General features: G+C 43.1%; 1 protein-coding gene and 1 non-coding gene across 3 annotated transcripts; both read left to right on the top strand.

The window, feature by feature from the left end:
* The first annotated feature begins 7,215 nt into the window (after nucleotides 1-7,215).
* LOC124554081 (ankyrin-3-like) lies at nucleotides 7,216-65,992 on the top strand. 2 transcript variants are annotated; one of them, XM_047128130.1, is made up of 6 exons: nucleotides 7,216-7,323; nucleotides 19,544-19,678; nucleotides 19,801-19,848; nucleotides 38,851-39,412; nucleotides 43,829-43,978; nucleotides 65,330-65,992. In XM_047128130.1, the coding sequence occupies exons 2-6, from the start codon at nucleotides 19,591-19,593 to the stop codon at nucleotides 65,835-65,837; spliced, it is 1,356 nt and encodes a 451-aa protein (XP_046984086.1). In that variant the 5' UTR covers nucleotides 7,216-7,323; nucleotides 19,544-19,590; the 3' UTR covers nucleotides 65,838-65,992. The 2 variants fall into 2 exon arrangements, with proteins under 2 accessions (XP_046984086.1, XP_046984087.1); XM_047128131.1 differs by lacking the exons at nucleotides 7,216-7,323; nucleotides 19,544-19,678; nucleotides 19,801-19,848 and adding an exon at nucleotides 19,873-19,927.
* Nucleotides 29,189-29,263, top strand: Trnas-uga. Its single transcript has one exon. It is a non-coding gene; the product is annotated as a tRNA-Ser (tRNA).
* Nucleotides 65,993-102,716: the final 36,724 nt, after the last annotated feature.

Genomic DNA, 102,716 nt, shown 5'->3' with positions numbered 1-102,716 from the left:
ACTTGACGATGTAGTTCCTTTAAGATCAGCGTGCTGAATTCTGGCCGCTGGGAAGGCTTGAGCCTGGTCCCCTGACCGGCGACGTCTTGTTTCCTCAGCAAACGGAGAGCCGGCACTGTCCCAAGTGACTTCCTGAAGTCAGTAAACTAGGAGGAATCAAGCTGGCCGCCGATGTCTACAGCGCTGAGACACTCAAGGAGAGTATGTGATACGTGAGCATAAAACTTGTTCCATAACTCAACAGCAGTTTGACGTCAGCAACGATTGCTTCTAATTTAATTCTTGGAAAATGTCATGACTTGTGCTTTTTTCATTTACTTCGTTGCTCCACTTGTTCTTGTTTTAAAGCTGTTCTTTTGGTTTTTTCCATTCGAATTTTCATTAGAACGGCAACAAGAAATAAACTCTCCTTTACTTCGTGTTATCTGGTCGCAAAACGGCACGCTCTGGTGAAGGCGAGGCCAGCGCTATCGCTGGCGACCCCTACGCTGTTGACCCGCGACGAGTCCAGGGAGCGCCTGAGTGTTTTCCTGGTGGACAGTCACTCATCAGTGCAGCTGGCCAGTGGTTTCAAGCAAGCTGCGAAACCACAACTAAATAATTCGACTGTCATTCTACGACGAAAGGAGTTCCACAAAACCTTCAAAAATAATTGTATCTTAATGTCTGATGATGTGTTCATTGCACTGGTATGATTTCACGTTGTTACATTTCATCTCTCTCATTCTATTAAGTCCATTCATTTCAGATAATTTATTTTACTCAAATATGATCTATTATATTTATTTTTCTCATATTAATTGAAAATATATATGGGTTTTGGGAAGATCAGCTATTAACATTACCATATCTACAGCATTTATTGCAAAATTACAAAAAGTCTTAATTGCATCATATATCCTCTAGGAGCTGAAGATACTGGTACTCCTGCATATTTTCATAGAGGGCCCCAGTGAACACGCAGAAGTGCCACAACTCGACGTGTCATGGACTCCACTATTGTCTGAAGTAGTGCTAGAGGGAACTGACCCCATGAATCCGGCAGAGCTGTCCATAAATCCGTAAGGGTACGAACGGGTGGAAAGTTTTTCTGAACAGCACACTGCAAGGCATCCCACATATGCTCAGTAATGTTCATGTCTTGGTAGTTTTGTGGCCAGCGGAAGTGTTTAAACTCAGAAGAGTGTTCCTGCAGCCACTCTGTAGCAATTCTGGACGTGTGGTGGTGTCGCATTGTCCTGCTAGAAATGCCCAAGTGCGTCAGAATGCACAATGGACAGAAATGAATGCAGGTGATCATACAAGATGCTTACATACGTGTCACTTGTCAGAGTCGTATCTATACATATCAGGAGTCCCATATCACTCCAACAGCACACGCCCCACACCATTATAGAACAGTGAACAGACCTCCGCTGACATGCAGGCCGCATGGATTCATGAGGCGGCGTCTAGACGCTAGATACAATTTCAAACGTGACTCTTCCGACCAGTCAACATGTTTCCAGTCATCAACAGTCAATATCAGTGTTGACAGGCCCAGGCGAAATATCCTCAGACCACTGGAAGAATGTGAGAGTTCCTATTTCACATAATGCAGATGCTCACAAGTGAAATTTCTACAGACTCACTAATTTAGTGAGGTACAGTCGCCATATGTTCAGACGAACTATTTACGGAAGAATGGAAAAAGTGACAAAAAACCCATGTCGGGGGAGATAAGCATATGCTCCAAGGAAATGCAGGTATACACCAAGGCTGCACTTACCCTGCAACTTTCTCTAGAACAGAAAGGCAAACATTTTTTATAGCGTTTGTAGATTTAGGGAAATTTTTTGACAATGTTGATTGAAATACCTCTTCGAGTTCTCAAAGACACTGAGATGAAATACACACTCTGTGATCCAACATATCCGGACGTCCCCAAAAACGTGCGTTTTTCATATTAAGTGCATTGTGCTGTCACCTACTGCCAGGTACTCCATACCTTCGACCTCAATAGTCATTAGACATCGTGAGAGAGCAGACTGGGGAGCTCCGTGGAACTTACGAACTTCGAATGTGGTCAGGTGATTGCGTGTCACTTGTGTCACACGTCTGTACTCGAGATTTCCACGCACCTAAACATCCCTAGGTCCACTGTTTCCCATGTGATACTGTAGTGGAAACGTGAAGGGACTCGTAGAGCACAAAAGCGTACAAGCCGACCTCGTCTGTTGAGTTACAAAGACTGATGACAGTTTAAGAGGGTCGTAATGTGTAATAGGCAGACATCTATCCAGACCATCACACAGGGATTCCAAACTGCATCAGGATCCACTTCAAGTACTATGACAGTTAGCCGGGAGGTGAGAAAACTTGGATTTCAGGGTCGAGCGGCTGCTCGTAAGACACACATCACGCCAGTAAATGACTAACGACGCCTAGCTTGGTTTAAGGAGCGTAAACATTGAATAGTGGGAAAACGCTGTGTGGAGTGACGAATCACCGTACACAATGTGAAGATCCGATGGCAGGGTGTGGGAATGGCGAATGCCCAGTGAACGACATCTGCCAGCATGTGTAGTGTGGTGGTGTTGCGGAGTGATGGTGTTTTTCTTGGAGGGGGCTTGCACCCCTAGTTGTTTTGCGTGGCACTATCACAGCACAGGACTAAATTGATGTTTTAAGCACCGTCTTGCTTCCCACTGTTGAAGACCAATTCGGGATGTTGATTGCATCCTTGAACAAGATCGAGTAGCCGTTCATAATTGACGGCCTGTGGCGGATTGGTTACACGACAAGAACCGGGATGAACTGGCTTGCACATAGCCCTGTCCTGAATCCTGTAGAACACCGTCGAGATGTTTTGGAACGCCGACTTCGTACGAGGCCTCAGCGATCGACATCGACCCCTCTCCTCGGTGCAGCACTCTGTGAAGGATGAACTGCTGTTCCCCAAGAAACCTTCTAGCACCTAACTGAAGGTATGCCCGCGAAAGTGTAAGCTGTCATCAAGGCTAAGGGGGGGCCAACACCAAAAGGAATTCCAGCATTACCGATGGAGGGCGCCGCGAACTTGTAAGTCATTATGAACGGGGTGTCTGGATAGTTTTGATCAGATACTGTACGTAGTGAAAGGTTATTCACATTAAGTACAGAAACAAGAAGGTGGTTATAAGTGTCGAGAATGGAGAGAGACAGGATTGAAAAGAATCGCCGCTTCTATTGAGTGTGTACGTGGAGCAAGCTTTGAAGTAAAATCAGGAGATATTTTGGAAGGTAATTAGAGTTCAGGGTAAAAAATTAAAAACATTTAAGTATGGTTACGACATCCTAATGTTATAAGGCTTGCGAAGGACTTGGAAGAGCACTTGGAATAAATGGATAGCGACTTGATGATATATTATAAGATGAACATCGAGATTAGTAATCAACGACAATAAAGTGTGGCAGAATTACATGAGGCAGTGCCATGGTAATTCGATTAGGAAATGAGACACTAAAAGTAGTAGATGTCTTATACTGTTTGGACAGCAAAATAACTGATGAAGACTGTAGTGCAGAGGATATTCAGTGTAGAGTGACAATAGCAAGGATAGCTATACTGAAGAAGAAGTGTTGGTTTAGGTGTAATATCAGTTTAAGTGTTAGGGAGTATGACATGTAGATATTTGTTTGGCAGTAAATCGTGGATGATTAGCAGATCAGACAAGAAGTGAATATAAGGTTTTACAGCATGGTTCTATTTTAAAAAATGTTGAAGGTACGATGGACTGAATAACATATGAAGAAGATAGAAGAGACAGACAAAAATTTGTACCAAGGCTGGGATTTGAAATGAGGATCCTGCGCACATCGGAGAAGCAGTAACCACTGCGCCACGCTGGCACAATGGCTTTGCACAACTCCACAGACTATCCTAGAGCACCTCCCTCCCCAAACCAAATCCATATTCACACCTGAGGCCGTTTGGTAGGAATGGGAACTTTAATTGAACATTGAGGCATGCAAGGGTAGTGCACACTGTTCTGCAAACCCACTGTAGCAGGGTGCCGTACTAACCAGCACATCTGCCTAGTGTGCAGGCCAGGCAGCTTCAGATCCCGGCCTTGGTATGAATTTTCATTTCTCGCTCCAGTCTACACACACACACACACACACACACATATATATATATATATATATATATATATATATATATATATATTACACAGATGTTTCAGACTTGAAGAGATCTCTGGAACCATATACTTTCATTTGATTAGGTGACGAAGTACTTAACGGAATTGAGGGAAAGGAAATTTATGACGCAACTTGAGTAAAGGAAGAAGCTAGTTGATAGGAGACGTGTTGATACAATAATGAATTGTCGATTTCATTGTGGAAAGATACGTGGTCAATGGTGGTAAGAGTTGTGGAAGGAGACAGAGGCTTCAATAAGGTAAGTACGTTGAAATGGATATAGAGTGCTGTAGTTATACAGAAATTAAAAGACTGACGACCTCATCAGAAACAATCAAGGGAAGTATGAGGTAGGACTACAACTTGAATAAAGGTGGCTGATTTGAGTGTATACCAAAGCGGACTGCCCAACGTGTCTTAACGTTCACCTCCATGTAATGCGACGTGGGGACAGTGATCGTAAGAAACAAGACGAGTGTCACACCTCGTTAATGACAGCAGGCATCAAACCTATTATTAATTGCTGCTGTCACTGTGTGTCTGGCCATTTCGACAAGTTTGCGAGTGAACTTTGCGAATAGAACCGTATACAATGGCCATTTAGCGCTAGTAGCCAGCAGCACACGAGACTGCAGGTCTTCAGCTGTGCCAGACAGCACAGGAACAGGTCAGTAGCCGGCTGGAGGTGTGCCGTTTGGCCCGACGTATCACAGGTCTGCTCCCTCGTCAGATGACGCGAGGCCCTGAGTGCACCGAAGAAGCAACGAGGCGTTCTGCCCGGTACGTGTGGAGGCTGCAGTTCACGCTGGAAGCGGCTCAGTCAGCTCTTGCGGTGTTTCGCGTACCGTCACTCAGGCCCGTTCATTCAGGTTACCGTGAACGTGGACCACCGTGTGTACTTTCGTACAATCTCGGTGTCCAGGTGTTGCCGTTACTGAGCCGTGATTTCCCGCCTGCGATGGTCTTGGCAGGATAGTTTCCCTGTCGAAGTAACGCACTTTGCGGCGTCCAGGTTGGCCAGCGCCCTCTAATTAGGACGGCCGCGGCTCTGGAGAAGAGGCGGCAGCCACAGGGGGAAGGAGGCAGCGCGCGAGGCACCGCGAGCAGCCGGCCGGCGCTCCGTGTACTGCGGGGACGCACCGTGCTGACACTCCGGCGCCTGGGTCTGGCGGCGAGCGCAACTGGAATGCAGAAGCAGTCACCGGCCAACACAGGCTCTGTTTGAGAGCTGGGTCTGTCTGGAATCCTGAGCAGAGCGCGGGAATTTACCCTGGCGTGCAACTTAACGGCGATCTCCTGGACTAACTTTAAATGGTGAGCCATTTGTTGTAGAACTTTAGAATGTCGTTGCTCCGTGTAGCCTCTTTGATTTTCACTAGTCATTCCCTAAATCACTTGGACGTGGGTTCGGGATATTAGTCCATCTAACTGCCCTGGTTCCGTTGCCTTACGAGTGTGGCCGATAATTGACGATTCCTTGTTTTATTACGGTTGCTAATTCGTTAAGTGGTCAGGTTTATGAATCAAAGTTTATTGTCAGTATAAAACTTCAGCCACCAATTTAAGTCGGAATCGCCAACTTCCTTGTCGCTTTCAACTATAACAGTTACAACTTTGCACCGTCAAACGACGCTTTGGTATTTAAGGTTGTGTGCGGATTGTCGGATCATTATCATCTTGAACTGGTTGTGGTTTGTAAATTTATCAAGTGAAATTTGACGTCAGTCGAGATTGTGTAATCAACTATTGCTTTAACAGTAACTGCAATTGACACACTACAACGTTTAACATCTCCTCCTGCGTTTGGAGCTATCCAGTGCTCGGCTGTTAGTTTTAGTATTTTTGTGAACAGTGTATTAATACTGGGCCTGTGTGTTCTAGAAGCCGTTTTTGGCGTGCGCAGGTCCTCCTGCGTGTCGTTCTCACTTGAGCTCTCGAGCACGGAATTCACACGCGCGGCCATCGAGAATGTGCTGATTGATGTATAAATCTTTCAGGCTATCATAACATCATATTCCAGAACGTTTCCCATAATAGTTAAATCACGTATTTATGAGACCTTGCTGTTTGAGTATTGTTCTTGAGACCAAATACCTTTTACAAATTGTAATTTTTCATATTCACAGGTCACTAGTGAACTCAGATCTGTAGTTATGATACGGTTATATTTGTGTAAAGTAATTTTTTATGAATTTAAAGTTATGGCCATGTGGTTGTTTCTCTTTAAAATTATGTTCTGAATTATTCTCATTGTTTTATACACTTGAATAAACGCTGTAGATCATCCCAATTTGCAAATCCTAATTAAACACTGTGTTGTTAACAGTGCTCTGTTTTAATTATCGTTTTGAAAATAAATTCTTGTGTCCACAAATGAGATCAGCATTCCACTCCAGAAGCCCATGTGCCCTGCGTAGTGTTGTACCACCTTACCACTTACTTCTGCACTTCCTGCTGACCGTGCTGTAGACACTCCCGTTTGGATAGATGCGAACAGCCACATTCACAGGACTGAATGGACACGTCCCCCTCTTGACAAACGCTCAGGAACGCGATCACATCTTAATAGCCCCACTAAATAAATGGATCTTAGTCCCATAAAAATGCGAGTCTGTGAGTTCCTGGGACAGCGTGTGATCGCAGCCCATCACCGACAACTAGCTCTAGAGATGTAGTCATCATTTGGTGTATATCATACGAAATCCGTGAAATTCATTAGTCGCCGAATGGAGGCCACTGTCAAGGGCACACGCAATGTTGACGGTATTTGCATCCTCAGGGCGTGCCTCTCAGGGAATGGGCTGGAATGGGCTCTGATGTGAGCAGGTACCTGGCTAACACGGAGTCGTTTTGGAAGATGCCGCGAGGTCAGAATGAGCAGCAGAGCGGTTGCCATAGTTATCACGTGCCCTTGAGGTCAGTGCTGCGAGGCGTTGCGCAACAACGCTTCCAATGTCGGATGCCAGGAAAGTTTGACGACGCTTGAGGGGGAGGGGGGGGTGAGAGGGGGAGGGGTTGTGGAGCAGAGGGCAGACTGCGGATACAGTAGGTGGGAGGTGTCAGCCGAGTCCAGCAGTGGCCAAGATAAGGATAAAAGGCTGTCTTCGCGAAAGCCCACTACACTGGCTGCAGTGGCACAGAGCAGAACTCACACATCTGGTAAGTCTCTACGTGTTTCTTCCAGCACTGCGGCGGAGTGCTCAGCGTATCACTTTCCTCAACTTGACGGTCTCCTGCTCTCAATGGTACCCCCCCCCTCAAAAACGGTACCTACGACCTATAGCGCAATAGCTCTTGATATGCATTCCGTCATAGGTTCACGTCATCTACGCATTTCAGCAGCTACTGATTCTTACGGCGTAGTCTACGTAATGGCGTCACTAGCCGCACTAATTATTGGTATATGTTGTATGCCGTCGAAACAGATTCATGAAAGCATTGTACTTTCGATACAAACTTGTCAGATCGGACAATGGAAGTAGTAGAGATCTGCTGGAATACGGCTGTACAGGCCTAATTTACAGGGTGATTCACGAAGATATGAAAATACTTTAATATGTTACGCTACGTTTAAAACTAAAGAAAAAAGTTCATAGGTCCGCTAATGTTTAGTTACGGAGCTACGGGTAGTAAAAGATTTTGCCTGAAATTTAGCAACTTCGCTAATATGAAGCCATCGCAAATCTATAGATGGTTAAAGTAAAGCATGATTTAAATTTATTTTGTTGTTATTGGTCTGGCGAATCTAGCAAAACATGTCCCATATGCGTATCTACAGTAGTTTTCCAGAACATCCAGAGAAGCAAAGCCATAATTTCGTAAAATTTTGAATTTATTAACTACCTGGTCTAATTTGTTCTTTAAATTCCAGACAACTGCACAAAGTTTTCAACGGAAGTGTAGAGAATTTAATTTTGGAAAATTTATGGTAAAAGCGTTATCTGAAACCGTATGAATGTGTCACATAATCTGGTTTTATGTATACCACAGCACACGTGAATTCGTGTTAAACCGAAAAAAAAACAAAGCTCACTGTTAAGAAACTTGTACAAAGTACATACAATTTCGCAATACAATCACAATCACAGTAAATGTTCAAAAACGTCTCCACCTAGTTCAGTGCATTTAGCTGCACGTGTACAGATTTTGTTGCTCGTTTCAGTTTCACAGGGTTGTTCTTAATTTCTTCTATTGCATTCATAATGCGACCGAGTCGTGCCTCACGTGTATTGATTTTGCCATTATAGTCATTATATTTCACCCATCCCCATACACAAAATCCGTTGGTGTTATATCGGGAAATCTGGGTGGCCACAGACGTGTAGCACCACCACCAATCCATCTCTGGCAAAAATGTTCATTTAATTGTGCAGTAACTCCGTTGGCGAAATGTGGAGGCATGCCGTCATGTTGAAAATACATTTGAATTTGCGTAGCAAGCAGAGTATCTTCGAGTAAGTGGGGCATTTCTTCTTGAAGGAATTGTAAGTACGACCCGCCAGTTAGACGTCCTGGGAAAATGAATGGTCCAATAAAGTGTTTATACCATCTCGAGTAAACTGTGCCTCATCAGAAAATAAAACGTATTTGTGTAACTGTCAATTAGTTTTTAACCAGTTGCACAACTCCAAGCGGAGGGCTGGATCTCCCAGATAACTGATGCACTTTTTGTTTATGGCAGAGACACACATTATTTTACTTCATTGTACACCATATCTTACATTGTGAAATGCCTAATAGTTGAGAGATACGCCGTGTACTGTACACAGGCTAAGTTGAACAGCATCCATAATATCCTCATAATCGTCTTGACGTATCGAGCTCTCGTACTGATTATGAAAGCTAGGTAGAGAACATGTCTCCCGTAACATCGAAATCCACTAATGATTCGTCCATTTGGAAGCCATCGAGTTGAATAACGTGCGCCATATTCGTTAATTTCAGCTGTATCATTGCCATAACATTTTCCATAAATAAACACCATAGTGGCGTATTCCTACGTCGTAAATTTGAAAGGCATTCCTATTTCATAAATAATCTACAAACTACAACAGTTACTATGTGGTTTTACTTAAATACACTGTTCTCATTGTGTTCTTTCACTGAACAGTACAGAAAACTAAGTCGTTTCAAGGTTAGGGAACGTCTGCAACAACTCACTAAAGGTAGCCAACAATGACACACACGTTTCTACATTCTTAATGAAAAATAAACAAATTTACTTGTATTACAACCTTTCCTTCTCTGGACGATACACTGCAGGTACACGTCTGGGACATGTTTTATTGCCGGCCGCGGTGGTCTAGCGGTTCTGGCGCTGCAGTCTGAAGCCGCGGGACTGCTACGGTCGCAGGTTCGAATCCTGCCTCGGGCATGGTTGTGTGTGATGTCCTTAGGTTAGTTAGGTTTAAGTAGTTCTACGTTCTAGGGGACTTATGACCTAAGATGTTGAGTCCCATAGTGCTCAGAGCCACCCCACATGTTTTATTATATTCAGCACACCAGTAATAACAAAATAAGTCGAAATCGTGTTTTACTTTAACCTCTTAAAGTTGTGCGATATCTTCATAATATCGAAGTTGCTAAATTTCTGGTAAAACCTTTTATTACCCGTAACTCCGTAACTGAACAATTGCGGACCTATGTTTATAAGACCTTTTTTTCTATATTGTTACATATAGAACGACATATTAAAATATTTACATATCTTCGTGAATCACCCTGTATGGAAGATGTATTTGTGATGTGGCCCAGCTTGAGACACTCAGTATTGATAACTGACCCAACATGCAAATTCTTGAGTTTTGTTTTCGAACGTCGGACGTCATTAAAGCTTGACAACGGTGCGGGAGGAGGCTTCATATCAAAGTCCCCGGGTATGTGCCACCAGTTTCTGACGTTGGACCTCTTCTCGCCAGGTTACCTGCTGCATCTGACGAAGGTTTTGCCCCCCGTAGATGCCTAATGGACTCGGGAGAGCGCACCAGACTTCTCTGCAAAGACGTTATGCACTGCAGTGAATGTGACACTCGCAATATTGAAGACATTCTGCTGTACAAAACGTAAAATGTGATTAAAAGTGTCTGGACACTTGGCTGAAAATAACATACAAGTTCGTGGCCTCTCCATCTGTAATGCTGGAATTCAATATGGTGCTGGCCCACCCTTAGCCTTGATGACAGCTAACCCTCCCGCAGACATACGTTGAATCAGGTGCTGGAAGGTTTCTTGGGAATGGCAGACAATTCTTCATGGAGTGATGCACTGAGGAGAGGTATCGATGTCGGTAGGTGAGGCCTGCCACGGCGTTCCAAAACATAGCTAAGGTGTTCTATAGGATTCAGGTCAGGAATCTGTGTAGGCCAGTTCGTTACAGGGATGTTATTGTCGTTTAATCTCTCCGCCACTGGCAGTGCATTATGAACAGGGGCTCGATCTTGCTGAAAGATGCAGTCGCCATTACCGAATTGCTCTTCAACAGCGAGAAGCAATGAGATGCTTAAAATATAAATATGGGCCTGTGCTGTGGTAGTGCCACGCAAAACAACAAGGGGTGCAGCCCCCTCTATGAAAAACAAGACCACACCATAACACCACCGCCTCAGAATTTTACTGTCGGCACTACACACGCCGGCAGATGACGTTCACTAGGAATTTGCCACACCCAGACCCTGACATCTGATCTCCACATTATCTACTTTGAGTCGTCACTCCACACAACGTTTTTCCACTGTTCAATCTTCCAACGTTTACACACCTTACACCAAGCGAGGCGTCGTTAGACATTTACCGGTGTGATGTGTGGCTTATGAGCAGCCGCTCGACCACGAAACCCAAGTTTTCTCACCGCCCACCTAAGTCATAGCACTTGCAGTGGATCGTACTGCAGTTTGAAATTCCTGTATCAAGATCTGGGAAGATTTCTGTTTATTATACATTACGACCCTCTTCAACTCTACGCGCTCTCTGTCAGTCAACAGAAGAAATCGGCCTGTACGCTTTTGTGCTGTATCACATTGGAAACAGTGGACCTAGCGATATTTAGGATTGTGGACATCTTGCGTGCAGGCATATGACACATGTGACACCCAATGACCGGGCCACATTCGAAGCCTATGAGTTTCGCAGAGCGCCCATTCTGCTATCTCACGGTGACTAATGACTACAGAGGTCGGTCATATGGAGTTCCTGGCAGTAGGTAGCAGAACAATTTACATAATATGAAAAACATATGTTTATGGGGGTGTCCCGATACCTTTGTTCACGTAGTGTATGTCTATGATCTCCCATTAAATCACTGGACCCATTTCACCGAAACATGGCAAACAAACAAACTACATGACTGTACGAGCATCATCACTGCTTGTCTTGTAGCCTTCCAGCTCGACAGGAGTGGGAATAGAGACAATATCGTATTTTGTCAGCCCATGCCATATTGGCTGAGCCGTATAATAGGCAAGTTGTGTTTAAGTAGTAGTGGATGGCCTTAGGAACCTGCTTTACTGTGAAGCCTACTAACCGAGAGTACGAAATGGTTTGACAGTGGGTAGGCTGTACTGAACGATAGTGTGTTGGGTTCAAGTAGAACCGACCTGCTTTATCGATCTTCTTTGCATGACAACTTATTTGACAGGAGCAGTGATTGGTTTCAAGCCCCTGATGTGTAAGCTGCACTTCACAATACGTATGTGGTGGGAATATTATCAGCCTGCTTTATCGACATGTTTAGTGGGGGCTACATTTGTGAGTGGGCATGGCTGAGGAATGTTGAAATAGATAGAGGAGGTGACAGACTGAGGTAGGGACCAGGAAATGATGGACAGGGTAAGTGGAGGCAGGGGGAGATGATAGGAGGTGATGGACCGAGAGAGGAGGGGCAATAGAAAACATAAAGGGAGATGGGTGTGGGAGGAAATGAACACTGATAGGCTGGGAGTAGAAGATGAATGAGGAGAGGGGACTACAGTAGATAGGTGGGAGAGATGGGCAGGAGGAGAGGAACAAAGATGGGGAAGAAGAGATGGTTATAAATGGCTCTAAGCAGTATGGGACTTAACATCTGAGGTCATCAGTCCCTTAGACATAGAACTACTTAAACCAAACTAACCTAAGGACATCATACACATCCATGACCAAGGCAGAATACGAACCTGCGACCGAAGCAGCCCTGTAGTTCCAGAATGGAGTGCCTAGAACTGCTCGGCCACAATGGTCAGCGAAGAAGAGATGGGTTTGGAGAAGAGGGAGATGAGGACAGAAAGGTAGAGAGGTGTAGGTGATGATGGAAAGAGAAATGGTGGCAGAAGGAGATGGATAAGAGAAAGAGGCCAGGAGGATATGGACAGGGAAGGATGGAAGATGCGAAGGGAGAGGGTGCAAGAGGAAATGGATATAGAGTGGGGGCAGATTTAAATGGAATAACAGACTGGGGGCAGGAAGAGATGGAGAGGGAGGGTGAGGAGAGGCTGTTGACAAAGTGGGGTGGAGGATATGTACAGTGAGAAAAGGGGAAGGAGAAAATGGAGAGAAGGGGTGGAGAATATGGACAGTGTGAGAGAGGGGAGGAGGAGATGTAGAGAGAGAAAATGGAGGAGATAATCAGAGATAGAGGGAGAATGAGATGGGGGGATGCAGGAGCCAAATGAATAGTGTAGATGAGTAGTGGTAAGATGGAAAATGATGAGAGCATAGGATTAGATGGACAGACAGAGGGGTGAAGTGGAGATGGGTGAAGACAGCGAGTAGGCAGAGATGTATACAATATATGAGCCATACAGGTTCGCAAGTGAAACTGTGGGGACAGTGACATACAACTGGTCATCTAAACTGTACACATATATCACAGACATTATAGTCAGTACGATTTAGGAGCATACGGGCTGTTCCAACTTTATAAAGTACCTTGAATTATTGGCACATGGACAGCACTGACTCGGAAAATATGTTTCTTATGGAACGCTAGTGGATTTTTGTTCACACAAAGTAATTACTGCTATCGACAGAGGACCTGCAGTTGATTCCATAATTCTAGGCCTACCGATAACTATTGAAACAGTTGCTTACAACCAGCTTCTAATAAAATTACAATCCTATCTGCGACTGAATTCGTGATTTCACGCTATAAAGCTCTCATTATTCATCTCTTGATGCTCCATCTCTCTTTCCATTCCTCTTTATCCCAATCCATCACCATCTGCCCTTGTCTCTAGCATCCCCTTTTCCATGTATTTCAACCTCCCCCAGCCATGCTCACCCAGACATGTAGCCCCTATTAAACGTGACGACAAAACAAGCCGATAATACTCCCACAACACACCTATAATACTGGGTGGCTTGAAACCAATTAATTCTCTTGACATATATGTGGTTGTGCTCTGTATGGCGTCTGCAGGGTGAACCATCTAAAGCTTGGACTGCAAATATTATGGAAATGGAAAGTGCTATTGACGTGCAGTTTTCACAGAATGAATTCGAAGCCAGGGTCTCGTACTGCTATCCAATAAACAGATTGTAATAATACTTAGAAAGTGTATTTTCTGTACCTGCGAGTTTCCTAATGAAAAAATCTTATTGCCAGTAACAAACTAAAAATAGGGTAAACTAGAATTTCGGTGCTGTTTGCTGCAGAAGTCTAGTGCAAGCCAGTTATGAAATACCACATTGTGAGAAGTTTCCACACTGACAGTTCTTTGTGCCATTCGACCTGCGTAGTTGTTAGATCGATGTTGTTATGTTCGTTTACAGTGAGCTTGTGTGTTCCCAGAGAGCAGTGCTATCAGTTTTCTATGTGACAGTCTAAGCAGTAGCTCATGTGTATACAACGGGATTTATCAGTGCAGGAAAAGCTGACATGCTCATGGTGCATGGAGAGTGTAGGAAGAATGCAGTTTGTTCTTCTACAGTGCTTGCGGCAGGATCCCAATCTCGACCATCTTCTCAATCAGTTGTGTGAAAGTGATAGTGTAACAACTAGGGAACGTAACAGAATGAAGCAAGTGATGACAGAAGAGCGGGAAATTAACGTTCTTCCTGTTGTTGCAGTTGATCAACACTTTACCTCCTGTGCAATCGCATGTGTAAGTGACATGGGTCAGGCAAGTGTCCTGCACATTCCCCATCAGCCTAAATTCCATCCCCATTACATCTACCTCAATGAAGAGCTCCATGGAATCAATTATAAGAATCGTGTTAACTTCTGTACATGGGAATTGCGACTAGTACTCCATATGTATTACGTACCTTGTTTAGTGGTGAAGCGAGGTAAACCACCAAAACGTGCGCTATTGGTGTGTTGACAATCCCCATTGGCTTCCTCAGGTGGAACATCAGCGCCCATGGAGTGTAAACATTGCTGTGGGATAGTAAACCGTCAGATCATAGGCATGAGTTTCATAGATAGAACACTGAATGCGTACAACTATCACAGCCTCCTAACAAACCATCTCCCACAGATACTAGAAGGCTTTCGTCTGCACACAGAGAGGAACCTGTGTTACCAATATGACCGCTGTCCAGTACATAGTGCGTGGAGTATTACAGCATGTCCTCACAAATCGTTTCCAAAACGTTAGATTGGATGCAGAGGACCAGTACGTTAGGTGCCCCATTTTCCAGATTTGATGCCTGTTGACCTTTTCTGTGGGGAAAGCTGAAAGACACTGTCTGCAAGGACATACCAACTACACCCAATGATACATAACGACGCATAACTGCAGCCTGCTCGGAGATGTTCGACGAAACGCTAGCATGTGTGCAGCAGTCGCTCCATACCAGATAGGAAACGTGTTCTGCCACTGCTGGTGGTCATTTTGAACACAACCTGTGATGGACAGTTACCTCGTTACGGCCCAGAATGCACATAACTAGTGCATGCATTTGTGTTGTTCTTTGGTGTGTACTGCTACAGGTATTGTACAAGTGACAGTGTGGCAACTTTCCAAAGTATTTATATTGTAAGCAGCTTGCACTAGAATCCTGCAACAAATCAACTAACATAATTTACGCTATTTTTAGTTTCTTAATGTCAATAAGAATTGTTCCATTCAAAAATTGTACTTTTGCACAAAAAATACACTTTATAAATATTATTACAAACTGTTTATTGGCCAACAATAAACAGCCCCTGACTATCTGCACGTTCTGTGATAACTGCGCATCAACAGCACTTTCCATCTCCGCAATATTTTCGGTGCTAATTTTATTTTAGTCGCCCTGTATGTATACTTTAAATTTTCTTTTACACACATATCTGCAGCCAAGCTGCTGTCCTGGAAACTAGCATGAGTTTTTGCAGCGCCTATGTGACCAATCGGTATATCCGAACATTATGAAGCACCGAGAAGAAAACGATTTATTGACACATAATCAGCACGGACTCTGAAAATATCATTATTTTAAAACACAACTAACTCTTTTTACTCACGAAGTAATAAGTGCTATCGACAGGGGATTCCTATTTTTAGATATCCAGAAGGCTTTCGACACCGTTCCTCACAAGCTTCTTCCAACCAAACTGCGTGCCTATGGAATATCGCCTGAGTTGTGCAACTGGATTCGTGATTTCCTGTCAGAAGGGTCACAGTTCGTAGTAACAGACGGAAAGACATCGAGTAACAGAAGTAATATCCGGCGTCCAACAAGGAAGTTTTATAGGCTCTCTAATGTTCCTGATCTATATTAACGACATAGGAAAAAAACTGAGTAGCCGTCTTAGGATCTTTGCAGATGATGCTGTCATTTATCGTCTTGTAATGTCATCAGATGACCAAACCGAATTGTAAAATGATTTAGATAAGATATCTGTGTGGTGCTGAAAATGGGAATCGACACTGAATAAAAAAAACTGTGAAGTTATTCTCATGAGTACTAAAAGAAATCCGCTAAGTTTCGATTACGCGATGACTCACACAAATCTGAAGGCTGCAAATTCAAGTAAATACTTAGGGATTACAGTTACAAATAACCTAAATTGGAACGAGCACATAGATAAGGTTGTGGGTAGAGCAAACCATAGTCTGCGATTCGTTGGCAGAACACTTAGAAGGCGCAACAGGTCTTCTAAAGAGACTGCTTACACCACGCTTGTCCGCCCTATTCTGGAGTATTGCTGCGCGGTGTGGGATCCCCATCAGGTGGTACTGACAGATGACACCTGATAATTTCAAACAAGGGCTGCTCGTTTTATATTATCGCGAAATAGGGGAGATAGTGCCACAGAAATGATATGTGAACAAAAGTGTTTTTCGTCGCAATGGGATCTTCTTACGAAATTTCAATCATCATCTTTTTCCTCCGATTACGAAAACATTCAGTTGGCTCCCACCTACATAGGGAGAAATGATCATCACTATAAAACAAGAGAAATTAGGGCTCACACAGAAAAATTTAAGTACTGGTTTTTCCTGCGCACCATTCGAGAGTGGAACGGTAGAGAGACATCTTGAAGGTGATTCATTGAACCCTCTGCCAGGCACTTTATTGTGAGTAGCTGAGTAATCACGTAGATGTAGATGTAGATGTAGAACCCTGCATAGCATATGGGGCTCTATCTAGAAAAATCCGTTGACAGGGTACGATTTCATTCCTCTGCTGAATGTACCCCACAGCCATTTGGGAAGCTTGAGAAAGGGGTCACATGTTGCCACTGGGCGCGTCCTGTGGAGCAGAGGACACTGAAGTGTCGCCCTCTTGTGACGCAGTCGCCATGCAGAGCAGACGCTCCTGTATTTTCAGCATTCTGTCGTAGCTGACCGCACTTTGCGGACTGTTCCCTTCTCTGCTCTCTGGTACCAGAAACCAGCTTTCTCTAAACGTGCGCTACCTTCTTCTCTCTTTCCTGCACCAGTACCTCACTAACAGACTGATGAACGACCCTCAAGTCCAGCCTGGACAAGACCTCGTGTACTCCGTAGTTTTCAAAATGTACCAGAATGTTGGTTTCTCTGCCAGTGCTCTTCTCTCGCATTCTTGACACAGTGCACTTCCACAAGTGGTGCGATTTGTACAATTATTGTGAACTGGTTTTGACTTTACCACTATACAGGAAACTGGTAACATTCTGTGTAATGATGTGTAAATGCTTTGTTGTACATAAAGACAGTGAGTGAGTAATGTATGAGGGAGTGCCTGATTTTCTCTTAATATATGCGAGATGACTCATGTAAGATTTTGACCTTGAAAATACACAATGCGATCAAAAGTATCCAGACACCTGGCTGAAAATAACTTACAAGTTCGTGGCCTCTCCATCACTAATGCTGGAATATAATATGGTGTTGGCTCACCCTCTGCCTTGATGACAGCTTCCATACTCGCAGGCATACGTTCAATCAGGTGGTGGAAGGTTTCCTGGGGAATGGCAGCACATTCTTCATGGAGTGTTGCACTGAAGAGATATATCGATGTTTTTCGGTGATACCTGGCATGATGTCGGTGTTCCAAAGCATCCCAAAGGTGTTTCATAGGACTCATATCAGGACTCTGTGCAGTATAGTCCGTTACAGGGATGTTATTGTCTTCTACAGACGCCTTAGACTCTGCATTATGAACAGGTGCTCGATCGTTTTAAAAGATACAATAGCCATCCCCGAATTGCTCTACAACAGTGAGAAGCAATAAGATGCTTAAAATATCAGTGTAGGCCTGTGCTGTGATAGTACCACGCAAAAAAACAAGGGATGCAAGCTCCCTCCATGAAAAACACGACCACACAATAACACCACCGCCTCCGAATTTTACTGTTTGCAGTACACGCGCTGGCAGATAACGTTCACTGGACATTCTCGATAACCACACCTGCCACCGGCTGGCCACATTGTGTACCGTGATTCGTCACTCCACGCAACGTTTTTCCACTGTTCAGTCGTCCAATGTTTACGCTCCTTACAGCAAGCGCGGCTTTGTTTGGCATTTACCTGCGTGATGTGTGGCTTACGAGCAGCCGATCGACTGTGAAATCCAAGTTTTCTCACCTCCCGCCTAACTGTCATAGTAGTTACAGTGGATCCTGATGCAGTTCGGAATTCCTGTGTGTTCGTCTGGATAGATGTCTGCTTGTTACACATTACGACCTTCTCCAACTGTCGGCAGTCTCTGTCAGTCAACAGACGAGGTCGGCCTGTACGCTTTTGTGCTGTATTTGGTGCTTCACGTTTCCATCTCACCATTACATGTCAAATAGTGGACCTAGGGATGTGTAGGAGTGTGGAAATCTCGCATACACACGTATTATAAAAGTGACGTCTAATCGCCAGACGATGTTCAAAGTCCGTGAGTTTTTGTGAATTTTTTGATCAATTTCAGCCAAAAATAACAGAGTTGCTCTGTGATATCCGCTGAAGATTGTGAGTATAGTTCTCCAATTACGTGCAGTGTAGCCATTCCGATTTTCATCTGAAATCAGAAAGGATTTGAATTTACATTACTAACTTATTTTCTAAGAATATGAGCCTCAATGCAGGTGAAAATAATGAAAATTAAAAACTGTGCAGGCGTTGGAACAATTTACTGCGATTTTCACGTTTTTTTCTCCATTTAGGCGAAGAAAAATACCTGTGCAATCGTGACATCTCCTCATAAGTTGGTTCATATAATTAGTAATTTTATACACAATCATATTATCACATATAATAATGATCGATTCAATACTTTTTGAGTTAGACTGGACGCAAATGTCAAAATAGTCATTTGGAGATGAACGCGTTTGAGAAATCAATTCTTGGAAACTGGAAATTCAAGGAAGTCAACAATAATGTAAAACGCTTACCAATTGATCTGCGATTCCAGCACCATATAGTAACCATTCTTCTTCCTCACAGGCTTCATTTTGCGCCTGCAGCAGTGCTTTCCTAGCTTTCCGACTTTCCTTCGATTCAATGAACTAGGTCGATTCTGCCGGCATACGCGCTGGTTACCCATTTGTTCGGCATAACTGAAGCTTTACGTGTCTCCTAAAATTCCTGCCTCGTTCATGGCCATCAGAAGGGATGAATTTCCTTCATTGAATAAGCCAGCTGCTAAATACGGCGCCAAATCAACCACTTTTAGTCCGGAGTGCAAGTGTTTGGGAGCTAATCACCAAATAGTGGAATTAAAAGTTTCATTAGCATTTTGTGTGTGGCCACCTACACATTTCTCCAGTAATTCATCCCCTGATAAATCTTATATGGGAAGAATTTCCTTCTGTACGAATGCGAATTTCGCTTTGAAATTTTGACAGAGTACTCTTGGATAGTTAGCTTAACGATTTCTCGAACCTCCTAGTGTGGTTTCCGCATTAACCATCGTAATCCAAATTAGGTTATTATATTAATTTAGATTTTCTATCCAGTTTGTTGAAAGTAAATGAATTGTGGAGATATATTTACTCATAAATTTACAGATTCTCCAGCAGTTGTTTATTTGGCCTGACAGCATTGTCCTTACATCATGTTCTGCAGAAGCGTTAGTTGGTTCATCTGCATTTTTGTCGCAGTTCTCACTGCTGCCGACTATAGCGACTCTCATTCCAGTACAGGTAAAGATTTTACTTGTATAAATTGACGTAAGTCTGTATATGATAATGAATAACCAGTTTTAGTAGGTAATGAAAAACATATTCAATATTTTCATTAAGTATTTTATATATTTGTTTTTCAGGATTAGATCCCGAAGTCACAGTCTACCACTTTGGAACTGACAATATGAGTAAGTGTCATAATTTTCCATTATTTCCAGAAACTTTTCATGGTTCAAGAAAATCATGCAGTGCAAACTTATCTCATTGGTAGGCGTATTTGATGATTTAATAACTGATTTGGGTCATTTGATTATTATGCATAAAATCTCTAAGTTCACTGAGTTTCTATATTATTACTTTTGTTTTTATAGTCGGTATGAGTTGGAATACAGTTTACATATGTGTTACATACGTGTTGGTAGACCTTGAGAGTGGTAATCATGGCCTTTTTCTAAATTATTTTCATAAAGGTTTAGTGCTCCCGTCTAGATCAATATAACACATGAATAGACGAAGCTAAACAGAATCTATTTCACATAAGTAGTCGTGATATACAGGTATTTGACATGTCTTCCAGGATTACAGTAGTACATTGTACACCGCCTTCCATAAATTTATATTGACTACAGAAAAACCTTCTCACGTTCACAATATTTATATAACCAATCAGAAACAGGAATCTGATAATGGTAATCATCTCAGGAGGTATCCATCAGAAATTGTAATGCTTGTGCTGACTACGTTATATCCCTGTTTTTTATCTGTTTAAATTCATTGAGATATGGGTTCAAAATTATGGTACGTTTGCTTACAACGTGTCCTTTCATAAGTGGCAGAGTTTTTAAATTAATAGTGGATGTCATTATTGTGGTTCAGCTGAAGATTTGCTTTCATGTAAAACATAGTTCCATAGAACCTTCACATGGACACAAACAGTAAATTTTGAAGGAGTGTTAAGTATTCCCATCTATATAGATAACTTGTAGCACTTACTCCTTCAGTTTATTTTGAACAACATACTAGTTTCTCTTTTCTTGGAAATAATGGTTATTTTAGGAAGACAGGTATGACCTTAAGAGCCAGTTACATGGCACATACTGCAACTATACCAGTAGCATTATGATTCTCTTGTTAGTAACATTAGTAAATCAATAATAAACCATGTTCCTCTTCACAGTGTGAGATATGTCATGTTCCCTATTATGATTGCTATCTGAGTGAATGTCCATCAAATTATTGCTATTTGCTTTCTGTAACAATACGTTACAGAAAGTAACCACAAGTTGGTCTACATTTTCGAAGCAGTATGTAGTTCAAAAATGGTTCAAATGGCTCTGAGCACTAAGGGACTTAACATCTGTGGTCATCAGTCCCCTAGAACTTAGAACTACTTAAACCTGACTAGCCTAAGGACATCACACCCATCCATGCCCGAGGCAGGATTCGAACCTGCGACCATAGCAGTGGTGCGGTTCCGGACTGAGCGCCTAGAACCGCGAGACCACCGCGGCCGGCAGTGTGTAGTTGATACGTACACTGTTTCAAGGAACCACATGGTAAACAAAATGTCATTCTAGAATGGGACGTAATTGATGTCTGTAGATCATAAATTTTAAGTAACCACGTTGGTGTCGTCTGTAAGCATTAATTTAATTTCACACATAATTAACGCCTGCTGTGTGCAGATTGTTACCAGAAACTTGAAGCGTAAGGGGACGCTAGGCTATACAAAAATGTAACTCCTTGTTCTGATGTCACAGAAACTTCCTGTGATGAGACAAGTTTTTAGCCGGTTAACTGATGAGTTACTGATTTTATAATTGCTAATAGCAGGCTGAACAGCACAAAGGCTTTAGTCAAATCACGCAAGCTATTTACAGAAGAACAATTTCTGTGTCAACGCTCTAAGGTATACAGAAATACAAAGATAGGAATATTCCTCTGAAAGCCAAATTATTTTTATTCCTAATTGCAAAGAATTCAATACATTTGATTGTATGAATTAATTATTTTAATAATTTGAGGTTCTCCACATTTGTAACATCCAATTAGAGTTCCCTGGAATTTTGTGTTGGGCACCTTTTTCTAAAGAGTTCATATGATGGTGTATTTCGTTTTGATAAGACAAATACTGTGGTGAAGTGTTGCATTAAAACATGAATGATATCTATGTATTCCATCTAGTTCCCCAGACTAGGTTTTCAGCTGTTTACATGATGTACTGCCACATCATGTGATGTATATTTCTGGAAGGCAGGATGGTTTGGTTGAGTTACCCAGTGGTTACAGACAGGTGACTCATAACTTTCATGTAAAATATTGGGAGTTAGTTGTTGTAGGATATACACTGCAAGTCTAATGTCAGTGACATCTGAGCATCTCATGTACCTGTTCAGTTTGTGTCATTTACCTTCTGCCTAGTCTGATGCACTGTCGCAACTTCCACCCTGTGCCAACCTCTTACCTTCAGAGTAGAACTGGTTATCTCACGTTCCATGTTGAAAATTCGTACCAGGACGTAAAATCTTAGAAATATTTTCCTTATGTTTGGTTGTAGTAGACACCTTCGACGGAGGAAAGCCATCTTTCCCTCTGCATGTCTGCCTCTGAAATCCGCCTTACTTTGTCCTTCATCTGTAATTTTGCTTTCAAGGAAGCAAAATTCCTTCATCTATTTTGTGATCCCAGACTTTGACGTTAAATTTAACGCTAATCTCGTTTCTGGTATTCCTCATTACGTTAATCGTTCATTTGTTCACACTAAGTATATATTTGCATTCATTTGACTCCCCATTCCACACAACAGACCTAATAATTCTTCCTGATCTTCACTGACAGTAATGTTTTCAGCGAATCTTCCCCATGGCACTTATAACCATGACTGTTAATCCATCTCCTACGTTTGTCTTTTATTTAATTACGGTTTCCTAAATGTACAGATTAGACAGTGGCGGAGAAACACCGTTCCATTAAGTTACACCCTCATTAAGCACATCTCTTTTCTCATAGTCTTCCGTTCTTATAGCTTCTTTTGTGTTCCTATATATATCATTGTATACCCAAATTTCCCGGTATTTCTAGTCATTTCACGCTGTAGAACGCTTTTCCTAGGTAGAAGAATTCTATACAAGTATCTAGATTCTTATTAACTCTTGAATACATTACGAAGTGCAATGCAGCACATGTGTTTTGGGTTCTGTCGTGTTTCCTATGCACTTACGCTACATCTGTTCTCCAGAACAGAGCTTTCTTTGTGGACCAAAGTCTCCTCCAGCCACTCACCCTCCCACGGATGCAAGACTCTTAAGCTCAACATCGAGGTGATAGCATACAGGAGGATGGCACACTGTAATACTTGAGAATCGAGACAATCCTCTTGGCGGCCAGATCTGTCCTTTCATTCCTCACAATTCCGATGTGTTTTTGTACCCAGCAAAAAGACACCTAAATCCCCAGTCGTTGTAGATGGAGCAGAGACTAGCTTCCCTGCTGAGTACAAACGTCTCACAGGGTGAAGGGAACGTAGAAAATCGGATGAGACAAGAAATTTATCACTGGAAGAACGTCTCACCCACTCCAATGACCGGAAGATCGCATAAAATTCTGCATAAAAGACAGTAAACGCTTAAGGCAGTCTGATCTTGAGGACAAGATCTGTCAAAAAAACATAGCAACCAACAGGATCCCCCTGTAGCGATAAGTGCATAAAAACAGCTATATTGTTGTGGTGCCCAGGTAAAATGTCAGAAAATATGTCATTAAAAGCGGAAGCAGGAGTGTAATCTCTCTTGTAGCGCCCCAAATCTAAAATCACTCTGGGTCTCTCCAGTAACCATGGCAGCAGGCAGTTAAAACCCTGGATTTGGGGCAGTACTGGCTCCTCACTGAGGGACTCCAGCACATGGTGCACGTGGATCGCAAATGGCATTGTGGCTCTTCAACGGTAGGAAATAAGTGGGATGAGCAACGTTATAGAGTGTGGGTGAAGTTGGAGCTGTGAGGAACTTGCATGCCTGATGCAGTAGGTGGAGCTGCTGGTGACCCCCCCCCCCCCCCCAGCCTCTGCACATAGGCTGGGTATGGGACTTGTCCTATAGCGATCTGTGGCCAACTGCAGACCCTCAAGGTGGACAGTGTCAATTCAAATCAAAAGGCCTCGTCAATGCATAAACCATGCACCCATAGTCCAGCCATGAATGCATGAAAGCCGTATAAAACTTCAATGCTCAGATACACATTGCTGCGGCTCAATGCAAGTTCTTTAGCTGTCAGAATCTACATTCCTAAATCAATAGCTAGGGTCCGGGGTCTCTCCCAGGAAAGCTGGTCCCCATGTGCCACAATGCATCCCTTGTGCATCAGCTCTCATCTGTGACTAGATTTTAGCTCACTTTCCTGATGAAAACCTCCAATAGAATCTTCTGAACCTCAAAGATCCATTGCTCATCTCATGACTTCCTATCATTCGAGCTTCTGAGCAGGCTGCCACAGCAGCAGCTTTTATCGAAGACCCAATTCTGGTATTTGCCACATAACCCAAATTGGAAGAACATTGGTTGTAGCACAAGTCAGGGACAGTCCTCAATGCCATTTCCACAAGGTGAATTGTGTTACTAGGTGTTAGTGTGCCCACAAAGCTGAAATTTGCAACACCTCCACTTCTATGTCTGTGGACTGGTGACTGGGCGACACCAAGGAATATTCTTCCCAACCATATTTTACAGAAGCGGCGCTGGTACCTATCTATACTCTTGCAGTCCACTCAGTTGCTGTCTATACAAGTCAAGTTGTAAAGCAAGCCAGTCACCTTCCAGATTAACACTGGGTCATCAGCTACAGTAATCGACTGGGCTACACAAGCCATTAAGTCTCCTCCAGGCACCCCTGCACAACAGAGTTATGTAGTTTTAGTAAAAACACCATTTCTGTTACAGGACATACCTGTTAGAGGACTTTTCCATAGCAAACGCTACTGTGGCGTTACAGTAACTCCAGCTTGGATTCTGATGGTTGTGGCCCCTCAGGTCTCTAACCTGTCCAGCATAGACTTATTCCATGCCTTGGGGCTTGAGTTCTGCGCCAATTCTCATGCAGTCCAAGCACTGGGCCTCTCCCTACACCACCTACATCTTGGTTAAATTAGGACCAGTGTTCTGCCAGTGAGCATCCTGGGGATCCAGTCGCATATATCCCTTACACCTACTGCAGCTCCAAACTCCAAAATTATTTAAGGTCCGTAGCGTCGAGTTTGCATACCAGGATAAGCCTCAACAGGACTTGCAACATCTTCAGGATGAGGGCGTCTTCATCCCAGTAACACACAGCCAAAGGGCCCTTCCTATTTGACTGTGGAGAAACCATCAGGCGCTGGCTGCATTGGTGGTGACTTCCAGGACACTGTGAATGCCCAATCTGTAGTCGTCAGATATACCACTCCCATGCTTCAGGACACTGTTTACATCTCGCTGGGTCTATGGTATTTGCCAAAAATGATCTTCATTATGCTTATTTGCCCAAAATGATCTTCATGATGCGTATCTACACCTCACACTGCGTAACGGCTCCCAGGAGACTGAAATCATAAACATCATAGCCACTCCTTTTGGATTGCTCCAATATACATAGCTTCCGTTTGGCATCGACAAAGTTACATCAATTTCTTGGAGGTACTATGTTGTTGGTGTGGTCTTCAGTCCTGAGACTGGTTTGATGCAGCTCTCCATGCCACTCTACCCTGTGCAAGCTTCTTCATCTCCCAGTACTTACTGCAACCTCCATCCTTCTGAATCTGCTTAGTGTATTCATCTGTTGGTCTCCCTCTACGATTTTTACCCTACACACTGCCCTCCAATGCTAAATTTATGATCCCCTGATGTCACAGAACTAGTCCTATCAACCGGTCCCTTCTTCTTGTCAAGTTGTGCCACAAACTTCTCTTCTCCCCAATTCTATTCTATACTTCCTCATTAGTTATGTGATCTACCAATCTTCAGCATTCTTCTGTAGCATTACATTTCGAAAACTTCTGTTCTCTTCTTGTCCAAACTATTTATCGTTCATGTTTCAATTCCATACATGGCTACACTCCATACAAATTCTTTCAGAAACGACTTCCTGACGCTTATATCAATACTCAATGTCAACAAATTTCTCTTCTTCACAAACGCTTTCCTAGCCATTGCCAGTCTACATTTTATATCCTCTCTACTGAGACCATCATCAGTTATTTTGCTCACCAAATAGCAAAATTCTTTACTACTTTAAGTGTATCATTGCCTAATCTAATTTCCTCAGCATCACCCGACTTAATTCGACTACATTCCACTATACTCGTTTTGCTTTTGTTGTTTTTCATCTTATATCCTCCTTTCAAGACACTATCCATTCTGTTCAACTGCTCTTCCAAATCCTTTGCTGTCTCTGACAGAATTAGAATGTCATCGGTGAACCTCAAAGTTTCTATTTCTTCTCCATGTATTTTAATACCTACTTCGAATTTTTCTTTTGTTTCCTTTACTGCTTGCTCAATATACAGATTGAATAACATCGGGGAGAGGCTACAACCCTGTCTCACTCCCTTCCCACCAACTGATTCCCTTTCGTGCCCCTCAACTCTTATAACTGCCTTCCGGTTTCTGTACAAATTGTAAATAGCCTTTCACTCCCTGTATTTTACCCCTGCCACCTTTAGTATTTGATAGAGAGTATTCCAGTTAACATTGTCAAAAGGTTTCTCTGAGTCCACAAATTCTAGAAAAGTAGGTTTGCTTTTCTTCTAAGATAAGTCATGAGGTCAGTATTGCCTCATGTCTTCCAACATTTCTATAGAATCCAAACTCATCTTCCCTGAGGTCGGCTTCTACCAGTATTTCCATTCGCCTGTAAAGAATTCGTGTTAGTATTTTGCAGCTGTGACTTATTAAACTGATAGTTCGGTAATTTTCACATCTGTCAACAAGTGCATTCTTTGGGATTGGAATTACTATGTTCTTCTTTAAGTATGAGGGCATTTCGCCTGTCTCATACATCTTGCTCACCAGATGGCAGAGTTTTGTAAGGACTGGCTCTCCCAAGGCCGTCGGTAGTTCTAATGGAATGTTGGCTACTCCTGGGGCCTTGTTTCGACTCAGATCTTTCAGTGCTTTGTCAAACTCTTCACACAGTATCGTACCTCTCATTTCATCTTCATCTACATCCTCTTCCATTTCCATAATATTGTCCTCAAGTACATCGCCCTTGTATAGACCCTCTATATAGTCCTGCCACCTTTCTGCTTTCCCTTCTTTGCCTAGAACTGGATTTCCATCTGAGCTCTTGATATTCATACAAGTGGCTCTCTTTTCTCCAAAGGTCTCTTTAATTTTCCCGTAGGCAGTATCTATCTTACCCCTAGTGAGATAAGCCGCTACATCCTTACATTTGTCCTATAGCCATCCCTGCTTAGCAATTTTGCACTTCCTGTCGATCTCATTTTTGAGACCTTTGTATTCCTTTTTGCCTGCTTCATTTACTGCATTTTTATATTTTCTCCTTTCATCAATTAAATTCAATATGTCTTCTGTTACCCAAGGATTTCTACTAGCCCTCGTCTTTTTACCTACTTGATTCTCTGCTGGCTTCATACTTCGTCCCTCAGAGCTACCCATTCTTCTTCTACTGTATTTCTTTCCCCCATTCCCGTCAATCCTTCCCTTATGCCGTCCCTGAAGCTCTGGAAAACCTCTGGTTTAGTCGGTTTATCCAGGTCCCATCTCCTTAAATTCCCACCTTTTTGCAGTTTCTTCAGTTTCAATCTACAGTTTATAACCTATGGATTGCGGTCAGAGTCCTTATCCGCTCCTGGAAATGTCTTACAATTTAAAACCTGGTTCCTAAATCTCTGTCTTGCCATTTTATAACCTATCTTATACCTCCTAGTATCTCCTGGATGATTCCATGTATATAACCTTCTTTTATGATTCTTGAACCAAGTGTTAGCTATGATTAAGTTATGATCTGTGCAAAATTCTACCAGACAGCTTCCTCTTTCTTTTCTAATCCCCAATCCATATTCACCTACTATGTTTCCTTCTCTCCCTTTTCCTATTCTCGAATTCCAGTCACCCATGACTATTAAATATTCGTCTCCCTCCACTATCTGAATAATTTCTTTTATCCCATCATACAGTTCATCAATTTCTCCATCATCTGCAGAGCTAGTGGGCATATAAACTTGTATTACTGTGGTAGTCATGGGTTGCATGTCTATCTTGGCCACAATAAGGCTTTCACTACGCTGTTTGTTGTAGCTTACGTGCACTCCTATTTCTTTATTCATTATTAAACCTACTCATGCATTACCCCTCTTTGATTTTGTATTTATAACCCTGTATTTACTTGACCAAAAGTCTTGATCCTCCTGCCACCGAACTTCACTAATTCCCACTATATCTAACTTTAACCTATCCATTTCCCTGTTTAAATTCTCTAATCTACCTGCCCATTTAAGGGATCTGACATTCCGCACTCCGATCTGTAGAACGCCAGTTTTCTTTCTTCTGATACCGACATCCTGTTGAGTAATCCCTGATCGGAGATCCGAATGGGGGACTATTTTACCACTGGAATATTTTACCCAAGAGGACGCCATCATCGTTAACCATACAGTAAAGCTGCATGCCCTCGGGCAAAATTACGGCTGTAGTTTCCCTTGCTTTCAGCTGTTCACGGTAACAGCACAGCAAGGCCGTTTTGGTTAGTGTTACAAGGCCAGATCAGTCAGTCATCCAGATTGTGGCCTCTGCAAGTACTGAAAAGGCAGCTGCCCCTCTTCAGGAACCACACATTTGTCTGGCCTCTCAACAGATACCCATCCATTGTGTTTGCACCTACGATATGGCCATCTGTATTGCTGAGTCACGCAAGCCTCCACACCAACAGCAAGGTCCATGGTTCACGGGGGGGGGGGGGGGGGGGCGATGAGCTACACTAAAAGGACGTCTCAGGGACCATGAGCTACCTTGACAATTTTCTGGTTGTAGGAAACTATACAGCTGATGTTGTTCTTCTCCCCATTCACAGAAGCTTACCTTTGTTGTAAACTTGGCATATGTTGAAACTTCCTGGCAGATCAAAACTGTGTGCCCGACCGAGACTCGAACTCGGGACCTTTGCCTTTCGCGGGCAAGTGCTCTACCAACTGAGCTACCGAAGCACGACTCACGCCCGGTACTCACAGCTTTACTTCTGCCAGTACCTCGTCTCCTACCTTCCAAACTTTACAGAAGCTCTCCTGCGAACCTTGCAGAACTAGCACTCCTGAAAGAAAGGATATTGCGGAGACATGGCTTAGCCACAGCCTGGGGGATATTTCCAGAATGAGATTTTCACTCTGCAGCGGAGTGTGCGCTGATATGAAACTTCCTGGCAGATCAAAACTGTGTGCCCGACCGAGACTCGAACTCAGGATCTTTGCCTTTCGCAGGCAAGTGCTCTACCAACTGAGCTACCGAAGCACGACTCACAGCTGTGAGTACCGGGCGTGAGTCGTGCTTCGGTAGCTCAGTTGGTAGAGCACTTGCCCGTGAAAGGCAAAGGTCCCGAGTTCGAGTCTCGGTCGGGCACACAGTTTTGATCTGCCAGGAAGTTTCATATCAGCGCACACTCCGCTGCAGAGTGAAAATCTCATTTTGGCATATGTTATTTTTTCATCCACCAGATCGAATATTTAGGACACATCTTCAGGACATCAGGCGTATGGCTCACACTACATTGTGTGCCTACCATCCAAAAATTACTAGCCTCGATAGATGCATTCCAGCCGAAGTCAGCCAAACTGTTATAGACCATTCGTGCCCCATGCTTCAGCGATGCTGGCACCACTCGCTCTGTAACAGAGTTCCCTGGAAGTGGCCATCCTAATATAATAAGGTGTTCCAAAACCTGAAGAAGGCCCTCTTCGACCTACCTGTCTCATGGCATACAATCCAACGAAACCATTGGTATTAGTGGCCGATGCTGACTAGCAGACTTTTGTCCCATATTGAGAATGGCGTGGAGCGACCCACTGCAATTGTATCCAAGATACTTACAGCAGGATAGCGGAACTACATAGAAAAGGAGGCTTTGGTCATCATCTTTGGCAGCAAACGCTTCCCTGCCTGCATCTATAGCCACCGTTTCACACTCATGACATATCATAAGCCTCCAATGCGTCTCTTAAGTATTCGGCAACTTGCTACTGTGGGCCCCGTTTCTCTCAGGATATGCCTATTGTATCCAATATCACCCTAATGCCGCCCATGCCAATGCCGATATCCTATCGCGATTTCATGTTAGTCACAACCCAGAATTTCATGAGGATCCAGAAGTCTGTTTTCATGAGGACAGTGAGACTGCCATCATCAAAGACCCATCTTCCAAGTGATGCACGCTTTGTGGGATATCACACAGTGACAGGCCATGTCCTCCAGGAGGATTTGCATTATACAACAGAAAGACAGCCTGCAGACAAAGTAATGTCTCATGTACCCAGACCTCCAAGCCTTCTGTAGCATGCAGCAAAAAAATGGTTCAAATGGCTCTGAGCACTATGGGACTTAACATCTTAGGTCATCAGTCCCCTAGAACTTAGAGCTACTTAAACCTAACTAACCTAAAGACATCACACACATCCATGCCCGAGGCAGGAGTCGAACCTGCGACCGTAGCAGTCCCACAGTTCCGGACTGCAGCGCCTAGAACCGCACGGCCACCGCGGCCGGCACGCAGCAAAAGTCTTTATCCTTGCATCACATTGCGCTGATAAAGGTCGCGATGGGCCATGCTCAGGTCCTCATTCCCAGAACCCTATGGCATTGGGAAGTCATTTTGACTCTCCTAGCAATACATCCACTGGAAGGGTATGGAGACATTTAATGCGAGAATGGTGAAAGGGTGCCTCACATGTCAAAACAAGCAAGCTGTGCCCTCCTGTCAGTATTTTCCATGGCCTCCTATGGTGACTCATTGGTCCTGTCTTCATTTGGACTTTGCTGGCACATTGCTTGGATCTGTGTGGCGTCTGATTTTGATTGTGAGCAGTGGGTTCTGCTTTGTGTTTTTCATGCCATTCACAACCTCAGCGAAGACGATCCAGATTGTTGCATGGTTGTTCGCCCTTAAAGGCGTCACACAAGCCTTTGTCACTGACAATGGCCCCAATTATCATCAACAGAATTCTGATTCTTGCTATTCAATTTAATTTCATCAGTCCACATGGTCATCCTCACAAATCACCATTTTCCCTAGAATCAGAACAGCCACATACCTTCTTGTATCAATGGATTGTGTAGGTTTTCTTTGCAGGATCCAGTGCAGCTGTGGACACCCTCCATTTATTCTCCATTTGATTTGGCAGGCAATGTTTGAATTCCAGTTGCTGCAAAGAGGCTGTTGCTGCTGGCATATGTATGATGTATGGGCCCATCATGGATACAAACCACTAATGGGTGCACTCCAGATGCCTGTAATGCGACTCTCTTTGCGCCATCTACCATTTCCCCCAACCCAAGACCTCCTGTGGCCAGCCACAATTCGTCACGTTCTCATCCCATATGAATAGAAGTGGATCCAGTCCCCCCCCCCCCCCCAGAATGGTGAATGCTCCAACACGGTCGAGGCCTCCAGGGACTGCTGTGGCCTAGATGCACTTTTGGGGGAGAATGGCGGGCAGTGGCAATATGAATTATGGTTGTACCATGTATGCCACAGAATGTAACACTCATGCAGTCCATAACAGCCACGCAAGATTTTCAGAAGGCGCACCAAGAACTACAGACCAATAGATATCTCGAAAGGCAAAAGTAAGAGGTCGCTGGCCTTATCGCAAACCGTGCCCGTATACGGTCACGAGTTAGAGTGGGACAGCACGGTTCTTCCTGAAGAATAACTATTTAAGGAAACCCAGGGATCACTGTGGACGGTTCCCATCGACGAGAGTTGGCCGATTCATGCTACTGTCTCTACGCTATCGATGACGACAACTTAGCGGCGAGAAGTAGGCTTCTGATTTGGAAAAGAGCTCTCACTGATTGTTGGTCATTTCAATGTTGAGTTCCGGCTCCAGGGATCTAGGTGGAGCCAAATCCACTGAATTGTATTTTGTTTGGAAACGCAGAGGAGGTATAGTCTGATTGTAATTATAAATTGTCACAGTTAATTTTCCTTTCGAACAGACAATAATGGAACTAAGAAATTTTTTTGCTTCAACTGGGATACTCAATAACGAAAAACAGATGGATTTTGCCGAAATTATGAGCTCCACAGTGAGAATAAACAGCTATATGGTAGTTCTGTTGTATGAATGCATAAGGCCCACAGGAATTCCCCCACATAGATGCAGCACAGTCACAGGCCTGTCCTCAGAAACGTGCTTTATAATTGCACGGAAGTTACCCATGTACTTGTCATCTTGTTTATCAACTTCAGTAGGATCTAAGTCATTAAGGGGGCCTTAATGCAATCTCCTGACATCCACAGATAATCACCACATCGATGAAAGGTTCTAGCCCTTTTCTGTTTCCTTCCCACCTGCTCCACCAAGCCTTAGTCCTGGCGATGTTTCATATCTTTTGCCTTGTTCATCATCATGTGAACAAAATTTTGACAATGGATTAGAGTAGCTATATAGTAAGTACTGCACGCCTGGATGTTGAAATATTGAAGATCATGCTTCCACACCAGAAACCTGGAGTTTTCCAGGGCTTTAACATTTTGATTACTACCTTTACCAGACTCGCCATAGCGAAAAACAAACAGTACTTACAGAAGACACCGTCCTCTTTGGCAGAGTATACTAAATAAAGTTGAATGTACGATACTGGCAAATTTGCAAAGTGAGGGAAAATATATAAATTGCATTAGGCACAGAAAAGTTTTGGAATTGTTGTAGCTTCATGTGGTAATCAATTTTTTTTATACTTACCGAACAAATACTTATCTCATAGTTACAGCCCGATCGTGTATTGTCTCCACGCAGCCAAACATAACCATTTCCAGCCAATGATCGTCTCAGTGGGACCAGAGGACCCAGTCCACTCCATGTAATCACAGTCCACACCAGTATGAAGCTAGCACCAGCTTACGCTGTGTCTTGTTGACAACTTGCGCCATGACTTCGTCGGGGTCTGCACCATCCTCGAACTCTACAATCAGATCTTACCAACTTTAATCGGGACTCATCCAATCAGACCACCGTCTTCCAGTCGTCTAGGGTCCAACCAGTGGGATCACGAGCACAGGAGAAGGGCTACAGGGGAAGTCCCGCCGTTATGCAAATGCACTCACGTTGTCCACCTGCTGTCATAGCCCATTTACGTAATTTCGCTGCACTGTCCTAACGGATACGTTTATCGTACGTATCACATTGATTTTTGCGGTTGTTTCGCGTAGTGTTCCTCGCCTCTCAGCACTGACATACGCCGCTGCTCTCGGCCTCTAAATGAACGCCGTCGACCACTGCCTTGTTTGTGGACAGAGGTACTCTTGACGCCGTGGATCTCCAAATGTTGAATTGTCTAACGATTTCCGAAATGCAATGTCCCATTTGTCTACCTCCTCCTCCTAATCAGCGTTCAAAGTTTATTAATCTCCGTCGTGCGGCTATAATCAAGCTGGAAACCTTTTCATGTGAATCACCTTAATACAATCGACAGCTCGGCCAATAAACTGCCGCTTCATACCTTTTGTAGGCTGGACTACCGCCATATGTGAAAGTGCATACCGCTATCCCATGATTTTGCCACCTCTGTGTGGCTGTAGCAGCTGGCATTTCTCGTAGTTTGATTCTCGAACTTCAACCGTGGACTTCCTCTGGTATTTTTCTGATGATATATATATATATATATATATATATATATATATATATATATATATGTCCATTTCACCTAAACAGATAATCAACAAACCCTTTCTAGCCAGCATTATTTTATTGATTTCGTTGTTTGTTATCTTATTAGTCCCTCTGACTTTTCACGGTGTGCCTTTAACAACACATTTCAAAAGTATTCCGTTTTTCAGTTCCTTACATCACAGAGTCCAGGTCACACATTTACAAGATGCAACACAACAAACGCGCTTTTGGAAGCATTTTACTGGAGTGTTAGCAGTCAGTTTTAGAGGCTAACATCTTTTTTCTATGTTTTGTTCGAATTATCACTTTTTCCTCGCTTTTTACTCCTCCAGCGATTTAATTTCCTAAATCAGCAACAAAGTGTCGGAGTACGTGGCCATCCACGACAGGCACATGGACGCTGATTTGTCGCCGTTTTGTCACAAACCATTAGTAATACAGTTTCGTCATGACTTTGTCCACTTCATTGAAGGTGGAATCTAAGATGTGCTGGATCAAATGGTGTCGTTAAGGATATGTGGGTATTCACGTGACTTATTATTTTGACACAGGAAGAATGTCGTATTGTTGTACAGACTTGTGAAGAACAATATTTCTACTAGGAGTACTATGTGGGTCATTTTTGACCCACAATGGATTTTCGAGCCCGTTACCCGCCTCTCTAATCATCGCACGACGAAACGCTCCTGTGACTTTTCATCATTTATGGGGTTGTACAACTTACCAAAATTTCATCCCCCCTAGCTCACACACCTGGAAGTATGAAAAATTTATCTGTTATACCAGTAGTACGATGTGGGTCATTTTTGACCCATACCTATTTAACGCACAGTTTGATATGAGGTAACACCGGTTTGCTGTCACTAAATATGATCTGGGCACGCCTCGACGTTATTCACGAGCTGTTAGAGTATATTATACTTCGGGCCAAAAAGAACATTAAATACGAAGTATTCGGTTGTCGAATGATACATTATGTCAGCGAGGCTTTCCGTTTTCTATGGACTGGCGACATGCAGAACTACGCGGAGTAACATTGCAAAACTACAGAATAACATATGACATATTATACTTCATTACTTTCATCGTGGCAACGACAGTATAACAGAGGTAGTGGCGGAGGACATACGTTGCCATATGTAATTTTATTTATGTTCGAAACAGGCTTATGTGTCTTGAAACTATTTTATTGGTCTTGACACAGCTGCTGGTCTAAGACATTATTCATTTATTTGTGTGTATGAGTTTTGAAGACAGCTATATTATTATACCAGAAACCTTGGTCTAGATTTAAAATAAACAAAATTTTGAGCAACTGTGGGCTGTTTTTCATTCGAGACAACATATTATACAGTGCAGAATCCCACCGCCCCCCCTCCCTACACTACTGTCTGGAGCACTGCTAACAGTTCTCTTACACTACAGCAGATGTCAGTCGCGTCGCCCTTATGGAACGTCACGACTGACAGCTTCTTCACCTAAATTAAACAGGCAGATGAGCGCTGAAGTGGAGACGACACACTGTATGCAACACACTCACAAGTCAGGCGACCATCTCCTCACAGATTACGATGGGAAATGGTAAAAGATATCCGTATCCTGCGTAACATGCATGCTGGATGTCAGAAGACTGAGAATACTGAGAAGTAACTTCCAGAAACAGTGAAGTTTTATAATGACACTAAGGATGGAGTAGATGTTTTTGACCAAATCGCTAGATACTACAGTCTCAGAGTTGTTACCCAACGATGCCCTGTAAGTGTCTTTTCTTTGACCTCGCCGTGATTAACGCTCGCACAATTTTTAAGTTACGTACCTCTAAGATTAGATTACATCATGGTCAGACAGAGATTCCGAAATCAGATACTGGATTGTAAGGCGTACCCAGGAGCAGATATAGGCTGAAATTCAAGACTTTAGTCAGGAAGAATCAATACGCAAAGACGTGGGATACGGAAGTACTAAGGAATGACGAGATACGTTTGAAGTTCTCTAACGATATAGATACAGCAATAAGGAATAACGCAGTAGGCAGTACAGTTGAAGTGGAATGGACGTCTCTAAAAAGGGCCATCATAGAAGTTGGGAAGGAAAACATAGGTACAAAGAAGGTACCTGCGAGGAAACCATGGGTAACAGAAACTTCCTGGCAGACTAAAACTGTGTGCCCGACCGAGACTCGAACTCGGGACCTTTGCCTTTCGCGGGCAAGTGCTCTACCAACTGAGCTACCGAAGCACGACTCACGCCCGGTACTCACAGCTTTACTTCTGCCAGTACCTCGTCTCCTACCTTCCAAACTTTACAGAAGCTCTCCTGCGAAAAAAATTTAAGTATTGGTTCGCAGGAGAGCTTCTGTAAAGTTTGGAAGGTAGGAGACGAGGTACTGGCAGAAGTAAAGCTGTGAGTACCGGGCGTGAGTCGTGCTTCGGTAGCTCAGTTGGTAGAGCACTTGCCCGCGAAAGGCAAAGGTCCTGAGTTCGAGTCTCGGTCGGGCACACAGTTTTAGTCTGCCAGGAAGTTTCATATCAGCGCACACTCCGCTGCAGAGTGAAAATCTCATGCATGGGTAACAGAAGATATACTTCAGTTGATTGATGAAAGGAAAATCAGGAATACAGAAATACAAGTAGCTGCGGAATGAAATAAATAGGAAGTGCAGGGAAGCTAAGACGAAATGGCTGCAGGAAAAATGTGAAGACATCGAAAAAGATATGATTGTCGGAAGGACAGACTCAGCATACAGGAAAGTCAAAACAACCTTTGGTTACATTAAAAGCAACGGTGGTAACATTAAGAGTGCAACGGGAATTCCACTGTTAAATGCAGAGGAGAGAGCAGATAGGAGGAAAGAATACACAGAGAGCCTCTATGAGGGTGAAGATTTGTCTGATGTGATAGAAGAAGAAACAGGAGTCGATTTAGAAGAGATAGGGGATCCAGTATTAGAATCGGAATTTAAAAGAGCTTCGGAGGACTTACAGTCAAATAAGGCAGAAGCGATAGATAACATTCCATCAGAATTTCTAAAATAATTGGGGGAAGTGGCAACAAAACGACTATTCACGTTGGTGTTTAGAATATATGAGTCTGGCGATATACCATCTGACTTTCGGAAAAGCATCATCCACACAATTCCGAAGACGGCAAGAGCTGACAAGTGCGAGAATTATCGCACAATCAGCTTAACAGCTCATGCATCGAAGCTGATTACAAGAATAATATACAGAAGAATGGAAAAGAAAATGGAGAATGCGCTAGGTGACTATCAGTTTGGCTTTAGAAAAAGTAAAGGGACGAGAGAGGTAACTCTGACGTTACGGCTAATAATGGAAGCAAGGCTAAAGAAAGACACTTTCATAGGATTTGTCGACCTGGAAAAAGCGTTCGACAATATAAAATGGTGCAAGCTGTTCGAGATTCTGAAAAAAGTAGGGCTAAGCTATAGGGAGAGATGGGTCACATACAATATGTACAACAACCAAGAGGGAATAATAAGAGTGGACGATCAAGAACGAAGTGCTCGTATTAAGAAGGGTGTCAGACAAGGCTGTAGCCTTTTGCCCCTATTCTTCAATCTGTACATCGAGGAAGCAATGATGGAAATAAAAGAAAGGTTCAGGAGTGGAATTAAAATACAAGGTGAAAGGATATCAATGATACTATTCGCTGATGACATTGCTGTCCTGAGTGAAAGTGAAGAAGTATTAAATGATCTGCTGAACGGAATGAACAGTCTAATAAGTACACAGTATGGTTTGAGAGTAAATCGGAGAAAGACGAAGGTAATGAGAAGTAGTAGAAATGAGAAAAGCGAGAAACTTAACATCAGAACTGATGGTCACGAAGTCAACGAAGTTCAGGAATTCTGCTACCTAGGCAGTAAAATAACCAATGACGGACAGAGCAAGGAGAACATCAAAAGCAGACTCGCTATGGCAAAAAAGGCATTTCTGGCCAAGAGAATTCTACTAATATCAAATATCGTCTTTAATTTGAGGAAGAAATGTCTGAGGATGTACGTCTGCAGTACAGCATTGTATGGTAGTGAAACATGGACTGTGGGAAAACCGGAACAGAATAGAATCGAAGCATTTGAGATGTGGTGCTATAGACGAATGTTGAAAATTAGGTGGACTGATAAGGTAAGGAATGAGGAGGTTCTACGCAGAATCGGAGAGGAAAGGAATATGTGGAAAACACAGATAAGGAGAAGGGACAGGATGATAGGACATCTGCTAAGACATGAGGGAATGACTTCCATGGTACTAGAGGGAGCTGTAGAGGGCAAAAACTGTAGAGGAAGACAGAGATTGGAATACATCAAGCAAATAATAGAGGACGTAGGTTGCAAGTGCTTCTCTGAGATGAAGAGTTTAGCACAGGAAAGGTATTCGTGGCGGGCCGCATCAAACCAGTCAGTAGACTAATGACCAAAAAAAAAAAACCTCTAATAAGATTTCACGGCGGGACCTTATCCTCAGAGTAGCAGATGACCTCGCTGCCTCTTACACACTTCAGACAAAACTCAGTCTTCCCGTACAGGCACTCCATACTGGCATTGGCCAATAAGGAGTTCGAAGTTCTTCTCAAATTCAGGTTTCCTGCAGATAACAAAACTACAAAGGGAAATAAAACGTCAAGTGCAACAAGTATGTGTGCAAAAGATGCCGAACAAAAACTGTTGTCGGCTTTCTGAATCCCAGAGTAGGCAATTCTGTCACGTCCTTTTTCTTAAATATACTTAAATTTTTGTAATTATAGGCTGAAGTAATTTGTTCTTATGTTTTTTTTCCTTCATTGCAATAACTACAAAAAATGCAGAGCATTTTAGTCACCTACTGCTTTTTAGAATGTTTCACTAATATTTGGTGCTTATCTTATTCTTCTATAAAAGGAAAAATACTATTAATACTCACATAAACAATATGTTTTGATTCAGTTTCAATCTTTTTATAAAGAAAAACATTACAACATTGCTTTACCAAATTTACGAAATATTGTGGAATTTCTTCTGTAACATTTAAAATTGAAAAAAATGTTTACTTAGAGAAAATTCATATTTGACCGTGTACTATTCATTTTAGAGACGTATTGTCAACATGAAGACACTCATAATACCACCCAGATACGAACAAAATGGTGGTTTTCTACTGCGGGTAAAAATGACCCACATGGTATTACCAGGGGTATGGCGAAGTCTAGTTCATTTAGTGTTAGGAAGTGATGGTTGACGCAGATCCACTTGTGGCTCAAGCATGTTCTCACATGGAGGGTGCTGTGCAAGGGGAAGGGTCTACTCAGTGACGCTGTGTTTCAGAATCGCCCACAGCAGGACAGGTCCAGGAGGGGAAAGAGGCTCCCACTGTGGACCTGGGCACCTTGCTGGACGCTGGAGACAGCGCCGTGGTGACTCTGGTGGCGGGCGACACCCGTCTGGCAGCGCACAGGGCCGTCCTGGCCGCCAGGAGTCCCGTGTTCGCCTCTATTTTCAGCCACGGCACACTGGAGGCCACAGTCCCAGACGTGGGGGGCCAGTTGCTGCGCCATCTCGTGGCCTACATGTATACCCTGCAGGCCCCGCAGCTGGCCAGAATGGCCCCCCAGCTGCTGGTCGTGGCTGATAAGTACGGCTTGTCAGGCCTGAAGGCACAGTGCGAGCAGCAGTTGGCCGCACAGCTGTCTGTTGAGACTGCGGTGGCCACAGCTGTGCTCGCTATTCGGAACTCCTGTAGTACCCTTAAGAAGGCCGCCGCCGCCTTCATAAAGACTCATATTTTACACGTGATGGCCACGAAGGGCTGGACAGATGCGCTACATTGTCAGCCTGAAGATCTGATTGAAGTGCTCAAGCTGCTGTCTGAGCCAGCAGCAGAAACCAGGTAAGCACAAGACAAGCTACATGCCTACGTTGTCCAGTCCTGTGTAGTTCTGTTTGTGTGCGTGTATTTCCAGCCCCTGAGTATCTTTACGTGTATGTGTGCTGCAAAATACACCATCACTGACAGATATTTCCTGATATCTCGCGATGCTTTCATTGATTTCTCATGTTAGATTAATGTTGTTGTTGTGGTCTTCAGTCCAAAGACTGGTTCGAAGGAGCTCTCTATGCTACTCTATCGTGTGCAAGTTATTTCATCTCCCAGTACCTACTGCAACCAACATTCCACTGAACCAGCTTAATATATTCATGTCTGGGTCTCCCTCTACAGTTTTAACCCCCCCCCCCCCCCCCCCCCACGCTGCCCTGCAATACTGAATCAGTGATCCCTTGATGCCTCAGAATATGTCCAACCAACGGATCCCTTCCTTTAGTCAAGTACTACAAATTCCTCTTCCCCCCCAATTCTATTCAATACATCCTCATTAGTTATGTGATCTACCAATCTAATCTCCAGCATTTTTCTGTAGCACCACATTTCGAAAGCTTCTATTCTTTTCTTGTCTAAACTATTTATCATCCATCTTTCACTTCCATACATGGCTACACTCCATACAAATACTTTCAGAAAAGGGTTCCTGACGCTTGAACCTATACTCGATGTTAACAAATATCTCTTCTTCAGAAACGCTATCCTTGCCACTGCTGGTCTACATTTTATATCCCCTCTACTTCGACTATCTTCAGTTACTTTGCTCCCCAAATAGCAAAACTCATCAACTACTTTAAGTTTGTCATTTCCTAATCTAATTCCCTCAGCATCACCTGATTTAATTCAACTAAATTCCATTATCCGCCTTTTGCTTTTGTTGATGTCCATCTTATATCCTCCTTTCAAGACACTGTCCATTTCTTTCAACTGCTCTTCCAGGTCATTTGCTGTCTGTGACAGAATTGCAGTGTTGTCGCCAAACCTCAGAGTCTTTATTTCATCTCCATGGATTTTAATTCCTACTCCTAATTTTTCTTTTTTTCCCTTTACTGCTTGCTCAATATGTAGATTGAATAACATCAGGGATAGGCTACAGCTCTGTCTCAGTCCCTTCCCAAACACTGCTTCCCTGTCATGCCTGTCAATTGTTATAGCTGCCATCTGGTTTCTGTGCTAATTGTAAATAGCCTTTCGCTCCCTGTATTTGACCCCTGCCACCTTCAAAATTTGAAAAAGAGTATTCCTCTCAACATTCTCAAAAGCTTTCTCTATGTCCCCAAATCTTACAAACGTAGGTTTACCTACCGTTAATCTATCTTATAAGTCGTAGGGTCAGTATTGCCTCACGTCTTGCAACATTTCTATTGAATCCAAACTGGTCTTCCCGTGCTCGCTTTCTACCATTTCCATTCGTCTGTAAAGAATTCGTGTTTAATATTATGCAACCTTGACTTGTTAAACTGTAATATTCACACCTGTTTGATTTAGAGAAGTACTAGATCCAACTGGGTTTATTAACGGATAGGTTAGGTTAAAAAAGTCATCTTAGAACTAAATTATTCGTTGATTTATAAGTGGTTTTAACATTATTTGCGGTCATTACTTGTACTGAACTGCATATGTGGAACAGCCTTCTAGGTTCTGGTGTAAAGTATCTGAATAAGTGGTAAATTTGCCATTTCAGTGGTGGACTCAGTGATGTGCTGCTCACAGCAGATGTACCGTGGACAACAAGATGTGTAGTACGAGCAGCCAGGGCAGCGAGCCTACAGGCTTTATTCTGTGTGCTGTGCAATTCACTACAAATCTCTTTACTCACTATTACATATATTGTTCTCTGCTGTCTCTGCTGGTGTTCACAATGAGATACTTACAAGTGACATATGCTGCATAAAGGAAAGATGACGTTGATCAACAAGCGTGTAGTCCGACATTAACACCAGGAACTCTGCAGCGCAGTTCAAAGAGATCAGAAAAGAATTTAAAACTTTCCATCTCTGATGTTGTCATGACATAAATATTAAACCTTGGAAAAAATAGGTGCTGTACAGAAAACGGTCAGACTGATCGCTATTTCCACATTACTACTGCAGTTTGATTTCTATGTTTCTCCTTCACTTTCTATGTTCATTTCTGAAATATACCTACGGTTACAGAACAAACTTTGTTTATTCTCCCCAAGTAGTACAGTGTTATAAGATACACGTCTTAAGATGTGTGCTAGGTTCGAAGAAGAAGGGTGCGGGGTGAATAGAATCATGAGGAAGACTTCCGTTGCAGGAGGTGACACAAGAACGTCTGCAGGAAGCTGTAGGTACTTACTCCTCAAACAGCCTGCGGCCACTTCAGGAGACAACAGACCAGTCTCTACACCTCAGAAAGATCCACAAAATGCGCAGATCCACACAACGCTTCCCATTTCCTTTCGCATTTTGTTCAGTTGTTCCAAAGGATATATGCTGTAATTTGGACATTCCCATTCTCTAGCACATTAGGAGAGGTGGTTTTATTAGTCAAAACGCTGTATGTGCTTCTTGGTGGAACATCTGTCAGTTGTCTAGCAACCTGCCGGCCTTGCTCGTACTTCTCCATGCTGTTTCTAAAGGCTGCCCAAAGAACTTCACAGTGTTAGGACCTTCCCTAGCCCATACATTGCAGTTACAGATACATCTCCCACAATATGAGTATTCATAAGACCTTTTGTCTCATTATCATTTTTATATGCTATATCACTTAACAAATGCACCATTAAATCCTAACGCCCAATAGTTTTCAATTATATATACACACACACACACACACACACACACACACACACACACACACACACACACATATATATATATATATATATATATATATATATATATATATATATATATGCGTGTGTGTGTGTGTGTGTGTGTGTGTGTTCAGAAATTTCCGTTAGAGACTTATATGATTTGTAGAGGGGAGTGAGAACTGGAATCCATGTCCAGAAACATACCGTTTCCCTCCTATGACGGTCTCAGTTCAGATGTTTAACTCATCCAGTCCTGCTTGAGCAGCTGAGTTGGGCGTGATGCAGTACAGTTATTAGATAACAATTCGAAAGAAACACAGCGAAAGATCCCTTTATCAGCTAAGCCTCTTGTTTGTATTGTCACTTAAATATTGTGTGTTCACATTACCCCAAAACAAAAAATCAACCTAGCATACTGTACATGCAGAAGGTAATGTTTAAGTTTTAATGAAAACAAATGTGCGGAACTGATAAATGGATGCTTCTTTATGTTTACTTTCGGACTGTTACCTAATAACTGTACTACATCATGCCTAATTCACTTCCTGAAGCAGAATTGCATGATTTAAACATGTGAACTCAAACTGTCGTAGAATGCATACAGTACGTTTCCAGACGGGGTTCCTGTACAAAATATTACGTACTCTCTCCCCTTTAAAAGTCCTAGTAGTTTGTAAAGAGAATTTCCAAACACCCTATGTATGCTTCCATCACTGATAGAGTTTCCACTTATCAATCTGTATCTTCTCCTCACTTGTAGCAACCACAGTTTACTTTAGTCACATGTAATGACTAATAATGATTTAATGCGTCTTTACACAACATTACATTGTCTCCTGTGTTATGTAACCCATGTCTCCTTAATTTAAATCCAACTCTTTCCTTCGTTCTACAGCAAATCTCCTTATCACAGTCTCATAGAACTGTATATATAGAATATAAGAATTAAACAGAATTTCTATTTTCATTCGAATAACAACTTCCGATTACATATCTTGCATAAGTGTATGTATAGAGTACTTTGCCTTTTTTTATCTTAATGCTCAATGTTCGCTAGTTTATTGAGAATGCTCGTTGGCCAATGTGAAACAAATGTATTTACTTGCCTATTTTGGTGACAGTTATATGTATTAAGGGAATAGCTGCTCAGTATCACACATTCTGTAACCCTTGCTTCTCTAAATTTCTTTTGGTGCACAGTTCAGAATCTACTCTTCTATAGTTTACCAACTGTGCATCCTACAGCCAAGTCGCTAACAGCTACCGATACTATCTGATGATAATGGTACAAGTTGAACATGTAAAGATTATTTCCATTTTTATTTCTGTGGGAATGTTGTTTTTATGTATTTAAACTACGCTGATGACTAGTTGTCATATCAGTTCTACCTAAATGTTGACCTTAGCATGTATCTTTTATTTGTACTTTAATTGATTCAGCCTGTTGTTTGCTAAGCGATGCTACTAGTGTGGGGGCTAAACCGATTAGCACAGGGGTAAGTGTCTCAGAGGACCCACTACTGATGTTGAAAGTGTGTGTTCTATTAGTTGTGTCTGGACAAATTCTCAGCAGCATTGTCTGCAGTAGGCTGCCCTCTGTCCTCTGTGTGCACTGCGTGACCACACCCTGTGTCTCTGCACAGCACTCCAGCCACTGGAGACAGCGAGGTCACCCCGACCAGTCAGCTGCACATGGGCCACAAAAACTGCAGCTGGGCTCCTGTTCCATATGCAAAGCACACAGCTACCTGCCCCACTCCCACATTTGACGATGCTTCCGTCTCTTTCCTGAGGTGAGTACTGTCGCTATACATGCACGATTTCCACATTCACTATACCACTTATGAGGGCGTTAGCCAAGTGATCTTATCCAAACACAGAATTTCACTTTATTGTATTTTTCGATAAAATAGAAGTTATAATTGTCAAGGATCGGAATTTTATTTGTTAATTTTTGATGTTTGTGTAAGCATGTATCATAGTGTTTCTCGAGATATTTTTGTGGGAACAGAGTGTGAATTACAACCTGTTCAGACCACAATTGGTCCACTCATGCAGTTATTTGACAAAGGTACCATAAACAACTTTTACTCTCCAAATGTAGTGAATGAATAGGTGTGTCGGGTGAAAGCTATCATTTCAGTGGTAGTTTCCCATCTCCTAAAGTAAATTTGTATCAAATTGGTGTTACAGCTACATCTTTGCATTGTAACTAAAATATTACTTTAATGTGAATAAATAATTATGTACAAGTTCGTTATGGTCGTCAAAAGGAAATGATGATGGGTCATTATGAAGGAAAAGATGTAAAAATAATATCCATCAGGAGAATAAGGTTATGGAATGTTGTAGAGTGAAGTTTAATTTTTATGTGATTTCCTGCACTTTTTCTTCAAATTAGTTTTTGACGTTTCAGTATTTAGTAACAGCTGAAAACTTGCGCCATACTGGGTGTACAATACTTGTTTAACATTTGCAACAAGCAGCCTTAACTAGTAGGCCATCCTATCAAACGACCTCACTTGGCTCAAACTTTCAGCTGTCAGTTTTATTTCCATGTTCATTTTGCAGACACTCTAATTACGTTTCACGGGATGAGCCGGAATAGCACCATTGAATGAATGGCATCTGTAAGAGACGGAGGTTCAGTCTGCCACGAGAGCTGAATATGAGGTTGTCTAGCAGTAGTTGTTGGAAATCATTTGTTGGAACATCAGCCTCAACGAAACTGGGAGTCACACGTGCAGTCGTGTGGCGAGGCAGCCTAGTAGTAAAGGCGACTGCTTGTGATGAGCGAGAAATACGTATTCGACATCCAGTATGGGACAAATTTTCGGTGGTCACTACATAATGGTCAAGATGGCTGGTCATGTTAATCAGGCAATCCTGCTGCACGTGTGGTCAGGTCGAGTCGTGTGTAGTGGCGTACGACATCTTCTGTAAACAAATCCCTGCAATTGACAGTGTGTCACAGATGTTGTGGGTACAGATCTTGACTCAGCATGGGGAAATTTCTGCGTAAATGGAACCTGATATCGACTTATATTGATGCAAATCGATTGTCGATGGTAGCAGATAATGGTAGATGACTTTACGAAAAACTGTGAGTGCACATTGCATTACATTTGTTACATATTTAAAGACCTGCTACCTGACATTTTAAAAAGCATGTCGTGCATTATGCAATTTTACATATACATCACTACATCACTAGTAAAATTAGTTTTGAGCTATAAAAGGAGGGTAATAACAATGAATTACAAAGTAAATTAAATTAGTTGTAGGAAATAGAGTATTAATAAATGATATTAATTAGAACAGAAAATAGAAACATGGGAAAGGAATGATCTCCAAATATTATTTTACTGTTAAAACAAAATATAACATATAAATTATGATTTGTGTGGTTGCCATTCCATGTGGGAGGGCCTTGGCAGAAACCTTACTAAATGAAATACATCACAAGTGACTGCGAGTGTATTTGTTTATACTGTCTATGGAGTAGTGACACTAATTAGATCTTATCTAGGGCATACTATTGCACTATTTGTGTTGCCATGGCTAGATGTAGTTACCCATATACATGTCGTATGTGTGCTGTTATCTTGTATGTCTCTGAGCATGATGTTTTTATCTTTAAGCAATGTCATAGGCTGGAGTGGAACCACAGTACCTAAAGATTCGCCTCACCATATAGCATATTCCTTAGATGTAATGAGTGTCTCAGTTCTTCAATTAGTCGTTTTCCTTCCCATTTTTAACTGTTGCATTGAAAATGCATATCAGGTAAATGAAAAAATCACATGCGATGCCTCCTTTCTTATAGTTATCTTTTTTTGTCTGTTTTAGGTATTGGACCTCTTATGAGTCTTTGTCTGATGTTGTTGCTGTGCTTGTGTCATTTTCTTTTCCCGCATTTACGTCAATGTCTGTGGTGTGTCTGAGTTTGTGTCCTCCCAAGGATCGTGTTGTTGTGGTTGTTATGTGCTTGTCTGAGATCTGCCTTATGAGTTTCCTCGTCTGTAGATTTCGTGCAGTGTTCTTGAAACATTAACAGTTGCGTTGCTTAGAGCACACTATTTGTCTGGGTCTCGTAGCATTTCTTTGATGTCGTTATGCTCTGTTACAGACCTTATATGTGTGACGGTGTTGAATGTAATGTCACATGTTCAGGAGACCCATACGCCACACATGTGCGTGTAGTACTCTAGCTAAGGCCCACTCTGTTCAAGCGCAGTCGCAATGTGAACAACGGCACGGCTTGGATCCGTATGCTTCTGATGAAGCTGTACCTGTAAATTGTGGAAGAAGGAGAAAACACGATGGCCTTTGTCGGTCATCTCCCAGTCCATTTTTCAGGTGTCAAGGTGGCAGTTATTTAATTGACTCGTGTCTACAATGTTTTCTCCTGTTATTCGTGGAATCTTGTAGTATGTACCCCTCTTGACCCAGCACACCACCGCTCTGTGGTAGATAATGACGTCAATGCGGCAATACCCCAGATCCACACACACGGCTTCTACTGATGTGGTGCCAAAAGCACGCAGCATTCTGAGTAGCATGCTCCTGTGTCCTAGCCTCACTGTGCTTCCATAGGCCACTGGACACAGGCAGTGTGTTTATGCACCTGCTGCGAAGCATTGTAAGGCTCCCAAGAGAGCTGTATTACATGTTTGTAGTGAATGCACAGGACCATATAGTGATTTCATTGCTAATGCACTTACTGTTAAAGTCAAATACTATGTATTTTGCATGTGAACGATGCGTATACATGCCCTCAATTAGCAACAATGACAGTATTCAACATGCTTTCTTAATATAATTAAGGCGTAATAAAATAAGCTATTGTGTGACATACGAATTTCTTTATTATTCAAGGGGATATATGGGAGCGAAAGAAGAATTGTAAAGTTTATATTTTGGTACAAAGTCCATACGTGAATTTAAGGAAACACAACGCCTGCTCCACAGAGATTCCAGTACTTCGTGCTTTGGTGAACCAGGACAGTAAGCCATGGGCATGCATAAACTGTAGATTCAATTTACATTTAGAAGCCTCGTACGCCATAGGTGGACAATACAATTCACACACAATGATACATAATCGTGGAAGACAGAACACTTATTCTGAAGTTATATCACGAACTGGTAACTGACAAGCATTTGCCAAATGTCGTGCATAAAAGTAATGCAGGTGATGTAACACAAGAAGAGGTGCATGCTAACAGCCAACGAGAAGAAAGTATACAAAAAAATTATTAAAGAGACAGACCACAGCGGGAATCTGTAGAAATGCCAGGTACCTCTCTGCTTGAGGTGACAAGCAAACATGCACACCGCAAAACATACAACATCGTTATGCACAGTGTACATACTGTTGAGGAAAAAGTTTAAAATATATTGTATGTAGTATATTCAAAATTAGTGAATCTCAGTAAAGTACGTGACAGAAAAGGAATTATACCAATTTATAGAGTTACGAAAACCTGAGGGACGCAATCCTAATAAAATATCAAAAAGCGATGAGGGAACTACTGGAGAAGGAAATAAATGTTAGAACAGAACACAAACAAACTACGACAGTATTTAAAAGACTGGTCGAGAATTGTGTTAGTAAGGATAACAAGAAGAGAGCAGAACGTGTGTCGAGAAAGACTTTTGTTATGCATGGTTCCAATAAGCACATCGATGTACAGGTAGAAGAAAGTTAAGACCTTCCTCGCTGACGGCTGTGCGAAGGCGTAAAACAACTTACATAAAAGATCACAAGTTATGAAAGACTAAGTGCCTACGAATGATAGCCTCAGAAACGGAGAGGCTTCGAACGTGCCAGTGTCGTCGGCATCTAGAGAAAGTGGCTGGAGACCAGTAAAACCACGAGCAGACAGTGATGTGTTGAGCGCCCACATCCCATCTCAGAACACTGAGGTCAGAGTTTTGTACAGCAGGGCAGGTGGTGGTCTGGCGGCACAGTAGAATTCTGGTGCCAGCACAAGTGGTTCACAGCAAAAACCTGGCACACGTTGTTGAATGTGAATATGCATACTGCATGATCTGATACAAGTTTGCATGTGGACAGATTAAATCATCATTGTTGGATCTTGCCCACTCGTCTTGTATAGGGTGCCTAATGGATGCTGCATTCTCAGAATTCTACACAATAACTTAAGCTTAAAACGTTAGTAGCTTTATTTCTATAAAGCAGATTGACAATACTTAACTTTAATGTAAAAAGGTGTCACAAGCGATGGGCGACATGCAATATAAAGTAGTCTAGTGCAATATGCAATGTTCAAGCAAGTCTGTCTCTCAGTTTGTGGATCACAACCATCAGTTCTCGTAGCACTCTCTGCTATGCCATGCTAATGCTGTCCACTAATGTCTGGCCGCGGCTGGCAGGAGCGGCGCCTATATTCATTTCTCGCAGGTGTCAATCCAGTCATGGTGCGGTCCTAATCAGTGCACCATTGGCCCATGTCGTTTCACTGCCTTCTCTGGTCTTGCGTTCTTCGTCTTGGTTAAAGGGGTCTTGTATTGAGTGCGACCATGGTGGGGGATGAATGAGTGTAGGCGCAACGATGGGCCGAAAGCTGTGGCTGCAGGGGACATCAAGCTTCCAGCCGTACCCCGCCATCCGGCCTGTGCTCTGGCAAACATGGCCCTCCTGGATACCACCAGAAGGGTATGCGTCCACCTCCTGGTGTAGAACATGTAGAAGGCGGCGACTGTTGTGTTGTGGGCGGATCCAGCTCTATAGGTAGGACGAGAGGGGACGGAGAAGGCGAAGGCTCCACCTCAATGTGGTCGTCCTGCAGTGTCTTGATGTGCTGTGGCCACTTTGCTCTCTGGACCCGTGAATCAGGGGGAAGAGACACTCAAAAATCGTTGTGTACACGACAGTGGCGAAGTTGATTTTGATGGCGGCACTGCAAAGCATCTGGAACTTAAAAAAGATACATGCAAGCGCCAAGTCGATGGACCATCCCATCCTTGTCGCCCACTGCTGGGTCTTGCCCACTCGCCTCGTATAGGTTGCTGCCTTCTCGGAATTCTATATAACAATTCAAGTTAATAACTTTAATAGTTTCACTTCGTTAAAGCAGATTGACAATGCATAATTTTAATGTACAAAGGTGTCGCAAACGATGAGGGACACGCAATATAAATCAGAGTCTTGTGTAACATGCAGTGTTTAGGCAAGTCTGTCACAAAGTTTGTGGATCACAACTATCAGTTCTCGTAGCACTCTCTGCTATGCCATGCTAATTCTGTCCACAAATGTCCAGGCGAGGCTGTCAGGAGCGGCGCTTATATACACTTCTTGCAGGTATGGTGCGGCCCTAATCAGTGCACCATTGGCCCATGTCGTTTCACTGCCTTCTCTGGTCTTGAGTTCTTTTTCTTCGTTCTGGCGCTCGTGGTTATGCCAGAACCGTCACTACCACTGTAGTGGCAGCAGGCTCATCGAGACTGGACAGTGGATCACTGGAAACGTATGTTCTAGTAGGATGAATCATGTTCTTTTGGTTACATTATGCTGATGGCCATGTCCAGACATGCCATCGTCCAGGTGGACAGTTACCCAAAAGATGCACAGGTCCATATATGCTGCACAGTGAGAGCCGGAGTATGTGGTGGGTGTTATCACCTGGGCTTACATGACATCTGTCACCGATGCCACCATGACAGCTGAGGATTACCTGTACACTAATGCGGATAACCTGTACATTTTCATGCTTTATGTCTTCCTCAACGACTATGACCCTGTCACGAAGACAGGATTGTGGTACAGTGACTGGAGGAGAATGATACTGAACTCCTCTTGTCTCGTCCACATAATTTGCAGCGTGTGAACCTGATGGAACACATTTAGCTCGCTATCAGACGTCACCTCCACGAATACAAAGCAGTAGTCCATAATTTTCGAGAGCACTGTGTTGTGTAAATGTAGAGATAACACACACATAAATTTAATCAGAATTATGAACAGAAAGGCTAAATAAGGGTGACAGCTACACTGAATCTGATTCTTTGGCATTACACATTGCACACTACAAGCAAAGCAAAGTAGGTGCCAACAGAACAGTTAGTGGCCGAGGACGGAACGCAACAGCAGGCATAGTAAGGAATTACACAACATGTCCCCACTGTCCTCTTTCATCCCCCTCACCATAGAGGATTTCTCTGCATCTACTATCCAGCATGGTAGCCATCCATCTTGGGCAGCTGTCAGGTACCCTCTTGGTCCTAGCCCCCTAACAACCCAGGGATCGCACTGCTGATGTCTGAGCTGCAAACTCCCCCCATTTGCCAAGCAGTACATGCCCATCTTCTTGGGGAATCAGGACTCCTGGTCACAGCCATCATGCCAGGTGGCCTTTGCTGTGGCTGGGTGGCGCCTGTGGAGAGACCCTCTGATCAGAGTGCGTGGCATCAGGGCGCACGACCTGCAATAAAGTGCACCAAGTCATCTCTTGTTGGTGACTGGCGCCAGCAATCTCTAAGAAGGGCAGGGTAAACTACAATGTTGACAGATATGATCCTGAATTGTTCTCCTCCGTAGTTACACCATGAGACGAAGAAAGGAGTATGGAAAAGAGAGAACATCGTTCGCCAAGTTATTTAGTCTGCAGCAGAATAGATGGGCACTGCTTTCTGGCTATAAAGCCTCTATTTTCTTTATCAAGAACCTGGAGGACGAGTTTGACGAAGTGGCTGTATTATCGAAAATGAGAAATGCGGCAGTCCTAAACTAGACAGTATCCTGAGCCCAGCCCTGGGCGTTGCTCGCCTGTGACCTGCTCAGTCATATTCCTCTTCCTGTCATCCCCCATCAACATGGTCCCCCACAACATGGTCGAGGGGATTATTTTCCACCAGGACCTTCTCTTGCAATCTGACGACAAGCACCACACCAATTTAGAACAGTGGGGTGTTCACCTCATTCGGCATATCTATACGGGACTGAAAAACAATATGGTTGCTACTGGTGCCTACATCTTGCCCTTTGAAGTTGGTTCATTTCCCAAAAAATCAAGGTGATGGTATATCGATGTGATGTAAAACCATACGTCCTACCCCCTATATGGTGCTTGAACTGCTGGTAATTTGGGAATATGTTTTCCCACAGCAATTCCAGCACCACATGTTGAGACTTGCAAACCGTTACAACATTCTCCTTTCAAGGCAACAATTTCTACCCGTAATGAAATGGCAAACTTTTGCATGGTAAGAAAACACACTCATAACCAACTAACTGTATAAAACACGTAAGCACGTTGAGTAAAAGCCTTAAAAGGTACTGAATAGAAAAAACACACAACAGTTCTTGCTGGCTATAAACAATATAAAATAATCCACTACGGCATACATTAACAACCTTGCTTGATTATAGCCATATATACATAAACACAAATTTACGTAAGTTAGAGCTTCCAGATGAGCAGGAATTCCTTATGCAATTGACTAGTTCTTACTACGAGGAAAAAGAAATTTTTTCTTCTTTCTTGGAGTACCTTTTACATGTGAGTCTAGTAATACCAGTTATGGTAGGCGAGAGAATGGATCACTCTTAGTGCCTTGCATTTTAAACAGTACAACCATTGGTGCCTTAGACTTTCACAGACATAGCAGAGGCTAATAGTCGAATAAACCCGTAGGTGGCCGGCCACGGTGGCCGAGCGGTTCTAGCCGCTTCAGTCCAGAACCGCGCGACTGCTACAGTCGCAGGTTTGAATCCTGCCTCGGGCATGGATGTGTGATGTCCTTAGGTTAGTTAGGTTTAAGTAGTTATATGTTCTAGGGGCCTGATGACCTGATGTTAAGTCTCATAGTGCTCAGAGCCATTTGAACCAAACCCGTAGGTAAGCTGGGAGAGGAAAGAAGCAATCCGAACCACAGATTTACTCTGACTCGCCCCCCTTTGGTCCTCAAAAGGGGACAAACGGACCACCCTTTCTAATATTACCACCTTCCCGCAGGTGGGCAGACGAGAATGAATGGCGGGAAACCCCCAAAATATACGGTTGATATAATTAACATGAATAAGTACATTGAATTCAATTAAACTTCAGAAAATCTGTAACAATCAATACTCAACTTCTGGTGCGTTACTACTCCCAGGCTGAACCAACGCAACACCTCTGCCGAGCCGCCCGCTGCCAGGCATTTCAACGGACGCAGGAAGGCGCGCCGATTTTCAGAACCTCCTCGCCGGTCGACAGCATACGGCCGAACTGCAAATTAGGCCCCTCGCAGACCCACGCTCAGGAAGACTCCTTTCGCGACGAGCAGTTAATGCCGCATACCATGGAGCCGCTGTTCGCGTCGCTTACGCTGATGCCGCGGTCTGCGCGCTGTCCCTCTGGCACCAGCAGAGAAGTCGCTTCTTCATACCGCAACTGCAAACTCTCCACAAGAGCCCACACAGCCAAATCATAAACCCTCGCGAACAGCCCACTTTTCCCCTTTCCCTCTAGAGGGAGACACCGAAGCCTTCAATTGCGACAACAGCACCACCGTCAGAGAAAGGAGGGCGACTGCTTCACGCTACGTGCTGTGGCGCGCTTTTCAAAGCTAACTTTACTATGGCTCACCAGTGGTCCCAACACCACCAGTCCCTAGCAGTTCCAGGTCTGAGGACGAGGTGGAGATCGTAGAATCCCTCAAGGTCCTAGATCTTGCTGACGCTTCAGACGCAACAGTCCTGGATACCAGCACTCATGGTGACACTGAGGCATAAACTTTCTCCTTGATCCCTTCATGCATTCCCAAATGACTGACTACCTATTGCTCCAGTGGAACTGCGGCGGTTTTTTGTCCCACCTCGCTGAATTATGACAACTTTTGAGCATTACATTTGCGTTTTGCATTGCTTTTCAGGAAACGTGGTTTCCTGTGATGTCGACCCCAGCCCTTTCTGCCTGACATGGGTACTACAAAAAATGTACTGACTGTGACAGACTGCAAGGTGGAGCCTGCATCTATCTATGTCTGTAGCGAACCTATGCTCTTTGAAACACTTTTGGGAGCTGTGAGGACAATGCAGGAAATTACCATCAGCAATATATACGTCCCTCCAGACGATGAAGTTTTGCACCATGTATTAGCTGCCCTAATTTCTCAAGTCCCACCCCCACCCCCACTTTTCCTACTTCTGGGTGATTTTAATGCCCCTAACTTTGTTTGGGGTGGAACCAAGATTGCTGCTGTGGTAAGGTTTTCAATGATCTACTAACTCACCTCAGTTTTTGCCTCCTCATTACAGGTGCCCCCATTCACTTTAGTGTGGCATATGACACATACTGAGCCGTTGATCCCTTGGTTTGCAGTCCTGGTCTGCTCCTTTATATCCACTGGAGATCTCACGACGAATTGTGTGGTAGTGACCACTTTCCACTCTTTCTGTCCCTACCCCAGCATCGCCTGGACACTTGCCCATATGGGCTCTTACCAAGGCTGAATGGGATACTTTCAAGTGCACTACAACTGTAGAATCTCCTTTTTATAGGACCACCATTACTACCATTGTTGCCCAAGCTGAATCTTGAATCTCTAATTCCTCAGGTTGCCCCAGTGGAAGTCAGTGCCTTGGTGGTCACTCAAAATCGCTGTGGCCATTAGAGACTGTAGGTGGGCCCTTCAACATCATAAGCACCATGGATTTCTAGAGCACGTCATTGCCTTCAAACAGCATCGTGTCCAGGTATGTCAGCTCATTGCATGATGGTAGTATTGGGGACGATACAACTCCACCATTGGCACAAGAACCTCTCCTTCCCAGGTCTGGACCAAGTTCAGATGCCTTTACGGATATGAGACTCATGCAGGTATACATGGAATTTCGAGATGGAGCTGTATATGCCGATCCACACATAATTGGAGAATGTCTCGTGGATCATTATCTTCGCACCTCAGCATCTGAGAATTAAACAGTGGTGAAACGACAATTCCTATCTCTCGCTCCACACCAATCCGAGACATATGGTGCTCCCTTCAGTGAGTGGGAATTGCTCAGTGCCCTTGCCAATTCTCCTGACTCAACCCCTGGGGCAGACCACATCAATTCCCAAAAGCTTAAACGTCTGTCAGTGGATTATCAGTGCCACATCCTTGTCATCATCAACTGAATCTTGAGCGATGGCGACTCCCCATCGCAGTGCCAGGAGAGTATGATCATCCCAGTGCTAAAGCCTGGTAAGAACTTGCTAGATTTGGACTATTATCGTCCTATCAGCCTCACCAACGTTCTGGGCAAGCTGCTTGAATGTATGGTGAGCTGGCCGTTGTGTTGGCTCCTCAAGTCTCAGCGTCTTCTGGCTCCCTCCCAGGGCGGTTTTTGGCGAGTTCGCTCTACCACTGACAACTTACTCTACCCGGAGACTGCGATCTGAATGGTCTTTTCCCGGCGTCAGCACCTCATTTCCACCTTTTTTGGTCTGACGAAAGCCTACAATATCACTTGGCGACACCACATCTTCTCTACTCTGCATGAGTGGTGTCTTTGGGGCCCGCTCCCGATTTTTATACGGAACTTTTTGTCGCTACGCATTTCAGAGCTCGAGCTGGTGCCTCACACTGTTCGCCTCACATCCAAGGGAATGGGGTCCCACACGGCTCTGTCCTGAGCGTTCCAATCTTTTTAATCATCGTTAATGGTCCTCAATATCTCCTTACCTATATGCTGATGATTTTTGTATTTCCCTTTGCTCCTCTTCTGTTGGTGTGGCTGAACGTCGACTGCTGGAAGTTATACAAAAGGTGCAGCAGTGGGTCCTCACTCACAGGTTTCAGTGTTCAGCTGCCAAGACTTGTCATGCCCTTCTGTTTTTGTTGTACTGCCATCTCCATCTGTAACTTTACCTTGATGACCAACTACTTAATGTAGTGGAGACATTCTGCTTTTTGGGACTGGTCTTTGATACTTGCTTAACTTGGCTTCCCCATCTTCGTCAGCTTAAGGAAATGTGCTGGCAGCATGTTAATGTTATTCAGTGCCTGCATCACAACGAATGGGGTGCTAATCGCCCTACACTGCTGCAGCTGTGCAAAGCACTTTGCAGTCCCTTCTTTCCTATAGATGCCTGGTGTGTGGTTCTGCTTTGCCATCAGCATTCCAGCTGCTGGACTCTATACACCACTGTGCGACAGGAGCTTCCCAAACCAGCGTCCTTGTAAAGGCTGGTGTTCCTCCATTGCGAATTAGGTGACAGCAGTTGCTTGCAAATTATACTTCCCATATTCATTATTCGCCTTACCATTCAAATTATGATCTCCTTTCCCTAATATGGCTAACCATCCCTGACAAGCCGGCTGCGGTGGTCTAGCGGTTCTGGCGCTGTAGTCCGGAACCGCGGGACTGCTAGGTCGCAGGTTTGAATCCTGCCTCGGGCATGGGTGTGTGTGATGTCCTTAGGTTGGTTAGGTTTAAGTAGTTCTAAGTTCTAGGGGACTTATGACCTAAGATGTTGAGTCCCATAGTGCTCAGAGCCATTTGAACCATCCCTGACAACAGCAGCGCACATTGGGGATGCCAATTGCAATTTGTGTTTGCTTCTTACTGATCTCGACACTTTCCTTCTATCACTTTTCTATGTACAAAATTGTTAAGGCTTTCGTGGCCACTTGTTGACAAACTGCCTATTGGCTTCTGTCTCGGGTTCTTCGGCCGACGTTCATCTAATGATTTTTCTGGAGTTTCGCCAGCACGAGTGGCTGGCATTGTCAAAGCTTCACCCTCCATTGCCGGTGGTGAACTGGAGGCGAGCTCGCGGCCGCAGACTATATGTAAACACGGCGTAAAGACGATTTTCAAACCGACAAGGAAGATCAAAGAGTGTCTTAGATCGGCGAAGGAGAAAAGAGACCCACTTGCAATGTCGGGAATATACCGTATTCCATGCACATGCGGAAAAGTTTATGTCGGAATGACTGGACGATCAATTAACACCAGGATCAAAGAGCATAAGCGACATTGCAGGTTGGGGCAGGTGGAGAAATCGGCCGTGGTAGAGCATGCACTGAATGAGGCCGACCACGTAATAAAATTCTCCGACACGCAAGTTCTGGCTGTAGAGAAGCACTGTCACACGCGCTTGTTCAGAGTAGCTGTAGAAATACAAAAACACGCGAACAGTTTCAACAAGAAAGAGGAAAGTCTTAAGGTAAACGGATCCTGGCTGCCCATACTGCAGCGAACGACCGTCGCAGGTAGCAAGAGGAGAACCGCACCGAAATGACCGCGGAGAAGCCCTCGGACGTTGGCGCGCCAGGTACATATAGTCTGCGGCCAGAGCTCGGCCCCAGTTCACCACCGGCAATGGAGGGTGAAGCTTTGACAATGCCAGCCACTCGTGCTGGCGAAACGTCAGAAAAATCATTAGATGAACGTCGGCCGAAGAACCCGAGACAGAAGCCAATAGGCAGTTTGTCAACAAGTGACCACCAAAGCCTTAACAATTTTGTATTATGCCTCTACGGGGAGGAGATTTGCAGATTGTACCGACGCCTTGAGTACGACGGAAGAAGAAAGCGCGACTGATGTCCTCTCTCGCCTTTCTGTCACGGTGCCGAGATGAATGTGCTACACCGAAGTTCTTGAGATGCAAGCGCCTATTCACCACCGCCCAAGCACATCGTATCTACGACAGAATGGAACGAGCTTTTCTTCGTGAGCGAGTACAGACAACACGGAGAGACTTGGCAAGAACGGATCGGGAACTTCTGAACATTTTCTATCCACTAAGTAGCAGAATGCATCGAGACGACTGGGACAAGATCGACAGCATCACTCACAGGAGCATGCAGAACGAACTCGAGCGCTGCACTGAGCGGCAAAAGAAAAAGTTTGAAAGATGCCGGAAGCAGACCGACAAGGCGATTCCCGACATGTCACACACAGTGGTCAACCTCACTGAACGACAATTGACCGAAGAGGAAGTGTCTGTTCTTCAAAAAGGAGGGAATTTCGCTATCATCCCGAGAACTATACCTATGGAGGACATCATTGCCTACACCGAAGCAGCCATTCGGACCCTTCCTTGTGAAAGGGCAGAGGAAATACGCACTGTAACAGCCAGGATACTGCGCCGAGCAAAACCACCAGCTTGCAACATGAAGAAAGAAGAGGTACAAGCCATTAAGAATCTCATCGCCGACAAGAGTGTATTGGTACTGCCTGCCGATAAGGGGAATGCGACCGTCGTAATGAAGACCGAAAATTATGAGCAAAAGATCCGAGACCTATTACATCCGACGACGTACCGAAAACTAAGCGCAGATCCAACGCAGCGTATCACTCGGAATACGAATCGATTAATCAAGGCGTCTTCTCTGCCGGCGGACATACAGAGAAACCTGCGCAACACAGAAGCCCTACCGCCTCGGCTGTATGGATTACCCAAGATCCATAAGAACAACGTTCCACTGAGACCGATCGTTAGCGCTCCTGGCTCACCAACGTATAAACTGGCGAAACACTTGGCCTCTCTGCTCCAGCCACACGTGGGGAAGACCGACACATACATTAAGGACTCAGGACATTTCATTGAGAAGCTGAAGAAACTGAAACTTGCGCCAAACGACATCCTGGTCAGTTTTGATGTTGTTTCGTTATTTACGAAAGTGCCATTCAGTGACGCTCTGGAGCACATCGGTTCCATGTTCCCGCAAGACATCAAAAAGCTCTTCCATGCATGTCTCACCACGAGGTATTTCACGTGGAATGGCGATTTCTACGAACAGCTGGAAGGTGTCGCCATGGGTAGTCCTCTCAATCCAGTGGTGGCCAACTTCTTCATGGAACAATTCGAAGCACAGGCACTGGACTCGGCGACTTGCAAACCTAAGGTGTGGTACAGGCACGTCGATGATACTTTCGTGGTGTGGAAACCACTCGGTGAATTCCTAAGACACTTGAACAGCCTCCATGCCAACATAACATTTACCATGGAAGTAGAAAAGGACAAGAAACTGCCATTTCTAGATGTGCTGGTCACAAGGGACGGCGAAAACCTGGGACACAGCGTGTATCGGAAACCGACACACACGGACCGATACCTGCTCAATCTGTCAAACCACCACCCGAGCCAGAGAAGAGGCATGATTAGTACGCTCGTAACGAGAACAGGACGAATATGTGAACCTCAACACCTCAAACGAGAAATGCAACACCTGGAAACTGCTCTGCGGAGCAATGGGTACTCCACAAATTACATTAGCAGTGTAACAGAGCCAAACACTCGGCGAAGTAAGGAACCAGAAAAAGAAATGTCGGGCACGGCCTTTCTGCCATACATTCCCAGAGTGACGGACAGAATCGGCCGTATATTGCGCAAACACGGCGTAAAGACGATTTTCAAACCGACAAGGAAGATCAAAGAGTGTCTTAGATCGGCGAAGGAGAAAAGAGACCCACTTGCAATGTCGGGAATATACCGTATACCATGCACATGCGGAAAAGTTTATGTCGGAATGACTGGACGATCAATTAACACCAGGATCAAAGAGCATAAGCGACATCGCAGGTTGGGGCAGGTGGAGAAATCGACCATGGCAGAGCATGCACTGAATGAGACCGACCACGTAATAAAATTCTCCGACACGCAAGTTCTGGCTGTAGAGAAGCACTACCACACGCGCTTGTTTAGAGAAGCTGTAGAAATACAAAAACACGATGATAGTTTCAACAAGAAAGAGGAAAGCCTTAAGGTAAACGGATCCTGGCTGCCCGTACTGCAGCGAACGACCGTCGCAGGTAGCAAGAGGAGAACCGCACTGGAAATGACGGCGGAGAAGCCCTGGGACGTTGGCGCGCCAGGTACATATAGTCTGCGGCCGCGAGCTCGGCTCCAGTTCACCACCGGCAATGGAGGGTGAAGCTTTGACAATGCCAGCCACTCGTGCTGGCGGAACGTCAGAAAAATCACTTTTCTATGTGTTCACTTTGTGGTCCATACCACAGCCACTGGTTCGTCTGGACCTATCGCAAAGCCCAAAAGGCTCAGTTCTACCTGTGGCCTCCACTGGCAGTTTTTTTCTATTGTTGGTGAGTTTCAGGACTCAGAAACAGTCTACACAGATGGCTCAATGGCTCTTGTTGGCTTCACTTACGTTCACATTGGAGATGCTGATCAGAGCTCCTAGCTGGATTGCGTCAGTGTTTTCACTGCACAGTTGGTAGCTATCTCGCGCACTCTTCAGCATATCCATTCCTGCACAGGTGAGTCCTTCGTCATCTCTAGTGACTGTTTAAGTAGCGTACAAGCTCTCTATCAGTACTTCCCTCACCACCCTTTGCTGTTAACTATCCAGCAGTCTCTTTGTGCGCTCGGCGACAGCGGACATTCGGTGACCTACATTAGGACCCCAGGACATGCTGGGATCCTGGGCAATGAACTTGCTGGCAGGCTGACCAAACATGCTACCAGTAAACCAACTCTGGAAATCTTCGCACTGGAGACTGATCTCCAGTTGGTCTTATGCTGTAAAGTTTTCAGGATCTGGGATGCTTAATGACACACGGTCAGTATACCAAATAAACTATGTGTTGTCAAGGAGAATACAAATCTGTGATAATTATCCATACAAGCCACTCGCAGGGAGTCTGTTGTCCTTTGCTAACCCCACATCAGCCGCACCTGGCTGACACATAGACACCTCCTCCGTCGCTAGGACGTACCTCAGTGTTGCTGTAGGTCCCACTTGACTGTCGTCCTCATCTTACTGGACTGCCCTAGTTTAGTTGCTCTGCAGTGGACTTTTAACCTACCCATCACACTGTTAACGGTGTTGGGAGTCAATGTCTTAACAGTTGACATCGTTTTACGTTTTATTTGTGAGGGGAATTTTTATCACACAATCTAATGGTGAGCATCTGGCTTTTTCTATCTTTATTTTAACTCTTCCTCACTCTTTCTTTGCTGTTTTTTAGCCTTAGTGTTCGTATTTTCCCTGTCCAAGTTCGTCTAGCCTTGTCTTTAAGGCTGGAGGTTTTAGTGTGTTGCAGAGTGGCTCGCTCATCCTTTATTCCTGTCGTGATCACCCAGTCCTGGCCATCTGATGCATTGTTCTGATACCATCCACTGTTTTTTCTTTTAGTTTACGTTTTCCACTTTTGTTAGCCTTTTTTGTTTTCTTCTTCAGTGTGGTTTCGAGTCAGTCTTTCGCCTTTTACTTTCCCGAAATCGTTTTGGTAATGTTTTTAACCTGAGAGCTGTTTGAATGTTGGGTAATGGACAGATGACAGCGTAGTTTGATCCCTTTACTCACCACACCAACCAACCAATTAAAACTGCTTCTCATAAAGAATCGAGCTCAATGCAGTTTTCGTAGTACTATCGCTAGGAACATGTCAGATCTATTGCCAGAATGTACAAATATATTTTATATCAGACCTCAGCTTGTAAATCACATCCAGCGAGAATGATAGTTGGGTTTGGCAATGCATATGACTGAGTGAAAAACAATTTTTAATATGACTGTGAGCAAAATGCGATTTAACGGATGAGTGACTAACATGATATACAGTGTTATAATTAACGAGGCATCCACAGTCATCGTTAGTCAGCATCTTATGACAACACTATACCCAGATTAGTATGGGATGGCTGCTGCCAGCAACATCACATGCTTCTGATTTTAAATCACATCTCGTAATATGACAAGGACTTCAGGTTTCCAAGATGAAGAAGATATGTAAGGAAAATGCTCATAAATCAGTTTGCAGTTCAACAGGAACTAAAATTTGCAGAAAACTGCACACGTTTGAACAGCAAGACCAGTAATTGACTACGAAACAGTTCCAGCTCATAAAACTAGCCTAAATATCATCTCCATAAATGCTTGCGGATCTTATGTATTTTCCCACAATTTACAATATGGTTTGAGTTAGTTAGGAACATAACCGTATGTCAGTGCTTCAAAGGCTAGACGGCTGTGACACAAAAATTACTTATAAGATACAAGTGGTAACTTTCATGAAGACTTATACCATTGGTAAAAGCATTTAGCAGTAGTATTTCCACTGTTCACAACATTTCCAAACAGAACACAGGCAGTGGTGTATTCCTTCATGTGTAATGACAGCACCTTCAAGACCATCTTTAGTGTCACAATGCTACAGGACTTGCAGATGTTGGATCTCAAGCCACGGAACTGAACGTCACGAAAGACAAGAAATTACTGCTATGTCCAAATGCATTCTCATTCCATATGAAGCATCTAGCAGATACACTTCGATCAATGTAGATCTAATAAATCACAAGCTAGATTCTGTTTCCGAGTATTAGTCGGACACAGTTTTTTTTCAGGGAATAATCTAAATAATCCCTTGCTGACCACAAAACTCAGAACCAGCAGGTAGGAGGTAATTTGTGATAATGTTCCCATCACAGATAAATTATACAGTTTCCTATCCCTCCAAGTTTACTTTGCCTGCAATTCTGAATAGTAGACAAACGATGAATGGAGCTGCATGGTGGAAAAAACATGTTCACCAACAGAGCAACTTACAAACACACGGAATTCAAGTGCATTCCTAAACCGAAATATACTGATCACCAATGCACTAAATCACTATTTTAAAGAAAAGAAATCCTATTAACTGTCTCTCAAAGTGAAAGATTAAAAAATCTGTTAAAGTCCTTGTTCAGGCTAAGCAGGAAATCTAACTTGCGGTTGTGATGTGAAACAAAATTTAAACTGTCACTAATGTTCATTACATTACTTTGCAAATTCAACTTTTCTGAGTGGTTTTCCAGGGTATCATTTCACTTCAGTGCATGTTCATTGTTTTCAGTGTGATTGGCTTCTTCTTTCTTAGTGCATTAGATTAATTTCACTTCAATTATTGTTTATGGCACATACTGTCTCTCAAATGGTTCAAATGGCTCTGAGCACTATGGGACTTAACTTCTAAGGTCATCAGTTCCCTAGAACTTAGAACTACTTAGACCGATCTAACCTAAGGACATCACACATATCCATGCCCATGGCAGGATTCGAACCTGCGAACGTAGCGGTCGCGCGGTTCCAGTCTGTAGCGCCTAGAACCACTCGGCCACCCTGGCCGGGGGCCTCTCAAAACATCTTATTATAAGTGAATTATATTTTTATAGTAGGTTTGTGTTCCTGCTACTTTCATGAGGTGAAACATTATTTTTCATCACCAGAGAGGAAAAATTGTGCGCCAAAATTATAAATGAAAAACACTGTTTTGAGAATCATTCGGCTAAAAGTCCGTTAAGTATAACAAATATTTTATAAAGTCATTCTTACATTTCAAAGTGAATCATAAGTTACCCCATTTCCTGTTAGTATTTTACGTACAGTAATCCATATGCAGAGAGCGAACTTTTAATTTATGGGAGCACAGTCAGTCCCATGGTTTGAGATCCTACATCTGCATGTACTGTAGCATTGTGACACTAAAGGCAGTCTTGAAGATGCTGTCATTACATAGAAAGTGACACACCACTGGCTGTGTTCTGTTAGGAAATTTATTGGGCAGTGGGAGGACTGCTGCTAAATACTGAAAGAATTGGGAGTGACTCATTATTCAAAAAATGGTTCAAATGGCTCTGAGCACTATGGGACTCAACTGCTGAGGTCATTAGTCCCCTAGAACCTAGAACTAGTTAAACCTAACTAACCTAAGGACATCACAAACATCCATGCCCGAGGCAGGATTCGAACCTGCAACCGTAGCGGTCCTGCGGTTCCAGACTGCAGCGCCTTTAACCGCACGGCCACTTCGGCCGGCCGACTCATTATTACTAACAAAGTTTATATGTATGTAATATTTGTCAAAAATATGGGAGAAAATGCTAGGAAAGCTTATGGCGTGTAGTTTTCATTTTCATGCATGCAATTTTGGGCATGGTTTGCAGGTCTCCACCAAATCCATTGTACATCAGTGCTAGAAACACCACTCAATAAATTGCCTGCTACACCACACCCCATCAGAGATCACTCGTGTACAGAAGGTGGCTATCATCGGTTCACAGTTGAGGCACGCCCATGCTGGGTGGTACCAATACCAGCCCCAAATACCACACATATGAAAGGCAAAGACTCATCGCTCTGTAGAAATTGTGTGTGGCTGCTTCAGCAACAGATTCAGAGTACAGAGTAGCGGATCATTTTTTAACAGCGATAAACTTTGTGGCCCAGAAGCCCACATACGACTGATCTAACAGAATATAGACTTGCAGCATCTTGTCCACCCAGAAAATCTGTTGGGTTGGAGGAGAGGGGATCATGCACTGGGTATACTCATGAGGCAACGAGCTGTAATTAAAGTGGGGATTCCATAAAATATTCAGTCGTAATGAGAAACCGTAGTAGATCAAGTGTCTTAAATTGTCACTGATTCTGGTCAGGTTATAAATGATTACCATTAAAGTACCAGTAATGATAGTTTAACGCCTGTTTGTGAAGCAGCTTCCATAGCTCCGTATTAAATTGCCCAAACAGCTCAGAGACTGGCTCTCATCTGTAGGAGTTTTTTGAATCTGGAGATGTGACTTTGACTCTGTCAGTGATCTGTGCATTTAAAAACTAAGTAGCACTACTTCAAACATTCAGTGTCACACCGTGGGTACACCTTCACCAGACTACACACACACACACACACACACACACAAAACACACACGCACAAAACACACATACACTCAAATATGTGTGCGAGGCAAACATAAATACACTGCCTTCACCAGGACCACACCAAGTGAAACACTGTGGGAGTCAAAAGGGCTTCAGAGCTGTTGGTTCCTGTGCAGTCATTCAGGATTCACGTTTGTTTCTCTCTATATAGAAATGAACCATTATTATCTCATGCAGTTATCACAACTATAAAATGAGTTTTGAGTATGTCAGCTGTATGATTTTCAATAGAATCAGCAACATTTGCAAATCTGTCTGCCCAAAATATTTCTAGAAAAAGGAATTATATATTTTATCGATCAGCGGATATTGGATTCATTAATTTAATACGTCATTTACCATTACTTCTTAATTGACTTTAGTTTCAGAAAATGTTACTAAATTCTTCTCCTGAACACATGTCGCACAGTGTGTTGTATCAGCATGTAGGTATTTTCGTTTAGACCCATCCTAGAGAGATTGTCGCATGTAAATTACATACTGCAGCACTTTCCACGAAACAAGATTTACTTTCCAACGGTTGTCATATCGAGACAAGTACATTAAACTTTAATTTACTCTCATGATCTCGCTGTCGCCTTAAGGCGCATCACGGCCAGAGGAATATAAGACGAAAGTTTCTCTTTCTCTCTATCTCTATCTCTCTCTCTCTCTCTCTCTCTCTCTCTTTGTCTCCCTCCCTCTCTCTCTCTCTCTCTCTCTCTCTCTCTCTCTATCTCTCTCTCTCTCTTTCTCTATGTGTATGTTTATGTGCGTGTGTGTGTGTGTGTGTGTGTGTGTGTGTGTGTGTGTGTGTGTGTGTGTGTGTGTGTGTGTGTGTGTTGTTTGTTTTTTTGTTTGTTTGTGTTAGTTCTTGTGTGTATGTGCATCTGTCAATGGGTGTGATTGTGTGTAGGGGTAGAGGATTCCAGTTTGGTATCATTGCTGTACCCTAAACGTCACTACTAAATGGTTTCCTGGTTAACAGTAGCTTTCTCTGTTTGACGAGTTTGTGTCAAGAAACTTGTTGATAATTGGGTTTACTTTTGCTCCTGTAATAAAAGAAACTTATCTTTAAATAGCAGGAGACGTCATTAGCATTATTTGTCACATTTGCAAGTGTCAGACAGGACTGCTGCACACAGAGACGTAGTAATGGCTGAACGAAGTGGAAGGCAACAACTTCTATAATGACTGAATTCTAAGGTCAAAAAAGTAACGATCACGAATTAAAGTGACAAAATGTGATAACTTTGTATCTTGAGAGTTGGAGTGTAGGAATTTTTTGTGGAGAGTGCATGAAGAATTTGAGAGAATGACGTAACTGTGCATCTGTACGTTAATATAAAACAACTTTCTCAGTGTTCTGTATCACAGATGGGAGATTTATCAGTTGTCAGAGAGATGAGTTTTAGAATTGGTTACAGTTGTACCACTCCGATACGCTTCTTCATCAGAAGTGTGTGTCTGAAGGAAAGTATGAGAGTTTCTGTGTTTTGTGTAGGGCCCTCTCTGCAGCGGAGAAAGGCAGGAGGCTGATCAAGGCAGCTAACGATGGGACAGTGCAAGAGCTGCAAATGCTGCTGGCAGCTGGGGCTGATGTGGGTGCGACGGATGGGAACAAGAACACTGCGCTGCACTGGGCAGCCTGGGAGGGTCACGTGGAAGCGGCGAGCTGTCTGGTGGGGGCTGGCGCGGAGGTGGGCGCCGGGAACTGGGTCCAGAACACGCCGCTGCACTGGGCTGCATGGGGCGGCCGGCCGGCCGTGGTGCGGCTGCTGGCGGCGTTCTCTGCAGACCCCAATGCTAGGAACGTGGACGGGGACACGCCGCTGCACTTCGCGGCTGAGCATGGCCGCACGGAGGAGGCGACTGCACTACTCGATGCAGGGGCTGACAGCGGGGCCAGGAATCACAAGGGGAAAACCCCAGTGGACCGCGCCAGGCAGTTCAACCACCAACACTGGATAGACAGGATAACACGAGACTGGCACTACAATACACGCCTCTGAAGTAAATAGAACACTGCTCTAGTAAAATCACCACAGTAGCGACAATGTGAGATTCATATACACTAATGTGTGTAGCAAGAAGCGAGTTTCCTTCCATGAAAACTCAACAATAATTGAAACGTATATCATTAATAATAAACATGTTTTTAACTAAATTCATTATTGTAAAGTAATTGGTAAAAATATGCTATTACACATAACACCATAGCCAGTGTGGTAGTAAGGCGCTGTACTGTTGCGGTAAGTTGCTGGACTACAGTAACAATAAATCTTCAATTTAATCAACAACAATTTATTTATTCAGCCAACTGCACAGTTTGCAAACACTGCCAGTGAGTGTCCGTCAAGTATGACTTTAAGTAAACAGTTATGATGAAAGTCCAAAGACAGTTGTCTGAACAGAAAAAGAGCACGTTGTATTGAGCAGGAACATCAGTCATCCCCAAGGAAACCATAGAGGCTTAGTTTGTGTCTCAGAATACTGTGATACAGTATCACATTAGCTGTGGAAAAAATAACAATGATTACTAAAACAAACCATTCCTCTTACAATACCATAAAGATATTACAGCACTTCTTAAAAACATCAAGAATTTTCTTACTTGCCAAGGACAAGCATTTACAAGAGAAACACACTCACTAATTATGTCCATGTCTTGCGGAGATGCAATTGTGTTCACAATGCAACAATTTCCAAAATTTATGATAAGGCATACACCCACAGAAATTTTCATTGAAGGAGTCCACATACATGAAAATAAATCATCTTTGGTAAAACAATTACTGACTGGTTCTTCCGTGTAGTATGCTGCACAAAGTGGAAACCGTAAGATAACGACAACTTAAAGAAATAAAAGGTAAAATATTATTAATCTGGCCTTAAGAGTCAATGTAACAATCTATCAAACAATGCTCAGAGCTGTATCTCATCTAGAGTAATTTAAGATTATGTTTACATGTTATTCTAAGCCAATTACATACATGAAAAACAGTTTTGCATCACCCCAGTTCCCAGAACTCCTGAAAATAGATGTTGACTTTGGCTACTGTATCACGGAAACAGTCTATTTTACTGTTCAGAGTTGTCTATACCCACCCAAAGATGTAAATAACCATGTATGAGCAGCGCCTATTAGACGGAGGGAGTCCGACAGCTGATCAGTTCCAGTCATTCCACCAAGAAGGAGGTGCATGGCTAGTGTTGTCTGTAGTTCAACCCTGCCTAGACGGTCAGTACTACGGTCTGATTGCGTTCGCATTGTTTGTGTCAGGAAGGGCTCTCAAGAAGGGAAGTGTCCTGGCGTCTCAGAGTGAATCAAAGTGATGTTGTTCAGACATGGAGGAGATAAAGAGTGAGAGGAACTGTCGATGACATCCCTCGCTCAGGCTGCCCAAGGGCCAGTAATGCAGTGGATGATCGCTTCCCACGGATTATGGCTCGGAGTAACCCTGACAGCAACGCCATCATGTTGCATAATGTTTTTTGTGCAGCCACAGGACATCGTGTTACAACATATACTGTGTGGAATAGGCTGCATGATGCACAACCTCACTCCAGATGTCGATGGTGAGATCCATCTTTGCAACCACAACACCATGCAGTGTGGTACAGGTGGGCCCAACAATATGTGAATGCATCCCTCAGGACTGGCATCAAGTTCTCTTCACCGATAACAGTCGTATATGCCTTCAGTCAGACAACTGTCAGAGATGTGTTTGGAGGTGACCCAGTCAGGATGAACGCATTAGATACACTGCCCAGCGAGTGCAGCAAGATGGAAGTTCCCTGCTCTTTTGGGGTGGCATTATGTGGGGCCGACGTACGCCACTGGTGGTCATGGAAGGGGCCATTATGGCAGCACGATACGTGAATTCCATCCTCCGAACAATAGTGCAACTATATTGGCAGCGTATTAGCGAGGCATTCGTCTTCATGGACCATAATTTGCGCTCCCATCGTGCACATCTTGTAACGATTTCCTTCAGCATAACGACATCGCTTGACTAGAGTGGCCAGCATGTTCTCCAGATATGAACCCAATCGCTCATGCCTGGGATAGGTAGTGCGGTTTATGGACGACGTGACCCTTGAACCACTCTGAGGCATCTACGCCGAATCGCCATTGAGGAGTGGGACAATCTGGAGCAACAGTGCCTTGATGAACTTGTGGGTAGTGTGCCACGACGAATACAGGCACGCATCAATGCAAGAGGACGTGCTACTGGGGATGAGAGGTACCGGTGTGTACAGCAATCTGGATCACCATCTCTGAACGTCTCGCTCTATGGTGGTTCAACATGCAGTGTGTAGTTTTTATGGGCAATAAAAAGGGAGGAAATGATGTTTATGTTGAGCTCTATTCCAGATTCTGTACATATTGCGAAACTCTCCGAACCGAGTTGATGCAAAACTTTTCTTGATGTGTGCGTTTTAGCTTGTCAAGAGGCATCAGATAAGGCGCTCTTGCTTAACTTCTCTCTGTAAATAAATGAATGTATGAAAAGGAACTTCATATATGTCGGTCAAATGTGACCATACATATAATTTGGCATAAACTTCTACCTATTGTGTGAAACTAGTAGATAAAAAGAAGACGAAAATGAACTTATGTAACAAATTGCTCTAACTGGAACGACTTAGCAGAAGTCTTGTTGGGCAGAGTAGTGCCCAACAGCCAACAGCGTTCCACAGGTTACAAACAGAGTAAAGTTAACACTACGCTGGATACCTGTAGGAGGCTCACGAGGAAGAGTAAATAAGCTTACCTTGCAATTAATACACACTGGCCTACGGTTACTATTAAAGGAAACGTAACATATCCAAATACCTCAATAAACGATATGAACGAAGAATGAGTGACGATGGATAAACAGTGTTACGCGGATTAGTACAATTTTGAACTTAGCCAGACTCCCCTTTAAGACAAGTAATGACCTTGGTCACAAAACCTGGCTTAGGCCTGTACTATTCGTATTTTTATTTAATAATGGACATTTATACTAGATCTTAAGTCACTGGCAAGAATAGTAGGAATTAGTACACAACAACAAAAATAAATAACAAGCAGCCAAATCAGTATTTTTCTCAGAAGAGTCCATCAGTTGAGTCACACTAAAACAGAGCATAGGTCTGTAAGAGAAGCGCGGAATACTAACACAAATCAATCACAACTAACGAAATCTGCAGTTAACACCGAAGATCAGTTACTCTCACAGCCCATGAATTGACCACACAGAAATGTATCTGAAGTTCCACCACTGCACGCAATATATAACTGCCCAACTCCGTACAAATTGACCAGGTAAAGGTGCCAGCAAAATCATAGAGGAGAACATTAACTGAACAAAGATAGAGGTGGAACCAGAATGCGATGGATTACTGCGATGTGAAACCAGTACTTGGTGAGACATATCAAGTGTCACAGTTAATTACAAGAATCGCAGTATCGGGCAGTCCAAACCATTTTCCTTCCGCCTAAGGCCTGAGTTATTAATCACGCAGCTCCATTGGTCATCTACAATCCAAGACTCTGCAAAGTCCAACAACCGCAAACACAGCAATAATAGGTCCCTGTCAGCGCCTATGACTCTGACCACGAAATTCTCCATCGGCCATGTAAAATTGTCCTTCATGTGCCCAAAATACCCTGTGCTCGGGCACCTACAGCTGACCTGCGGAGCTAGGAACTCTTAGCTTCGCTGGAACCAAAGAGTGCGCGTGAGCTACTGATACACACTGGTACCAAGGAAACAGAACACGTGTGTGACAGATCCATATTACTGGCATATGAACTCTAGGGTTAGAATGCATTTTCACTTCAAATCTAAGACTACTTCTGTGTGTGCAGACGATGCATTAATTGGCGACCTCTGTTATAATATGACATTAATAGCAATATTCACACCACTTAGTTCTGATCCCAGACTAAATTTACTCATGTGTCAGCAGTAGAGATGGTTTGAAAGCTAGTGTGTTCATAGCATGGCGTTAGTACCAATATTTGCACCATATCGTTTGCGCATGATATGACGCAATATAATAGGATTACGTTTATTTACAATGAATTGTAGAAAACCGTTAGTAACACATGTCCCAACAGAGCTGTAAAACTGTAGTTCCACAACACATTACGATGTGTGGGGTAAAATAGACCTTCACGGTGACATTGCAGGGTGCTGCAGCATATTTTCCCATTTTCAATTTTTGCCTTCCATCCGTCGTCTGTGCATCTCCCTGCACCAGGCGTCACAGCGGCAGAGCGCCTGCAGGTGCCGCAACTCTGGCAGGGCGGGTGCCCTAGTCAGCAGTGTGATGAACTGCAGAAAATGTACCGCTTGTTCAATATGCAGATTGAATAACATTTGGGATAGACTACAACCCTGTCTCACTCCCTTCTCAACCACTGCGAGGGCTTTGTGTGTATCTTGGCTACAATAATGAATTCAATATGCTTTTCGTAGTTGCTTACCCGCACTCCTTTTTTTAAAATCATCATTAATCCTATTCCTGCGTTACCTCTATATCCCTGTATTCACCTTACCAGAAGTTTTGTTTCTCCTGCCAAAGAACGTCGCTAATTCCCACTATATCCAGCTTTAACCTGTCCATTTCCCTTTCTAAATTTTCTAATCTACCAGCCCGATTAATGGATCTGACATTCCACTCACCGATCTGCAGAACGCCAGTTTTCTGTCTCCTGATAAATATGTCCTCCTAAGTAGTTCCTGTCTAGAGATCCGAACGGGGGACTTTTTTACCTACAGAATATTTTACCCAAGAGGGCGCCATAATCATTTAACCATACAGTAAAGCGGTGCCCTCGGAAAAATTACGGCTGTAGTTTCCCCTTGCTTCCAGCCGTTCGCAGTGCCAGAGCAACAAGGCCGTTGTGGTTAATGTTACAAGGCCAGGTCAGGCAATCATCCAGACTGTTGCCCGTGCAACTACTGAAAAAGCTGCTGTCCGTCTTCAGGAACCACACGATTGTCTGGCCTCTCAACAGATACCCCTCCATCGTGGTGGCAACTACGGTACTGCTATCTGTATCGCTGAGGCAAGCAAACCTCCGCGCCAACGGCAAGGTCTATGGTCCATGGATGGGAAATGGAATATATTACACATCAAAAATGAAATTGATAGCATCTTCATTGCATCATGCACTCATTTCATCATCCAAATAAAGTTGTCAAAAGGGTAGACGTTCCCATGCAGACAAAAGTGAAACTGCGACCTATGAACACAAGACAGTCAAACAAATTTCACAAAGATAGACATGAAATGGAACCCACCCTAGGGAGAATGGTGCAACTGAGGTGGTAATTCCAATAACACAAGTACAGGGAATAATTTACTACTTTTTCTATAATTCAAGTAAATAATTGTGATTAAGTTAGTGATGGTCAGCTGAGTTGCTGATATCCATATTGATGGAAGCTAAACAGCTTCTTTGACTCTCCGTGAATGATAAAGCATAATATGTCTATCAAACGTTTCTAAAAGTTAAGCTATCAGTACCTATAGATAATGAGGAATTCATACTTCAGCTGCACAGCTATTGACCTTCACTTGGGGAGTATCAACAACATATACATCTACATGAATTCTCTGCAAATGACATTTAAGTGCCTGGCAGAGGGTTCATCGAGCCACCTTCACAATTCTCTATTATTCCAATCTCGTATAACGTGTAACGAACGAGCAACTGTATCTCTCTGTACGAGCTCTAAGTACCCTTATTTTGTTGTGATCATCGTTTCTCCCTATGTAGGTCTGTATCAACAAAATAATTTCGCATTCGGAGGAAAAGTTGGTGATTGAAATTTCGTTAGAATATTCCGTCGCATAGAAAAATGCCCTTGTTTCAATGATGTCCAGCCCAATCCTGCATCATTTCAGTGACACTCTCTCCCATATCTCGAGATAATATAAAACGTGCTGTCCTTCTTTCAATTGTTTCGATGTACTCCATCAATCCTATCTGGTAAGGATCCAACACTGTGCAGCAGTGTTCTAAAAGGGGACGGACAAGCGTAGTGTAGGCCGTCTCCTTAGTAGGTCTGTTACATTTTCTAAGTGTCCTGCCAATAAAACGCAGTCTTCAGTTAGCCTTCCCCACAATATTTTCTGTATGTTCCTTCCAATTTCAGTTTTTCGTAATTGTAATTCCTAGATATTTAGCTGAATTTACGGCCTTTAGATTTCACTGATTTATCGTGTAACCGAAGTTTAACGGATTTCTTTTAGCACTCATGTGGATAACTTCCCACTTTTCTTTATTTAGGGTCAACTGCCAATTTTCGAAGCATTCAGATATTTCTTCTAAAGTGTTTTGCGATTTGTGTTGATCTTCTGATGACTTTATTAGTCGATAAACGACAGCGTCGTCTGCAAACAACCTAGTATGCCTGCTCAGATTATCTCTCAAATGTCTATATAGATAAGGAACAGCAAATGGTCTATAACACTACCTTGGGGAACGCCAGATATCACTTCTGTTTTACTCGATGACTTTCCATCAGTTACTACGAACGGTGACCTCTTTGACAGGAAATCACAAATCCAGTCACATAACTGAGACGATATTCCCTAAGCACGCAATTTCACTACGAGCCGCTTGTGTGGTACAGTGTCAAAAGCCTTCCGGAAATCCAGAAATAGGGAATCAATCTCAAATCCCTTGTGAATAGCACTCACCTCTTCATGCCAATAAAGAGCTAGTTGTGTTTCACAAGAACGATGTTTTGTAAATCATTGTTGACTGTGTGTCAATAGACTCTTTGCTTCGAGGTAATTCATAATGTTCGAATACAATACATGTCCCAAAATCCTGCTGCATATTCAATCCTCAGTGAGATTTCATTTAAAACCTACACATGAGTTGTTTTAGCGTAGACGAGTTAGACTTTTTTTTTTTTTTTTTTTGGCCGCCAGCATAGCCGGATAGTTATCGTCATTGCCTTCAGTGTGGGAGGACGAGAGTTCGAATTCTGGAACCACCTCATCTTTTCTATGCAGCCAGGAAGTCTGGAGAAGGTTCCACCCAGCCCTGTGGGGCCAGTGGAGTAGCTGCTCGAATGAAGAACTGGTGATACCATCAGGATACATCTGTGGCAGTAGCAGGTGGAATTATTGGCTGTATGGCGATGACAAGGACCAAGGACCACGGTCATAGACAGCTCATCAGTCTGATTTGTAGGCATAAGTTGCCCAGACTGAACAGACCTAAGGCTTAACCTCTTAATGGTTTACGTTCTACATCCAATATTTTGTATCTACAGTGTACAGGTCACTAGGACAGAATGTACACTTTTACACGATTTAACACTATGAGGTAACAAAAGTCTTGAGATACCTGCTAATACCGTGTCAAACCACCATTTGCTCGCCGGCGCGTAGCAACTCGACGTCGCATTGACTCAACAAGTCGCTGGAAGGCCCCTGCCGAAATACTGAACCATGCTCCCTCTACAGCCGTCCCTAACTTGTAAGGAGTGGGTCAGAACTCTCCACTACAAGAAACAATATATCCAACTCAACGCTATTCTTCCCATTGTGTAAGCACTCAGATATCGGTAGTAACAATATGAGGACGAAAGATGGGAGCGCATTGTTGTGGGACGAGGTGTGTCTGCGGGAGTGGAAGCAGTGGTGTCGGTCGAGACCTCGGAGACAGAAGGCGTGTCACGGTGCCCTCACGGCTGTGACGGCGGATCTCACCAAACTCGAGGCCTGATGTCATTTATACAGCCAGGAGAGATTTAGGTGGCTTAACTATGCTTGGAGATGGAATTCCAGGTAAAATTCGCAAGCCTAGCGCAAAAGCAATTACAAGGTTAGACTCGTGATTGTTAGTTCGAGTTTGCAATAATCCCATGTTTCGCTTGTCAGTGAAAGAAGGCTCCTTATCTTCCAAATAATAATAAATATTCTCGACATATAAATAATATGCTGTGGTTACTAAATGTTAACGCAATTATGAAACTGAAATAATTAGTTAATCTGGCACTCAGCCATTATTGACACATACGTCATTTGTCATTGTCACTATTAATACTTGTTCATGATGATTCTGAAGTTTACAATAGAGTTAATTGATAAAATCTGTTCTCACAAGTTATTTAGTAGTCAACAGGGCCCGAGCAAACTACTTTTTATTAAATTTACTCTTAGTAACAATAAGCTTTAGCCGCTGCTGCTGCATACTGCTGAGAATTGCTGTAAACGACATGGAAAAAGACAGTCATCTAAAGAGGTGAGTGCAGAACTTAGGGCCAAAACAGAGACACTGACTCACCACAACATGTCATGTACTCTAATCCAGTGAGTTCCGTTGCACAAGTCAGATTCTGTATCACCTGTAAATTCTGGTTCAAAAACGCAGTCAGATAATTTGGGTACTGTTTCAGGTTCATTTGTTCCTGTAGTTTTTCATATTAAAATACGCATACAGATAGCTTATCCAAATGTTAGTTTTAAGGTTTTATGTAACGATCTGCTGAGGGCTGATATGACAGTGAATATGACACTCATACAACACGCACACAGCGTAATGAAGGTTAGATTCCGCTTACTGATAGCCCACGTTGCTTACCGAGTCCAGTTTCACAGATGAACATAGGCAATTTTGGCTATAGCTACGTTACATATATTAGTTGAATATACGTTACAAACTTCAGAAATGTTGCCATTGGAAGATTTTATGACAAAGTGACGTCTCGATTATGTTCCATATTTTTTTCCACTCATGTCGGCCGATCTGGGAGGGCAGTTAATCGCGCGAACTGTGCAGAAAATTCTTAAAACCAGTCGTGAACTTTTGTGGCCCGGTGACATGGGACACCGTCATCCATAAAAATTCCGTTGTTGTTAGGCAACATGAAGTTCGTGAATGGCTGCAAATGGTCTGCAAACAGCACAACATAGCAGTTTCCAGGCAACGATCGGCTCAGTTGGACGAGAGGAGCCAATACGCTCTATGCAAACACAGCCCACAACATTGTGGAGCCGTCCCCGACTTGGACAGCGGCTTGCTGTCAACCTGGGCCCATAATTACGTAGGGTTCGCTCTTAGCAACTGAAATCTGGACTCATGTGATCAATTCGCGGATTTCCAGAAGTCTAATGTCAATATTCCAACAGAGGTGGTGCAGGCGATATCGAGTTGTTTACAGAGGTACCTGCGTCGGTCGTCTACTGGTACAGCCCATTCACGCTAAATTCTGCTCCCCTGTCCTAACAGATACGTTCATCGTACGTCTCACAATGACTTCTGCAGTCGTTTAACGCAGGTTAGCTTGGCTGATAATACTGACAACTCTAGGCTGCTGCTGACAAACGCTGTTGTTCTCGGTCGTTAAGTGAAGGCCGCGACCACTGCGTTGTCCGTGGTGAGAGATAATGCCTAAAATTTGGTATTCTCGGCCCAGTCTTGACGATTTGGATTTCGCCATATTGAATCACCTAACGATTTCCGAAATATAATGTCCCATGACTCTAGCTGCAACTACTATTCCGCATTCAAAGTCTGTTAATTAACGCCGTGGGGCCAATCACGACAAGAACCTTTCCACATGAATCACCTGAGTATAAAAGACAGCTCTGACAATGCGCTGTCCTGTCATACACTGTGTGATCATATGTGTCCGGACACCCCCAAAACCAATCGTTTTTCATATTAGGCGCATTGTGCTGCCACCTACTGCCAGGTACTCCATATCAGCGACCTCAGTAGTCATTAGACATCGTGAGAGAGCAGAATGGGGCGCCCCGCGAAACTCACAGACTTCGAACGTGGTCAGGTGATTGGCTGTCACTTGTGTCATACGTCTGTAAGCGGGAGTTCCACACTCCCAATTATCCCTAGGTCCACTTTTTCCGATGTGATAGTCCGATGGCAGGGTGTGGGTATGGCGGATGCCTCAGTGAACATCTGCATCATCTGTAGTGCCAACAGTAAAATTTGGAGGTGGTGCTGATATGGTGTGGTCGTGAATTTCATGGATGGCGTTTGCACACCTTCTTATTTTGCGTGGCACTACCATAGCACTTTTCCAGATTGGTGTTTTAAGTACCTTCTTGTTTCCCACTGTTAAAGAGAAATTCGGGGATGGCGATTGCACCTTTCAACACGATTGAGCACCTGTTCCTAACGCACGGCCTGTGTCGGAGTGATTACACCAAGAAACATCCCCGTAATTGAGTGGCCTGCACAGAGTCCTGACCTGAACCCTATAGAACACCATTGGGATGGTTTGGAAAGCCGACTTCGTGCCAGGCCTCACCCACCGACCTCTGCCCAGTGCAGCACTCCATGAAGAATAGGCTACCATTCCCGAAGTAACCTTCCAGCACCTGATTGAACAGTGGAAGGTGTCATCAAGGCTAAGGTTGGTGCAATACCATATTGAATTCCAGCATTACCGATGGAGGGATCCACTAACTTTTAAGTCATTTTCAGCTAGGTGTCCGGATACTTTTGATCACATAGTGTACTTTGTGTACGCGATACTACCGCCACCTAATATATGCATATCGCTATCCCATGACACTTGTCGCCTCAGTGTATTCTCATTGAATGATTATCAACGAAGTAAGACCTCATACATGGCAACCAGAACGGATTTCCATCACGCATTTCTCCCAGAATACCCCGACAGCAATGGATTAACGGCCGCACGATGTCGTACAATGGGAAGCATATACTGCCATGTAGTTCAACATTTTTTAGAGTGCGGATATTGCTGGAGAAATGTTGATAATCCCAAAAGCACAATGTATAGTAAAACACCATACAAGTACTGATTCAATTTATAGCCTTTTGTACCTGCTGCATTGAGTATGTCATTCAAGGACAATATGTAATTATATTTCTAAAAGCGATGCTACAGGAGATCGTTTTATTCGTCACAATAGGCCTGCTATGATAAATAGCTATCGTCAGATTATCTGCAAGTACCTGGTACATAGTTTTGGTACAATGCTCCTAGAATTACAGGTAAATATTAACTAGAATACATTATTATAATTATTTTTGCATACGTCAGAGAGGTTTGACAACCATAAATTATCGTATTTCTATCACTGTCTCTTGGTTTTAATTATATTCCATTAGTGCTCTTGGAGTAATACCGGTCGGTTGTACTAGATGTGAATTATTATCTGACGCAATTTTCCAATTGTCTTCCACTTCTGAGTAACAATTATCTGACAGCATATTTAGCAGACGTATCAGCGTTATTGTATGGTTACTATCAGTTTATCATGCTGTAACTGCAGTAGCCTTTACTACCGGTATCATGAGAGGACAGCAAAAAGAAAATAGTCCCACTATCGTATTCCAGGGATCTCTGCACTGATAAAGAAAGCAGCCACATGAAGTGTAGCACAATTTACCTTCAATACCGGTTTTTATATTTATCCAAATTGGGTTTACGGAAAATTTGTGTAGTGAGGTTCTCAACGGCATAGCTATGAGCGCCCAATCTTTTCGCTGTTTGGTCGCGCTATTTCCCGGATGATGATGAAATGATGAGGACAACACAAACAACCAGTACCGGGCCAAAGAAAATCCCCGACCTGGCTGGGAATCGAACCCAAGACTCCGTGATCCAAGGACAGCAACGTTAACACCAAGAACTGCGGATTTTTTTACAAATAGTGCCATCGAACTTCCCTAAAACTCGTTTCCTGCCTACCGACACGTCTGCCTGATAATGACTCCAACCAGTGGTTCACTGCCCTAGAATACGAGTAAGTTGCAGTTCAAATAGTTCAAATGGCTCTAAGCACTATGGGACTTAACATCTGAGGTCATCAGTCCCCTAGACTTAGAACTACTTGAATCTAACTAACCTAAGGACGTCACACATATCCATGCCTGAGGCAGGATTCGAACCTGCGACCATAGCAGCAGTGCCTAGAACCACTTGGCCACATCGGCGGGCTAGGTTGCAATAGTCTGTTGTATGCGAATTATTATTGATATGCACAACACTTTGAAGGAACCTTCCAAACAAACGTAATCGACCCACGCCGCATGGTGTGTATACAATGACGAAGTTGATAACAGATAGTGTGACATTAATTTGCAGCCCAAAGTAGTGTCACAGTTTTGACGACTAAAAATTTGAAAGGTGGGAAGTGAAAATACATCCAAAATTCCAAGGAAGTGGCTGTACCAGTTATTTGTACAAAACATTGTGACACACAAGGCAGAAGAATGGACACTGACAATGTGAATAAAAGAAAGGGTCCACTCAGTACAAATGATATGTTTGATGAGGTGTTGTTGTAGACAGAAAAAGAGAACAGACCATGTGATGAGGATATCAGACAAGTTATGGAAAGAGATTAGTATGTATACTGATGCACCCATACTCTTGGGATAGCATCTATGATTAGTAATCAAACTGTCGTCGGTCCCTGGTTAGAAACACGCCATCACTCTAGTTTTGATTAATGATCAGCATTGGCGGCCAAAGACTTCTGGCATAAGAAGTCAACCTCATTCTGCCAACGGCCTTGTCAAAGAGGGCGCAGGAGTGGACAGAGGTTCATGGTACTCTCTTGTCCTTGATGTGGGAAACTGCCCCTAAAGGCGGAACAATCAGCAATGATCAACGGCATGAGGATGCAGAAGGTATAGAACTTGTGAACTGTAATTGATAAAGTGTCGTGATGATCTCTCCATTGGCAAAATAATTCATAATAGTCCCCCATTTGGATCTCTAGGACGGGGGTGTGGGGAATATACTGAATAAGTGACTGTTATGGGGCCCTCTGTAGTGGAGGGTTGCTACCGAATATGCTGAATAGGTGGTGCCGGAATAGTCCATGGTAAAGAGGGTTGTTGGCCAGGGCCATCGTCAGAGGGGTCGGGCCACGTTCTTTAACGTGGGAATCACTAGTAACCGAGAGCCTTTTGGCCACGATGTTACCCTGTCAACTGCATGGCAACTACCCTTAGAACTGTCATGTTTCTACCCAATCCCTAGCTCACATGAGTTAGGTCGTAACGGGCGAGACTGGCAGATCGTCAGTGCAGTAGAGGATCGCGTCGGCGACCTCGGCGGTAACTCGTCACGCGCTGCAAGAGGAGTCTTGCTAACACGAGTAGCGTGGTGGTAAAATACCATGCGAACAAGCGGTAAACGCTGGGATAGCCGTCTGAGGTGTCGGTTCACGTGGTGGCGTGAACTAGTATCCGAACCCTGTGTGGTAACGGCGATGTACCCTTGGCAGACCACACGGCGTTTACTCACAAAACTGCCGGAAGCTACCCAATCCCGCGCCTCAAAAGGTAGAACCCACGGGCAACGGGCGCTCTCTGGTATGTAGGAGAGGTGTGGTAGAGTTTCGCGATCGCGAAGCGACCTCGGACAGTAACTCGTCAATGTGACAAGAGAAATCTTGTTGAAACGAGTACCCTTTAAAGGGGAGCTATGGGGTAGCTGCTGGGGTAGTCGTCTGAGGTGTCGGTTCACGCGTGAACTAGTATCCGAGTTCTCCTACGGGAGATACGATGAGCCCCTTGGCAGACCGCACGGCAGTTACCCGTAAAACTGCTTGTTTTCTACCTCATCCCTGGGTATCGCGTTTATCCAGGGCAACGGGCGACTCAGGCAGTATGAGATGTGCGGTAGAGGACCCGAACTAAAATGTCCTCGGCGGTTACTCGTCTAACGTGGCGGGACTAATACGCCAACACGAGTAGTAAGTAAGTAGTAAGTAAGGGAGGGGAGGCGGACTGCCAAGGGGGAGGTGACTATGAGGGAAATACTGAATAAGCAAGTAAACGATAACGTTCCACGAGGCTTGGAAAGGAATGTCAGGAGCTTTATTGTGGTAGAATGCTAGAAAATCAGAAAAGGGAAATATAAAGTCTCAATCTAGATATAGATGGTATCAGTGAAGTTAAATGGAAAGAAGACAAGAATTTCTGGTCAGATGGGTATAGAGCAATATCACCAGCAACAAATGGTATAACGGGAGTAGGATCTGTTATGAGTAGGAAGGTATGGGAAAGAGTGTGTTACAATCAACATATCAGTGATAGGGCTGTTCTTATCAGAATCGATAGCAAACGAATATTGACAACGATAGTTGAGGTATACATGCCGACATCGCAAGTTGAAGATGAAGATAGAGTAAGATATGAAGATTCTGAAAGTGTAATGCAGTATATACACGGAGATGGAAATATAATAGTCATTGGGGACTGGAATTCAGTTGTAGGGGAAGGAGTAGAAGAAAAGGTTAAAGGAGAATAGGGACTTGGGACAAATAATGAGGGGGTGGGAAGACAAACTGACATCTGTATTAAATTTCAGCTAGTAATAGCGAATACTATGTCCAATAACCACAGGAGGAGGCAGTGTACTTGGAAAAGAATGTGTGATACAGGAATATTTCAGCTAGATTGCATCATAGACAGAGATTCCGAAGTCAGATACTGGATTGTAAGGCGTACCCAGGCGCAGATATAGACTAGATCACAGTATACTAGTGATTAAGAGGAAGCTGAAGTTCAAGAGATTAGTAAGGAAGAACCAATACACCAAGAAGTGGGATACGGAAGTACTAAGGGATGACGAAACACTCTTGAAGTTCTTTAAGACTACAGATACAGCAATAAGGAATAGCTCAGTAGGCAGTACAGTTGAACACGGATGCACGTCTCTAAAACGGATAAGCACAGAAGTTGGAATGAAAAATGTAGATTCAAAGAAGGTAAGTGCGAAGAAACCATGGGTAACAGAGAAAATACTTCATGAAAGAAGGAAGTACAAAAATGTTCAGAAAAATTCAAGAATACAGAAATACAAGTTGCTGAGGAATGAAATAAACAGAAAGTCCAGGAAAGTTAAGACGAAATGGATGCATGAAAAATGCGAAGAAATCGAAAAAGAAATGGTTGTTGGAAGGACTAACTCAGAATGTAGGAACATCAAAACAACTTTCGGTGACCTTAAAAGCAAGGGTGATAGCATAAAGAGTGCAATGAGAATTATTATTATTTTGAGCTTTTCCTCATTACAGAGGCTTATCTCCAACATAATAATTTACTTGGAAATTACAACACAAACAATAAACGTTCTTAAACTATAATCTCAAAATATTTCTCCAGGTGTTTCGATCTTGTGCGTCCTCTTCCTCTGCGCCCATTTGTAGATTTTGGAGCCAGGCTGTCATAGGTCGTCCTCTTCTTCTTCTCCCCTCCGGTTCCCACTCCAGTATCAATTTTGGTATTCTGGTTTTCTCCATTCGTCGTATATGCCCGTACAACTGTAATTTCTTCCTATCCATTACGTCATATATTCTTTCTTTTATTTCCATTCTCCTTATTACTTCGGTGTTCTTTATCTTTTCTTTCCTGGAGATTCTTGCCGATCTTCTCCAAAAGTCCATCTCTAGAGCTTGTAATTTTTTAATGTGCTTCATGTTAATTGTCCAGGTCTCCATTCCGTACAGAACCACACTCTCTAATATGGATTTGTATATTAGTTTTTTAGTTCTGCTCATTACATTCCTGCTCCATAAGACTGAGTTAAGCATCCCAATGACCCTCCGTCCGCTACTAATTCTTTTATTGATTTCTGACTCTGATTTTCCCTCGATTTCTAAAATGGATCCTAAATAACAGAAAGTGTTTATCTTTTTGATTTTCTTTCCTTCAATGTATAGCTCATCTGAATCATTAGTCAAGTATTCTGTTTTTTCGTAATTAATCTTCAAACCCCAAGTTTTGTATGCTACTGCTAGTTGATTGCACATATAGTTAGCATCCTCCCCATCTTGTGCTACGACTACTTGATCATCAGCAAATAATAAATGATGTAGGTAAACTCCATCTCTTATTTCTAATCCCATACTATTACATTTACGAGACCATGTTCTAAGGCTAATATCTATATAGATTTTAAATAATGATGGTGACATGGGACAGCCTTGTAAAAGGCCTTTGCTTGTTCTAAATTTCTGTGAAAGTTTATTACCAACTTTCATTTGGCAAATGTTATCTTTATACATCTGTTGTATTATTTTAATCAAGGGAGGGTTTATGTTTGCCATATGTAGTGCTCTCCAAAGTAATTTTCTTGGAACAGTATCATATGCTTTTTCTAGATCTATGAAAATTAATCCTATATTTTTTGATTTTTCCCTATGTTTCTCCAAAATCTGTCGTAATGTGAAAATATGGTCTACACATGATCTCCCAGCCGTGAATCCACATTGTTCTTCTTGGGTTCTAAAATTTTTTTCCAGTTTGTTTTTAATTACTTTCGCAAAAATTCTCATTAATGTGTTTGTAACACAAATTCCTCGATAGTTTGAACAAATTTTGCGATCCCCTTTCTTAAATATTGTATTAATGTAACCTAGCTTTATCTCGTTGGGTATTGAATCTCCATGTATCATTTTGTTGAAGAGCTGTGTTATCAGTTTCACAATTTTGTCACCACCATATTTCAGACACTCCAGATTGATATTGCCTGGTCCCGGTGATTTACCATTCTTTCCTGTTCTCAACGCCTGAAGTACTTCACTTTCTAAAATCTGGATCTCATCATCTTCATGTCCTTTATCTTCCCCTGTTCCTTCTCCTAGATATTCTTCTCTGTCCTCATTTAATAATTTTTGGAAATACTCTTCCCATTCCTTTTGTGTTATCAGTTGGAGATTAGTTTTGCTTTTTGTATCCTGTCGAAGCCCTTTCAATACTGACCACGCTTCTTTTGCTCTCCCAAATCCTAATTTGCTATTCACCTTGGCACATGTTCTTTCCCATGCTTCATTTTTTGCCATCCTTATTTTTTTCATCACTTCATTCTTCTTTTCCTTGTATATTGATCTTGTTTCTTCTGATTTATCATTCAACCACTGAAGGAACGCATTTCGTTTTTCTCTAACTAGGACCTCTAGTTCCTCTGACCACCACTATGCTGCACGGTTGTGGTTGCTATCTTTTTTACCCAACACCTCCGTTGCTATGATTTTCACATTAGCTTTTATATAGTCATATATTTCCTCTGTACTTCCTTCAAATGATTCAACCAGTTTCCTTTCCATCCTGGCCGCAAAGAGTGTTCTGATACTTTCGTCTTGTAGGCTGTCAATATTAAAAGGTAAATTTTCATCTTTCTCAATGTGGTTTGTTTTATTTATGTTACTTGTGTCACTCCTTGCATTCTTCCATGGCCAGAAAGACTTCATTTTAACTAGATAGTGGTCTGATCCACACTGGGCTCCCCTATAAGATCTGACGTCTACTGCTTTGAAACTACTTGTTTGCCTAATGATAATATAATCTATTATAGAACGAAGGTCTTTGGTGTTCTGTTGCCAAGTATATTTATGAATGTCCTTATGTTTGAAAAATGTGTTGGTAATTTTTAGATCAAATTGTTCACAAATTGCAATCAATCGTTCCCCATTGTCATTACATTCGTCCTCTCCATGTTTTCCTACTATTCTACAAGATTCTCTAATTCCTACCCTTCCATTCAGATCTCCCATGATAATCAGTTCCTTTCTTCTTGGGATTTTTTCAATAGTCTCCCTGAGGGTGTCCCAAAATGTATCTTTCTCCTTATCTTTTGTGTCGTTCGTGGGTGCATATACGCCAATAATCACAACTTCCCTAGCAAATAATGCCATTTCAACGGTTATAATACGTTGATTGATGAATGTCCAATTTGTGATTCTTTCTTTCCATGATTTCTTTATCATAATGGAGACTCCTGCTTTGGCTCTTACTGCTTTTGATACCTCACTCCAGATATGTAAATAATTATCCAGTTCTTCTTCTCCTTGGCCTTTCTTCTTTGTTTCAGAGAGTACGACAACATCCATGTTGAACATGTCAAGTTCTGCAAGTAGTAAATTTATTTTAGTGGAAACATTTGCACATTCCAGCATCCAAACATAATTTTCCGTTTCTCATCGCCAGTTCGTCGTCCAAAGTTCCAATTTTTCCGAGGCATATTATTAGGTTTTTTAGCATTTTTATGTTTTTATGTGAGTGAGGAGCTGGCCCACTGCACAACCCCCAACCCAGAGGACCAGGTAATTTTTACTCAAGGTTTTCTTCCTTTAGCCTTTGATAAGCCAATATCATACTACAAGGCAGCAGTTGCTAGTTTTGGTCCACCCCGGGTATTTTATTTCCCCGGTACCCACCATATCTGGTGAGCATTCCCCTATCCGCCACCTGGGGAGGCGCCCGATGGGAGACCAGCAAACTCCACACGGGGCAATGAGAATCCCCTATCTCTTCTAAATCGACTCCTGATTCTTCTTCTATCACATTAGACGAATCTTTCCCCTCTGCATTTAACAGTGCAATGAGAATTCCACAGTTAAATGCAGAGGGGAAAGATTCGTCTGATGTGATAGAAGAAGAATCAGGAGTCGATTTAGAAGAGATAGGGGATTCTCATTGCCCCGTGTGGAGTTTGCAGTGCAATGAGAATTCCACAGTTAAATGCAGAGGGGAAAGATTCGTCTGATGTGATAGAAGAAGAATCAGGAGTCGATTTAGAAGAGATAGGGGATCCAGTACCAGAAAAAGAATTTAAGAGAGCTAAGGTAGAAAGGGTAGATAACATTCCATCAGAATTTCTAAAATCACCATCAACAAAACGACTCTTGACGTTGGTGTGCAGAATGTATGAGTGTGGGGACATGCCATCTGGCTTTCGGAAAAACATCATACACATAATTTCGAAGACAGCAAGAGCTGACAAGTGTGAGAATTATCGTACGATCAGCCTAACAGCTCATGCATCCAAGTTGCTAACAAGGATAGTACATAGAAGAATGGAAAAGAAAATTGAGCATGCGCTAAATGACGATCTATTTGGCCTTGTAAAAGGTAAAGGTAAATGACAGGTAATTCTGACATTGCGATTGGTTCTGGAAGGAAGATTAAAGGAATATCAAGACACATTCATAGGATTTGTCGACCTATAAAAAGCGTTCGACAATGTAAAATGGTGCAAGATGTGGGAAATTCTGAGAAAAATTGGGGTAAGGTATAGGGAGAGACGGGTAATATACAATATATAAAAGAGCCAAGAGGGAAAAATTAGAGTGGACGAACAAGAACGAAGCGTTCTAACCGAAACGGATGTAAGACAGGGATGTAGACTTGCCCCACGACTGTTCAATCTGTACATCGAAGAAGCAATGATGAAAATAAAAGAAGGGTTGAGGAGTGGTATTAAAATTCAGTGTGAAAGGGTATCGACGACACGAATCGCTGACGACACTGCTACCCTCAGTGAAATTGAAGAAGAATTACAAGGTATGCTGAATGCAATGAACAATCTGATGAGTACAGAATATAGACTGAGAGTAAATCGAAGAAAAACGAAAGTAATGACAAACAGCAGAAAAGGGAACAGCGTGAAACTTAACATCAGGATTGATGAAGCTGATGAAGTTAAGGAAATCTGTTAGCTAGGCAGCAAAATAACCAATGATGGCTCTAGCAAGGAGGACATCAAAAGCAGACCAGCACTGGCAAAAGGGGCATTCCTGGCTAAGTGAAGTCTACTGGTATCAAGCATATGCCTTCATTTGAGGAAGAAATTTTTGAGAATGTATGTCTGAAGCACAGCACTGTATGGTACTGAAAGATTGACTTTGGGAAAACCGGAACAGAAGAGAATCGAAGCATTTCAGATGTGGTGCTACAGACGAATGTTGAAAATTAGGTAGACTGATAGGGTAAGAAAAGAGGAGGTTCTGCGCAAAATCGGAGAGGAAAGGAATAGGTAGAAAACACTGACAAAAAGAGAGGACGGGATTATAGGACATCCGTTAAGACATGAAGGAATGACTTCCATGGTACTGTGAAGAGCAAAAACTGTAGAGGAAGCCAGAGACTGGAATACGCCCAGACGTAGGTTGCAAGTGCTACTCTGAGATAAAACGGTTGCAGAGGAGAGGAATTCGTGACGGCCGCATCAAAGCAGTCAGAAGACTGATGGCACCCCCCCCCCCCCCCATAAAAAATTTTCCTGATTATATGAAAGAAACAACTGAAGCAATAGGACCACTTTAGACATGTGGATGGTAACCTGTGGCATGGTGGCTGTATTAAGCTTCCTGTAACTGTGCTTATTTAGGCCTGTGCGTTCCACAAATACAGTCTCTCGTCTAGGGCGACGAACATTAATTCGGTCAAGAAAAGATGTAGAAAAATCAACTGAAGCATTCGTGTCATAAAACTGTATAATATTGAGTGTTGATCTGCTGTAGGTTTGTTTCACATGTCGGATTTAGATTCACTAAGTAACTGAAGTAAGCACTTTGGAAAACATATGTTTCATGTGTTGGCATAAAGTCACAAAAACTGTCACCAAGCTTGTAACACGCAATGCACAGTACTTGCTACAAATGTCAACGTTAGTTTAAAGCAATCAGTCCTTACGCTCTAACCCACCATTCAACTGAAGACTATCTTCATAGTGACCTACATGGCGATTGGAAAGGCTAGATAATGGACGAGAATAAGAAGGAGAATACCGTTCAGTAATAATGGTCATGCAGCAGGATGACTTTCCGTATCATCCAATAGTGTCAGTTACAGTGCAGAGGCTATAGTTTTTATTTACAAAATTCAATTTTCATAACAATTTTCTGTGCTTGAGTCTCTTTATTTGGCAGGAATAGCTCATCATACTCTGCATTTTATTCAGTTTTGGAAGGTGCAAGTGTAGTAAAACACTTTGAGAATGTAATTAAATACGCAAATAGATCGGATATTATTATCGGGTGCGCAGTACCACCACAAACCTCACCATAAATCACCACATGTAGCTAGACTGCTATAGATCGCAATCCCAATCTAGCAATAAATATAGTCAGTCCAGCCATATGTGACAAAACAACAGTTTCTTTTGACGACGCATTAAACGAGGGTCATTCAATAATTATAGAGACAAATTGGTCTGGAGAAAATAACGTTTATTTTTTCGCAACAATACTTTTTCTACTTTTCAAATATAATTCCCTTGAAAATCTAAGCACATGTGCCATTGGGCTACAAGCTTTTTCATGCCGGCTCCCAAGAACTATTTACCTACATGTTTCAACCAATCTCCCAAAAACTTTTTCATGTCCTCGTTGTCCTCGAACATCTTCCCATGTAATGCCTGATTCAGTGCACCCAACAAATGGAAATCACTAATCACTAGGTCCTAAATCAGAACTGTAAGGGGGGTGAGGCTGTACTTCCCAGCCTATTTTGTCGATGGTTTCATGTGTTAGTTGAGCAATATGAGGACGTGCGTTGTCTTACTGGAGAATCACACCTCTCCTTTGAGATCCACGACCTCTCTCTCTCATGGCTGGCTTCACCTCATTTAAAAGCAAATCCGAGTAGTATTAGCTGTTGATTGTACGCTAATCGTTGAGATAATCACAAAAAACTGGACCTTCAGCATCCCAAAACTCCGTCAACACGACTTTTCCTGCTGATGCTTTGGTTTTTAATTTTTTCTTGACAGGTGAGTTGATGTTCTTCCAATCCGTGCTTTGTCTTTTTGATTCTGGCTCACAACAGTGAACCCAAGTTTCATCACAAGTTAAAACTTTGTTGAGGAAGTGCTCACCTTCTCTTTCATAACGTTCCTTTAGCTCTGTCCACACTCTCAACCTTGTTTTCTTGCGTAGCCGCGTCAACTCCTCTGGGGCCCATCTTGCACATGTTTTACGGTACTTCAGCTTGTTACCGATAATGTTATGAACTGTACCAGTAGTAACTGGAACCTCATCGACTATAGTTTCCACAGTCACACGGCGGTCGGTACGAGTAATGTCTTCGATTCGACTTTCAAGTGAGGGAGTTGAAACAGTGTTCGTCAGTAACTGAGTAGTGACCATTTTTTAACTTCTCTGTCTGAGAAAGTATCAAGGGCGGGTATTAATTTCGAATCTGGTCCTTGTATCATTTTCTAGACTTACTCCAGATGCAACCAAAAAGTTATAGAGAAAACCTAAGTTCACTAGTACATAAGTTTCCAAGTCATACTCTCATTGCTGAAGTAGATGTTAATTGTGCAACAGTCAATTGGCAAAATGACAGTTCTGTAAGAGGTGGGCGAGACAAGACGTTTGGTGAAACATTTCTAAATGTTACCGTATTCAGCAGCCACTGATGAAGTGAAAGCACTTCTCAACCATCAGTATTACGGCAAGAGGTACAAATCTGACTTTGGAGATGAATATGAATGAGCGACTGCAACATGATGCATTTGTTGAACGTTGTGCTGCACAGTTGTTTTATATTTGGAATGGGAGAATAACAACCGATAAATCATCACACTGTATCACATTGCCAACAAACGTCCACAAAGTCAGAGCAATCACATACAAAATGATCCTCCAATTTCTCGAAATATCCCACAGAATTTTAAAAAGATCGTTAGACATTTTGTACGCAAATACTCCTTTAGAGATATTTCTTCCTATTGAATTAGTTCGATCAACCATTTCAAATTAGTTACATAATTAATTTTTATGTAAAGGGGTCAAGAAACAAGAGCACTAATAAATGCCTACAAACTAATAATTTGAAAGCAAAATTTAATAATTTCATTGCCTACAAAACTGAATAAAATGATGATGCATGTGGCCAGGCCAGGAGACCCACTTGGCAGAGTACAGCGACTTGTTGCAAGGTATTTCAGCTGAAGCCACTTTGGCGACTGCGTGTCAATGTGGATGAAATGATGGTGAAGTCAACACAACAACCAATCTCTGAGTGGAGAAAATATCAGCTACGCTGTACTGACCACATTTTTTACCACATTCCTCACATTCCTTACTACACCTAGGCCTACAAAGGAAAAGAAGCCAATGGTATCGCCACTGTTACCTTAAACTTAATAAGAAGCATCCCCCCCCCCCCAAAACCAAATAATATCCACCACTTCATGTGTAGGCCCCAATCAGTAAGACACCATTAACATCTACCATCTCTTTTTTTTAGTCATCTCTGTCGCACCAACACATCCTCACAAAGACATCACCTTGAACATCACTGGGAGATGTATTTATAGGTCACTGATGCTTATCTCTTCACAAGTGTGTACAAATAACTGCTGTGGGAATCTCTGTACAATGGAGGAAAGAAAGGTATGTCAGATGCTTGTAGTATGGGTGATCCAGCTACAAGGGTTGTTGCAGGAAGTGCTCTGAAGAAATTTCGATTAATATCGTTGGTACTTACGGTTGTTCAAAACTTCACACTGTTGGTCGTTAAGGTATTTCCAGATACTGAGAGATCATTTTTCACCACCACCTGACAGGTAGTGGACAGTGTGTCCACGAATCCAAATTACTGAGTAGATCTTAGTCCACAAATAATAGTCCGTGCCAGGGATGAGAATCATTTGTGCTGTAATGATGTCAAGATTCATGCATGAGATGATATCAACATCTGGTGGACCAAAGGCTAAACATCACTCGCCTCGCTTAGATGGCCGTCGTTGTACTCCACATGTGGTACATAATGGCGATGCTACCAGATGTATCTGGTAGAGACGCGTCTTTCATACTTGCTTTCCACTGACAGTCATGTATCAGGTGGACTGAACATCTGACATGAGCATAGGGGTCTGCACTTTCCTCCACACTGAATTCCACCAGAAGAGGTCATATGTTTTCTCAGGTATATTTGGTGAAAGGTGCGATTGCAGCAACGCATACACTACGCTAGGCTGTGGAGGGGGAAGCAGGATCTGGATGTAGCTGTATTCAAGAAAGAAATAGCATAAGTAGGAAAAAGGTGCTGCAACATCTGTCAGTGGCTCTGTAGCAATGAGAGAGATTGGGGTAAGGGTCCTCTCAATAGACTGGTGAGGCAAGTCAGAATACGTAGCCGCATCTTGACATGCAAGATTGTTCTTTGATCTAGGAGCTGACAGATATTGAGGCCTCCTTTGCCCTTCACAAGTATGAGGAACTCATAGCTGACCTTAAACAACATGCCTCGACTCACAATTGATGGCAGAATTGGAAAGTCTGGGCCATGTGCAGGATTTGTAATGTGACATAAATGTTTGCATAGCACGTCCTTTGCAGCAAGCCCACAGTTCAGAGTTGATGGTCAAAGAGCTCTGGCCGGATCTAACATAATACATGCCTACTGTTAAGGTCCATAGATCAATACCTAGATATGTTGTCATGCCACAGACCTGCACGGGTGTGACACAATCAGTAGGCAGCCCATGTACTATAGGTAGTGCACAAGATTTGGTGAATGTAATGACGCTACTGAAGGAGTATGATACCTCCCCACCCACCCCATTGCTGCTTCAACAACGTTGCTGTTGCGTAGGTGGACGACCAGGCCACCCCCCTAGGCCATGGAACGAGAAGTGTCGGTGCCAAGAGTCAATAAAGTGTCGGCAGACGCAGCAAAGTAACAGATCTATGGTGCCAACGTACAGGACTGGGGAAACAGGGCATCCATTCCATACCAGTCCTTGGACCAGGATAGATGGTATAAGACGACCGACGACCATGGTACATAATCCAAGATGTCGTATCCCAGAGCTGTCTGGGAATTCCATGTTCTGGATCTTCACTGCCAGATAAGAGTGATCAACCCCATCAAAGTCCTCGCTGGAGTAAAATGAGGCCGAGAGTACCATCATGCACCATGTCTGCATAAATGCAGTCCTGTCACAGTATCGACTTAAAGAAGTCCAGAAGTTGTAATTACCTCATGATGATGCCTAGTTGTGGTGTACCACTAAGCAGGTAACACTTTTCAAATTGGCTGCCAAAGGCCAGTGAAGATCTTCATGTCAGAGTTCATGGAAGACAGAGCCAATAGTCACTGACACTAGATCCTCTGTTTGGTTTATCAACAGAATCAAGCAACCCTAAAAGGAAGCCAGGAGGATGCAGGATGTCCACTAGGCTCCCATTAGCTGTTGACATTCAAGAAAATGTAGTTGAGACACATTCAAGTTCCAGTGGCCTCGCCCATGCCATACCATCTGGCACTGAAAGGTGAAAGTACCTATACAGGCTGCATGATAGGAAAAGCCAATGAGCCATGTTTAAGTGACTTGTTTGCCCCAAACATTGGAGCATGTGAGATAGTTACGATCTATGTGGCTGGAGGAGTGGCTGATATGGTGTGTGAAACCCTCCCTATCGACATGTACATTTTCACACACATCAGTGAATTGTAGGGTGATTCCGATGGTGGAGAGGGCTACACATAGAGTGTAGTGTGGCAGTTGGCCCTTAGCTACCTGGATGTAGTTAAAATCACCACCGAAAATGAAATCCTGACACCCATCAAGAGTGGCATGAAGGCATCCTGAAATAAGGAGACCATTCTCCATGATGGCCTAATCCGGAGGGTGTGTAGATGTTTATGGATTTGGTGCTATGAAGAGTGTACGCAATGATGCTCCTGCCAAGGAGAATAGTGATGTATTTGGCACTTAAGCCATCAATAGAAGAACCCCATGCCACTGCCAGTGCCAGATGTGTGGGTGATGTGTGTGTCGTATTCGAAACGCTCTATAAAATCCCTGACATATACCTCCTGAAGGATGGCTATGTCTATATCTGCTGTGTTCAGTGTATTATGTAACCTCGTCAGTTTATGCTCCACATGGATGTTATTGACGTTGAGCATGGCCTGTCGGTACTGCTGAGTTCCCATGTCTACCTGGAATGTGATAATGCACTCTGTCAGTAGCTGTCTCGGGTGTACCAGCTGTGGCATCCACAGTGTGGTCAGTAACTCTGTCGTTGCTCTGCCCAGTACCTCCTTCAGGACATTATCTTTTGTGGTACAAGGTGGTAGTATGGTGTCATCCTATACCTTATATGCCCAGAAGCTCATTAGTACAGATATTCTGTCGTTTGGTGGGTCGTCTACTGTACACACAAGTGGAGTTGGTGTCACAAGACGGAAGTCATGTGGGATGAGCCACTGTGTTACTATTACATGAAGCATTTGTGGGCCAAGGTGACAGAGGAATTTGCGTCATCGAACATTTTATTGCCATCATACAGCCATTTGTTGAAGGTAATCATCTAAGTGTCACGTTTCCACTTCTGGCGCTTCCATGGCAACCTTTGTTTCGAACATGCAGCTCAGATTTAAAATGGTAGCAATTGTTTGTTGACTCATTGCCCAATGGAAGGAAGGCAGAAGTCGCTACAACACTAGGTGCTCTTTCTGTATTGTTGCCATCAGTACTAGGCAGGAGAGTTCTCCCCTCATTGAAAACTCTGGTAACAGTGATGTTACAAGTGCCGGATCAGTCACTGTGATGGCAGTCTTTGTTTGTAATGGATCACGTAAGTTGTGCTGAAGATCGTGTGGTGACCACGGCATAGGTCGCGGGATGGACAGTGGACGTCGCAATGGGGGCAGAGTCGTTGAGTGGTGTCTCTCTAAGCTGGCGTCAGAGACAGTTATGGCGGAATGTCCTTCCTAGTTACAGCCTATCATATGTGATGATGACCCTCCGTCGTCCTATAACCAGGTATAATGGCACATGTTTCACTAATTCAGTTTTCAGTTAATGGACACTATAGAGAGAAGTATAGGTATCAAAGATTTTCCATTTGTCGACCTGGTGATTGAGTACATTGGCATATGACTTGGAAACCAACATGACGATGTCTGGTGGGACCTCAAATGGAAGGTCAAAGACACTGATCGAATGGAGGCCTCTACATGTCCGTCAGGTTGAGGTGTTGCACGTGCTGATTCTCAATATCGGTACACAATTATGATACCTACAACGTTTCCGATAATGGGAAAGTGAATGCCAGTCACGTCCCGTGGGTCCAGGCAAACATCATCCCGAGCAAAGTTCTCGATTCAAAAGGTCGTAATTATGCATATTCAACTTGAAATGTTATTTTGATCGCTACCCAGTGTTATGTGTGCGCCATGGCTCGCCCATAAGAGGGACGCAGTACTCGAAACCGCGGCAAGAGGTAAACAAGGAAATGGCGCGTGTGCACTCCAGAACAGGCGGGGCGCGAGCAGACGTCCGCATCACACGGCTGCGCGAGCCGAACTCAGCGATAGAGGCGGGGTACCAAACTGAATGACTTTCAGAAACAAACCAGAGTGCACATTTCTACGACTTTTTTACATGCAATCTTTTTCACACACATGGCTGAGCGTTTTTAGTTTTAACCTAGGCCTTTACTTGGGAACCGGGGATGTGGGAGGCATTGAAGATGGAAGTATTCTCCTTGCCACCAAGAGTGAGTATCTGCTTTCTAATTTTCTTATCTAACAAGCCCTAGAAATAGAAAAAACTAGCTCTTATTAAATATATAAGTCTTAACACAGGAAAGAAATGTTTACATACAGGTACTGTAGACTGAGGTGAACTAAGTGAACTAAGGGAACAGTTTCTCTCTTCTATCCTACACAGTTGGCACAGTTCGGAAATGGAGCCTGAACTTAAGTAACAGAACTTCTAACCGTGTCCTCCTCTAGCATTTCGTTTTCCTCAACAGTATTTGTCGATACCAGTATTATTTTCCGAATTTAGGACAGGTCAGTATTATCTCAGTTGGTTTTCTGAAAACTTTCAGATAATTTTATATACAGTATGTTATATTTCGAGCTAAAATTTACGAAAAGTAACTATTTTCATACGATATTTTAGTTTCGATGTTATAACCGATACGTACTACTTCTGGATATATAGTTAAAATAATTTTTTTGCAAACACTTCAAATTGATAATTATTGGCACACTTAAAATTTCTATACTTAATTACATAGCCCTGTACTTTTTACTGTATTTGTTTCTGGATTCATTTATGAAATAATAATACAAATTAATAATGTAAATAAAACTACAAGGGATTCATTTGTTAAGAAAAGTAGTAAAACATTTGAAATATTGTTATTTCCTCAGGGTAAGAGAGTCGTAAGCATGCCTATGACGTGATGGGAGGTATTTTTGTGCGAACAATTTAATTTCGGCTTTGTTAAGGTGAAAACTCAAAATACTGTATGATATACTTAAATGTGAGAAAATACATCTACATACAAAAATTTTTCCAACAACAATATTCAAATTTATTTGGTTTAAACCAACCGAGAGGATCTGATTTGACATTTACATCTTAAAGAATCAGACCCCAAGACAAGAAGAACTGGAGCCAACTCAACATGGCACGCTAAGCATACTAGAAAGATTATTGTAAACTACGCACGTCTCAACTCCTGATAAAAAACTTTGCTTAATGTGGATAATAAATGGAAAGGGAAAGGGAAAGGAGGGGTGAGATTGCAAACTGACGGAATGGTTTCAGTCTTCCAGTCAGATGCCGTCCGCACAGTCCACCATTAGGATGTCAGGACTAAGGACACCTAGGTCCTGGGAGTCGGCTGCGCTCAGTATCGAGGGAGGGGAAATTCGTTCTCACGGATTCTAATTTCCAATATGTAGGGGAAGGCAGAAGTAAACGAACTACATGTTAGTAAGAGAAAGGACACTTCTAACAGATCCTTTCTCAGAATAGTTCATTTTAACTAGTTCTTTCATGAACTACGGATCCCTAAACATACCTATTCATCGATGTCAGTGCCGTCAACTTCCGCGTTTAAAACAAAGTATCAGGCGAAGCGACTGTATTTCTATGTATTGATACTGCAATGAATCAGAATTAAGTTCTTAAAAATTCAATCAAGTTCCTGAATTTATTGATTTGCCAGGCCTTTCGCTGCACGGCTTAAATCTGAAAATTTGCTTGGCTGTCATTCCTCTTCGAAACATAAAGAAACTACGATTTTGCTGCGGCACCACGTTTTCTGCAAAAAACGATGATAATATCATTGAAGCCACTATGTTAAATGGGAGCATGGCAGGAAAAGATATACTGCTACGACGCATCCCAATGATCCCAGCAGATATGCCGTTCAAGCTGAAAGGTTTGCTGTTCCCGATGCGTCTCACATTTTCAGAGACCACCAACAAAGCACAGGGATGTTCGCTACAAGTCTGAGTACTAAATTTTGGCGAATCCATGCTTCTCAAATGCTGCAGGTGGCCTGATGAGACGTAGGAATGTGTTCTGATTTATTCGTGTGTGCACCAGACAGAAAAGGAGAAAAAATTCAGTGACCAAAATATTTGACTGCACAGAATTTAAACAGAAATACTTCCTCTGTTTTGAGCGGCATGAATCACATGCCCAGTACTCGGTATAACTCGAAAATTCAGTCTTAAGTAATTAACGTGGCTGAAATAAAAGTATTGCGTTGGTCTGTGTATATCAAACGATAAATATGAAAAGAAGACGATTGTCTGTGATCAGTACTTTTAAAGGAGTACGTGTGTGTTCACAGGAAGACATATGAGAAGAACATTTAATGACTAAGCCTGGTAAGTTATGTCTGGATATAAATACGAAGCTACATAACCACCGGAACGTTTTTCGCGTTGTTACAAGTGTATGAAAGGAAAAGCCAACGGGCAATACGCAAAGAACGTACTGGAGTACCAAAGAAATTGATATAGTCCTGCGTAATCTAATACAGAGACATATAAACTGGCAGAACACGACGATGTGGTCGGCAACGCCTACAAAGGCAACAAGTGTCTGGCACACTTGATAAATCGGTTCCTACTGCTACAATGGCAGGTTATCAAGAGGTAAATCAGTCTGAACGTGGTGTTACTGTCGGCTCAGGAGCGACAGGACACAGCATCTCCGAAGTAGCGATGAAGTGGGGACTTTCCCGTACAACCATTTCGTTGAAAGTGACAGAAGTGCAACGCTTCCGCAAATTGCTATATATTTTAATGCTGGGCCATCAACAAGAATCAGGATGCAAACCATTCAAGGAAACATCATCGATATCGGCTTTCGGAGCCGAAGGCCCACTCGTGTACCCTTGATGGCTGCATGACCCAAATCTTCACGCCTCGCCTGGGCCCGTCAACACTGACGTTGGACTGTTGATGACTGGAAACATATTGCCGGGCCGGGTGAGTCGTTTCAAATTGTATCGAGTGGATGGAGGAGTACGAGTATGGAAACAACCTCATCAATCTGTGGATGCTGCATGTCGGCAGGAGACGGGTCAACCTGGTGAAGGCTCTGTAATGGTGTGGGGCGTATGCTGTTGGAGTGATATGGGTCCCCTGATCCGTCCAGATACGACTCCGACAGATGACGCAAACATAAGCATGCTGCCTGATCACCTGCATCCATTCGTGTCCACTGTGCATTCCGACGGACTTGGGCAATTCCAGCAGGACAATGCACCACGCCACACGTCCAGAATTGCTACAGAGTGGCTCCAGGAGCAGTCTTCAGAATTTAATCACTTCCACTGGTCACCAGACTCACCAGACATGAACATTACTGAGCATATCTGGGATACCTTGCATTGTGCTTTTCAGAAGAGGTCTCCAACCCCTTCGTACTCTTACGGACTTATGGACAGCCCTGCAGGATTCATGGTGTCAGTACCCTCCAGCACTACTTCAGACATTAGTCGAGGCCGTGCCACGTCGTCTTGTCTTGCGGCACTCCTGCATGATCGGGAGGGGGGCGGGAGGGGGGGGCGCTATACGAAATTCCTTTGGTTCTTCAGTGTATATAACATGCAAATGCTTAGTGTGTGTAGTTAGTTATACGTCCAAATCATATAACTTCCTACAGCCGGCCGGAGTGGCCGTGCGGTTCTAGGCTCTATAGTCTGGAACCGAGCGATCGCTACGGTCGCAGGTTCGAATCCTGCCTCGGGCATGGATGTGTGTGATGTCCTTAGGTTAGTTAGGTTTAATTAGTTCTAAGTTCTAGGCGACTGATGACCTCAGAAGTTAAATCGCATAGTGCTCAGAGCCATTTAACTTCCTACATATAGACAGACACACATCGTGCAAGGTGTATAAGTACAGATATTTCTGTCGGTGAGTGAGAACAGTCTACTAAACAATACTATATCAGTACTTACACCATTTGCAGACTTATAATTATAGCTGTTACAGAGCGTATGTTTTTATACCTGTTAGCATTTGCAAGTACGGATGGCACAAGCAAGTCATTAAAAATGTACCTTCCTGTGGTCAGTAGGTCAGGTGCTGAAGTGTGGATGCATAGAGGCGAAAAGAAAGTTTGTAGCGACAGGGGTAGTCCACTTTGAGGTACAATTACGATGGTGCAGTACGTAAAATATATAAAAATCTAGACATGGTTCCTAAATACTTAAATGCCTATACAAGTAACGTTAATCCTATTAATCTTTAAATTCTGTGTCAGAAATCCTTAACATTGTGTCAGAAAAATCTGGCAACAAACAGAGGTAATATGTATACAGCAGAGACATCCGTCGTTATTCAGGAATGAGACCAGATATTATAGATAAATCCTAGAGAATTAATAAAATGCATATAACAATATAGTGTTCACTGACGAATGAAAGGCGTAGACTGATGCAATCGCCTGATCTGTGCTGACCCCCCCCCCCCCCCCCCGGTGCAGAAACCCCAAAGGAGGAACGTAAGAGAAGAATTGTGAGTGCATTTTGAGCATCGAGGAACACGATCTGTAGTCTCCAGACAGACTTGCATAGAGAGCAAAACAACTCTCCAACCTTGATTCCGCGGCGACCAAATTGTTTTGACATGCAATACGACGATCGTGGTGCACTATAGATCGACGTTCTCAGTAGGGAGTAGTGTATCACCTGTCCTGTAGGTGTGGCGGCCGTAGGGAGACATAAGAGAATAACATTTAATGACTAGGCACTGTCCGTTGTGTGTGGATATTCGTACAAAGTGACATAACCACCTAAATGTTTGACAGAACACAAAATATAAACGTTCTGCGTGTGGTTACAAATGTGTGAAAGGAAAAGCTAACAGGCAATGCACGAAAGATGTGTATGTGTGTATGCAGTGATTCTGTATACCTGTTTCAAAATTGCCTATATGTGAAAAGGAAGTCCATGGTATAAGCTGTTCTGAATCAGCAGCTTAAATGTCCAAACACCACCTTTATTAACCCTTTAGCGACAGGTAGACGCGAGTGCATATTTCGTCCAAGCAACCCCTTTCCATGGTCGTAGACTTCGCGCACGGATCAGCTCCAGAAACAGGTGTTCCTCCAGCAGCAGTGCGGCCAATCGTTGGCACTGAAGACAGTTGACGGTGATCAAGGACAGCGACAGGTCATACATAAAGCACGCCAGTGGCGAGACGTAATCAATACCTTCACTGCACGATAACAACGGGGAAGTCATTGATGACAGTGCCACTAAAGCGGAGTTATTAAACACGGTTTTCCGAAACTTCACCAAAGAAGACGAAGTAAATATTCCTGAATTCCAATAAATAACAACTGCCAAGATGATAAACATAGAAGTAGACATCCAGGTTGTAGCAAAGCAGCTTAAATTAATTAATAAATGCAAGGCTTCCGGTCCAGATTGTATAGCAGTCAGGTTCCCATCAGATTATGCTCATGCTATTCCTCCATATTTAGGAATTATATACAGCCTCTCTTTCACAGGGAGTTCCGTACCGAAAAGCTGGAAAATTGCTCAGGTCACACCAATACCCCAAAACGGAAGTAGGAGTAATCCGTTGAATTACAGGACCATATCAGTAACGTCGATTTCCAGTAGGGTTTTGGAACATATATGTGTTCGAACATTATGAATTATCTCAAAGAAAACGATTTATTGACACATAGTCACCTTGGATTCTGACAATATTGTTCTTATGAAACACAACTAGCTCTTTATACTCATGAAGTAATGAGTAATGGGGGCAAGTGACAGGGGATGGCAAATTGATTCTATACTTTTAGATTTCCAGAAGACTTTCGGTAGCATTCCTCGTAAGTGTCTTCTAACCAAACTACATGCCTATGGCATATCGCCTCAGTTGTGCTACTGGTTTCTTGATTTCCTGTCAGAAAGGTAACAGTTCGTAGTAATAGACTGAAAGTCATCGAGTAAAACAGAAGTTATACCTGGCGTTCCCCAAGGAAGTGTTATAAGCCCTCTATTGTTTCTGATCTATATTAACGATTTAGGAGACAGTCCGAGTAGCCGTCTTTAGATTATTTGCAGATGATACTGTCATTTACCGTCTTGTAAAGTTATCAGATGACCAAAGCGAATTGCAAAATGATTTAGATAAGATAGCTGTATGGTGTGAAAAGTGACAATTGACCCTGAATAAAGAAGAGTGAAGTTATTTACATGAGTACTAAAAGAAATCCGCTAAATTTCGATTACGCGATAAGTCACACAAAACTCAAGTAAGTAAATTCAACTAAATACTTAGTGATTAAAATTACAAATAACCTAAATTGGAACGATGACATAGATAATGTTGTGAGTAGAGCAAACCAAAGACTGCCATTCATTGGCAGAACACTTAGAAATTGCAATAGGTCTACTAAAGAGACTGCTTACACCACGATTGTCCCCCCTGTTCTGGAGTATTGCTGTGTTGTGTGGGTTGGACATCAGGTGGAACTGACGGATAACATCGAAAAAGTTCATAGAAGGACAGTTTGGTTTGTATTATCGAGAAATAGGGGAGATAGTGTCACAGACGTGATACGTGAATTGGAGTGGCAATCATTAAATCAAAGGCGTTTTTTGTTGCGACGGGATCTCATGAAATTTCAGTCATCAGTTTTCTCCCCCGATTGCTAAAACATTCTGTTGGTGCCCACCTACATAGGGAGAAATTATCATCAAGATAAAATAAGATAAATCATGGCTTGCACAGAGAAATTTAAGTGCTCGTTTTTCCCCCGCGCCTTTCGAGAGTGGAACGGGAGAGAGACAGCTTGAAGGTGGTTCATTGAATCCTCTGCCAGGCAGTTTGTTGTGAGTAGCATAGTAATCACGCAAATTTTGATGTAGACATGGACCTTGCAGCAGCAAGAATTAACGACCAGCCCCATGCATCCTTCCATCGCCCATTTGTTCTAGGTTCCAGGCATCGCCATTGCAAGCCAGGTGGCTCCCTCCAAAAGGACCCACAGGTAGTGACACGATCTGCCTCCCTCACCCCTTGTGTTTCTTACGAACTACACCCTGGCTGTCAATTCTGTGAGCCTGTTTCAAAGGTATCTGTATGCGATAGCTCTGTAGTTAACAAAGGAACACTATCCATGGAAGTAAGACAGACAATGGTTGCGTCAAGGCTGCTCCTGCTACCACTGGGTAGTTGTGGTAACCTGTTTTTCCGGCAGACTTATGGTCTCCTGTCCTGCACTCACAACCCTACGTTCGTTTTTCATTTATAGTTGTGTTTTGCCTTCCAAAGTTGAAGAAAGTGTATTTCCCTAAGGTGAATGATGTAAGAGCAAGACACTGGCGTATGTTTATGATTATATGGTTTATTAACGAAAGGCAAAACCTACGTTTCTAGCATTTGTAGACTTAGAGAAAGCTCTAGACTATGTTGGCTGGCATACTCTCCTTCAAATTCTGAACCTGGCAGGGGTCAAATACAGGGAGCGAAAGGCTATTTACAATTTGTACAGAAACCAGATGCCAGTTATAGAACTCCAGGGCATAAAAGGGAAACAGTGGTGACGAGGGGAGCGAGAAAGGGTTGCAGCCTATCCCCGATGTCATTCAATCTATATATTGAGCAAGCAGTAAAGAAAACAAAAGAAAAATTCGGAGTAGGAATGAAAATCCATGGAGAAGAAATAAAAACTTTGAGGTTTGCCGATCACATTCTAATTCTGTCAGAGACAGCAAAGGACCTGAAAGAGCAGTTGAATGGAATTCACAGTGTCTTGAAGGAGGATATAAGATGAACCTCAAGAAAATCAAACCGAGAATAATGGAATGTAGTCGAATAAATCGGGTGATGCTGAGGGAATTAGATTAGGGAATGAGACACTTAAAGTAGTAAATTAGTTTGTAACTTGGGGAGCAAAATAACTGATGATGGTCGAGAGGATATAAAATGTACACTGGCGGTGGAGACGAAAGCGTTTCTGAAGAAGAGAAATTTGTTAACATCGAGTACAGATTTAAGTGTCAGGGAGTCGTTTCTGAAAGTATTTGTATGGAGTGTAGCAATGTATGGAGGTGAAACATGGTAATAAATATTTTAGACAAGAAGAGAATAGAAGGTGTCGAAATGTGGTGCTACAGAAGAATGCTGAAGATTAGATAGATCACGTGACTAATGAGGAGGTACTGAATAGAATTGTTGAGAAGAGAAATTTATGACACAACTTGACTAGAATAAGGGATCGGTTGGTAGGACATGTTCTCAGGCATCAAGGCATCACCAATATAGTAGTTTGCGGTAGGTAGTTGGAGATGAAGAAACTTGCTCAGGATAGAGTATTATGGAGAGCTGCATCAAAGCAGTCTCCGGACTGGAGACCACAACAACAGCAGCAACATGTTTATGATGGAAATCAGGAATTTACGTTATTCATACCGGATGACAATTTTTGATCTACATGAAAAGAAGCCAGCCGCGGTGGTCTCGCGGTTCTAGGCGCTCACTCCGGAACCGCGCAACTGCTACGGTCGCATGTTCGAATCCTGCCTCGGGCATGGATGTGTGTGATTTCCTTAGGTTAGTTAGGTTTAAGTAGTTCTAAGCTCTAGGGGACTGATGACCACAGATGTTAAGTCCCATAGTGCTCAGAGCCATTTGAACCTTGAAAAGAAATCGTCATAGCTTCTGAATGCTTTGCGTTATGACGTTCAAACTGTACGGTTAGCCGCGGGGCGTGATTGTAATTGGTACGTGTATGCGCGCGCGCCTTTTTGTTGTCGTCTATTTGCGCGAGAAAACGTCACGGTACAGCGTACCTGAACATGGAGCGCTTGTGAAGGCCTGCTGTGCTAGCAATAACAGCCCAACTGCGGCTCAGAGGAAGTGTTGCGACCGAGTTCAAGCTGAAGACAACCGGTCCAAGTGTGCTAACGATCGAGAATATGATTCGCAAGTTTGAGAGACGGGTAGCGTTCGTGCTGACTGAGTTCGCAATGTCGGTCGTCGAAATAGGATGAAAACGCCTGAAAACACCAAGAAGACGCTTGCATTGTTTCAAACTAGCCCCAGGAAATCGGTGAAACGAGCTGCGTAACAGCTTTGAATCAACTGGGACATACTGAAAGAAATTGTTGTTGAAGACGTGCATTTCTTCCCATATAAAATTCAGACCTATCAGCCATTTTTAGGTCCCAGGGCCATTGGACAGCCGTTATGTTTCGCCAACACGATTGTCTACAGAATTAACGAACAGTGCTTTGATGTGAATACAGTCTGGTTTAGCGGCTAAGCTCACTTCCAGTTGGGTGGATTCGTCAATAAGCGTAATTGGCGCAATTGGGTGACTGAGAGTCTACATTTGGCGGTCGAAAAGTCTCTTCACTCTCAACAGGAGATTGTGTGGTTTGCAATTTCCATTCACCGAATAATCGGTGGATATTCCTTTGGTGACTACGGAATGATACATGGAGGTGTTGAAAAATTATTTCATCCCCATTATCGAAAGTGCCAGTGATTTCGACGAGATGTGATTTGTGCAAGAATGGGCTCGACCCATATCGAAGCAGTAGAGCGTTTGATGTCCTCGAGAAGCACTTTGGAGACTGCATTCTGGCTCTGGGGCACTCAGATTCAACTGGCATGGGCCTCGATTGGATTCACTTTCAGATAAAACAGCTGTGTCATGCTTACTTGTACATGTAAAACCACTCTCACTTTCTACCTATTCGTTGAATAGATTAAGAATAATTGTTTATAGCACACTTCCTCGCTAGACTCATTTCTGAACATGTGTATAACCTGTGTAGAGCGCACACCAATAAAAGTCCTTTCTTTTTGTATACAGCTTCCACAGAACATATCA

Source organism: Schistocerca americana, chromosome 11 (assembly GCF_021461395.2).
Source record: "Schistocerca americana isolate TAMUIC-IGC-003095 chromosome 11, iqSchAmer2.1, whole genome shotgun sequence".
Taxonomy (NCBI): Eukaryota; Metazoa; Arthropoda; class Insecta; order Orthoptera; family Acrididae; genus Schistocerca; species Schistocerca americana.
This window is presented reverse-complemented; position numbering and strand designations above follow the sequence as displayed.

Excerpts from the sequence above, each read along its gene's own strand:
- LOC124554081 (XM_047128130.1), top strand. The coding sequence starts at position 19,591 with ATGTTCTGCAGAAGCGTTAGTTGGTTCATCTGCATTTTTGTCGCAGTT. Across the intron at positions 39,413-43,828 it reads GAGCCAGCAGCAGAAACCAG|CACTCCAGCCACTGGAGACA; the intron begins GTAAGCACAAGA and ends GTCTCTGCACAG. Across the intron at positions 43,979-65,329 it reads GCTTCCGTCTCTTTCCTGAG|GGCCCTCTCTGCAGCGGAGA; the intron begins GTGAGTACTGTC and ends TGTTTTGTGTAG.